General features: G+C 48.9%; 5 protein-coding genes and 1 pseudogene across 9 annotated transcripts in view; 5 read left to right on the plus strand and 1 right to left on the minus strand.

Annotated features, from left to right (window-relative positions):
- Positions 1 to 20,756: 20,756 nt before the first annotated feature.
- On the minus strand, positions 20,757 to 21,344 carry LOC309794824 (large ribosomal subunit protein uL18-like; annotated as a pseudogene). Its single transcript has one exon. The product of its transcript is annotated as a large ribosomal subunit protein uL18-like (transcript).
- A 31,037-nt stretch (positions 21,345 to 52,381) lies between these two features.
- Positions 52,382 to 59,722, plus strand: MYADM (myeloid associated differentiation marker). Of its 2 annotated transcripts, none has more exons than XM_082606873.1 (3): positions 52,382 to 52,598; positions 55,641 to 55,716; positions 57,390 to 59,722. In XM_082606873.1, exon 3 carries the CDS (start codon positions 57,392 to 57,394, stop codon positions 58,355 to 58,357), a length of 966 nt encoding a protein of 321 aa, XP_082462999.1. In that variant the 5' UTR covers positions 52,382 to 52,598; positions 55,641 to 55,716; positions 57,390 to 57,391; the 3' UTR covers positions 58,358 to 59,722. The 2 variants fall into 2 exon arrangements, with proteins under 2 accessions (XP_082462999.1, XP_082462998.1); XM_082606872.1 differs by lacking the exon at positions 52,382 to 52,598 and adding an exon at positions 53,098 to 53,938.
- Positions 59,723 to 63,087: 3,365 nt separating this feature from the next.
- On the plus strand, positions 63,088 to 81,778 carry PRKCG (protein kinase C gamma). The gene is made up of 18 exons (XM_082606878.1): positions 63,088 to 63,319; positions 63,731 to 63,762; positions 64,801 to 64,883; positions 69,028 to 69,139; positions 69,289 to 69,420; positions 70,007 to 70,163; positions 70,825 to 70,959; positions 71,230 to 71,317; positions 71,590 to 71,619; positions 73,571 to 73,723; positions 74,058 to 74,246; positions 75,572 to 75,663; positions 75,755 to 75,817; positions 75,922 to 76,060; positions 77,752 to 77,832; positions 79,218 to 79,325; positions 80,611 to 80,751; positions 80,851 to 81,778. Exons 1-18 carry the CDS (start codon positions 63,150 to 63,152, stop codon positions 81,037 to 81,039), a joined length of 2,094 nt encoding a protein of 697 aa, XP_082463004.1. The 5' UTR covers positions 63,088 to 63,149; the 3' UTR covers positions 81,040 to 81,778.
- A 4,131-nt stretch (positions 81,779 to 85,909) lies between these two features.
- On the plus strand, positions 85,910 to 102,040 carry CACNG7 (calcium voltage-gated channel auxiliary subunit gamma 7; the record flags this gene model as incomplete). Its single annotated transcript, XM_082607270.1, has 5 exons — positions 85,910 to 86,105; positions 86,795 to 86,881; positions 87,289 to 87,429; positions 101,314 to 101,459; positions 101,783 to 102,040. 5 exons carry the CDS (start codon positions 85,910 to 85,912, stop codon positions 102,038 to 102,040), a joined length of 828 nt encoding a protein of 275 aa, XP_082463396.1.
- A 16,074-nt stretch (positions 102,041 to 118,114) lies between these two features.
- CACNG8 (calcium voltage-gated channel auxiliary subunit gamma 8) lies at positions 118,115 to 131,399 on the plus strand (the record flags this gene model as incomplete). The annotated part of the gene is made up of 4 exons (XM_082606953.1): positions 118,115 to 118,385; positions 127,830 to 127,913; positions 129,033 to 129,173; positions 130,648 to 131,399. Exons 1-4 carry the CDS (start codon positions 118,208 to 118,210, stop codon positions 131,397 to 131,399), a joined length of 1,155 nt encoding a protein of 384 aa, XP_082463079.1. The 5' UTR covers positions 118,115 to 118,207.
- Positions 131,400 to 138,628: 7,229 nt separating this feature from the next.
- CACNG6 (calcium voltage-gated channel auxiliary subunit gamma 6) overlaps positions 138,629 to 142,037 on the plus strand; it is a gene marked incomplete at both ends in the record, with an annotated part of 14,572 nt that continues 11,163 nt past the window's right edge. For all 3 annotated transcript variants that reach the window (XM_082605780.1, XM_082605781.1, XM_082605782.1), the window contains one exon: positions 138,629 to 138,938. In XM_082605780.1, the coding sequence (XP_082461906.1) occupies positions 138,629 to 138,938 (310 nt within the window). The remainder of the gene's footprint in view (positions 138,939 to 142,037) is intronic.

A 142,037-nucleotide genomic window follows, 5' to 3' on the forward strand; every position in this document is an offset into this window, starting at 1 on the left:
ATATTAATTTGAGAATTAATGTTAATTAATAGTTAACAAATCAATTATACATCAATAAAGCTGGGGAAAAATTGGAAAAAGCAGCTAATAAAGATTAAAACTTGAGGTTTTAATTGGCATATTAAATTACCAAAATTGCAAAGGCTATTTGACCAAGCAAATACGTAATTGTCAACTCAGAGGAATAAAAGTCATCTTACAAGTGTCTCACCACAAATGTTAGGAATCACTGAGAAAATATCAAATAGGGTCTAATGTAAAATTTAATTTACATTAAAGTTACTTAAAATCAACTTTGAATGTAAGTCTTTGTTTAATGTTCCTTAAATTCAATTGCATTAAAAGAGTTTTTCACCCTTAAAAACAAATGCTCCATGCACCTTTACTAATGTGCCAGTTCCGGGGCTGGTTTGGGGGTGGAGGACCAGGTGAATAAGACAAACCATTGTCCCCCCGGGAGCTGAGCTCAAAAGACAACTGTGACAAATAGTTGAACTGGTAGGTTAGTTATTAGACTAACAGAAATGCTACACCCATGAAACGTGAAAGACACGTAGGGGTCAGCGCTGAATGTACTCCATGAGGGTGAAAGGCAGGAAGAGAAAGGTGCCCGTGGCTGACAAAATGGCAAACACACAAAATAAGGTGATGGGTAGGTGCTTGCCGGGGATGTATGAGAGGTCCAGGTGGGATGGGGGAGGAGTGGACAGGTTAGATCTGACTCTGAATGGGCTCAGCAGATGCCAGGTCAGAAGTAGTGCTCACCCCCAGCAACCTTCACCAGGACCAAAGCAAGAACTTCTAAACCTGGGTTCAATTCCATTTACTCTGGCAATGTTTTCTTGGGCAAATCACTTCATTTCAGTACTTCCAAATGCAGAGAACATTTGGAGGGTTAACACGGATTTGTAGAAGACATCAGAAACAAATGTCTCCACTCCTATCAAACTTGCTCTCAAGGGCTTCCCTGGTGACGCAGTGGTTGAGAGTCCGCCTGCCGATGCAGGGGACACGGGTTCGTGCCCCGGTCCGGGAGGATCCCACATGCCGCGGAGCGGCTGGGCCCGTGAGCCGTGGCCGCTGAACCTGCGCGTCTGGAGCCTGTGCTGCGCAACGGGAGAGGCCACAGCAGTGAGAGGCCCGCGAACCACCCCCCCCAAAAAAAAGTTGCTCTCAAAAATGCTCATTTTAGAGAATTCCCTGGCGCTCCAGTGGTTAGGACTGGGCGCTTTCACCGCCTTGGGCCCGGGTTTAATCTCTGGTCGGGGAACTAAGATCCCGCAAGCCAAGCTGCGTGGCCAAAAAAAAAATGCTCACTGCGAAAGAAAAAAAGAAAATTTCAAAGAGAAAAAAACAAAAAAGGAAATTTAAAAAATGCTCATTCACACACAACATTGTAAATCAACTATACTCCAATAAAAAAATTTTTAAATAAAAAATTAAAAACCAGAAAATTTTAAGTAATAAAAAATGCTCATTATAGCACTATTAATAAATTATCCTAAATTTATAACAATTGAAAATGTCTAAAATTCGGGGATTAATGAAATTATGGTAAAAGCATACTCTGTACTGCCATTCAAGCATTAAAGCACATTTATTTATTTTTCTACTATTTTATTTATATATTTTCTGTAGTTCATCCAACCATCCTTAGCAAGTCCCATGGACTTGTTACTCCTTGTCCAAGATTTGTTACGGGGAGAATAATAATAAGACCTCGAAAATATGCATCAGTTTAGTAAAATTGTGCACATTTTTAAAAGATACTGAAAACATTTTGAGAAATTTTATTCTAATATTCAGGGTTGCTAAAACCTATTTTAAATCCTTTTTAATAGGCTACTGGATTTAAAGAGCACAGAAGTGACCCCACATCAGTGTTTATATGAATATGGAAAGATTCAGATGAAATAATATGAACAGCAATTAGCTGTGTGCCTGTTTGTTGTTTGTTTTTTTTTTCTGTCCATCACCCTACCTCTACCTAGATCATAGTTTCTCAGCTTCAGCGCTATTCACATTTTGGGCAGGGACAGTTCTTTATTGTGAGGGGCTGTACACTGTCGGATGTTTGCCAAGATCCCTGGTATTACCCACTATAGGCTGGCTGTACTCCACTCCTCACCCCAGTTGTGACAACCAAAAATGTCTCCAGACATTGCCAATGTCCCCAGGGGAGGAAAAAAGTCACCCTCAGTTGAAAACCACTGTTCTAGACTATAAAATCCATGGTCTTCTTCACCTCAATCACCCCAAAAACTAGCAAAGGGCCTGCTGTATTTTATTTGCTCAATAAATATGACAAATCAATATTATATGTAAATAGTTGTTGAATGAATAACTGAGTCCCTTCTGGGTACTTCTATCCTTTTTTTTCCCCCAGTTTGTTTGCAACAATAGTTTGTTCTGGTGCTATAAACAATAAAGGGGTCAACAGTTTAAAAAAAAAAGAGGGTGGGTCTGACCCACAAGGAGGCTGGGTGGGCGTGGGTGGAGACCAGTGGAGGGGAGTGGTCTTCCCCTCAGTCTGGGTCGCTGGCTATATAAGAGCCCAGGAGCGCCCAACTCTCATCACCTGAAGAGAAAAGCAGCGTGACTCAGCATCTTGTAAGTTTGGCCTGCACTTTATTTCACCTTTACTTTTCCATTCTCTCCTCCCTCCAGGAAAGAAACTATTTAAATTTTTTTTTTTTTTTTTTTTTGCGGTACGCGGGCCTCTCACTGTTGTGGCCTCTCCAGCAGCGGAGCACAGGCTCCGGACGTGCAAGTTCAGCGGCCATGGCTCACGGGCCCAGCCGCTTCGCGGCATGTGGGATCTTCCCGGACCGGGGCACGAACCCGTGTTCCCTGTATCGGCAGGCGGACTCTCAACCACTGCGCCACCACGGAAGCCCTATTTTAACTTTTTATGCTTTGGGACTTGATTTCCCTTCTGCATTCTGAAATTCGATTGGGATGCGCGTCCCCTCTTTTCACCTTAAGTTCCTTTTCCTCTCCAGCCTTAACCCTATGTGTGTTCTTCCCTCCTTCGGCCTTTGGGTCCAGAAGCTGTATGTCTGGGCGTAGTGTTTTGTCCATGACTTGGGGTATCTACATTGGGAAGCTTCGGTCTTCACTCATTGCGGAGCAATTTAAGGCCGGTTCTGTAAGTCTCGTCTTTTTTACCTGTGGTTTAGGGTGTATGCAGTGTGTTCAGTTTCGACAGTTGGTTAACAGGTTCAAAATGGAGCCCTTTAAAGTAAACCCATCTCACCTACCCGAAACTGTTGCATGCGCTGAATGCTCATTAGTTGAATTTTGACTCGTGTTCATTGCGTGCGGAGGGGATGCCGTGAGCTTGATTTTCACGGTCAGATTTCCTTATCTCTATCTCTTTTCATTTTCCAGATTTGGGGATTAAGGTGGGGTTCATCTTAGTCCTTTGCAGGCGTTCCCTGTCTGGTAAGTCCTTCAGTTGGTGATCATGTCCCTTATGGAACTTCTCGGCCTGTGGTACTCAAACTGTGGGGGCACTTTCTGTTCTGCGAAGGGAAGTGCCGCCATCTTTTGAGTGTTACCGATTGAGAAAGTAGCTTCCGGGACTTCCCTGCGGGTCCAGTGGTTAAGCTTCCGCTGCAGGGGCCGTGGCTCCGACCCTTGGTTGGGAAATAAGGTCCCGCGTGGCACGCAGCGAGACAAAAGATACCTTCCATTTGACATAGTGCGGTGGTCCTCCACACGCTTTTTGAATTCCTGGCCTGGGTTTATTGGGCTGAGCAGACTTCAGGCTACCTCTGGCCAAAGGTTTTTGGGATTGCTCGGCTCAAGACCAGTCTCTTGTTCTGGTCAGACTGTCTTTTGGTAATTCCTATGTGAAGGGTATTAACTACTTGGATTCTGGTGTCCATTGGGAAATTAGTGTCTGAGAATACAGTAAATGCCTTATTACTCTTATAGGTGTCCATGTGAATTTAGGTAACACTTCAGGAATGGTCACCCCACCGGTATGTGCTTGCTAAGTGGCGGAGGGGGAATAAAAATTAGTAGCAAAATACCAATACCGCCTGGAAACATAATCATTCTCCAAGTAATGGTATGCAGGTAATAGTTCCTATGCTTTTAACATTATCTTGAGACCAGTGACCTTTCAGGTATGTGTATAAGTTCTAGGTGCTTTCTAGAACCAGGTTCATGTGGTCAAGAGATCTTCGGTGTTTTCTCCAAGAACAAGTTCCAACAACTCAGACCGTGATACTCAAAATGGGGGCACTTGCCGTTTTATACGATTGGAAAGTGCTCCCATTTTGAGTGTCCCTGTTTGGGAAATGGCACGTTAGGAACTTGTGTAGAAATCCGGCGATTTCTTAGAAGATGGCGGCTCTCATCTGCCGATGCTGGCCTTCAGCTGCGACATGTCCAGCCTCCAGCCAACCCTGCTCACCTCAGACTGCCCCCAATCTGAATTGGCCCTGGCCAGTCCATCCTGTTACTGAAGGCAGTGGTTTTTGTATACTGACAGACTCCCTCGGTTTGTCTCAAGTCTGAAGTCAAGGGGAGATTCTGTCAGCAACCAAAGACCTCTGTTGAGTCCTGAGTGGCGGGGCAGGTTTGTCCTCCGGTTCCAGGGCTTGTTCCTATGCTTGGTGCTCCTAAGGGTATAATCATACCCCTTCGATTGTCTAGTTGCTGAATATATTGTGCAGTGTTCAATACATCAGAGCTGTTTGCCCATCAATACATCAGAGCTGTTTGCCCATCTTGTCTTTAAAGATCTGAACAAATGGCTAGCGAACTCTTGGTGAAATTTAAATGTTAATAAATTTGTATACCAATATTGTGTGTGCATTTGCCTATTTTCCCAGTAATTCCAAATCCCCCAGTTTCTCCAAGTTGAGGGGGTCCTTGGGGGTGGTGTTGGAAGTGGCCGGGCCCAGTGGTGTGCCTCGAACATTTCTGCAAGAGGAAAAGCTTGTTTCCCTTAGGATTTTAGTGCCATTTATCAGAATTAGCCAAATGGAGAGGGTTTTGGGCTTAGTAAATTAAGGCCTAGAGGGAATTCCTGGTTAGGCCTTAACTGGAGGCCATGGTTTCAATCCATGGGTGGGGAACTAAGATCCCACAAGCCTTGAGGGGCGGCAAAAATTAAGGCCTAGTGTTCCCTACCTTTATGGGGACACCTGCCATATTCTCCATATTAAGTTTTTTCCAACTTTTGGTTAATAGCTCTTAGGACATAAAATACCTTTCAGAACACCAAGGAATTTGTAGCTTTCTGATCAGTTCTACACAGGTTGGCAGAACTATGAAAGGTGTAGGTTGTAAGGGACACACAATTCTAGGATGGTCTCAAACATCCGGGTTGGCCAAAAGTTTTGCTAACAGGAAAAGCCCAAACTAACTTTAGCCAACCCAATATTAAGAGCTAATTGTATGAAATGCAAATTTGTAAAACTCTTCAAATATAGTTGATAAAATTACAGGTGTACAGAAATAAGTGATTCACAATTTATATTTGGGACATCCCATCTCTTGACAGGCTTGTTTCCCAGTAGCCCTCCCCAAACCATTCCAGCTACTGGACCTTGAGTGACCGGTAATTAAACTCAAGTCCTGGCAGTTCCGTGTTGCTGCTTGTATACTATGAACATAAAACCAGAAAACCCATACCTTCACGTCAAGGCATACTCAACGTTCACACCCACAGACTTCATTAGCCTTCAAAGGCTTTATGACACAACCTAGGAATTGGGTTAAAGTGGGACAGGTTACCCTTAGTTCAGTCAGGCTTAAAAAGTATGATCATGGGGGCTTCCCTGGGGGCGCAGTGGTTGCGAGTCCGCCTGCCAATGCAGGGGACACGGGTTCGTGCCCCGGATTGGGAGGATCCCACATGCCGCGGAGCGGCTGGGCCCGTGAGCCATGGCCGCTGAGCCTGCACGTCCGGAGCCTGTGCTCCGCAACGGGAGAGGCCACAGAAGTGAGAGGCCCGCGTACCGCAAAAAAAAAAAAAAGTATGATCATGGGCTTCCCTGGTGGCGCAGTGGTTGAGACTGCGCCTGCCGATGCAGGGGACACGGGTTCGTGCCCCGGTCCGGGAAGATCCCCACACGCTGCGAAGCGGATGGGTCCGCGAGCCATGGCCGCTGAGCCCGCGTATCTGGAGCCTGTGCTCCGCAGCGGGAGAGGCCGCGGCAGTGAGAAGCCCGCGTATTGCAAAAAATAAGTAATGCAGGGGTGGTAAGAGTATCAATCACACGGGCTTTTGGGGAAGATTAAAAGAATGAAAACTTAGAACAGGGCTTGGCCCATAATAAACACCCTCCTAGACGCTTGCTATTATCTGTATATAATGGAAAAAGTGTTGTTTCCCTTGACCAGAAGAATTTTCCTCTTGCCTCTCACAAAGCCTGTTATTTGCTAATTAAATATTGTACTTTGATAATCCACTGAGGGTTGAGACTTGCTACTTGCAGGTCTTTTACTGTGTACAGAGTGAGTTAACACAGTTTGGAACCAGAAAGGATAATACAGAATTGGGGGTTTGCTTTTCACAACTATTTATTTATCTGTTTGCCTGTATTTATGAATTGTAATATATACATTTTGAGAAGTGCATATGTCATCACTGTACCATTCTCTGTGTTTTCTCAAATAGAACGTACAGTTGCAACCAGCACCCAGATCAAGAAACAGATTACTGAACAGCATCCCATGCCCCTTATAGCTGCAACTCCCTCTCCCAGAGGTATTCACAATAGAAGGAGCTGGCGGGGCGGGGTGGGAGGGTGTCAGATGCGGTGTTTGGCAGCTGGAGAATTCTTGAAAATTCTGAGCTACTATGAACTACTTTATCACATCAATTCTCTCTGTATATTGTAGATAGAATATGCCTCCTTTGTCCTCAAGTGTGTATCTGAAATACACTCATTCATTTAGACTGTGCAATTAGAAATATAACGTGAGTCACAAACACAAGCCATGTACGTAATTTCAAATTTGCTAGCAGCCACGTGAAAAGACATAAGAAGAAACAGGTGAAATGAGTGTTAGTAACATTTTATCTAATCCGATGTATCCAAAACATCATTTTAATACGCAGTCAATATGAAAAATTTATTCATGAATTGCTTTATATTTTTGGGGGGGCAGGGGAGACTAAGTCTTCAAAATCTGGTGGATGTTCCACACTCAGCACATCTCATTGCAGACCATCCACATTTCAATTGCTCAATATCCACATGGTGGCTCTTCATGGCTACCATATCGGACTGCTGTGGTTTAGACCCCACCCTTTCTCCTTCAGTGTACAGTCTAATTCTGTTTCCTTTTAAATCAGAAAGAGCTCCCCCAACTCAATTCCTTCTTCTACATCTTCAGTATTTCCTCCTGCTCTGTCCCCAGCCTCTTAGAGGATGGTGTGAATGGCATCCAGACATCAGGTGATGACAATTTTACCTGGCATGTTTACAGTCTTCTCTATCCAAAAGGGTCCAAGTTCTGATTCTGGAAATTTTTTCAGAGAGGCATATGGCATGAAACAGAGACACAGGAGAAGGTAATTAACAAAACCAACAAAAGTGACAGAGACATGGGGAGGCCCTGGAGAGGAAAAAAGAAACATTAAACATGGACAGATAACAGAAGAAAGGAGAAATGCAGGGAGAAAGAGGGTACGGATTGGGGAAGAGAGGCAGATGAAGACAGAGAAAATAAGACAGTCAGTGAACTAGAGACAAAGGAAAGAAACAGGAGAAGAAAGATAAAAATAAGACAAAAGAAAAAAAACAGTAAATTAGGGATGAGAGAGAAATCATGAGCAAACAAGATTTTAAAAAAATAAGAGTTTCTTTGAGATTGTAAGAATGGAACTCTCCTGGTCCCCAGAGGTCACTATGATTTCAGATACTAGGTCACACCCCAAGTGGAAAGGTGAGGGATATTTTCCTTTCCCCAATTCTTCTTACACAGGAGGTTGATGGTTCAGGCTTCAGGGACCCAGAAAACTTTGAAAACTTCTAATAATTCTTAAGGGACTGATTAACTCAACTTCTTTCAGACTTTGCTCAAGGGAATTGTTTATTGGTAAAGTTTGGTAGTTTTCTTTTCTTGTTTACTTTTCCCCAAGATGGAACATGAGCAGGCTGGATTCAGTTTATTTTCTCCTTTTCAGCTTCCTCTGACTTTTCAGCACAGTAGCAAGAGTCACCCCCACTGGACTCATGTAGTTGATGACTTTCCTCCTTCGTGTCACCAAGATTTGCCCTGAAATAATCACCATAAAGATCATTTATTAAATATCTGCTAGAGTGGGTATATGTAAATTTTTTTCCTGCCATGATCCACCTCCTCTTCCTGACAAGATCTCACCTAATCATCATTTTGGTGAATTTTTCTCTGGCCAACACGTGTGAGAGACACTTGATTGTACCATTCCCTCCTTTTTCCAGGACACTCCACTTTAAAAAATTTTTAAACATTTATTTATGATATTTTAATTTTTTATTTAAAAAATATTTATTTGGCTGCACAGGGTCTTAGTTGTATCACAGGGGATCTTTGTTGCCGCGTGTGGGATCTTTGTTGTGGCATGCGGGCTCTTAGTTGTGACATGCATGTGGGATATAATTCCCTGGCCAGGGATCAAACCCGGGCCCCCTGCATTGGGAGCGTGGACTTTCAACCACTGGACCACCAGGGAAGTCCTTATTTTATTTTTAATCTATTTTTTATTGAAGTGTAGTTGATTTACAATGCTGTATTAATTTCTGCTGTATAGCAGAGCGTTTTAGTTATATATATAATATATGTATATTCTATATATACATTCTTTTTTATATTCTTTTCCATTATGGTTTATCATAGTATATTGAATATAGTTCTCTGTGCCATACAGTAGGACCTTGTTGTTTATCAAGTCCATACGTAACAGCTTATATCTGCCCGTGCGCCACAATTACTGAGCCTGTGCTGTAGAGCCCGCGAGCCACAACTACTGAAGCCCGCGCGCCTAGAGCCTGTGCTCCGCAACAAGAGAAGCCACGGCAATGAGAGGCCCGTGCACCACAATGAAGAGTAGCCCCCGCTCGCTGCAACTAGAGAAAGCCCGTGCGCAGCAACGAAGACCCAATGCAGCCAAAAATTAAATAAAAATTTAAAAAATAGCCTATATCTGCTAACCCCAACCTCCCACTCCATCCCTCCCCCAACCCCCTCCCCCTTGGCAACCACCAGTCTAGTTCTCTATGTCCATGATTCTGTTTCTGTCTCATAGATAGGTTCATTTGTGTCATATTTTAGATTCCACATATAAATGATAGCATATGGTATTTATCTTTCTCTTTCTGCCTTACTTCACTTAGTATGATCTCTAGTTGCATCCATGTTGCTGCAAATGGCATTATTTCATTATTTTTTATGGCTGAATAGTATCAGGACTATTTTAGCAAAGGCTGGAGGGTGGAACAGCACCAAGGAAAGAGAAGGTGAAGGGAAAAGCAAAAGGTGCAGGGAGATCTAAATCATGGAGCAAGAATCTCACAATTTTCTTTTCAGTCCTATGAACAAGCTGGAAGAGCTGTCTACACCAAAGGATTTTAATGACAAAGGCAGCTATACTCGGAAAAGACACTTGTATGCCAATCTTCAGAGCAGCATTATTCACAGCAGCCGAAAGTGGAAGCAACCCAAACGTGCATCAAGGGATGAACAGATAAACAGAATGTGCTGTGTAATATTGTATATATATACACAATAGAATATTATTCAGCCTTAAAAAGGAGGGCAATTCTGACACATGCTACAACCTGGATGAGCCTGGAGGACATTATGCTCAGTGAAATAAGCCAATCACAAGGCAAATACTGTAGGATTCCACTTATATAAAGTCCCCGAAGTAATCAAATTCATAGAGAAGGAAGTAGATTGGTGGTTGCTAAGAACAGGGGGAATGAGAGTTATTGTTTAAGGGGTACAGAGTTTTGAGTTTTGCAAGGTTGAAGAGAGTTCTAAAGTGACTTCCCTGGCAGTCCAGTGGTTAAGACTCTGCACTTCCAATGCAGGGGGCACAGGTTCGATCCCTGGTCAGGGAACTAAGATGCTGCATGCCACATGGCGCAGCCAAAAATTAAAAAAAGTTCTAAAAGTGGATGGTGTTGACAGTTATACAACAATGAATGCATTTTACACTGCTTAACTGTACGCTTGAAAATGGTTAAGATGGTAAATTTTGTGTGGATTTTACCACAATTAAAAATTAACACAAGAAGAAAAAATCAGTTGCAGATCTGTATGCAGAACAGAAGATCCTAGATTCTCAGATGCCCAGCTGGCTTGAGAGGCAACATACAATGATGGAAAATATTGGTGAAACAAGGGACTGGGGGGAAAACCAGGCATAAACTACTGTGGGCAGAATCCATCCCAAGTTGTTCCTTCACAACTTATGTCCTAGAGTGAGTGCTTTACAGTGAACCTGTGACACTTGGACATCATCACAGTTCTAAAGCTTTGGTCAGTTGCCCTGAGCTGCTAACAGTTATTAGAACCTTGGCACAGAATTCTGAGTCTTTGCTATGAACTGGTTTAGTTTCTGTGACTTGGGAAAGCTCAACAAATACTTGTTACGTGATTGATTCTATAAATAAGACTCCTGTGGAGGAAGCTGGGGAAGCCTGAGACCTGGACTTGCTTCAGACTTATAATATTCTTTCTCTCACTTACAGATGTGAGACCTGAAGCGTAGAGACAGACTACTGGGGTGTGCAATGGAGCAAAGAAGGGACAATCCAGGCAGCGTCAAAAGCCCAGACCCAGAGCACTTAGCCCTACTGATTCCCATCTATCTCCTCACCTCACTTATTTACTGTTGAGCCAAGAGTGCTGTGCTGAGGAATTGCTTTCTAGGAACAGTGGGATATGCCATTCCCGCCAACCATGGCCTGCCTCCATGGGTGTGATCGTGTTTCCTCAAAACCACGTGGGTTGCACGGGCTAAGGGGTGATACTCAATGTCAGGAATAGTGTTAGGAAGGGGAAGGAAAAAGGGAAGACTGGATGCAGGATAGGACACCGATAAGTGACTACTTAAAAAAAAATGTATACACACATACAAATATTCCAGGAATCTTCCTCAAAGTTATGAATCAGTTCCTGATGAAACCTTAGCCTAGAGCCAATTTCCCATAATTCATAATTTAAATAGGAAAGCATTATAATGATTGATATGTCACCCAAACTCCCCAACCAAATTACTAAAATAAAACCAAAGAGTAAAATGCTTATATGTAACTATCATGTTGAGATATAAAATGCTTAAATCACTACTTCATTCTAATCATTAAACTATGACTATGGTCACAAAAAGTTGTATATTACCACACAGCCCCTTTGCTAACGTACTGCATGTTTTTTAAAGCATCTGTATGTGATACTTCTGTTGCACTGATTGTATTTGGAATGTAATTAATAGTTTTGTTATAAATGCTGCACTGCCTTACAGGGTACAAATATACATTTTCCTATTTAAAAAAAAAAAAAAGTAGCTTTTATTGCTTTGCCAGCAAAGGGGACCACAGCAGACTAATGCCCTCAAGACTCTGTGACCCACCCTGGAGGGGGTAGTGAAGACTCTTATAGTGTTCAAGGAGCAGGGAATGATCAGCTTGTGGACATTCTTCTGTTTGGCTGGTGGTGAGGTAAATGGGAATCAGCATCATTCACCTACTGGTTCCAACTGCTCTGGGGTCTACGTGCTTGTGGGCAGCATGCAGTTAACTTCTCCCACCTAGTGGAGGTTTCAGTATCTGCAAAGCAGCTCAAAGGACACGGCTGAGAAATATTATTAATAGCCCTTGAGGAAGAACTAAAGGCCCTCGACTTTGTTTAATGGCTAAAGTGTTCTTATTTTGTCTTGCTTGACTGTTTTCTTTCTTTCTGCGTTTTCTCACTTCTCTGATTAAATTTATTCTCTGACTAAAGTTTTTCTACAAACAAAAGGCAGGCAGAGGACATGGGTGGTGGGTCCAGTCTGGGAAGGCCTCATAGGGTCCTGCTTTGGTTACACTCTTAACCAAAATGCTAAACTTGGACTTTGGAGTATCAAAGGCAGAAGCCCCAAGATGGTAACTTGTGTTAGATGGTCAGCTAGCCCTGCAGACCATGCTCCAAAGGAGACGAAACAGAATTCTGTCATTTGTTGTTTTTTTTTCCTCTGAATAAATATGTGCTTTTATTCAATTGCTCTCAAATATTCCAAGTTCCCTGGACACTTCTTTTTTTAATTTTTATTTTATATTGGAGTATACTTGATTTATAATGTTGTGTTAGTTTCAGGTATATCAAAAGTGATTCAGTTATACATATACATACATCTATTCCTTTTCAGATTCTTTTCCCATCTAGGTTATTACTGATTATTGAATAGAATTCCCTGTGATACACAGTAGGTCCACAGTAGGTTGGTTACCTATTTTATATACATATTAGTGCGTGTATATTAATCCCAACTTCCTAATTTATCCCTCTCCCCACCCTCACCTTACCACTTTGGTAACCATAAGTTTGTTTTCTATGTTTCTGTTTTGTAAACAAGTTCATTCATATTATTTTTTAGATTCCACATATAAGTGATATCATATAATATTAGTCTTTCTCCATCTGACTTACTTCCCTTAGTATGATAATCTCTTGGTCCATCCGTGTTGCTGCAAATGGCATTATTTCATTCTTTTTTATAGCTGAGTATCACTCCATTGTATGTATGTGGATATATATATATATATATATATATATATACATATATATACACACACACACACACACACATATATATATATCCACATATCACATTTTCTTTGTCCATTCATTTTTATCTTTCCCCCAGCTTTATTGAGATATAGTATAACATTGTGTAAATGATCATTTTCCTTTGCTTTTCTGTCACAGACCCTTAGAGTTACACAGTAGAGTTGATGACAAAGAAGTTCTTAATTGAAAAAAAACCAAAACGCCTGCATTGCCAGAGGTGAGGGAAGGGGATGGGAAGTAACGGTTGGGTGATAAATGGTTACAGCTGGGTGGAACTAAACGCTAGGAAGTGACACTAGAAGGCCAAGATGAAAAGGTGTTGCTGCAGAACAGAATGCTTGAAACGAAGATTATGGACATTCAAGAGGTTGGTAATAATGAAGTAGAGGGTTATTTGTGGGAATGAACAACTGAAGTAGAGTGAAGGAGGGATGGAGGGCAAGATACTGAGTAGCAAAGTTATTAGATGAATTAAAAAATAGATGGAGGGGGGCTTCCCTGGTGGCGCAGTGGTTGAGAGCCCGCCTGCTGATGCAGGGGACACGGGTTCGTGCCCCGATCCGGGAAGATCCCACATGCCGCGGAGCGGATGGGCCTGTGAGCCATGCATGGCCGCTGAGCCTGCGCGTCCGGAGCCTGTGCTCCGCAACGGGAGAGGCCACGACAGTGAGAGGCCCGCCTACCGCAAGGAAAAAAAAAATTGTGATTTTCCTAAGGGACTATGAAGAGTGCTCCTATTTTGAGCTTTATCGAGGGACCTCTGACCTCTGTCTCAGGGAGCCAAGCCAGGACTGGCCCGAGACTGCAGATGATTTATATCACCAGCAGAGGGCGCTCCAACACCACAGAAGCAGACTAAGCCAGCTTTGCACCATGAGGAAGGGAAACAAACCAAGTGTTTCCCCATAAACTTTTTTTCTTTCAATTGAAGTATAGCTGGTTTAAAACATTGTGTTAGTTTCTGCTGTACAGCTAAGTGATTCAAATATATATTCGTTTTTTTCTATTCTTTTCCATTATAGGTTATTGCAAGATATTAAATACAGTTCCCTGTGCTACACAGTAAATCCTTTTGTTTATCTATTTTACATAAGTATGATAGTATCTTTTAATCCCAAACTCCTAATTTGTCCCTCCCTCCCTTTCTCCCTTTGGTAACCATATGTTGTTTTCCATGTTTCTGACTCTGTTTCTGTTTTATATATAGACTTATTTGCATTATTTTTTAGATCACAAATATATTTGATACCATATAATATTTGTCTTTCTCTGTCTGCCTTACTTCACTTGCTATGAAAACCTCTAGGTCCATCTGTGTTTCTGCAAATGGCAATATTTCATTATTTTTTATGGCTGAGGAATATTCCATGGTACATATATACCACGCCATCTTTATTCATCTGTGATGGACATTTCAGTTGCTCAAACAGCTCATAAAACTCAATAACAAAAAAACAAAAAACCCACTTGAAAAATGGGCAGAGGCCTTTAATAGACATTTCTCCAAAAAAGACATACAGATGGCCAGTAGGCACATGAAAAGACCCTCAGCATCACTAACATTAGAGAAATGCAAATCAAAACTACAATGAGGTACCACCTCACACTGGTCAGAATGGCCATCATTAAAAAGTCTACAAATAACAAATGCTGGAGACAGTGTGTAGAAAAGGGGACCCTCCTACACTCTTGGTGGGAATGTAAGTTGGTGCAGCAACTATGGAAAACAGTGGAAATTCCTCAGAAAACTATGATCCAGCAATCCCACTCCTGGGCATATACTTGGACAAAATTATAATTCAAAAAGATACATGCACCCCTATGTTCACAGCACCATTATTTATATTAGCCAAGAGATGGAAACAACTTAAATGTCCACCAACAGATGAATGGATAAGGAAGATGTGGTACAATTACACAATGGAATACTACTCAGCCTTAAAAAAGAAAAAATAATGCCATTTGCAGCAACATGGATGCAACTAGAGATTATCATACTAAGTGAAGTAAGAAAGAGAAAGACAAATACCATATGATATCACTTACATGTGGAATCAAAAATGTGGCACAAATGAACCTATCTAAGAAACAGAAACATGCACATTCATAGAGATCAGACTTGTGGCTCCAGAGGGAGGGTGGGGATGGAGAGGGATGGACTGGGAATTTGGAGATGGTAGCTGTAAACTACTACATTTAGAATGAATAAACAACGAAGTCCTACTGTATAGAACAGGGAACTATATCTAATATCCTAAAATAAACCATAATGGAAAAGAATATTGAAAAAACAATATATATATGTGTAAAACTGAGCCATGTTGCTGTACAGCAGAGATTGTCAGAACATTGTAAATCAACTATACTTCAATTAAAACAAAAAAGGACTCTTGGGACCAACGCTAGCTGTCCTGATAACTCTCTTATGTGCCACACATGAATGTACTCAAAAGAGTTGATGAAAACACAAGGGAATCTAGGCGTCACCTTTTCCATAGCAGCACATGGAGGTTTATGTTACATAGTAATAGTACCTGCAAATCAGAAAGAATTTTATCTTAATTGCCCAGCAGTGGATTGGGGCAAGAGAAATGTTTTTAATTTGGAGCCTCCTCGGACAGTGGTAATCAAATTTAAATTACTTTCCAAGGGAACCATGAAGAGTGTCTCTATTTTGAGGTGTATAGGGGAACGTCTGACCTCTGTCTCAGGGCACCAAACCAGGACTGGCCCGAGACTGCAGGGGATTAGCATCACCACGAGAGGGCGCTCCAACACCACAGGAGCAGGCACAGCCAGCCTTGCAGCAGGAGAAAGGGAACCTAACCAAGGGTTGCCTCATGTTCTTTCTCTGTTAAATGAAGTGTAGTTGCTATACAATACGGTGATAGTTACAGGTGTCAGCAGGTTACTTCACTTTTACATGCGTATATACATGCCTCTATATTCTTTCATTTTTGATTCCTTTTCATTATAGGGTTATCACAAGTTATTGAATATAGGCCCCTGTGCTCTACAGTAAATCCTTCTTGTTTATCTATTTTATAGATGATAATAGCATGTATCTGTGAAACCCAAACTCCTAGTTTGTCCCTCCCTCCCTTTCCCCTTTGGTAGCCATATGTTTTAATTTATGTTTGTGACTCTGTTTCGGTTTTCTGTATAGAATCGTTTGCATTAGTTTTAGACCACACATTTATGTGATATCATATAATATTTGACTTTCCCTGTCTGCCTTACTTCACTTACTATGAAAATCTCTAGGTCCATCCATGTTGCTGCAAAAGGCAATATTTTATTCTTTCTTATGACTGAGGAATATCCCATTGTACATATATACCACACCTTCTGTACCTATTTATCTATGAAGGACATTTAAGTTGCTTCCACGCCTTTATGGCCACTCCTTCTTGAACCCCAATAGTAATATGCCCTCAGGGACAACATGCATCCCAAGTTTAGAAATGCAATATCTGAAAACAAAAAGTGCATGTAAGAACTTCCCATGCAGTTAGTTTTAGAAGAAATTGTACTCTTTAGAGTGAGTGCTTAGGACTCTTCGGACCAGTGCCAGCCCTCCTGGTAACTCTCTAATTCCCCACACGTGAATGTAGTCAAGAGAGTTGATGAAAACGCAAGGGAATCTAGGCCTCAGCTTTTCCATGTGAGCAGATGGAGGCTGAAGTTGCCTAGTTAACAGATCAGAAATTTTGGAAATGCTAATGTTGAAAAAAATTGTGCATGTAGAAAAGATTTCCATCCAGTTAGTTTTAGGAGAAATTCTGCTGGTCAAAGTGAGTACTTAAGACTCTTGGGACCAGTGCCGGCCCTCCTGGTAACTCTCTAATTCCCCACACGTGAATGTAGTCAAGAGAGTTGATGAAAACGTGAAGGAATGTAGGAGTCAGCTTTTCCATGTGAGCAGATGGAGGCTGAAGTTACCTAGTTAACAGAACCTGCAAATCAAAGAATTTTACATAATTGCCCAGCAATCGATTAGGGCAAGAGAAATTTTTTTAGTTTGGAGCTTCCTCGGATGTTGGTAATCCAATTGTGAATTATTTTCAAGGGGACTGTGAAAAGTGGCCTTACTCTGAGCTTTATCGAGGGACCTTTGACCTCTGTGTCAGAGCTCCAGCCCAGGACTGGCCCCAGCCTGCAGGGGATTAGTGATACCACGAGAGGGCGCTCCAACACCACAGGAGCGGACACAGCTTTGCACCATGAGGAAGGGAAACTAACCAAGTGTTTCCCGTAATATTTGTTTTTTAATTGAAGTGTAGTTGATTTACAACATTATGTTAGTTTCTGGTATACAGCAAAGTGATTCAACTATCTACATTCTTTTCTATTACAGGGTGTTACAAGATAGTAAACATTTCCCCGGGCTGTACAGTAAACCCTTGCTCTTTATCTATTTTATATATGAGTGGTTATCTACCAATCCCAAATTACTCATTTATCCCTCCCTCCTTCCGCTTTTGTACCATAAATTTATGTCCTATGTGTAGGAGGCTGATTCTCTTTTGTATATACATTCGTTTGTACTTTTTTTTAGCTTCCACAAGCAGGTGATATCATATATTATTTGCCTTTTTCTGTCTATCTGTCTTTATGTAGTATGACAATGTCTTGGTCCATCCATGTTGCTGCAGATGGCAATGTTTCATTCTTTTTTATGACTGAGGAATATTCCATTGTACATATATACCACACCTCCTTTATCCATTCATTCATCTATGAAGACATTTCAGTTGCTTCCCTGCCTTTATGGCCACTCCTTCTTCAACCCCAGTACTAATATACCTTCAGTAACAAGATGCATCCCAATTTTAGAAGTGCTGACGTGTGAGGAAAATGTGCATGTAGAATAACTCTCCCATCCAGTTAGTTTTAGGAGAAATTCTGCTGGGCAAAGTTCGTACTTACTCTTGGGGCCAGTGCTAGCTCTCCTGATAACTCTAATGACCCACACGTGAATGTAGTCGAGAGAGTTGAAAACGCGAGGGAATCTAGGCATCAGCTTTTCCATGTGAGCAGATGGAGGCTGAAGTTGCCTAGTTAACAGATCAGAAATTTTGGAAATGCTAAAGTTGAAAAAAAATTGTGCATGTAGAAAAGTTTTCCATCCAGTTAGTTTTAGGAGAAACTCTGCTGGTCAAAGTGAGTACTTAAGACTTCAGTGCCAGCCCTCCTGGTAACTCTCTAAATCCCCACACGTGCATGTAGTCAAGAGAGTTAATGAAAACGCGAGGGAATGTAGGAGTCAGCTTTTCCATAGGAGCAGATGGAGGCTGAAGTTGCCTAGTTAAAAGAACCTGCAAATCAGAAAGAATTTTATCTTAATTGCCCAGCAGTCGATTAGGGCAAGAGAAATTTTTTTTTTTAATTTGGAGCTTCCTCGGATGGTGGTAATCCAATTTTGAATCATTTTCCAAGGGGACTGTGAAAAGTGGCCCTATTTTGAGCTTTACCGAGGGACCTCTGACCTCTGTCTCAGGGCACCAAACCAGGACTGGCCCAAGACTGCAGGGGATTCGTATCACCACGAGAGGGCGCTCCAACACCACAGGAGCAGGCACAGCCAGCCTTGCAGCAGGAGGAAGGGAATCTAACCAAGGGTTGCCCCATGTTCTTTCTTTGTTAAATGAAGTGTAGTTGCTATACAATATGGTGATAGTTACAGGTGTCAGCAGATTACTTCACTTTTACATGCGTATATATACGCCTCTATATTATTTCATTTTTGATTCCTTTTCATTATAAGGTTATTACAAGATATTGAAGCACAGGCACCTGTGCTCTACAGTAAATCCTTCTTGTTTATCTATTTTATATATGATAATAACGTGCATCTGTGAAACCCAAACTCCTAATTTGTCCCTCCCTCCCTTTCCCCTTTGGTAACCATATGTTGCATGTTTGTGACTGTTTTGGTTTTCTGCATAGATTCATTTGCATTAGTTTTAGACCACACATTTATGTGATATCATATAATATTTGACCTTCCCTGTCTGCTTACTTCGCATACTATAAAAAAATCTAGGTCCATCCATGTTGCTGCAAATGGCAATATTTTATTATTTCTTATGACTGAGGAATATCCCATTGTACATATGTACCACACCTTCTGTACCTATTCATTTATGAAGGACGTTTTAGTTGCTTCCATGCCTTTATGGCCACCCCTTCTTGAACCCCAGTAGTAATAAGCCTTCAGTGACAACATGCATCCTAATTTTGGAAATGCTAAATTTGAAAAAAATTGTGCATGTAGAAAAGTTTTTCATCCAGTTAGTTTTAGGAGAAATTCTGCTGGTCAAAGTGAGTACTTAAGACTGCAGTGCCGGCCCTCCTGGTAACTCTCTAAATCCCTACACGTGAATGTAGTCAAGAGAGTTGATGAAAACACGAGGGAATGTAGGAGTCAGCTTTTCCATAGGAGCAGATGGAGGCTGAAGTTGCCTAGTTAATAGAACGTGCAAATCAGAAAGTATTTTACATAATTGCCCAGCAATCGATTAGGACAAGAGAAAAATTTTTTTTAATTTGGAGGTTCTTCGGATGGTGGTAATCCAATTTTGAATTATTTTCCAAGGGGACTGTGGAAAGTGGCTCTATTTTGAGCTTTATCGAGGGACCTCTGACCTCTGTGTCAGAGCTCCAGCCCAGGACTGGCCCCAGCCTGCAGGGGATTAGTGATACCACGAGAGGGCGCTCCGACACCACAGGAGCGGACAGTCAGCTTTGCACCATGAGGAAAGGAAATTAACCAAGTGTTTCCCGTAATATTTGTTTTTTAATTGAAGTGTAGTTGATTTACAACATTATGTTAGTTTCTGGTATACAGCAAAGTGATTCAACTATCTACATTCTTTTCTATTACAGGGTGTTACAAGATAGTAAACATTTCCCTGGGCTGTACAGTAAATCCTTGCTCTTTATCTATTTTATATATGAGTGGTTATCTACCAATCCCAAATTACTCATTTATCCCTCCCTCCTTCCGCTTTTGTACCATAAATTTATGTCCTATGTGTAGGAGGCTGATTCTCTTTTGTATATACATTTGTTTGTACTGTTGTTTTAGCTTCCACAAGCAGGCGATATCATATATTATTTGTCTTTTTCTGTCTGTCTCTTTATGTAGTATGATAATGTCTTGGTCCATCCATGTTGCTGCAAATGGCAATGTTTCATTCTTTTTTATGACTGAGGAATATTCCATTGTACATATATACCACACCTCCTTTATCCATTCATTCATCTATGAAGACATTTCAGTTGCTTCCCTGCCTTTATGGCCACTCCTTCTTCAACCCCAGTACTAATATACCTTCAGTAACAAGATGCATCCCAATTTTAGAAGTGCTGACGTGTGAGGAAAATGTGCATGTAGAATAACTCTCCCATCCAGTTAGTTTTAGGAGAAATTCTGCTGGGCAAAGTTCGTACTTACTCTTGGGGCCAGTGCTAGCTCTCCTGATAACTCTAATGACCCACACGTGAATGCACTCAAGAGAGTTGATGAAAACATGAGGAATGCAGGCCTCAGCTTTTCCATGTGAGCAGATGGAGGCTGACGTTACCTAGTTAACAGAACCTGCAAATCAGAAATAATTTTATCTTAATTGCCCAGCAGTTGATTAGGGCAAGAGAATTTTCTTTTATTTTGGAGCTTCCTTGGATGGTGGTAATCCAATTTTGAATTATTTTCCAAGGGCACTGTGAAAAGTGGCCCTATTTTGAGTTTTAGAGAGGGACCTGTGACCTCGTCTCAGGGCGCCAAACCAGGACTGGCCCGAGACTGCAGGGGATTATTGTCACCACGAGAGGGCGCTCCAACACCACAGGAGCGACATAGCCAGTCGTGCTCCAGGTGGAAGGGAAACTGATTTAGTGTTGCCTGTAATGTTTTATTCATTTATTTATTTTTTCCTACTTGGTCAACAAGTTTATTATTGTCTTTATCTGAAAAATCTTCACAGAAGTTGTGGTTTGGTTTATTAACTCTCAGCAGCCCTTTCCTGAACTCTAAGGAAGCTTGCCGCCTTCTGAGCCACCCTATCTTTCTTCTGGGCAAGTGACATTTCTGGACGGTTCCACCTCTTCTCTTTAACTTCTTTCTCAGGCTTCTTCTCATTCACTGGATTCTCTCGTCTTGCAGCATGAGCTTTCTTATCCATCTCCTCCATCATGTCTGGAGTTATGCTGTTCTTTATGTATTGAGAGAATTGTTTTTTGCAAGCGTCTTCATCTCCTTCAATCAGTTAACACGTATCATCTGCAACTTTCTGCCCCACGATGTGCTCTTGGTGAACCTCAGCAGTGAATTCTTTGCTTTCTGAATCATAACCAGGGAACCCTTTGGTACTGTGAGGGATAGACCAGCCTCCATTTACAGCTCCCTTCAGGGCCCCCAAAACTTTATCCCCAGTAGTAGTCCTGGGAAGCCCTGCATCCAAGTAACAGGTGAAGGCACCAGGTTGACCATCAATGCTTTCCACATTGTACTCATCTCCAGCCACCTCGACTTGGCCTTCATAAAGTTTGTCCATACCAAACCTATTAAGAAGGCTGCGGGGGCCTCCCTGGTGGCGCAGTGGTTGAGAGTCCGCCTGCCGATGCAGGGGGTACGGGTTCGTGCCCCGGTCTGGGAGGATCCCATATGCCGCGGAGCGGCTGGGCCCGTGAGCCATGGCCGCTGGGCCTGCGCATCCGGAGCCTGTGCTCCGCAACGGGAGAGGCCACAACAGTGAGAGGCCCGCGTACCGCAAAAAGAAAAAAAAAAAAAAAAAAGAAGGCTGCGGGCCAACAGCAGGCCAGTACAACATGGTGCAGCATAAGTTGCCTGGCCAACCTTCACACCATACTTTGGGAGCTCGCGAGCATAAGCTGCACAGACTATCATATCTCCTTCTATACGGGCATAAGCAATCTGACAAATGATGTCTCTATTGGTTACACGTACTATCGTTCTGTATTTGGGTGTGTTGTACTTATTTTTATCTTGGATTACCAATCGTTTCCAAGCATAGTAGTCAGTTTTGCCCTCTCGCCGTCTTCTAAATTCCATTTGCTATCTCTTGAAGTAGGCCTTGTTCTTGACAACTTTAACAGACCCCATCCTGTGGAACAGAGGCCCTAGGCGCCACGGAGCCACAGAAGCAGCACGGCCTGGGTTGGGGGAGGGGAGAGCGCCTGTAATCTTTTAAATGACTCACCCCTGAGTAAAGCTGAGTAATTGAGAGCCAATCGAAATAATCTCAACAAATCATGGCATTACTCGCCACCCAGCAGAGTAGAAAAGTTCGGATATCTTAGTAAAGCACTGAGAAATACAAGTTTTAAGGACTGCAATGTTCTCTTAGAGGGCAAAAAAACAAACAAACAAACAAAAACCCTTCTTAATTGTTAAAACCCAGTGATTACCAGCAGAGCAAAGCAAGTTCACAGGGTCAGGTGGCAGTTTGGAAATCAAGGTGGTCACATGTTTAAGATCTTCAGCAGGGCTTCAATACCTCTTCAGCCAGCTTTTTGTGTACTTGATTCTGGTAAGTGGTTCAACGCTTTACTAAGGGGACAGATGGTTTCAATGCTACTGGATAGAATGTATCTTTAAAGGCAGGGTGAGCATTTAACGTCTTAGTTTGGAAGGAGGAAGGGGGAGGAAGAAAACCCCAGCTAAGGAAGTGTCCTCTCTTCCCTCCCCTAGTTCATAGCTGTATCACATTGTGCATTGTGGTACCTTGAGAGTAACCCCACAGGTCTGCGTCTGGGGCAGAGAAAGGAATAGGTTCATGCTCCCTGCATGGTTTTCCTCAGACAGTCCCAACTGGAGTCAGGAAGAAAGTCACAGCTATTCATCCTGGCAGGAAACAAAATGGAATGTGGGGTACAACTGTCAACCTGACCACAGGATCATCTTCTATTCCAGCTCACTGTGTTATCGCTTGTACCTAAAAGAATGCCTGAAAACTGTAGGCATGCAAAGAATATTTGGCAAATGAATGTGCTGAGTCACTTAAAACTGAATTCCTTTCACCCGTTGGCTGTGTGATACCAGAACAATCTCAGGGCAGGTGAGTGAGATCTCATTAGATTTTCACACAGTGGAAAACATGTTCTTTGTGGTAAACAGCAGTGAAAATAGTGGGCCTTCTTGTCCCTGATTGAAATTTAGACACTAGTGTCTTTTGTATTACAGCCTCTAATATTTGCTCATTGAGATCCTGAATTTTGGGCTATCTATCAATATTTTAAAGAACTATCACTTCATATTTAATTGCATGTTAAAGTGAATAGTTATTCAATTTTGTCAAATGTCCTTTTAGCATATTGGGGATGATCATGTGATTTTTTTCTTCTTAGCTCTGTTAAGATGATAAATTTTATTAATGATTTCCTAATTTTGACCATCTTTGCATTGCTAGAATAAACCCCACTTGGTCAAGTTTTTTTTTTTTGAATATGCTGCTAAGTATCATACAATTGTTAAACCACTCTCTCCTAGAACATCAAAAAATCTGTTGCTAATCTGCTTTTCTTTTTTTTTTTTTTTTTTTGCTGTACGCGGGCCTCTCACTGCTGTGGCCTCTCCCGCTGCGGAGCACAGGCTCCGGACACACAGGCTCCGCGGCCATGGCTCGCGGGCCCAGCCGCTCCGCGGCATGTGGGATCTTCCGGGATCGGGGCACGAACCCGTGTCCCCTGCATCGGCAGGCGGACTCTCAACCACTGCGCCACCAGGGAAGCCCTAATCTGCTTTTCTTTCCCTTTTAAGTTAATGTGATCTATTGCTCAGATGTGCAAATAATTATTTTCCCCTTAAAAAAAACCCAATAAACTCGTAGTTCTCCTAGAGTGTGTCTTACGGATGACTCTTTTTGGCCAATTTCCTAGTTATATTCTTGGCCCTTCAATTTCAAATTCTTTCTTTCAGGAAAGTTTATTAGATTATGATTTTTATGACTTGTTTTGTTCCATTGTTTTGGTTTTCTTCTTCAGCTATTTCTTTTTTTTTTTGGCTGTGTCTTCATCGCTCTGTGTGGGCTTTCTCTAGTTGCGGAAAGCAGGGGCTACTCTTTGCTGCGGTGTGAAGGTTTCTCATAGCAGTGGTTTCTCTTGCTGCAGAGCACAGGCTCTAGGCGTGCCGCTTCAGTAGTTGTGGCACGTGGGCTCAGTAGTTGTGACTCACAGGCTGTAGAGTGCAGGCTCAGTAGTTGTGGCACATGGGCTTAGTTGCTCGGTGGCATGTGGGATCTTCCTGGACTAGGGCTCGAACCTGTGTCCCGTGCACTGGCAGGCAGATTCTTAACCACTGTACCACCAGGGAAGTCCCTTCAGCTATTTCTATTACGGTATTTTGGGATATTCTTTGTCTCTCCCTTATTTCTATCACTTTCCCTTGAATAGTTTTAATCTCTTCATTCATATTGGATTGTTCTTCTTTCTGACATCAGTTTCACTTACTCTATTTTCTGTGTGTCTGTTCATTCTCGTGCTTCCTATAATTTACCTGGCATTTTGTAAAATGTCTTTTTTAAAGTTTCTAGTCCTTTTCTGACCCTTGTCATCTCCTGTTTATGTCATTCCCCCCCCACCCATCTCCTTTCTGAGATTTCTTAATTTTACATATTTGTTTGCTCATAACTGCTATTATTTTATTTGTGATTTAGAATAAGAAATATGTATTTGGTTGAGCCCATCTGCTTGTATTCTAGGGTTCACTGGGGTTCACCTAGTTTTACCGAAAATGTTGTCTGTAGGTCTTTTTACTTGCTGTGTTTGCTGGGTTTTTTTTTTTAAGGGGGGTGGTGGTTTTTGTTTTTTAATTTTTTAACATCTTTATTGGAATATAATTGCTTTACAATGGTGTGTTAGTTTCTGCTTTATAACAAAGTGAATCAACTATACATATACATATGTCCCCATATCTCTTCCCTCTTGCATCTCCCTCCCTTGGTGTTTGGTTTTTAATGAAGGAATTAGGAAGATTCAAAAACAAGCCACCCTTATTTTTCAAAATATTTTTAATTGTTAAAATGTATTTTATTGAAGTATAGTTGATTTACAATGTTGTATTAATTTATGCTGTATAGCAAAGTGATTGAGTTATACATTCTTTTTCATATTCTTTTCCATTATGGTTTCTCACAGGATATTGAATATAGTTCCCTGTGCTATCCAGTAGGACCCTGTGGTTTCTCCATCCTATGTATGATAATTTGCATCTGCTAATCCCAACCTCCAAGTCCATCCTTCCCCAACCCCTCCCCCCTTGGCAACCACAAGTCTGTTCTCTGTGTCTGTGAGTCTGTTTCTGTTTCGTAGATAAGTTCACTTGTGTCATATTTTAGATTCCACATATACATGATATGATATGCTATTTGTCTTTCTCTGTCTGACTTACTTCACTTAGTATGATCTCTAGGTCCATCCATGTTGCTGCAAATGGCATTAAAAAACAAGTCACTCTTACCTCTCTTTAAATTCCTCAAAAATATATTCATGATTTTCATTCATTCATTCAATTGTTTATTCATCAAATACTCATGCACCTACCAGATGCACAGTCATTCATACAGGCATATATGATTTGATCGACAAATGTGTATGGAATGCTCACAAGATCTGGGCAGGGGCTTGGAACATATAGCAGATGCCGCCTATGTGTTGCAGAGCAAAACAATTACTCATGTTTTCTCATCAAATCAAAGACCCAGGAAGAGGAATATAAACAGTTGGCATCTGGAACCCTCACTCCATTCCGCTCTTTCTAGAGCTTTCCTCACAGTGCATTTTGAACATCTGGGTCTTGAGTCAGCCAGTTATATCAGACCAAATGGCCCCCCCCATCCATCCAGTTTGCATCTGCCCCCGTGTTCCGTTGCAAGGTCTGGAACAAGAAAAGTCTACTGAATCAGGAAACTATTTAATTAATCAACTGTTAATTGGGGAAATAAGGCTTTGCATTTTGCCCTGAACCAGGATTTCTCAACCTCAGCACAATTGACGTTTGGGGCTCGCTCATCCGCAGATGGGGGAGGGAGGCTGTCCTGGGCATTGTGGGATGTTGAGCAACATCCCGGGTTTCCACCCACTAGATACCAATAGCACCCCTCGCCCCTCCTCTAAATGTCTCATGACATTGAACTTGCCTCCTGGTGGGGGGAGGACGTGTATTAATTCTCTCTGTTTTTTCTGTGATTTTGATGCTTTGACATGTTGGGGCCTTGCTGACCCTGGAGGGACTGCCCATGTCAGGACTAGCTAATTCCTAGAGATAGCAAACAACCTGCCTTTGTGCATGTCTTTTGTATGCAAACCATCCAATCCAGAGCCCAAACCCTCAACCGCCTCCTTTATTAGGCTATTATACCCTGGGCCACTATTTCCCTGTCCTAGTCACCCCAGGGCCAGGTACCAGACAGTTAAGGGCTGTCCCTATGCCATAGAGTCTGCTGCAGTTATTCAAACTAGACAATCCTAAATCTATTTACCCTGACTCACCTGTTCCTTCCCATGGAAACCACAGTAAGGGCGCTTACCCTGTCTTCCCCTTGCTCTCCTCTGCCTCCTGGCTGCCCCTGGGGCTGCCCCAGGGCATGGCGGGCCCCCTCCTCTTGGGATCTGTGACTATAACCCTACTTTTTTTTTTTTTATAAATTTGTTTATTTATTTATCTTGCTTGCATTGGGTTTTCGTCGCTGTGCACAGGCTCTCTCTAGTTGTAGCAAGATGGGCATACTCTTCCTTGTGGTGAGCGGGCTTCTCATTGTGGTGGCTTCTCTTGTTGCAGAGCATGCGCTCTAGGTGTGCGGGCTTCAGTAGTTGTGGCTCGCAGGCTCAGTAGTTGTGGCACACGAGCTCAGTAGTTGTGGCGCACGGGCTTAGTTGCTCCACAGCATGTGGGAATCTTCCTGGACCAGGGTTCGAACCCCTGTCCCCTGCATTGCTAGGCGGATTCTTAAGCACTGCACCACCAGGGAAGTCCCCAAAAAGGCATTCTTATGACTCTGGAGGGTCCAGGGTTTTATGAGCTGTCTTGGACAAAGACCAAATATTAAAACAAATGATGCACCTCTCACCCCCATCACTCAGGAAATTACAAGGGTTTCAGAAGCTATGTGTCAGGAACTGGGGACAAACATCAAATACATATTTCTTACTGTATCACCACAACAAACTGTGTTTTCAGTGGCAGTGGTACCCTGATCTGTTGGCCTCACCATACCTGGATAATAACAAAGCCTATATTTTTAAAACAGGGAGCAAAATTATCCCCAGTTGAGAACCATTGTTCTAAACTTACCTGTCAGTCATTTATTTATTCTACGCACAGAATAACTTTGCAAGGAAGAATGACTTTATATTTGTTCCAAATTCTAAGATAATCTATGCAGTCTTTTTTTTTTTTTTTGCGATACGTGGGCCTCTCACTGTTGTGGCCTCTCCCGTTGCGGAGCACAGGCTCCGGACGCACAGGCTCAGCAGCCATGGCTCACGGGCCCAGCCGCTCCGTGGCATGCGGGATCCTCCCGGGCCGGGGCACGAACCCGTGTCCTCTGCATCGGCAGGCGGACTCTCAACCACTGCGCCACCAGGGAAGCCCTATGCAGTCTTTTATACCAGTTAAGATACTTAAAACTACATCAGCAATGTTCTAGAATGACAGCAGGCAGTGGTGCGTTGTCACAAGTTTGTTTAGCAAACTTACCTTCGTTTCACAGGCATGGTTCACAGCCTTTCATCAGCAGAATATTTCACAACAAACATCTTAACATATTTCATTACTAAAAGTCATAGTTTCAAGGTTTCAAGTTTATAATCCTTGGGACTGTTAAAAAATCTATGCATGTTGTAAAAGTATTATCTTTTGTGATGGCAGCTATGGAAGAAATGTGTTTTGGACTCTAATTTTAAGACATTGGGTATATAAATATCTGCGAACATTTTTCTTTGCTATCTACATAAAGACGAATGACTAACCCAGTGTTCACTTGGCTCAGTGGTTTCTGTACTTAGAGATTGTCTGCTAGATGGGAAAAGAATCGGAAAAAGAATGGATGTATGTGTATGTATAACTGAATCACTTTGCTGTACACCTGAAACTAACACAACATTGTAAATCAACTATAATCCAATATAGGGCTTCCCTGGTGGCGCAGTGGTTGAGAGTCCGCCTGCCGATGCAGGGGACACGGGTTCATGCCCCGGTCCGGGAAGATCCCACATGCTGCGGACCAGCTGGGCCCGTGAGCCATGGCCGCTGAGCTTGCGTGTCCGGAGCCTGTGCTCCGCAATGGGAGAGGCCACAGCAGTGAGAGGCCCGCGTACCGCAAAAAATAAATAAATAAATAAAAACTATAATCCAATATAAAATAAAAATTAAATTTAAAAAAAGATTGAAGATTTTCTTACTAACTGCAAGTTGAAACCTTTGGCATCTGGTTTCAATGATTATTTTGATAAATGATAGGGCTGATCATCCTTACTTCTTTTTTTTTTACTTTATTTATTTTTGGCTGTGTTGGGTCTTTGTTGCTGTGCGCAGGCTTTCTCTAGTTGCGGAGAGCAGGGGCTACTCTTCGTTGAGGTGCGCAGGCTTCTCATTGGCTCTACTCAAAATATTGGCTCTACTGAGCCTGTGCTCTAGAGCCCACAAGCCACAACTACTGAGCTCATGTGCCACAACTACAGAGCCTGCATGCCACAACTACTGAAGCCCGCACACCTAGAGCCCGTGCTCTGCAACAGGAGAAGCCACTGCAATGAAAAGCCCATGCCCCGCAACAAAGAGTTGCCTCCACTCGCCGCAACTTAGAGAAAGCCCATGTGCAGCAAGGAAGACCCAATGCAACCAAAAATAAAATTAATTAATTAGCTAATTAATTAAAAAAAAAAGAAAACAGAAGTCACAAAGCTTCTCAAGGCTGGGAAGTCACACAGTGTCACTCCACCATATTCTACTGGCCCAAACAAGTCATTCAAGGGGAGGTGAACAAACTCCATTACTTTTCTTTTTAAATTATAGTATAGTTGATTTACAGTATTGTGTTAGGGACTTCCCTGGTGGTCCAGTGGTTAAGACTAGGCACTTTCACTGCTGTGGGCTCAGGTTTGATCCCTGGTTGGGGAACTAAGATCTCACAAGCCGCACGGCCAAAAAAAAAAAGACAAAAACACAATATTGTGTTAGTTTCAGCTGTACAGCAAGGTGATTCAGATATATAGATATAGATAGATATAGATATATAGATATATCAGATTATTTTCCATTATAGGTTATTACAAGATATTGAATATAGTTCCCTGTGCTGTACAGTAGATCCTTATTGCTTATCTATTTTATGTCGAGTACAAACTCCACTTCTTGATGGAAGAAGCAACAGGATTACCCAGATCTGGGAGGAGCTGTCTGCAGCCATCTTTGCAGAAAATATATAACAGGCATTTCACTGTTAAATGGTGGAGACAGGGTTTGAACCTAGGCTGTCTCCACTGGTGCCCTTGCTCCTAACCATGAGGCTATTCAGCCTGTCCCTGCACACTTCCAAAGACATGTATCAAGGGAGGTTCAGAAGCAGAGCTCGGTCCTCTGAAGCTCAGAATAAAGGTTGAGTGTGATGGTTAATCCAATGTGTCAACTTGGCTAGACCACGAGGTGCCCAGACATTACTCTGGATGTGTCTGTGAAGGTGTTTCTGGGGGAGATTAACATTTGAATCAGTAGACTGACTAAAGCAGATTGCCCTCTGTAATAGGGGTGGGCCTCGTCCAGTCAGGTGAAGGACTGAATAGAAGAAGCCTGAGTGAGAAAGAACTCCTTCTGCCTGACTGCCTTTTTTTTTTTAATTTTTATTTATTTATTTATGGCTGTGTTGGGTCTTCATGTCTGTGCGAGGGCTTTCTCTGTTTGCAGCAAGCGGGGGCCACTCTTCATTACGGTGCGCGGGCCTCTCACTATCGCGGCCTCTCTTGTGGAGCACAGGCTCCAGACGCGCAGGCTCAGTAGTTATGGCTCACGGGCCTAGTTGCTCTGCAGCATGTGGGATCATCCCAGACCAGGGCTTGAACCTGTGTCCCCTGCACTGGCAGGCAGATTCTCAACAACTGTGCCACCAGGGAAGCCCTGCCTGACTGCCTTTGAGCTGGGATACTGTTTTTTGGTTTTTTTTCCCTGCCTTTGGACTCAGACTAAAATATGGGCTCTTCCTGGGTCTTGAGCCTGCCAACCTTTGAACTAGAACTACACCATCAGCTCTCCTGGGTCTCCAGCTTGCTAAAGGCAGACCTTGGGACTTGTTAGTCTCCATAATTGCACGAGCCAATTCCTTAAAATAAAATCAATCTCTATTTAGATATAGATATAAACACAAATACCATCATGCTATTAGCTATGACCACTGGACGAGCAACTTTTCTGAGTGTAAGAGGACAAACTCCCAAGTGAATTCATCTGCTTCCCAGACTACCTTGGCCCAAATCCCTGGCTATGTTCATTTACTTCCCAGAAGATCCTCAGATGAGCCCTTCGTCCTTTTAATGTATGCATCTGCACGCCTTAATAACAATGCTAAGGAGAACAGTGCCTTTCTTTTAACCTTTTTACTATGTTCCAGGCATTCTTCCAAATCTTTCAGGGACTGATCTCTTAACTCTGAATGGGAGCTATGACTCTGTCACTCACAGTCTGGAATGTAGAGTGTCTGAGCACACACCCACTGGGGAACCTCTCAGAGATCTTAGCAATCCATTTCTCAAGGGCCTATTTACAGGGTCCAGGATTTTACAGTGGTACAAACAAATAAGTTATCTTGTTCCTGTTTCATGGATGCCAGCGGAAGATACGAGACTCCTGGGTCAGAGACAAAAGATGTATTGCTCACGGCACAGCAGGCAGCACGAGCACCATGTTTATGTCAGTTCTTCTAGTCCCCAAATCCCACCCGGGCAACACAGAGGGGCCCAGCTGGCTTCCACACTTGCAATCCTTTGTGTCGTAGCTGAAAGACACTAAGCTTGGGAGAATCCGCCTCTTTGCTAGGAGCACTGTTCTTTGTTCCAAAAGGAGACATTCCCTCATCCATCAAGGTCACTTGTGGCAAATGCCACCCTAAGAAATGGCCAGGTAAAGAGTGGCAAGTCCGGGCTCCCCTGGTGGCGCAGTGGTTAAGAATCCACCTGCCAATGCAGGGGACACAGGTTCGAGCCCTGGTCCAGGAAGATCCCACATGCCGCGGAACAACTAAGCCTGTGCACCACAACTACTGAGCCTGCGTGCCACAACTACTGAAGCCCGTGCGCCTAGAGCCCAATCTCTGCAACAAGAGAAGCCACCGCAATAAGCCCGCGCACCTCAACGAAGAGTAGCCCCCGCTCGCTGCAACTAGAGGAAGCCCACAACCAGCAACAAAGACCCAACACAGCCAAAAATTAAAAAACAAAAAAAGAGTGGCGAGTCCTTGTGTTCCTGACATACTGAAAAACAACATGCAGGGATGTTCAGGTCCATAGAAGATTTCTCTCCTGACAATATTGCCTTCCTTATACACCTGACTGAGTAACTATGCAATCTTATTTTGAATAGATGTCTCTAAACTATCAGAAGACTGAGTCAGCATTACCTGGGACTATGGGCTTCTCAGATGATCTCAGCCCATAATCCCTGGATGGATTTATTCTTGACAAAATGAGTCTATAACCCCCCTAAAGTTAGTCTCCTCTAATAAGACTATCTGTCCATGTGTGCACACACGCACATATATGTATTTAAGCTCATATTCCTCCAAAACGTCTTATGAACTAGGATTGCCAGAGAGAGGGGACTTCACTCCTGACAACGTGAGTGACCGCTGTCAACTAACTTGAGTTGTTCACGGGGTAGCTCCGTTGGGACCCAGAGCTGAGTCCTCTCGTATCTATTGGATTGGCAAAAAAATTCGTTCGGGTTTTGCTATATAGCATCTTACAGGTTACGGAAAAACCCGAACGAACTTTTTGGCCAACCCAATGTTTTGCAAATGTATCTCCCTTATTTTGCACATGTATCTCCCTCTAAATCTGGCAAGGACTACCTTAGCCAGGTGATTAAAGTCAGCATCATCAGTAGTAAGTCATGTTGATAGCACGCATCCTGGACATGATCTGATGAGAATGGCACTTCAGCTGTGATCTGCCTTCCAGAAACCCATAACCACAATCTAATCATGAGAAAAACATCAGATAAACCCCAGTCAAGGGGTAGTCTACAAAATTTTTGACCAGTACTCCTCAAAACATTCAAGGTCATCAAAAACAAGGAAAGTCCGAGAAACTGTCACAGCTAAGAGGGACCTAAGGAAATATGAGAACTAAATGTAATGTAGTTTCCTGGAAGGAACCTGGCACAGAAAAAGGACGTTGAGGAAATCTGAAAAAGTATAGATTTTAGTGAATAATAATGTACAAATATTGGTTCATTAATTGTGACAAATATGCCACACAAATGCAAGATGTGAATAGTGGAAATTGGGTGTGAGGTACATGGGAATTATGTACTATGTCACATTTTTTCTGTAACTCTAAAACAATTCTAAAATAAAATATGTATTTAAAAATGAAAATAAAAATGTATCTCCCTCCAACTGTGCCAGCTCTCAGACCTCATTTTTTTAAAAATATATTATTATTTTTATTAGTATAGTATTTTTTATAAATTTATTTATTAAATTTATTTATTTAATTAATTTATTTTTGCCTGCGTTGGGTCTTCATTGCTGCGCAAGGGCTTTTCCTAGTTGCAGCGAGCAGGGGCTACTCTTTGATGCAGTGCGTGGGCTTCTCTTTGTGGTGGTTTCTCTTGTTGTGGAGCATGGGCTCTAGGCACACGGGCTTCAGTAGATGTGGTCTGTGGGCTCAGTAGTTGTGGCACGTGGGCTCAGTAGTTGTGGCACGTGGGCTTCAGCAGTTGTGGCTTGGGAGCTCTAGAGCGCAGGCTCAGCAGTTGTGGCACACAGGCTTAGTTGCTCTGCAGCATGTGGGATCTTCCCAGACCAGTGCTTGAACCCGTATCCCCTGCATTGGCAGGCGGATTCTTAACCACTGTGCCACCTGGGAAGCCCCAGACCTCATTTTTTTTATTCCTTTTGCCCTTTTTTACTTTCCTCCAACCACACTGTCCATTTCACTCTTTTTAGAACAAGCCAATCCCACTCCCACCTCCACACATCTGAACTTCCTAGTCCCTCTCCCAGGAATTCTCTTCCTCAAGTCATTCAGGCCCCAGGTCAAGCATCATGTCTAAAAAGGCCTTTTCTGATCACCTGGCCTACAACTGCTGGTGACTTGGAATCCTAAGCCCCTCCTACTCTCCTAGGCTGCTTTATCTTTCTTCATTGCCTGTGTCACTGTCTGATGTCATGGGCTATGCCTACGTGCTTGTGTGGTTAATTATCAGCCTCCCCAGGACTTCCCTGGTGGTCCAGTGGTTAAGACTCTGCGCTCCCAACGCCAGGGGCCCAGGTTCGATCCCTGGTCAGGGAACTAGATCCCACATGCCGCAACTAAGACCCAGCACAGCTAGCTAGCTACCTAAATGAATGAATGAATGAATAAAAAATATATATATATCAGCCTCCCCTTGTAGAAGAGGAACTCCCAGGAGGACAGGGACTTTGTTCCCTTCATGGCTTTATCTGCAGTGCCCTTAACAGGGCACAATGGACTCTATAAATATTGGCCGAGTGAAAGAATCTTCCGTTACCTCTCTGTCCCCTGCAATCACCCACTGTAGATCACCGACATCTTTCCCTTAAGACCCCAAAGACATTCCCAAGGTCTGCTCTGGCCTCCTCACCTGGCTTTCTGGCTTCACTGTCACCACTTTGCTGTCTTTTCTCCACCCAGCAAGACTTTCTCAAGCACAGAAATCAGATTATGTCATTTCCAGTTTAAAAAGCATCTAATCGCTTCCCCTTCCTCTCTGAACAAAAGCCAGAGTCTTTATCATGTTCTAAAAACTCCTTCGGTAATCTGGCTCCTGCTAACTGGGGCTGCTTCATTTCCTACATCCTGGCCCATTGTCTCTCTCCAGTGGCCCCGCTACAATAGCCTTGGGGCTGTTTTTCATCCACTTAGGTCGAATCCTTTTTATGTAAGGTCTTTATGCTAATTCTTCCCTGTGTCCAGACTCCCTTAGGATCTTTAGGGGACTGGTTCCTTCTTATCCTTCAGTTCTCAGCTCAGATTTACCTTCTCAGATGTGGCCAGTGCCTGCCAGGTCAGTCTAAAGTAGGATCCCCTCCCTTCCAGGACCCCCAAACATACTTACATTTATTGCACTTTTCACATTTGAAAGCATTTTATTCCTGTCTTTGTATTGTCTGTCTCCTTAGAATGTGGCCTTTGATGGACCGTATAGACTTTGTTTGTTTTTTGTTTTGGGGGGGTTTTGTTTGTTTTTTGTTTGGGGTTTTTTGGGGGTTTGGGGTTTTGTTTGTTTGCTTGGCCATGCTGCAGGTTTGTGGGACCTTAGTTCCCTGTCCAGGGATTGAACCCGTGTCCTCAGCGGTGAAAGTGTGGAGTCCTAGCCACTGGATCACTGGGGGATTCCCCTGTGTCTGTCTTTTTAAAAAATTTTCTTCTAGTTTTATTGAGATATAATTACCACATGGCACAGTATAAGTTTAAGGTGTGCAGCCTCATGATTTGGTTTACAAACATCATGAAGAGATGATTACAATAAATTTAGTGAACATCTATCATCTCCTATAGATAGAAAATTAAGGAAATAGAAAGAAAACCTTTTCTTGTGATGAAAACTCTTAGGATTTACCCAACAATTTTCATATATAATGTACAGCAGGGTTAATTATATTTACCATGTTGTACATGACACCCTAGTACTTATTTATCTTATAAATGGAAGTTTGTACCTTTTGACCCCCTTCATCCGGTTCCCCCCACTCCCCCCCCCTCCCCCCCAATAACCGCAAACCTGATCTCTTTTTCTATGAGTCTGTTTATTTGTTTCTGAAGTATAACTGACCCACAACACAATGTTAGTTCCTGTTACTCAACATAGTGATTCGATATTTCTATACATTTCAAAATGATCAGAAGTCTCGTCACAATATGTCACCATACAAAGATATTATATAGTTACTACCTATATTCCCCACGTTTCACATTTCATACCCATGACTCTTTTATTTGCAACTGGAAGGTATTTTGTACTTTTTTTTTTTTTTACAGTATTTGTCTTTCTCTGACTTATTTCACTTAGGACAGTACCCTCTAGGTCTATCCATGTTGTCACAACTGACAAGATTTCATTCTTTTTTATGGCTGAGTAATAGTCCATGGTATATAGGACTGTGTCTGTCTGATCCCCTGCCATATCCCCGTGCCTATGACCATTATACACAGTCAACAAATAATTGATGAAGGAAAGAATTATTACATCTTTATCAATGTCTGGGATAAATGCATTTTTCCATCACAGCCCCCTAGAGGGAGATCTCAGCATACAAGAGCCCTCACGGGACGCAGATTTGCATGTAAAACTTTGCCTTTCGGGATTTCCCTGGTGGCGCAGTGGTTGAGACTTCACGCTCCCAATGCAGGGGGCCCTGGTCAGGGAACTAGATCCCACATGCCGCAACTAAGAGTTTGCATGCCACAACTAAGGAGCCCAAGAGCTACAACTAAGGAGCCCACCTGCAGCAACTAAGACCCAGCGCAACCAAATAAATAAATAAATATTTAAAAAACAAACAACAACAAAAAACCTTGCCTTTCTTTCCTGTAAGTTTCTTTCCTGAAAGAGCCTGCCCCAGACTCCTGCCCAGGAATATACAGAGAGTGACCACAGAGGTGAGAGACCCCAGGGCCAGCCGTGTCTCTCACTCTCCAGGCCTAAGTTTATCTGGGAAATGACACATCATTCTGGAAACCTCCTAGGATCGCCATTCCAGGAGAGGAACTGGGTGTGGTGCCAGCCCTGAAGCAGCTCCCAGTCTGCTGGGGTGGACGCAGTCTGGCCCACAGAAACCAGTTCCCAGTGATAGGTGCTGGGAGAGAGCCCAGATCTGGAGATGTGGACCCTTGGGTTCAAACTCTGGCCTTCCTTCCAGCTCTTCCTTTGCCACGTCAGCAATCACTTTGCTATCACTATTTCTATCTTTGCAGTGAAGCTCGTGTTTTCTCCCCAGGGGTAAGCTCGCTAGGTCTCCTTCCAGACTCTGGGTGACAGAGAGGCATCTGCCTTCACTCCCAATCTCAAGGCTCCCTGCTGGCCAGATGAAATTATGTACCCAGCTTCTGACTTGGTAATAATTTACATGGTAAAGGACAAAGGACAAGACGGTGGACAAATAAGAAAAAAGGTTACAAATTGGTACAAACTTCCAGTTATAAGTTAAGTAAGTCCTGGGGGTGTAATATACAGCATGGTAACAATAGTTAATGATACTGTAGTGTATATTTGAAAGTTGCTAAGAGAGCAGATCTTAAAAGTTCTCATTACAGGAAAGAAAAAAAATTATAGGGAATTCCCTGGTGGTCCAGTGGTTAGGACTCAGCACTTTCACTGCTGTGGCCCAGGTTCAATCCCTGGTCAGAGAAACTAAGATGCTGCAAGCCGCCTGGTGGGGCCAAAAAAAAAAATTTTTTTTAAATAATAAATTTAGGGGCTTCCCTAGTGGCGCAGTGGTTAAGAATCCGCCTGCTAATGCAGGAGACACGGGTTCAAGCCCTGGTCGGGAAAGATCCCACATGCTGCGGGGCAACTAAGCCCGTGCACCACAACTACTGAGCTTGTGCTCTAGAGCCTTCGAGCCATAGCTACTGAAGCCCGCGTGCCTAGAGCCCATGCTCTGCAACAAGAGAAGCCACTGCAATGAGAAGCCCATGGACAGCAACAAAGACCCAACACAGCCAAAAATAAATAAATAAATAAATAAATAATTTTAAAAAATAATAATAAATTTAAAAACATTGTAACCATGCAGTGATGGATGTTAACTAGATGTTGTAGTGATCATTTTGCAATATATACAAATATCAAATCATTACATTGTAACCTGAAACTAACATAATGTAATAGGTCAGTGATTCCTCAATAAAAAAAAAGAAAAAGAAAAAAGATTGTGACAACATAGAGCGTCCTTGTGGGTATTATGCTAAGTAAGATAAATCAGACAGAGAAAGACAAATACTATAGGATATCACTTATATATGGAATCTAAAAAAGCTGGAAGTGATAAAAACAGAGTAGAATGGTGGTTACCAGGGCAGAGGGGTGGGGGAATTGGGGAGATGATGTTTAAGGGTACAAACTGGGTACCAGTAGATAAATAAGTGCTGGAGATCTAATGCACAGCACAGTGATTATAGTCAACAATACTGTACTGTCAACTTCAAAGTTGCTAAGAGACTAGATCTTAATTTTTCCCACCAGGAAGAAGAAATGGTAATTATGCGACCTGAGAGAGGTGTTTGCTAACACTGCAGTGCAATGTAATGATTTTGCAATAGATAAATGTATCAAATCAATACATATGCTATGGTGGCAATTTTATGGCAATATATCAATGTATCAATCAACACATTGTATACATTCAACTTACACAATGTTATATGCCAATTACATCTCAAAAAAAGTTTTAAGTCAAATAAGTCCACCCCCCACCATCCCAGTTTTCCAGTTTCTCAATCCCCATCCCTTTTTACCACCTTCCTCTATCTTTTTTCCAGAAATTCACTACATATACAAAAAATGGATTTAATAGTTAACAGGTAGCAAGATGTCACAATTTTGAGGCACTGTTCTAAATGCTTTACTTGATCTGAGTCTCCTAATTAATATAGAACTGCTAAATGGGTAACACATCTAGGGGTTTAAGAAATCCCAAGAATATGAAAAGGTATACTTTTTAAAAGATCTCATCCCTGCTGCTACACCTAAATACTTGGTCTCCCTTTCTTCCTCACATGCCACCATTTGATGGGTTTCTTATGCATTCTTCCAGTGTTTACACAAAACCCAGGAAATAGGAAAACGTATTCCTATTTTTCAACTCTTCCTCACACACATGATGGCACAATCCTAAGCCACTCTGCATCTCGTTGATTTTACTGGACAACAGATCCTGGATATTTTCCTACACTCTGGTCACACCTTTGTAAATAAAGTTAAACTCTCCTCCAGTTACCCATTCAAGTCTGCTCTGTTTCCTGACTCAAAGGGTCCTGGGACGTTGAGACATCTGAAAACCACACAACCTGTGTGGGATATACATAACCTGGAAGCCAGACCCATGTAGCCAAAACATATGTTCCCCCGGGAATGATAAGGCCAAGAAAATCTGTGGAGAGGATTTGGACATGAGAGGTCACTTTTTTTTTTTTTTTTTTTTTGGTTGCGTTGGGTCTTCACTGCACAGGCTTTCTCTAGTTGCGGTGAGCGGGCTTCTCATTGTGGTGGCTTCTCTTGTTGCAGAGCATGGGCTCTAGGCATGCGGGCTTCAGTAGTTGTGGCTCACGGGCTTAGTTACTCTGGGGCATGTGGGATCTTCCCGGACCAGGGCTTGAATCCAAGTCCCCTGCTTTGGCAGGTGGATTCTTAACAACTGCGTCACCAGGGAAGCCCAAGAGGTGATTTTTAACTCACAGTTGCCTCTCCCACATTCCTCTCAACAATACCCTCAATCTCTACATTTCTCTGAAGCCTTCCAGATGCCCAGTGTCACTGTAACAGACTCTCCGCATCTTCTCCTATTGGGAGAGACTCAGTTTCCTCACTGTCACAGCACCCGGGGGTAAATCCCAATTCATGAGGAGGGTCCAGAGACGAAGTGGCTTCTTCTCTCCTTTTATAGCTTCTCACTTCTTCAGTAGTTCCTTTGTGCCACAGTGATCTCCTGGCCCTCATCAAAAGTGACTTTTGGGGCTTCCGTGGTGGCGCAGTGGTTGAGAGTCTGCCTGCCGATGCAGGGGACACGGGTTCGTGCCCCGGTCCGGGAAGATCCCACATGCCGCGGAGCGGCTGGGCCCGTGAGCCATGGCTGCTGAGCCTGCGCGTCCGGAGCCTGTGCTCTGCAACGGGAGAGGCCACAACAGTGAGAGGCCCGCGTACCGCAAAAAAAAAAAAAGTGACTTTTGGTGAAGAGATATCTCAGTCCATTCCGGCTGCTATAATAGAATACCACAGACCAGACAACTTATAAACAAGACATTTATTTCTCGCGGTTCTGGAGGCTGGAAGTCCAAGATCAAGGCACCAGCAGATTTGCTGACTGGTGAGGGCCTGCTTCCTGGTTCATAGACAGTTTTTTTTCCCTGTGTCCTCACATAGCATAGGGTCCAGGGGGCGCTCTGAGGGGGTCCTTTTTTTATTTTCAATTTTTATTGGAGTATAGTTGCTTTACAATGTTGTGTTAGTTTCTGCTGTACAGCAAAGTGAATCAGTTATACATATACATATATCCACTCTTTTTTAGATTTTTTTCCCTTATAGGCCATTACAGAGTATTGAGTAGTTCCCTGGCCCTTATCTATTTTATACATAGTAGTGTGAGGGAGTCTTTTATTTTTTATTATTATTTTTTAAATAGATTTATTTATTTGTTTATTTATTTCTTTATCTATCTGTTTATTTATTTATTTTTGGCTGTGTCGGGTCTTCGTTGCTGCCTGCCGGCTTTCCCTAGTCGCAGGTGCGCGGGCTTCTCATTGCAGTGGCCTCTCTTGTTGCGGAGCACGGGCTCTAGGCGCACGGGCTTCAGTAGTTGTGGTGCGTGGGCTCAGTAGTTGCGGCGCATGGGCTTAGTTGCTCCGTGGGATCTTCCCGGACCAGGACTCGAACCCGTGTGCCCTGCATTGGCAGGCGGATTCTTAACTGTGCCACCAGGGAAGCCCAGAGGGAGTCTTTTATAATGGCATCCATTCGATTCATAAGGGCTCCACCTTCATGATCTAATCACCTCCCAAAGCCCCCCACCTCTAAATACCATCATACTGGGGGTTAGGATTTCAACATATGAATGGGTTGCGGGAGACATAAACATTCAATCTATAGCAATAGAAGTTCTAGTTCAATTTACCACTTTTCATTTGTACATGATGCTTCCACGTCCTGGTTAAGAAATCGTTGCCAATCTCAATATCCCAAAAATGTCTGATTCTTGAATATGCGCTGTTTTATCTTTCTCAGTTAGATCTAAAAACCATCTGGAAATGTATTTGGGGATATGGTGTGGGGTAGGCGTCACTGGCTCAGCAGAACCCCCCCCAAAAAAAACCCCAGAAAAAACAAGTTCATCCTTTCTCCACTGCAATGCTGCATGCATTTGTCCATAGATCAGGTGGCTTTCTATGTGCGTATGTGTTTCTGAAATCTGTATTCTGTTTCATTAGTTGGTGTATCTGTCTTTGTGACAATACCGCCTTATCTGCCGCATTTCCCACCACAGTTCTGCTGTTACTCTGGATTCATCCACATTGGCCTTCCTGCTGTTTCATAAACACACGGGTGGTGGTGGTGGGAGGGGTCCATCTCCCTCAAGGCATTTGCTCTTTCCTTTTGTCTGGAATGTTCAGCCTTCCTTGGACTCTGGTTTCTCCTCATCCTTGAGCTCTCAGCTCAAATGTCACACCCTCCGAAGGCACTTCCACTCAGCCTGAAAGAGACCCCTCCATATCCTTTTATTTCCCTACGCAAAAAAAAAAAAAAATTGTGTGGGTGTTTGCTTACTCAGTGTCTCCTTGAATGTGTGCGCAGAGCAGCGAGCATCTTGTAGGTCTTGTCCACTTGCTCTACCACTGCGTGGAAAGGAAGACAAACGCCCCTGTTCCACTTCCAGGCTGAATTGCTTTATCCTCACCGTCCGCTAGAGGGAGACCTAACACGGATGCGCTCCGCACCCCCCACCCCCACCCCACCCCCGCCCCTCAACCCTGGCAGGGCCCAGCTCTGCAGACCGTTTTGAGTTGTTTATGTGTGTTTGGCTGGCCAACGCCTTTTAACTACAGATTTAGAAAGAGAGACCGTAAGTGGTGAAAACTTGGGTTCAGCCCTAGATGACCTGAAACGACGTATTTTTATGGAAGCCTCCTGTGTTCTGAGGTCCCACAGGGCCTGCAGAGGTTACCTGGGCCAGGTGGCCGTCCTGGAGGTGACCCCAGCCTCCTGGGGTCACAGAACTCTGTGGTTCACAGAACTCTGACACCCCACGATAGGTATGGGATAAATCCCATGCCTGAGGGTCATGGACACGGGGTTAAATCAATCTTGGCCTTCAAGCCTTCAAACTGTGGATGTTTGAGCCCCACTATTTTTATCTATGAAAGCGAACTGCGACATTTGTGGTGGGCTTCCTCCAGTCTCCTCGAAGCTCAGTAGAAAAAGGCATCTGTATTCATTTGTCATCATAAGGCTCCTTGCCTGACAGATTATAAATAGCTCGTTAAAATGCATTCATCGTTATGTGGTTTGACTTGGTAATACATTTACCATGGTAGAGGATTCAGAAAATACACCGAAAAGGATAGACAGTGTTCCAGGTGCCCAGCCCTCCGTTCCCTCTGGTCTGAACCCATTTCTTTTGTATCTTTCCAGAACCTCCCATGGCATGTTTTATATCATATTAATATGTATTATATATTTATAATAATTACCATGTACTGACATGGAGCCATTGTTCTAAGTATTTTCCATGCCTCATATAATCTATATATAGATATAATTTTAAGTAAGTAATATGTTAATGTGTTTAAAATCTATACACATACCGGAAAAAGTTTCAGTTCCACACCTACACCCTACATCTCGGGTGGTTTTGTTTGTGCAAACACAATAAAATAGGAATACCTATTCTTATTTTTATATTTTCTCACACAGAAGGTTAAATCCTCATACATGGTTCTGTATCTTTGCCTTTTTCACTTAAGACTGTATCCTGGGAAATTCTCCATTTAAGTAACTAGAGCTTCCTAATTCTTTTTTTTTTTTTTTAGATACGCATATTGTCACATTATCTGGAGGTACGTAGTTTATTTATCCAGTCCTTTATAGATGGAGACTTGATTTATCTCCATCTGATAAGTACATTTAGCAGGGGAGTTTTACAAATCAGATAGATTTCCTTCCTTCCTCATCCCCCCTCCCTCCCACCAAATGCAGCCCACGTCTTCAAAACAGAAGACTTCAGTCTATTTTGCTTAAGATATCACGATGAAAGTCACCATCTGTTAATCCAATCTGCATCAGGAGGAGAAAGAAAATCGTCTCATGGGCGTGAAACCTCCTCTCAGGCCGCAGGGAGGGGAATTCCTGAGGGTCTCCTGCAGTGGTTCTGGTTTGCAAATGACAGGCCTTGCTTCCGGATCTAAGAAGCCAAGGAGGAATTGAACGGAAGGCCACTGAACTGAGAAAATCACAGAGTGCATGGGAAGGCTGGAAATTGTAAGTTGGCAGGAAGCCAGGAATAGACAGCAGAGAGAATGTTCTTAAGTCCCACCCAGCCCACTGGTCACCCCTCCACTCAACACTGAACCAGTGATTCCTGCGCCCCTTCAGTTGTGTTCGTAATTTCCAGTGTCCTTGCCTCTTTCCTCCCTAATTCAAAGCCCCAGGAGGAAGCATTTGGTTGCCTACTCCATACCTTCCAGAGAGTGGGAAGTGCTCCCTTAGTTTTCCTAATAAATCAGACCATAGTGGGACTTCCCTGGAGGTCCAGTGGTTGAGACTCCGCTCTTCTGAGGCAGGGGGTGCAGGATCGATCCCTGGTCTTGGAACTAAGATCCCACATGCCCCGCAGCCAAAAAAAAAAAAAAAAATCGGACAATAACCCCCACCAGTGTGCTTACAGTGGGGAATTACCCCCCTGCAAATAAGCTGAGGGTTTAAATGCTGGAAAGTCCCCAAAACACCAGACCTGGACTATAGTGTTTACATATACTGTAGTCTGCAGAGGGCACATTCTGACAAGTAGCAGCTATCAACAGCCACCCTGAGTCCAAAGACCAGAGAAATCCCTTCACAGAGCAGGAGTCCTGGAGAGCCACAGATGTCTAACAGTTTTAGGAACTCTAACTTCCTGTTTATTCCAAAAAAAAATTGTTTTTTTTCGGTATGTGGGCCTCTCACTGTTGTGGCCTCTCCCGTTGCGGAGCACAGGCTCCGGACGCGCAGGCTCAGCGGCCATGGCTCACAGGCCCAGCCGCTCTGCAGCATGTGGGATCTTCCCGGACCGGGGCACGAACCCGTGTCACCTGCATCGGCAGGCGGACTCTCAACCACTGCGCCACCAGGGAAGTCCCAAAAATTTTTTTTAAATTAAATTTTGTCAAATACTCTTCTAGCACATATGGGATAGTCACATGATTTTTTTTTCTACTTGGCTCTGTTCATAGCATAAATCTCATTAAAGGTGTCCAAATATTAGCCATCCTCCCATTCCTAAAATAAACCCCACTTAGTCACAAAGTATTATTTTTTAAAATACTGCTGGAATCTGTATGCTAGTACAGGCTGGCACACTCTGAAAAACTGAGAGTTCCATTCTGAGCAAAAGGAATTAACACATTTTAATCCAATATGATGGCCTCCTTGAGTGCTTGAAATGTGGCCAGTGGGACTAAGGAACTGAATTTTATTTATTTATTTTTAAAATAAATTTATTTATTTTTATTTATTTATTTTTGGCTGCGTTGGGTCTCCGTTGCTGCGCGCAGGCTTTCTCTAGTTGCAGCGAGCGGGGGCTACTGTTTGTTGCAGTGCGCAGGCTTCTCAGTGCGGTGGCTTCCCTTGTTGCGGAGCACGGGCTCTAGGTGCGCAGGTTTCAGTAGTTGCGGCACGTGGGCTCAATAGTTGTGGCTCGTGGGTTCTAGAGCGCAGGCTCAGTAGTTGTGGCGCACAGGCTTGGCTGCTCGCAGGATGTGGGATCTTCCCGGACAAGGGCTCGAACCCATGTCCCCTGAATTGGCAGGTGGATTCTTACCACTGTGCCACCAGGGACATCCTGGAACTGAATTTTAAATTTTATTTAAGTTTAACTAATTTGTCTAAAAGCGGATACTCGGTTTAGTTAGTACCTTTTAAGTATGTTTGGACAACTTGGCTATGTGAATTAACCTTTTCAACTGTCCATTTTATGAATTTTACCAACAGATGCCACATTTCCCTTGAAACCTTAGCATCCGAATTGGGATGTACTCTAAGTACAAAATACCAGGACTTCCCTGGTGGTCCAGTGGTTGAGATTCCAAGCTTCCACTGCAGGGTCACAGGAAACTAATATCTCACATGCTACTCGGTGCGGCCAAAAAAAAAGCGCAAAATACCCACTGAATTTTAAAGAGAGTACAGGCTACCGCCGTCATCATGGCCAACAAGTAGGTCTCATCGAGAAATTTTTTCCAAAAAAATCATGTAACACATATCAATAATTTGGGTTAAATATAATATGTGATTAAAGTTTACTTCGCCTGTCTCTTTATATTTTTAAATGTGGCTACTAGAAATGTGGACAGCGCTGCCCTAAGGGGCACAGAAATCCATTCATCCTTTTGGTGCTTGGTGGTCTAAGAACCAGAGACGCCCAATCAGAGGAAGAGGGTTGCTTAGATACGGAAGATTCTAGAGATGTGCTTCTGAGGATGGGTTTTTTGAGGCACAGAGAACATAAGGAACTGAATCACTCTGAGGATTCCTTTTGTTCAGTCCAGCAAGTGTGGACCTGGCAAAAGTCCATCCCAGTGATATTTGGATAATTCCATTTACCATTCTCAAACATTCTAAAAAAAAATTTAAAAAGAGGTTCAGGCTATTAACAATCTTCTGTTTTCCTCTCTCCTTCCATTCTGATCTTTCCAGTCTGTTCCAAGGCTCTATCTGTATAGCGTTGTGCCAATACCAAGTCATTCAATTACTTGGCTTCATAAATAAGTCTTTTGTGGGGGGGCTGCATTGGGTCTTCATTGCTGCTCGCGGGCTTTCTCTAGTTGCAGCGAGTGGGTCCTATTCTTCCTTGTGGTGCGTGGGCTTATTGCACTGGTTTCTCTTGCTGCGGAGCATGGGCTCTAGGTATGGGGGCTTCAGTAGTTGTGGCATGGGGGCTCAGTAGTTGTGGCATGGGCGCTCAGTAGTTGTGGCTTGCGGGCTCTAGAGCGCGGCTCAGTAGTTGTGGCGCAGGGGTTTAGTTGTTCTGCAGCATGTGGGATCTTCCCAGACCAGGGCTCGAACCCGTGTCCCCTGCATGGCAGACAAATTCTCAACCACTGCGCCACCAAGGAAGTCCCCATGAGTAAGTCTTGAAACCAAGTAGCATAAGTCTTTTAGCTTCCTTATTCTTCTTTGAGATCGGCCAGGCTCCTCTTTCTTTTAACTTTTGTGTTAAAATACACATAACATAAAATTTACCATTTTAACCATTTTTGAGCATACAATTCAGTGGCATTAAGTACATTCGCATGGTGGTGCAACCATCCCCACTATACACGTCCAGAACTTTTTCATCGTCACAGACTAAAACTCTGGGTCTCTTAAATACTAACTCCCATTCCCCCTGCCCCCAGCCCTGTGTAAATACTATTCTACTTTCTGTCTCTATGAATTTGACTACTCTAGGTAGCTCATGTAAGTGGAATCCTACAGTATTTATCCTTTTGTGTCTGGCTTATTTTACTAAGCATAATGTCTTCAAGGTTCATCCATGCTGCAGCATGTATCAGAATTTCATTCCTTTGGGGAAATGTATTACCCAGCAACATGTGACTAAAAAGAGATGTATAGAAGTTGATGAATTTGAAAGAAAATATAGGGGACTTCCCCGGTGGTCCAGTGGTTAAGCCTCTGCGCTTGCAATGCAGGGGGTGGGGGTTCGATCCCTGGTTGGGGAACTAAGATCCCGCATGCCATGTAGCATGGCCAAAAAAAAAAAGAGAGAGAGAGAATATAGGAGGTGATGGGACTTGGTGATAGATTGGATGTGGGAGGGTATGAGAAATGACAATATCAATGACAAGTCTTAGAATTCTGGCTTATGCAACAGGATGGCAGGTAGTGACATTTACTGGTGATACACATAATGCACTGGAGGAAAGATCCCCTGTTAATTTTGGATGTATGGAGTTTGGACCTTTGTGACATCCAAGTGGAGACTCAGTAAGCACCGGGATATGCATGTCTGTAGCTCAGAGGAGTAATCTGAGTTGCTGTATATTCCTGTGAGTCATAGCAGAGGTTACAGAGGTTACCAGTAGTTTCCCCTAGTTTCTTCCCTCTGTAATAGAAGATTTTTCTGAGTATCTGTTTCCCCAACTGAAGACTGTATTTCCTTTTTTCTTTTTTTTAATTTTTAATTTTATATTGGAGTATAGCTGATTAAAAATGCTATGTTGGTTTCAGGTGTACAACAGAGTGATTCAGTTATACATATACATGTATCTATTCTTTTTCAAATCCTTTCCCATTTAGGTTGTTACAGAATATTTAGCAAAGTTCCCTGTGCTATACAGTAGGTCCTTGTTGGTTATTCATTTTAAATATAGCAGTTAAAAAAAAAAAAAAAGACTGTATATCCCAGTCTCCCTTACAGCTCTACGTGGCCATGCAACTAAGTTCAGAACAGTAAGATACACAAGGAATATGTGTAGCTTCAGGATCACACACTTAAAAGGAAAGAAGCATGCCAGCCCCTTCCCCTGTCCTCTTCCTGTGGCTGCAACGACAATATAGTGGTTTGATCTGGGTCATATGCTAGAGCCCAAATGGAAGCCCTTGTCAAAGGTAGGTGACGGCACAACAATAGAGAATGACTCCTTGAGACCATGGAGGTATCATATCAACCTTGGATTGCCAACTCTTTGATTGCTACAAGAAAGAAAAACAGACCATTACCTTTTCTAGACCTGCATTGTCCAATATGGTAGCCATGAGCCATGTGTGGCCATTGAGCATTTGAAATGCAGCTGGTATCACACACTGAAATGATAATATTTTGATATATTGGATTAAAATAAGGTACGTTGTTAAAACTAACTCAATTGTTTTACTTCTTTTTTTTTTTCTTTTTTTTTTTTTTTTCTTTTTTTTTTTTACTTCTTTTTAATGTGGCTACTAGAAAATTTTAAATTGCTCATGTGGCTCACATTATTTTTCTATTGGTCAGCGCTGGTTTAGACCGTTGATATTTTGCCTTTGTTATAGCAACTGAATGAGCATCTTCTCTAGTACATGGGTCATTTACTCATCAGGGCTTCCTGAAGCCAGGGGTGTATGGAATCCCCTAGCGAGAGTATGTCGTGAGAAGTGTAGAAGTCTGGGAAAGAGCCTTGAGGAGCTCTAGTATTTAAAGGAACATGAGCTTGGGGGCTTCCCTGGTGGCGCGGTGGTTGGGAGTCCACCTACCGATGCAGGGGACACGGGTTTGTGCCCCCGTCCGGGAAGATCCCACATGCCACGGAGTGGCTGGGCCCGTGAGCCATGGCCGCTGAGGCTGCGCGTCCGGAGCCTGTGCTCCGCAACGGGAGAGGCCGCAACAGTGAGAGGCCCACGTGCCGCAAAAAAATAAAAAAAATTTAAAAAAAAGAACACGAGCTTGTAAAGGAAGCCCAAAGAAGCAAAAGGAAAGCCAGGAGGATGACATGCCATACAATCCTAGAGGACAGTTTCAAGTTAGAAGGAGGCACTAACAGCGTCAGTTACTTGCAAGGTCAAAAGGTTAAAAAGAGGGACTTCCCTGGTGGTCCAGTGGTTAAGAATCTTCCTTCCAAAATATATATTTTATATATATAAGGTACACACATACACACACACACAATGGAATACTACTCAGCCTACAAAAGAAGGAAATTGCTTTTTTTTTTTTGCGGTACGCGGGCCTCTCACTGCTGTGGCCTCTCCCGTTGCGGAGCACAGGCTCCGGACGCGCAGGCTCAGCGGCCATGGCTCACGGGCCCAGCCACTCCGTGGCATGTGGGATCTTCCCGGACTGGGGCACGAACCCGTGTCCCCTGCATTGGCAGGCGGACTCTCAACCACTCGCCACCAGGGAAGCCCGAATTTTTTCTTTTTAAAACATTTTTATTTTATATTGGAATATAGTTGATTTACAATGTTGTGTTAGTTTCAGGTGTACAGCAAAGTGATTTAGTTATATATATACATATATCTATTCTTTTTTCAGATTCTTTTCCCATATAGGTTATTACAGAATATTGAGTAGAGTTCCCTGTGCTGTACAGTAGGTCCTTGTTGATGATCTATTTTATATATAGTAGTGTGTATATATCAATCCCAAACTCCTAATTTATCCCTACCCCCTTTCCCATATGGTAACCATACGTTTGTTTGTTTGCTTGTTTTCGGTACGCGGGCCTCTCACTGCTGTGGCCTCTCCCGTTGCGGAGCACAGGCTCCGGATGCGCAGGCTCAGCGGCCATGGCTCACGAGCCCAGACGCTCCGAGGCACGTGGGATCTTCGCAGACCGGGGCACGAACCCGTGTTCCCTGCATCGGCAGGCGGATTCTCAACCCCTGTGCCACCAGGGAAGCCCCATATGTTTGTTTTTGAAGTCTGTCAGTCTGTTTCTGTTTTGTAAATAAGTTAATTTGTTACCATTTTTAGACTCCACATATAAGTGATATCATGTGATATTTGTCTCTGTCTGCCTTACTTCATTAGTTCATCTCTAGGTCCATCCATGTTGCTGTAAATGGCATTATTTCATTCTTTTTTATGGCTAACAGTCCATTGTATATATGTACCACATCTTCTTTACCCATTCATCTGTCGATTGGACATTTAGGTTGTTTCCACTTCTTGGCTATTGTGAATAATGCTGCAATGAACATTCCAATGCATGTATCTTTTCAAATTATGGTTTTCTCCGGATGAACGCCCAGGAGTGGGATTGCTGGATCATATGGTAGTTCTATTTAGTTTTTTAAGGAACCTCCACACTGTTCTCCGTAGTGGCTGTACAAATTTACATTCCAAACAACAGTGTAGGAAGGTTCCCTTTTCTCCACACCCGCTCCAGCATTTGTTGTTTGTAGACATCTTTATGATGGCCATACTGACCTATGTGAGGTGATACCTCATCGTACTTTTGATTTGCATTTCTCTAATAATTAGCTATGTTGAGGAACTTTTCACATGCTTTTTGGCCATCTGTATGTCTTCTTTGGAGAAATGTCTATTTAGATCATCTATAGATGGGCTTTTTCTTTTTTTCTTTTCAAAGACTGGAGTGATACAAAGACAGAAGGGCAAAGGAGTGTTAGATATCCTAACATGAAAAGAGGGTCATTGAAATGATGGACCGTGGAATCATATCTGAAGAAAGAGGAAAGCAAAGAAAAGAGAGGGCTGATGGACTGGGGGTTCCTATCAAGTTAAGAAAAGGTCATAAGTGGCCATTGCTGTGAAAGTAAGATGGAAGGAGAAATGGTTGATGTCTGAGAGGTGTGGAGAACTGAGTGGATAGGTGACTGCTATGGTGTGGAGGGTAATATTCACGTGGCAGGTCTTCTAAGTCAGCGCTTCCCAACATTTTCACATCGTGGGGCAAATAAAAACATGATAATATTTTTTGTAGCTCATGGAGATGAACAGATGAGCCTGGCAACAGCCGGAGGCAACCAGGCCACTCTGAGGGCTGGGGAAAACAATATGACCTGTTCATGGCATATCTGGTGGGATGCTCTCTATAGAATTTCAGGAAACCATGATCTTTTCCCAGGCTAGAGATATGCTGTATGATACGGTTCCAGAATCACCAAATTCTCCTATAAAAGCAACTTGTGCTTTCAGTACCCCATAGATTCCGTTCTGGTCAATTGCACGGATGACATCATACTGATAAGACCCTGAAAGCAGGAAAGAGCAGATAGATACACTGTATGGATTAATAAAACACACACGTGCCAGAACATGGGAGATAAATGCCATAAAAATTGGGAAGCCTATCACTCAGGGACATTCCTGAGAATCCAGTAGTCTGAGGACAGTGGGAATATCCCCTCAAAATAAAGGAGTTATTACCTGTTGAACCCTTTGCCACTACCAAATGAGATAAAATCTCCATTACAGCAGATATTCCTTAGCCTGTTTTGTTCTCACATAGGAGACACTCATAAATATATTTGTTGATAAATGAATGAAATTTTCCAGTGGACCCAGAGTAAGGAAGGGTCTGTGTGTTACAATGATATGCGATCTGTATATTTGGTTTTTGTCCTCAGTCTCCTGCACCAAGTTCCTAAAACCCTTGTAATTTCCTGAGTGATAGGGGTGGGAGGGTTGTCTTTTGTTATTCATAACAAGCCCCCTTCAACCCTACCTGAGTTTATACTAATGAGATGACTCTTGATAGGCCCCTAGTTAGCTCTGGATGGGGGTTGGTTGCACAAAGAACCAACCATGTGATCAGAGGATTGGAAATTTCAGCTCCACTCCCTGACCTCCAGAGAGGCTTCCATAATGGAAATTCCATAAACATCCTGAACAGTGGGATTCAGAGGGCTTCCAGCTTGGTAAATGCATCACGGTGCTGGGAGGTGGTGAGCCCAGAGAGGGCATGGGAGCTTTGCATCCCTCCCCCACACCTTGCTCTGTGTATCTCTTCTGTTTGGCTGTTCCCGAGTTGCATCCTTTATAATAAGTCAGTAGTACTAAGTAAAGGGCCTTCTTGAGTTCTGCGAGCCATTCTAGCAAATTATGGAACCCAAAGAGGGAGTCCTGGGAACCCCAGTTTTCTAGCCAGTTGAAAATGAAAATTTCATTCATTTATGAACAAATCTATTTATGACTTTTTCCTATGTGAGAACAAAACAGGCTAAGGAATATCTGCTCTAACGGAGATTTTATCTCATTTGGTAGTGGCAAAGGGCTCAACATGTAATAACTCCTTTATTTTGAGGGGATATTCCCACTGTCCTCAGAAGTATGGGAGGCCTGGGACTTGTGGCTGGAGTTTGAAGTGGCGGTGGCCTTGTGGGACTGAGCCCTTAACCTGTGGGGTCTGATGATAACTCCAAGTGGTTAGTATACCCAGATTCAGAATTGAACTGAGGACTTCCCTGGTGGCGTAGTGGTTAAGAATCCACCTGCCAATGCAGGGGACACAGGTTTGAGCCCTGGTCCGGGAAGATCCCACATGCCGCGGAGCAACTAAGCCTGTGTGCCACAACTACCCAGCGCACGCCTAGAGCCTGTGCTCCGCAATGAGTAGCCCCCGCTCAGCAACAAACACTCAACGCAGCCAAAAATAAATAAATAAATTTATTTAAAAAAAAAAGAATTGAACTGAATCATTGGACGCTCATTTCGTATCCAGAGTTAGAGCAAAAACCAGTTCATAATCTGTACCCAGGTAAACTCTTCCCCCAAACCCTCCATTACAGAGAGTGTTATTAAGACTTCAGTAGATCAGATGACTTCTGTGGCTCTCGTCAGCTTCCTCCCCCAGTCTCCCCAGTACCTGCTTACTGGGCTTTTGAACAAAGCAGCCATGGTGGGCTATGTATGGATTTGCTTCATCAAAGCTATGGAACTTTGTCACTGATGGAGGCCCACCTTGCTAGCAGCAGCAAGCAGTGCTGGGCCCCCAATGTGCTATGGTTTCCTAGGGAGACCAGCCAAATACCTGGTCACCCGAGGAGCACATTGGACGCTTTCCATCATGGATCGGGCAATGACTTTTTCCTGCCTGGGTTGTGATTAATTCTGGGTTGTATTTGCTTTCCTTGCCTTCCTCACTCCTGCCGGTGGCAGCATGTGTGTACACGTTCAATGATCCTATTCACCGTCACGTTAACACACACAGTATTGCTTCTGATCAAGGAACCCAGTTTATTTGGAAGTTAGGGGGCGGGGCCGTGTACTTGATCACCTGAAAGCAGCTGCTCACAGAGAGCAGAGGCACGTCCTGTTTGCGACGGGGTTTCAGTGCCAGGTTGGAGGCAGCATCTTTGGGGTTGGGTCGCTGCCCTGCAGGACGGGTAAAGCACTCTGAACCAGGGGCACGTACGTGGTGCCAGATTACACAAGACCTGGGAACCCTACGGGGTCACACCTGATGACTCACCCTTTAAATATTTGCTGCGTGTTCCTGCTACCCTGAACTCTGCTGCTTTGAAGTTTCAATGCCTTAAAGGGGGAACACTTCCACCGGAGAGCACAACTGCAGTAAATTGTGAGTGGTGATGGCCCCTGGACTATTTGGGGTATCTCAGGAGGGCCACTTCAGGGTCAAGCAAAGAGAGTGATTGATTTGGGCAAGAAGCGGGTAGGAGATGCTTCTACCCCGGGGGGTCAAGGAGGTGCGTGAATAGAACCTGGGGTCGTCCCTGGAGAACCTCCAACGGATACCGTGTCCTGACTCCTTCCACATCCTGATGCGGGGCTCATAGAGACCCCCCCTCCCCTAGGCAGGGCACATAATGACAGAGAGGGTCTGTGTCTACCGCCTTTGCAGGGCACAAAAGTGGGCATTACAGGCTCCACACCCCTCCCACCCCAACCATACCCCCCCAACTTCTGCAGAGCACACAGCGTCCAGGTGCCCCCCCCAGCCCCTCCCACCTCCGTAGGGCACGCAGCCGGGGACACAGAGCTCCCGCATCCCTTCGGACCCCTCCCTTCGCGACGCGAGAGTCTTCCATCCTGGGACTCGGCCTCAAAGCCTTCTCAGTAGTCGGCCTGGAAGACACCCAGCAGTAGCAACGCGGGCAGCTGCCGGTCGCCGAGCCTCCACAGCCGCCACGAGGCCCCGCCCAGCGGCAGCCTAGAGCAAGGCCGCGCCGGGGACGACTGCAGAGCGCGGTGAGTGAGCCCGGACAGCAGGGAGGGACCCGGGCGTCCCGGTCCCCGCCCCACCCCAGCCCCCGGCAGTGCATCCCGACCTTCAGCTCCCGTTTGCTTCTTGGCTCTGTCAATCCGTCTCAGGACTCCAGAGCCGCCCCTAAAAAAGGACCCCCGTGCCCTGGGGCCCGGGGAGACCATCCCCTTGGGCCCTCCCCTCTTGCAGGAACCAGGAATCTGGCACCCCCAGCCCCCAGTCTCGTCCTCATTAAGCTTCTGAGCCCCTCCCTCTTTCCAGGAGCCAGGATTGCAAGCCAAAAATATCTCTCCCTTACAGACCCAAGAGGCTTGGCTAGCAACCACATCTGCTCCGAAAACCCAGGAGCCTGAGCCGCAATTGCTCTTTTGAGCCAAGATTCTGGGCCCGCGGCCTGGGAGTCCAAGCCCCCAACTCCTATGACCTCGATCTCAGAAGTCCTGCTACCAACACCCCCCCTCCCCTGCCCCCATCGACAGGGACATATGGGACCTAGGGGTCTGGCCCATCAGTCCCTTACACCGCGAATCCCAGTGTAAATGAGGATTAGGAGACCCATTTTGCTCTTCCCTCAAATTCCTTACTTACAGGAATCCAACCACTGTTCTTTTGGGGACCCAGGAGTCGGGGACCTCAGCCCAGAACCCCCCTAAAGCCTAGGGATCGGCACACCCTCAACTCTTTCCTATTTCAGGGACTCAGGAGACACAGACCCTAGCAAACAGACCCCATTAAATTGAAAGGCCCAGTCCCCCAACCCACCGCGATCTAGATGTCCCAAATTTCGTCCATCCTCGAAGAGCAGGGCCGGACCAGAAGAGGAGGGAGGGGCCAGGAAGGGAGAGAGAGAACGGATTGAGGTGAGACTGGGGTGGGGACCTGAGCTGGGGGGCTCTGTCCTAAACAAAGTCTAAACAGACGGGTTGCCGTGGCAACGGCCTTCCCCGGGCCTGCTCTGGAGACTTCTCCAGTGCTGTGTCGAGGAGGGCACCCCCAGGAGCATCCACTCCGCCAGCTGTTGTGTCTTCCTGTTTTGTCACCACGGAAACAGTGACCTCAGCCCTCCACCCCTACCGCTCGGGGCGGGAGAGCTGCTGTGTATTTATCTCTGGGGATGTGGTCTTATCTTGGCCCCGCCCTCGGGGCGGGACTGGGATAGCCCTGGCAGGGGGTGTCCGTTACTCGGCTCCAGCCCAGAGCTCCGGCCCCGCCCCCAGCCCTGCCCGCGCTCACTCCTCGGCCCTCCAACCGCACCCAGACCGCAGACCCTTCTAGTCTGCAGCTGTCGCTGCTGCTCCAGCCGCAGCCGCCACAGGCCCGTAAGGTGAGGCTGCGGGAACCCCCGAGAGCGGGAGCAGCGTTCAGGATTCTTGGGTGCAGAGGGATTCCAAATGTCTTCAGTCCCTAGAAAGATGGGCTGGGTCAGGACTCGGGTTCTGGAGAGGAGAGGGCTGGGGACCTGAACTCATACGGGTCATTCATCTGAAAAAGAAGGGGGGTTGGGGCCTGGACCCCTGGGTCTGAGGGAGGAGGGGGCTGGGGGTCTGGACTCCTTGGTCTGAGGGGGGAGGGGCCGGGGGTCTGGATCCTGGGTCTGAGGGAGGAGGGGCCGGGGGTCTGGACTCCTGGGTCTGAGGGAGGAGGGGCTGGGGGCCTGGACCCCTGGGTCTGAGGGAGGAGGGGCTGGGGGCCTGGAGAAGCTTAGAATTGGGAGTCCTGGGTTTGAGAAAGGGAGTGGCTGGGGTTCAGAATTACTGACCTCCTCCCCATCCAGGGGGCAGAATCCGAACTTTAGACTCAAAAGGCCACAGACAGGGTTTCAGCACCCGTGGTCCCAAAGTGAAGATGGAGCTGGGCCCCTTGGTGCTGAGAGCACAGGCTGGGGCTCAGGGCGCGCTTCTGAGTTTGCGGAGTGATGGGGTGTGGTGTTTGGCGTGGAGGTGGGGAGAGCACTGGGCGTGGCTAGCGAAGTCCTCAGCTTCTCCAGGAAGCCAAAGGGTGTTTTCCTCTCCCTCCTCGGGTCTCTGGCAGTTCTTTCCTGAGCTCTGACCTCAGGCGACGGCTGGGGTCTCCGAGAGTGGAGACGGACCCCTCCCCTCCGGGTGGTCCGTGCGCTAACTTACCTTCCAGGGGAGACTTAACTGACTGTGGCCCGCCCTCTGCCTCCTGGGCCTGTCCCAACTTCCTCCTAACGGGTCGGGGGAAGCGGGAGGTGGCCCGGGAGGTCCAGCTGTAGCCGGGAGACCAACCTTACGGGAGGTGCTGGGAGGTGTGGCCACTCTCTCTGGACTGGGTTCCAACACTGTGCACAGTTTCCCGCCGCGGGGCGGGAGGCGTCCGCAAGGCGAACCCAGGGGTCCGGGTACACAGCCACTCCTCTCTTAGAGACCCTCTTGGGGGGGGTCCAGGCTCCCGGCCCACCTTATGGGGACCCAGAACTCACATTTTGAAGGACCCAGAAATTCGAACGTGCAGGCTCCTCTTCCTGGGACCTGGCGTCCGGGCTCGGCCCCGCCCTCCCCCGCCGGAATCCGCGAGCAGGGCGGGGGTCCCAGCACCGCCTCCCGGTCCCCGCCACATTCCAAATGGCTGGGCTGACTTGAATCCCTTATAAGGACGGAGACGCAGCGCCGCCCGGGCCGCCCGCCCCCTCAGCCACCGCCCAGGGCCCTCCGGCCGCCGGCCCCGCGGCTTTCCTGGCGGGGGCAGGGTTACGATCATACACGCCCACGCCGGCCCGCGGGGCGTGCACTTTGGCTAGGTTCCCTCCACTCCCGTCCTCGCAGTTTGCGGAAAGAGGAGGAAAGAAGGGGCGGGGCTTCCCCGGGGTCACCATCCCCGACCTCTTAGGGGCTCCGGGCCAAATCCCCGCCCTGGCTAGGAGGCGCGCCCAGGGTCAGCGGAGCCTCACCGCGCGTTCTGGGCGAGCCCCGGGCAGTAGGCCGGCTGGTTGCCTGGGTCCCGGGAGGGTGGAGGCGGGTCTGAGCGGACGCTGACGTTGTTTCTCCCTCCTGTGCTCTGACTAGCTGTTTCCAGGTGTCTGACTTAATCCGCCTCCAGAGCCGGATCTTTCTCTGGTGGGGTCCTCAGCAAAGACCGCTGGTGAGTGGGCTGGGGGCTCTGACTCTTGGGTCTGAGAGGGGAGAGGTTCTGAGGTCTGGACTCCTGGGTCTGGGGGAGAGGGACCTGAGGCCTGAGCTGCTCTGTCAGAGGACGGAGCGGGCTGAGGGCCCTGAACTATGGGGTCTGAGATAAGAGTTGGGGAGTGCAGTGCTCCTGGGTCTGAAGGAGGAGGGGCTGGGGACTTGGATTCCTGGATCCTGAGACCTGGGACCCTGGGTTCCAAAGGGAGGGGCCCAGGCACCTGTGTATATGAGGAAGAAGTATGTTCAGCAGCTGTGGCCTCCTGTGTCCCCAGGAAGCTACTGTACAGGGACAGCTGGGCTAAAGGCTGTGACACTGCTCTCCTGACACTGGAAGGAGGATGTTGCATTGCCTTGGGGCTGAGAGAGGCCTTCTGAGCTTTTTAGAGGTGGCAACCAAGAGATTAGCTATTTTAGGGCCTGAGGGAGGACCTGGACACCTGGTGAGGAATTGAGGCCAGGCCTTCATTCCTGAGGGTCTTTAGGACAAGGACATAAAAGTCAAAGGTTCTAAAGGGATAGAAGAAAGAAGTTGATTCCCCTGAGTCTGGTGTGCTCACGGCTGAGGGCCCAGAGCCCTGGGGTCTGAAGCTGTATTTCTGAATGAGGGAGGACTAGAGATTTCAGTGGCACTGAGCCAGCTGAGAGAATCTGGGGAGCTGAGTTTCCCAGAAGTTGGGGAACTAGTGGGCTGGACCTCATGTTGGGGAAGGGGGAGAGGCTTCCTTTGGGTTGAAGTACTCCAGACCTAAATCCATTTGGCCATAGCAGGAGTGTTGCCAAGATTGGTAAGACCCAGTTCCAGAAGGGAGAGGGGGCTCTTGTCTTCCAGGAGCTGGGGCCAGCCTCCTGCTCAGTGAGAGGAGACAGGCTGGAAGGATGGAAGCTCTGATCAGATGTGGGTCCCTGAGAAGGTTTCCATGTAGAGGCTGGACTCCTGAATGTCTGGAGGCTGGAAATGTTTAGGACGGTTAGGTGAAAGAGAGGCTGGGCTGCAGCGTCCTGGGTACCCAAAGGGAGGAAGTGCAGAGATGGAGTTTCTAAGAGGTCACAGAAGACAGGGCCTCTTCTTCTGCTGCTGCTACTACTTCTTCTTTTTTTTTTTTTAATATTTATTTATTTATTTGGCTGCACTGGGTTTTAGTTGCGTCATGCGGGCTCTAGTTCCCTGAGCAGGGATCACACCTGGGCCCCCTGCATTGGAAACTCAGAGTCTTAACCACTGGACTGCCAGGGAAGTCCCTAGAGCAGAATCTTGAGTGGCTGGGTTGCTGAGTCCCTGAGGGAAGGAAGGCAGCTTTGTGTGTTTGGAGTGGGAAGAAAGATACATGGTTTTACAGGAGTTGGCTTTGGGGGAGAGGAAAGGGGGGCTCTGGGAAGAAAAGAGATAGGGGACTACACTCCTGAGCTCTGCCGTGAGGCTGGAGGGAGGAGGAGGCTAGCACCGGGTGACCACCTCATCCCTGGAGGGCTGGGACTGGCCCAGTTTGAAAACTCGCATCCTGGGTACTCCTCAGCTAGAGTCCAGATTATGTTGTCCACACGCCCCCTCACTCCAGGGAGGCAAGTGCTGGGGGCCTGGATCCTCCAGTTTGGAACCTTCTTAGGACACCTTCTTTCCCCTCCCCCCAGCCATGCCGGTGACGGTGACCCGCACCACCATCACGACCACGTCGTCGTCCTCGGGCCTGGGCTTCCCAACCACCGTGGGGTCCGCTCGGGCACTGACCCAGCCCCTGGGCCTCCTCCGCCTGCTGCAGCTGATCTCCACCTGCGTGGCCTTCTCGCTGGTGGCCAGTGTGGGCGCTTGGACGGGCAACATGGGTAACTGGTCCATGTTTACCTGGTGCTTCTGCTTCGCTGTGACCCTCATCATCCTCATCGTCGAGTTAGGCGGGCTCCAGGCCCGCTTCCCCCTGTCCTGGCGCAACTTTCCCATCACCTACGCCTGCTACGCCGCCCTCTTCTGCCTCTCGGCCTCCATCATCTACCCTACCACCTACGTCCAGTTCTTGTCTCACGGCCGCTCCCGGGACCACGCCATCGCTGCCACCGCCTTCTCCTGCATCGCTTGCCTGGCTTATGCCACCGAAGTGGCCTGGACCCGGGCACGGCCCGGCGAGATCACTGGCTACATGGCCACCGTGCCAGGACTGCTCAAGGTGCTGGAGACCTTCGTGGCCTGCATCATCTTTGCCTTCATCAGCGAGCCCTACCTGTACCAGCACCAGCCGGCCCTAGAGTGGTGCGTGGCCGTGTACTCCATCTGCTTCATCCTGGCGGCCGTGGCCATCCTGCTGAACCTGGGCGACTGCACCAACATGCTGCCCGTCCCCTTCCCCAGCTTCCTGTCCGCGCTGGCCCTGCTCTCCGTCCTCTTCTACGCCACGGCTCTGGTCATCTGGCCGCTCTACCAGTTCGACGAGAAGTACGGCGGCCAGCCCCGGCGGTCCATGGATGTGAGCTGCGGCAACAGGCACACCTACTACGTGTGCTCCTGGGACCGCCGACTGGCTGTGGCCATCTTGACAGCCATCAACCTGCTGGCTTACGTGGCCGACCTGGTGTACTCAGCCCGCCTGGTTTTTGTCAGGGTCTGAGGCTCTGCCCTGGAGGGGCGACCGATTCCCTCTTCTCAGCGGAGGTTCTTTACCAAGTTCTGAGGCCCTCTGAGGTCCTCTTCCCGGCTCCCCTCTCTCCTGCGTTTCTCATACCCTTCCCAACTCCTCCTCCTCTCTTTTCTGTTTCTTTCACTCCTCCTTCTGCTCTCCCTTCCCGTTCTGTTTGGTTACCACATCCTGTTTGGCTTCCTTCTCTTTCTGCTCTCTTCTTTTCTACACGTTCTGCTTTGGGGCTCTTTTCTGGTCGTCCTGTTTGTTTTCTCAACTGCCCGTTGCCTGACCACCTCTTCCCAGTTTCCTTCTGATCGATCAGGAGCCCTGAGACTTCTTCCTTCTCTGCCCCACAGCCCACTCCCACCTCAAAGGTGCTGAGCCCCACATCACACACCCCTTTTGCAGCTGTTCATACCCTGGGCCTCCAGAGGGGCCCCATTGCCAAAGCATGCCTGCCCACCCTGGCTGTGCCTTAGTTGGTGTGTATGTGTGTGTTTCTGGGGGGTGGGGGTGGGTAGCTAGGGATTGGGCCCCCTTTCTCCCAGTGGAGGCGGGGTGTACAGTGTACCTCCCCTTTAAGTTAAAAAACAAAAAACAAAAACTCTGGAGGTCAATAATTTCCAGTGGGTGGGAGGCTTAAAGCATAGACCCTCAGTCCCTAGACCCCGCCTGGTGCTCAGCCTCGCCTGAGATCGGCTCCAGAATTTTTGCCAGGCTTACTAAAAACCCACTGCCTAGAGGCCATCTTAAAGGAAGCAAGGGGTGTATGACTGCCATCCCAACTACTCCCTGGGGTATCAAAACACTGGCAAAAAACTGCATGGTCTTGAAGACAACTGTCTGAAGCATTTGTAAGGGCCAGTGATGTGGCCCTCCAGCCTCAGTGTCAAAAATTGCATCTCCTGCCTTTGCAGGGAGGAGAGGAAAATGGCCACTGCCAGCCTTAAAGGTGATGTTAGCCTGTTTTTTTTTTTTCTTGTCACGAGGGCAACAATCACTGGGTGGCTCTTTTCTTAAAAGGGAAGTTGCTTTTCAAAAAAATTTGGGGGGGGTTGGGGGGAATTGCTACTGTGCCGTAGTCAAAGGAATTGCATTGCTTGAGTGTGTGGTGTACACACGTGTGTTTCTGCGTGCTAGTTGCTTTCTGCTGCTGCTTCCTGCTTCTCTAGGACTCACATACATAACATGATCTATATAAATGTATAAATATATATTTTATTTTTTTTTAATTCCCTGGAGCTTCTGGTTCCCATCAGCCCCTGCTGTCAATCATAGAGAGAAGCCTTGTCCCTTGTCCCACATCCGTAATGTTCTTTTTTTTTAAACCCCAATATAAAGATAAAAGAAAGACTTGTGCTTGCTTTATTAATGGGGAGGGCTCCAAGAGAGAGGGCAAGGCCCAGGTTGATGGGTCTGGTAGGAGAAAGGGGCTGGGGTCAAGACAACTTTGGCCCCATCAGAAAAAAAACTGAGTCTGGATCTTACACATTACTCTCTCTCAAATGAGGAGAGCTAGTTAGGATAGAAATGAACAAGATTTTTCCCTCCTTGGAGTCCCACGAGCACCTCAGAAATACCGTGTCCCATTCTGAGTGCAGCATCTTGCCTCCAAAATGAATGCTTTCAGGTTCCCATTTCTCACGGCGAGAACCCAGTCACCATTTCTTACCATCTGCCCTCTCAGTCATCAAAAACTGTATTTTTCCTCCTAAATCCTATTTATATCTCTCCCCTCCTCCAGGTTCCTTTCGTTTCACCTGAGCTATTGTCCCAGCCTCGTCCTTGGAGCATCCTACCTCCAGCCCACCCTGGCCCCAGAGGGATGCTTTCCAACATTCAGATCTGATCCTGTCCCCCTCTGCTCAAATCCTTCCGTATCCCACTCCACATTGCCTATAGGTAATACCAAAGCCCCTCAGTCAAGGCCTTTGGGATCTGACCCTGCCTATATTCCCACTCTCAGCTCCATTTTACCCTTAGTTCTAAGCTCCCTGACACACGTGGTCAATAAAACACTTCGATGAAGATCAAATGAATTACTCCTGCCATGAATCTCTGTCCCACAGGTCATCTTATCGGTTTCTCCAAGACAATGACAACTACATAAACACATGACTCTGGGAAAAATCAAGGATCATGCAACCCACTTTCTGCATCTACACCCGCAAAAGCAATTGGCAAGATATATTGCAAGGGAGGTAAGGGTCCCGCTGGAAGAGGGGGAAGGGTTAACTAGAGCAGGCGCACATCTTTTTAGTGAGGAAAATCTTCCTTTCGGTGTCTGCAGTGTCCATCCCAGAATTCTGACCTACACCAATCCCTACCTTGTCGAAGGGCGTCTCGCACCCCCACCCCTCCCCCATCCCACGCTTAAACCCCTTCTAGAAGGCACCAGACAGAACAGCTGTAGAACCTTGGGGTGATATGCTGGTGATGCGGGAAAGAACCCAAGCTGAACTAGAATAGAGCGCCGTGGGATTCCTAGGTCAGTTTTCGGGGCCACTCCCGCCCCCTATCCTCTCTCCTGGGGTACGGCGGACGCCTGGAGGTGGCTGGAAAGCCAGTGGACCCCATGTTTTGGGGTTTAGGAAAGTACTCGGATTCTCTTATCTCCCCTTCGGCTTCCAGAAGCTGGACCCCGACCCCCAAAAGTCGCAGAGAGGATGTGGCGGTCGGCCCGAGTCCCCAGGCTCCGCCTCAGCGGGCCATCCCGCTTCGCGGGGCATGCCGGGAGAGAAAGTTCTCGGTCGCGCTGCGAGAACAGCTGATCCGCAGGCCCAGACTACAAGTCCCAGAACACATTGCACCCCGCAGCCCCGGGCGGGCCGTGGTTGTCCTTGGCAACAGAGCGGGTCTACCTGTGGAGCCGGGACTAGGAAGCGCTCGGGAGCTGGGGGAGGGACGGAGCGCGACCTGAGAGAGGCAGAGACTCAGGTGGGGCGACGGAGGGGAGAGACAGGAGGAGACCTGACCGGGCCAACGTTCGGAGAGACCCTCCCATCTCTGTGCAACAGAGATGCACAGAGTATTCCAGAGCCAGCGGGGGAAAGAGATTGAATCACTGAGAAACGTGGAGGGAGAGAGAGAACCCCAGAGACGAGAGGGATTCACAGAGCCAGAGAGATAAATAGAGTGGGTGAGGAAGGGACAAAGATAGAGTTGGGGAGGGGAGAAGGAGAGGGAGAGGGAGCAACTTAAACATTCCGAGAGAGACCCCCCATCGATAGAGAGATTGACAGAGCCAGAGAGTGGGTCAGAGAGAGCGACAGGCACAGAGAGATACAGAAGGAGGAAGAGGCACGCACGAACGGAGAGCGAGATTCGTAGAGACACAGGAAGGGAGAGAGACAGAGACAAAAGCATCTGCAAAGACACGGACACGGGGAGGAGGGGAGAGAAATCGAGAGAAATAGAAGAGGACATGGAAATGAGACAGGGAGAGAGACAGAGATTGACTCTCAGAGAGAAAGAGACGGAGGGAGGGAGAGACAGAGATCCACAGAGCCAGAGAGACAAAGAGACAGGGAGAGGAAGAGATTCAGGGAGACAGAAATGCAAGAATTTATGAGATGGGGAGAGACACAGGGAGACCGATTCACAGTGAGACAGACATGGAGTGAGAGAGAGACACACACCAGGACCCAGAGGGGGTCACAGGATGAGTGACAGACATAAATGGAGATACACAGCGAAGAAAACAGGAAAATAAAAACAGAAATTCTCGGGCTTCCCTGGTGGCGCAGTGGTTGAGAGTCCGCCTGCCGATGCAGGGGACACAGGTTCGTGCCCCGGTCAGGGAGGATCCCACATGCCGCAGAGCAGCTGGGCCCCTGAACCATGGCCGCTGAGCCTGCGCGTCCGGAGCCTGTGCTCCGCAACGGGAGAGGCCACAACAGTGAGAGGTCTTCGTACCGCAAAAAAAAAAAAAAAAAAAAAAAAAACAGAAATTCTCAGAGATAAGGAAAGGAACCCAGACCCACCCAGAGAGACAGAGAGAGCGCCAGGACTAGGGAAAGGAACAGAGACCCCGGGAAATGGACACTCCCAGAGGGAGACCTAGAAGTACAAATTCACAGAAGCCTAGAGAGAGAAATCAAGACTCGGGTGGCATCAGAAAAAGTGAGACACCAAGCCTCCCTGCTCACCATTGGACCCCAGCACTAATACAAAGTTTGTGCAATGAAACAGTGACACAATCAGACACAGAGATCGGAGAGGAGCTGCAGTGGCCTAACAGGACTCACCGAGGCACCCTAGTCGGGGAGGAAGACGGAGCCGGGCAACAGATTGGAGAGGGGGCAGGGCACGGCTCGGAGGATGCCCCCTCCCTTCAGCCAGCCCCCGGCGTGGGTGTGCGCACATGTGTGTGTGTTGGAGGGGAGGGCATTTGTCCCAGGTCTCAAGGAGGGGGACGCCTTTAAGCCGAAACCCCGCCTCTCGGTCGTCATGGCAACGCCTCCCCCCACCCGGGGCTCCCACATTTCAGCAGGTGCCTGAGCTGGAGCTCCCACCACCGCCGCCGCCCGTGCCTCCGGCTCCTCCGCGCCCTTGCCCTCGGCTCTCCGCCCCACTCGCCCGCTCCCCCTGGCGGAGCCGGCGCGCCCCGGGGTGCCGCTCCCTGTCCTGCGCGCTCCGCTCCCGGAGGTGCCTCGCCCCTCTCCTTCCCACCTCGGAATCTCCCGCCGGCTCTTTTGCTCTTCCGAGCCTTCGGCTCCTTGCCTTTCCACCTGTTTCCCGAGAAAGGCAGGATCCTGGTCCCTGCTACGTTCCTGGGGCCATGGCAGGCCTGGGCCCCGGCGGAGGCGATTCAGAGGGGGGACCCCGGCCCCTGTTTTGCAGAAAGGGGGCTCTGAGGCAGAAGGTGGTCCACGAAGTCAAGAGCCACAAGTTCACCGCTCGCTTCTTCAAGCAGCCAACCTTCTGCAGCCACTGCACTGACTTCATATGGTGAGGGAAGGGGGCTGGGGCCCTGAGGGATAAGGAGACTAGGGCTAAAGACCCCTGACGCACCAGACCCCACAGTGATAAGGAAAGAGGGGGCTGCAGCCCTGGCTCCTGGCCCTAGGGTAGGAGGGGTCTAGGGGCCTGGGCCTGGATTCCTGGGTCAGAGAGAGGAGGGGCTGGGGCCCTGGACTTCTGGATCTGAAGGAAGGGGCTGGGGGCCTGGGCTCCTGGGTCTGAGAGAAGAGAGTCTGGGGAGCCAGAATTTCTAGGTTCTGGAAAGGAGAGGCAGCTGGGGCTCAGACTCCTGGGTCCTGCAGGAGGAGGATGGGAGGACTCAGGCCTCCTATGACTGGCAGAGGTGAGAGGTCTGGACCTCTCTTTTCTGCACTGACCTCAGATCCTTGACTCTTACAGGGGGATTGGAAAACAGGGCCTGCAGTGTCAAGGTAAGAGCTGGGGACCTGGACTACCAGGACCCTCAGGAGGGTGGAGGCTGGGGCCCCACAGCCTAGGCTGCTTGACACACGTGTTCTCTGGTCCCCAGAGAGGCGCGGGGGAGCCCGGGGCGGGGGGGTGTGGCAGAGACACAACCTGCAGTGGGGAGGGTGCTCTGACGGCGGGGCCAACGCGGAGGTGGTGCTGGGGGCCCCTCCCTCGGCCGGCTCCAGGTGGGGACAGATATTTGGAGAATCTGTTGCCATGGGAACAGTGAGATTTGGAAAAGGGGAGCTGAAGGGAGGGGGGGCTGGAGATGCAAAGTCAGAGCCCCCCCCAGGCTGCCGTTGCCATGACAACACCACCGTCCTAGGCAGGGGCCGGCCGGGTGGGGTCACCGATGGGCGGATGGGGGCCGGGTGGGGCCGGCAGTTATGGGGGCCGGGAGAGGGAGCCGAGTCCTAAAGCACCAGCTGCTACTGCTGAGATCCGAGTGAGTCAGGGAGGGGGGCGGGCCGGCAGCGGTGCCCCCAGACTCACTTCTGCCCAAGTTGATGCTCTCTGTTCTGTTGGAGGACCTCTCCCTGTGTTTCCTCTCTTCTAGTTGGCCTGCCTCTCTCCTGGCTTTCTTATCGCTGTCTGTGGGTCTGTGTCAATGGGATCCTGTTTTCTCTCTCTGTCTCCATCTCTTTCTGTCTTTCTCTGTCTTCCTCTCTCGTTGTCTGTCTTTGTCTCTCTCTCTGTCTCTCTATCTCTGTGTCTCTGTCTCCCTTTGGCTGTGGGTATGCATTGGGCTCTCTGTGCTTTCTCTGTTTCTGTGATTCTCTGCATCTCTGTTTCTTTCTTTGGGTCCACGTTTTGAATTTCTGTCTCCCAGTGTCTCTGTCTCTGTCTCTCTGCATGTCAAGGTCTCTTTGATTTTCTCTGTATTGAACTCTATGGGGATCATCCTCTCCTGGTTTTCTTTCTGTCTGGGTCTCCTCTGTTTCTGATTTTCTGTCCACTGGGGTCTCTCTCTGTCTCTGTGTCTCTATGATTCTCACCTTCAGTCTGCAGCTTTGTGGTTCATCGACGATGCCACGAATTTGTGACCTTCGAGTGTCCAGGCGCTGGGAAGGGCCCCCAGACAGACGTGAGTGCCCAGACACCTGGTTCTTCCTCCTCGGGCTGTGCCCCCGCCCTCACCCCCTCGGCGTCCGTCCCAATTTCTCCTGCTATTTTTAAGGCTGGGAGGGGAGGGGGGCTGGAGAGATAGGGAGAGCTAGTCTGGCCCAGATTCCCTGCCCTTGGCCTGGAAAGGGGGAATGAGAGGGGACCAAGACAGGCTGGGGACCCAGGTGGGGGACAAAGAGGAGGCGGGGTGAGGGGACCTCAGCATGGATGTGGGCTGTGATCCAGGAGTCAAGAGATTTAAAAAATAGAGAGCTGAGGGACAGAGAGAGAGACAGAGAGACAGAGAGAGAAATCGATGCAAGCACCGAGATCCTGAGATGAGACAGAGAGAGAACCCAGAGGTGCAGAAAAAAACAGAGACCCAGACAGAGAGATTGGGGCAGAGAGAGTGAGAGCAATGGAACGGAGACAGTGACACAGGAGGAAGGAAAAGGGGACCCAGAAAGACTGGGAGAGACAGAGACAGAGAAACTCAGAGAGACAGGGCGGTAGATACCCAGAACGGGAAACTAGAATAGAAAATGGTAGATAAGGATAACTGCTTAGGAGGTGCTGAGAGAGGGAAGCCCAGAGAGATCCTGTCATACACATGCACATACATGTGCATTTTCAGACACCCTGCCCGTGTGCATGCACACACACACACATACATATGCATATACAGACCCCTGTGTACACACACACACACACACATATATATGCATATTAGACCCCCGTGTATGCACACACACGTGCATGTACAGATCCCCCAGGTGCGCTCACACAGATACACACAACCGTTCTCTCCCCCCCCAACCCCCCAACATCAGGGGCTTACAAGAACTGTCCACCTTGCCTGCCTACCCCTGATCCCTCCTTCACTTTCTTTCTGGCTGTGGGGCTCTTCTCTCTGAGCCTCAGTTTCCCCCTCTGTATAATGAGGCTCACCGTCCACTGTTGACCAATAGAACTTTCTGCAATGATGGAAGCGTTCTGTATCTTCGCCATCCAGCTGCCAGCCACCACAGCTAACTGCCGAGGGACAGAAATTTAAATCCCATTTAATTTGAATTGATTTCAATTTATTTTTTTATTGAAGTATAGTCGATTTACAATGTTATGCCAATCTCTTGCTGTACAGCAAAGTAACTCAGTTATACACATATATACATTCTTTTTTTTTTTTTTTGCGGTACGCGGGCCTCTCACTGTTGTGGCCTCTCCCGTTGCGGAGCACAGGCTCCGGATGCGCAGGCTCAGTGGCCATGGCTCACGGGCCCAGCCGCTCCGCGGCATGTGGGATCCTCCCGGACCGGGGCACGAACCCGTGTCCCCTGCGTCGGCAGGCGGACTCTCAACCACTGCGCCACCAGGGAAGCCCTATACATTCTTTTTTAATATTCTTTTCCGTTATGGTTTATCACAGGATATTGAATATAGTTCCCTTTGCTATACATTAGGAACTTGTTTATCCACTGATTTCCAGTTAAATAGCCACCTGTGGTTAGGGCTACCATGTGGGACAGCACGAGTCTAGATGCCCCCAGTCTTGTTTATTTTTAATTTATTTAATCAATTTCTTTATTTTGGGCTGCATTGGGTCTTCATTGTGTGCAGCCTTTCTCTAGTTGCAGTGAGCGGGGGCTACTCTTCATTGCAGTGCACGGGCTTCTCATTACGGTGGCTTCTCTTCTTGTGGAGCACGGGCTCTAGGCCTGCGGGCTTCAGTAGTTGTGGCACGTGGGCTCAGTAGCTGTGGCTCGCGGGCTCTAGAGCACAGGCTCAGTAGTCGTGGCCCACAGACTTAGTTGCTCCGCGGCATGTGGGATCTTCCCGGACCAGGGCTCGAACCCGTGTCCCCTGCACTGACAGGTGGATTCTTAACCACTGCGCCACCAGGGAAGCCCGGGAAGTCCCCCACCCCCCCACCCCCACCGCGCCCAGGCTTGTTTTCAGGGAAGTCAGGCAGGATAAGAGCCCGGGGTCTGACACAGGGCTGGAAATGGTTTTATGGTTAGCAGATGGAGAAAGAGGCAGAATGAGAGAGAGGGAGAGAGAGCACCACCAAAGTCCATGAGGCATTTTGCCAGCTTGTCAGGTCAAGAAAACTGAAGTTTACATAGGGGATGTGACTTCTGAGAACACATATCGAGCACCACTGTCTACCAGCCCCTATATATGTTATGATTGGCTGCCTCGCCTGCCTGCCTCCACCACCAACAAACACTACATCTGATTCATCCAGGGCTCATTGCGTGCACTCATCAGGTATCTTGTATATAGTATAGGACTGAGTCTGCTTAACAGCTTATAAGGTTAGGTGTTGTTCCTGTCCTCATCTGACCGAGGCTCCTGGGCCAGGACACCTGGGCTTGAATCCCACCTCCACCGCGTATTGGTTCTGTGACCTTCCAAAAGTTTATTTACCTCTCTGCACCTCTGGAGTTCCTTGTCTATAAAATGGGGATGGTAACCATGCCCTCATCTTATAGGACTGTTTTAAGGACTAAATGAGTCAAATACTTGGGACAGCACCGGGTACATAGCCAGACACAAAGTATTAATTATTATCATTGTAAAATGATTGCTATTACTGATGAGGAAACAGAGGACAAGGTCTTTCCTCTATATCGCTCTGGCTTTCTTTTTCTTTGTGACGCACTAAGCTTTTAATCTTGTTGTCAGTGACACAGATCAAAGGCTTAAGGAATGCTCAGGGCTTGACAAGCATGATTTCATTCAATCTTCACAAGAACCCTTTCAGGGAGGGCTCACGGCCCCATTTTATGGGGAGGAAACCTGAGTCTCTAAAAAGGGTGGTGTGGCGGGAGGCCACACAGCTGGGTGGTCGGCAGAGTCAAAAATCTGGACCCTAATCTTTCGAACTGGAGCCCCAGTACTGTCTCCTTTTTAATAGCTACTTTCACCTTGAGAATAATTGCAACAGCTTCTATGTCAGGTGCCCTGCTGGGAATTTTCACCCACAGCATCTCATTTCATGCGGCAGGAACACTTTGAGCTAGGGTCAGCTGAAGATCTTTAGAGGTCCAGCACATGCAACTGCCAACACCCTCCCTCCGTCCAAGTATAATTCAAAATAGAATCCCCACTAAACTGCAAAATAAGTAAAAGCCCAAGAATGTCCTGAATTTTCACCCTAGGGATAACTCTTGCAATGCATTCTTAGAAAAAGGCAAATATCAGATTACTTAACACTCAGACATTGCTGAGGGTGGAAGGAGGAATGCTTTTACTGGTGTCTTAAATTCGTGCTTAATTGGACTCGACATTTAGCATCTCTTCAAGATATACATTGTTTATTTCCACTGGGCAGAGGAGGGCGCTGAGGCTCAAAATTGGGCACTTGTCTGAAATCACGCAGCTGGGAAGTGGCCCAGCTCTTGATTAAACCCAAGGGTATGTGGGGGCTGCAATAAAATCACTAATAATAACCATGGCAGTAATGACAGCGGTAACACTAAGGAGCACATCTAACATGCCAGACACTGCTCTGTTGATTACACTTAATGTTTCATTTAGGACGCCTGGGTCCCTAAAAAGGTCATATTCTCCATCCCACACGGGGCTCAGAGTAGGCAGATCATCAGCTGGTAGACATTGACAGAGGCTGACAGTGAATGATCTGAGGTTCATGGTGGCCCACAAGTCCTTGGAGAACAGCTTGTGGAAGGTTGGGGATTAGGGACTATGGGACTTTGGAAGCCTACACTTCCTTCAGGTTCTTCCCAAATGCCACCTTGTTAGTGAAACCTTCGCTGATCACTCTATTTCACAATCCCCTTCCCTACTTCATTTTTGTCCAGAGCACCTATTACCATCTATAATACTATATATTTTACATATCGTGTTTATTTTCTCTCTCCCTCCATTAGAAAGTAAAGTCCACGTGGACAGGAGTTTTCCTTTGTTTTGCTCAGGGCTGGGTCCCGGCACCAGGAACCGTGCCTGGCACACAGGATGTGCTCAATAAATATTGTAGAGTGAATGAGTGAGGTGGAGCCGCAGGAAGACTGGGACAGCAGGGCGGAAGAGAAAGAGTCCGGGGGGCTGTTCTTTTAGGACGCCCTGCAGACCCCTTCTGACCGGCTCCTCCCTGCCCCCAGGATCCCCGGAACAAGCACAAGTTCCGTCTGCACAGCTACAGCAGCCCCACCTTCTGCGACCACTGTGGCTCCCTCCTTTACGGGCTGGTGCACCAGGGCATGAAGTGCTCCTGTGAGTCTACGCTTGCTGCGCCCGCCAGAACTTGGCGCTTCCGGGGCCCCTGCAAAAGTGCAGTGTCTGGGTTTCCGGTAAATGCTGGGGAATGGAGTCAGGGGTTAAGGGTGGGACCTGAAGTGCTACCCTCAGTTCTGTCCCCCCAGGCTGCGAGATGAACGTGCACCGGCGCTGTGTGCGCAGCGTGCCCTCTCTGTGCGGTGTGGACCACACGGAGCGCCGCGGCCGCCTGCAGCTGGAAATCAGGGCTCCCACTTCGGATGAGATCCACATCACGGGTGAGACCCCGCCCCCTCGCCTGGCCCTGCCCCTTTACGGGAGCGTGAGGAACCGATTGAATTCCCCTGAGCTGCCCACCCCGCCCCTCCCCCTGACTCAGAAAGGCCACGCCCCTCGCGAAGGTCGCACCCACACTCCTGACCCCACCTGCAAAAGCTGAACACCACTCGGCCGCGCCCCTTCTAGCTCGAGGCCCCTTCTCCAGCCAAGCCTCTGGCGACTTTCAGTGCCTCTTAATGGCTGTTCTGGGCATCAAGGTCCTGGGGGTGGAGGGGTGGGGGGTGGGGAATGAGAGAAGAGCTGGTTCCGAAGGAGGTTCGGGTTTACTAGTGGTGATATGGCCAGGGTCCCGACTCCTGGGTCCTGATGGAGCCAGGGGCTTTGGGTTTGATTTCTGGGTAACTGGCTGGGGAAAGGGCTTCATGCCCTGTCTTCTGGGCACTGGAGAAGTGAAAGATCAAAAACACCTGGGTCTTGAGAGAGGCTGCTGAGAGATTGGAATTCTTGATTGCTGGCTGGGGGAAGGCTCGGGGGCTTCTTCCTGGATCTCTAACCCCATCTACCCTCCTTCCCCTCCCGGCTCAGTTGGCGAGGCCCGTAACCTCATCCCAATGGACCCCAATGGTCTGTCTGATCCCTATGTGAAACTGAAGCTCATCCCAGATCCTCGGAATTTGACAAAACAGAAGACCCGGACGGTGAAAGCCACGCTAAACCCTGTGTGGAACGAGACCTTTGTGTTGTGAGCCTCGGGTGCAGGGGAGGCTGTAATGACTGATAGAGAATGATCTGACGGTCCTGGTGGCCCAGAACACCCCGGAGAGCAGGCGTTAGGATTGGGGGAATCCCAAAAAGGTCAGAAGAAGGTGGTGGGGGAAGAAAATGACGTGGTTGAGGGAGAGGGACGGAGACACAGAAGGCAAGAGACAGACATCGGTGTGTTTCATCTCCATCAAAGCTCACCACTTTAGAATGAGACAGGGATCCGAGAGAGAGGTGGACAGACCCTGCGACTCAGAAGAAGAGACATAAACCCAAAGAGAGACACAGAAGGAATGGCGATGGGTGGGTGGCAGGGAGGGAAAGAGAAGGCAAGTGACAGAAAGACAGACGGACAGATCTAGAGGGAGGAGAGGGGCCCCGCGAAAGGGAGAGGCCTGGAGAGAAAGGCCAGGAGACAGAGACGGGGAAGAGCCAGGGAGGGAGGAGACTGAGAGCGCTGTCTAGGTTTACTTAGGGCCCAGACAGGGAGAGAGACGCTCTTCCGCAGGACCTGGGGGGTGCAAAACACTTCACGGAGCAGGAAACAGGCCCCAGCTCACCGGGTTTGCCTGCTCTTCCCCAGGGCGGAAAGGTGGGCAGCCAAGAGCTGGGCCCCTCACCCTGCCACTCCCTTCCCGCAGCAACCTGAAGCCGGGGGACGTGGAGCGCCGGCTCAGCGTGGAGGTGTGGGACTGGGACCGGACTTCCCGCAACGACTTCATGGGTGCCATGTCCTTTGGCGTCTCGGAGCTGCTCAAGGTTCCCGTGGACGGCTGGTGAGGGCGGGGGCGGGGGCGGGGGCGGGCGGGGCATCTGCGTCGACTTCCGTGGGTGGTCTCTCTCCTCTAGGGCACTATCTTTTCTACCTCCCTGTGCTTCTTTCTCTCTTTCCCCCGCCCCTCTCTCCTTATCTCACTCTTTCTCTCTCCTTCTCTGTCTCTCTGTCCCTTCCCCGCTTCTGATGTCTCTGCCTCTCCCGCGGGTGCCCCCCCTCCCCGTCCGTCTCCCCTACTCCTGCCCCGCTCTGGTCTCCGTCTGTATGTCAGGTACAAGTTACTGAACCAGGAGGAGGGCGAATATTACAATGTGCCCGTGGCTGATGCTGACAACTGCAGCCTCCTCCAGAAGTTCGAGGTACCCAGACCCCGGCTTCCCCGCCAGGAGCCCAGCCCAGTCACCCACAGTTCAGAGCTGGCCTTTCCCAAACTCCATCGCCCGTTGCCCACTGGCCCTGGGACTAAAATTCCCAGAAAACCCTGGAGTTCTTTCTGCTCTTCTAGGGCACTGCTGGGAATTAGAGTTCCTGTCCATCCCCCTGGCTTGGGGGTCTGGGGACCCCCATCCCCTGCTTTAGGGCAAACTCCTACCTCTCTGGGGGCTCTGACTCTGGCTTTCTTCTCCCCCAGGCCTGTAACTACCCCCTGGAACTGTATGAGGTGAGCAGAGCTGGAGGCCTGGAATGGAGACAGTTTCCTTTCCTGGTGGTCTGTATCTGTCCCCCCACCTCTCTCTCCTCCAATATCTGTCTTCATTTCCACACACATGGATTGAGCACATACTTGGTGGCAGGTCTTGTGCTTGCTGAGTAATCCTAGCTCTCCGGAGCCGAATCTGACCCTCAGGCAACTCCTCAAGGTAGGGACACAGTCACAAATACTCAGATTTCAGCATGATGTGCTAAATTAGAGGTAGCCCAGGGAACAAAGAAGCATAGAGGAGGCACTAACCCCAGCCTGGGGCCAGGGGGTTGGGGTGGAGGTGGTTAGGGAGGACTTCCCTAAGGAGGTGACACCTGAATTGCTCCTTGAGTTTTTCTGCCTATTTATCACTGTGCCTTTCTCTCCTCCATTGGTTTTTTGACCTGCTGAACACCTATTTCCTGAGGTTTTATGTAAACCAAGCCCTATTCTGGGAGTAGAATCAGGCCATTCCCTGGGGAGCTCCTCTTTCAATATAGGAGAAAGTTACAGATAGGGAAGGAATGTGTTTGATCATGGAGATGGCCTCAGGCACTAGGGAGTCCTAAGCCTCTGTCAGGACCTGGGGGAGTCAGAGAAAAGTTCGTAGACAGGAAGTGCAGGATTCCCCAGGCAAAGGACAGGAAGACGAGATTTCCAGGCCAAGGAAGGAATAATGCGCTCGTTCTCTCTCTCTCTCCCATTTATTCTTTCAAAAAACATTTTGTTGAGCCCTCTGTGTGCAAGGCATGGTTCTAATCACTGGGGATAGAGCAGAAAACGAGAGAGAGAGAGAGAGAGAGAGAGAGAGAGAGAGAGAGAGAGAGAGAGACAACCTCCTGCCCTCATGGGGCTTACACTTGGAGGAAGGCATTCAACAAAATAAAGGAGTGAATGATCCTATGTCAGAAGGTGGTGTGTGATTATGGAGAAAAATAAATGCTAAAGAGGATAGGGAGTGATGTTTTTTGAGATTTTAATAGCAGTAAGCAGAGAAGCCTTCACTGAGAAAGTGACCTTTGGGCAAAGACATAAAGGAGATGAAATAGCGAGCCGTGAGGATAGTGGAGAGCCTTCCAGGTGGAGGGAAGATCACGTGCAAAGGCCCTGAGGTGGGCCCAGACCAGCAGTGAGGCTGGAGCAGAGGGAGGGATGAGGGATGAGGGTGGGAAGAAGTAGGAGATGGAGTCAGAGAGAGAAGGGGTGGGGGTAGCCTCGTCATTTATTGGACGGATTTTGGCTTTTAAACCAGGTGAGATGGGAGGGCATTGGAGGTGGCCTGAGATGATTTCTATTTGGACAAGATAACTGCCTCTGTGTCAAGAACAGATGGTGGAAGGAGGTAGAAGGCTATTGTGAAGGCCCAGAGGGGAGTTGCCAGTGGCTTCGCCCGGGGGGACAATGATGGTAAAGGTGTTCAGATTCTGGGTGTGCTCTGAACATAGAACAGCAGGATGTGCATTCAGCACTCATCTCCTGAGACCTTCATCCACTCAACACATTCCTGCTGAGACCCAAGTCATGTGCTGGGTGATGGTAGAAAAACAGAAAGGAGGGCGACACAGTCTCTGACTTTAATGGACTTTGATTTCTGGCTCTGTTTTTTACCTGCTGTGTGACTTCGGGCAAGTTACTTAATGTCTCTGTGCCATCTTCTCGAAAATGGGGACTGGGGTGGGTGACAAGGGTCTCCTGGAGGATCCGTGGCATATAGTAAGCTATCTGAGTGCTAGTTGAATCATAAACCCTCCAGGCTACGGGAAGTCCGCGAAAGTTCTTAAGCCAAAGATGGGGGTGGAGACAACTCTTTCTCTCTCCATCTTTCCATCTCTCCCCGTCCCTTTCGTTCTTGGGTGCTGTGTCTCTGAGGGGCACCTCCTTATCCCCGTCTGGGGCCTGACTAGTTTCGGATCTCTCCCCTTTCTCACAGAGGGTGCGGATGGGTCCTTCTTCCTCTCCCATCCCCTCCCCATCTCCTAGTCCCACCGACTCCAAGCGCTGTTTCTTCGGGGCAAGCCCTGGACGTCTGCACATCTCTGACTTCAGCTTCCTCATGGTTCTAGGAAAAGGCAGTTTTGGGAAGGTTGGATTCCTGGGGCTCTGGGAGAAGGGGGAGAATGTCTGGGGGTGGGGCTCAGGTTTCTGGTTCTTAGAGAGGAAGTGCAGCGGGGAGGGAGCTAGGCTACTGAGTCCCCAAAGAGAGTTTGATGGGGCCTCTTGAGTTCCTGGAGGGGAGAGGCATAAAGATGTGGATACTTTCTCTGAGGGAGTAGTTGGCAAAGTCAGGGCACCTGGTCCCCTGAGAGGGAGAGGGAGGACCTGGGACTCCGTTTGTTTGTGTCCTTGAAAGGGAGGGGTAGGGACCCGCACCTCTGGGTTCCCAAGATGGACTGGGCCTTTCCCGCCTCTGCCCCTAGGTGATGCTGGCCGAGCGCAGGGGCTCCGATGAGCTCTATGCCATCAAGATCCTGAAGAAAGACGTGATTGTCCAGGATGACGACGTGGACTGCACCCTGGTGGAGAAACGCGTGTTAGCCCTGGGGGGTCGAGGCCCCGGAGGCCGGCCCCACTTTCTCACCCAGCTTCACTCCACTTTCCAGACCCCGGTAAGAAAGGAGGTGGCAGAGGCCGGCTCAGGAGCCGTGCCTCATCCCCGCTGGAGGGATCAAGCATTTGCTTTGAGATTCTGAGTTTTTGGCAAGGCGGGAGAACCCTGTGAACTCTGATTGGGTGTGGCCAGCTCCTCAGTGGGCGTGGCCAGAATGCAGGTGCCCTGGAGGGCGTGGCCACGAGGCTAGGATCCTGCGTGGGAGTGGCCTGAATCCCCTAGGTCTTGAGTGGGTGTCTTTTGAGTAAGGGCTTCTGGAGTAAAAGAATTCGTGGAGAATGTCTTCTAAGTGAGCATGCCTACAAGTGGGCTCTGAGGGATGAGGTTGTTGCTCTTGGATTCTGAGTTAAGGACTTGTCAGAAACAGGGTGTTTCCCGAAGTATGTGGAATGGGACAACGAGTCAGAACTGTCAGGGGTTAGAGAGAGCGTGACTCTACTTCCAAGAGCTCTGAGTGGGCGTAGCCAGCTTCCTGGAGGTTTTGTTTTGTTTAAATTTTTATTCATTTATTTATTTATTTTTGGCTGCATTGGGTCTTCATTGCTGCACATGGGCTTTCTCTAGTTGCTGCGAGCGGGGGCTACTCTTCGTTGCGGTGCGCGGGCTTCTCATCGCCGTGGCTTCTTTTGTTGTGGAGCATGGGCTCTAGGTGCACGGGCTTCAGCAGTTGTGGCACACAGGTTTAGTTGCTCCACGGCATGTGGGATCTTCCCGGACCAGGGCTCGAACCCGTGTCCCCTGCATTGGCAGGCTGATTCTTAACCACTGTGCAACCAGGGAAGTCCCCTTCCTGGAGTTTTTTAAAAATTAGTACTGTATCGGGAATTCCCTGGCAGTCCAGTGGTTAGGACTCCATGCTTCCACTGCAGGGGGCGCAGGTTCAATCCCTGGTCGGGGAGCCAAGATCCTGCAAGTGGCACGGCACGGCCAAAAAAATAAAAAATAAATTAAAAATTACTATCATTTGCTAGTGAGGCCCGAACAACTTTGGTTCCTAACAGGTGGCCATGATTGCATATGCATGTGAGTGGGTATGGAAAGAGGTTTCAGTATCCCAGGGATTTCAAGCAAATGGTGGGCCTCAGTCTTAAATTCCGAGAATGGAGGACTGGAACACCTGACAGTTCGGAGTAACCGGGGATGGGAGGGTGTGGAGATTCTGCAGTGGCTGAGAATCTTCTGGGCCTCCCTGTGGGCACAGACAGTTGCTTTGGATTTCTGATTGGGTGGATCCAGAGCCTTTGTCTCAAGTGGGCAGGGACGGACGTTTCCAACCCCTGGTGGGCGTGTCCTTGCCTCTAAGTCCCGTCCACTCCTCCCCAGGATCGCCTGTATTTTGTGATGGAATATGTCACTGGGGGCGACTTGATGTACCACATTCAGCAGCTGGGCAAGTTTAAGGAGCCCCACGCAGCGTGAGTCTTGGCCAAGAGAGGAGGGTAGAGGGAAGGTGGAAGGGAGTGGGCTCCAGTCTCGGTCCTTCTGACTCCCCACCTCCACCTCCAGGTTCTACGCAGCAGAAATCGCCATCGGCCTCTTCTTCCTTCACAATCAGGGCATCATCTATCGGTGAGCGGTCCCAGGCCTTTCAGGGGAGGGAATCAGACCCCCAGAAGAGAAGGAATTTGAACTTAAGGCTCCAGCCCGTTGAACTGTACCCTTCCCATCCCCAGGGACCTGAAACTGGACAACGTGATGCTGGATGCTGAAGGACACATCAAAATCACTGACTTTGGCATGTGTAAGGAGAACGTCTTCCCCGGGACCACGACTCGCACCTTCTGTGGGACCCCAGACTACATAGCCCCCGAGGTAATCCTACCTCCGCCGCTTGGGTTGCGCTCCAAATTCACTGAGTAGGTGCGGCTGGTCGTCTGGTATTCAGGGTATGGGGACTTGACCCTGGGGTCTTTACCTGAGTCGTGGGTGTTCCGACAGCAAGCAGCGCGCAGAGAGCCTCGTGCGGAGCGTTGTAAGTGGGCGGAGCTGAGCCTCTAAATAGGCAAAGTGGGGGGACCTGTGGGTGAATGTTCGAGAAGAGCAGGACCAGCTCTAGGGCTTCTAGGAGGACAGGGCCTGTTACTGGACTGTTCTAATGAGGTGGAGATGATTTCCGGTGTACTCTGACTGGGTGGGCCCCATCCCCCTAGAACATTAGGCATGTGCAGGGTGTCCCCTGAATATTTCAAGTGGGCACAGTATGCTCTGATTTTGTTAGGGGGGGTGAAGCTAATGATCGGACTGTATATAAGTAGACTGAGAGCACGTCCTGACTTCTCACTTGATGGAGGAGGTGTGGTTGCTGGTGCCCTCCTTGATCTTGCCTGGCGATCCTATGATAGTGCCCAAGTAACCAATGCCAGTGATTTCAAAACATAGCTGGTAATCAGAATCACCTGAGGAGATTTTGAAAAATACACACATCTCCCTGCCTCTGACTCTGGCCTATCGTGGCTGGAATTCTTCAGGGCTGGGGACATCTCTCTTTAAACAGTCCCCTAGGGCTTCCCTGGTGGCGCAGTGGTTAAGAGTCTGCCTGCTGATGCAGGGACAAGGGTTCAGGCCCTGGTCCGGGAAGATCCCACATGCCACGGAGCAACTAAGCCCGTGTGCCACAACTACTGAGACTGCGCTCTAGAGCCCGTGTGCCACAACTACTGAAGCCCACATGCCTTAGAGCCCGTGCTCTGCAACGGGAGAGGCCACCGCAGTGAGAAGCCCACGTACTGAAAGGAAGAGTAGTCCCCACTCGCCGCAACTAGAGGAAGCTCGTGCGCAGCAACGAAGACCCAACACAGCCAAAAAAAAAAGAATCCGCCTGCCAATGCAGGGGACACGGGTTCGAGCCCTGGTCCGGGAAGATCCCTCATGCCGCGGAGCAACTAAGCCCATGCACCACAATTACTGAGCCTGCGCTCTAGAACCCGTGAGCCACAACTACTGAGCCCACTTGCCACAGCTACTGAAGCCCGTGCACCTAGAGCCCGTGCTGCACAGCGAGAGAAGCCACCACAATGAGAAGCCCGCGCACCGCAATGAAGAGGAGCTCCCGCTCGTCACAACTAGAGAAAGCCCACGTGCAGCAACGAAGACCCAACGCAGCCAAAATTAATTAATTAATTTTATTTTTTTAAAAAACCCAAAAAACAGTCCCCTAGAAGAATCTGATATGTGTCCAGATTTAAGACTCTCTGGTCTCTGAAATTCTGCCCTATGCACCTGATATTGTAAGGAGAGAGTCCAGTTACCTAGATTTTCTGGATGGGTGGAACTTGCGACTTGGTCTTTAGATAGTCTTTATATTTGGGACCAAAGAAATGTTCCAAGTAGGTAGAGTTTGTTTCCCAAATTTTCCAGAGGATGGAGCCAAAGTGTTCTGAATGGGAAAAGTTTGTGCTGAAAACATTTAAAGTGGGTAGGGTTCCCAGGTGGTGAAGCCAGAGGGGCTCTAGGTTTCTTGAATCACAAATCATAATCCCTTGCCTTCCTTCCTCCCCTGCTAGATCATTGCCTACCAGCCCTATGGGAAGTCTGTCGACTGGTGGTCCTTTGGGGTCCTGCTGTATGAGATGTTGGCGGGGCAGGTAAGGGAAGTGGGGGAGAGGCTGGTCTGACTAAAGGCAACACGGATGGGGTGCCACCTGTTACATGGCCATTATCTCAGGAGGAGCAGGTCAGGAAGGGATGTCCGTCTATAGGCTAATAAGGCGTGCTAAGCTGTGGGGAAGGTCAGCCAGATAGGAGAGCGCTCCCCGTGGTTCTGAAGCATTGTCTTCCCACAGGCTAGGGGTTCCTCACCTTTCTTGTGTCACGGACCCCCTTCTCAGAACAATGTTTTTAAACACATGAAGTAAGATAATAGCATTACAAAAGAAGCCAATCGTATTGAAATATGGTTATCAAAATGTTAAAGGTTTAGTTGAGTAATTTAACCAACTAAATAAATTTAACTTAAATGTGTACGGTTGTCTAAACATATTAGAATATGGACCTATATGTGATATCCTACTAATGAATTAAATGGTAATATCTCACAGGAACAGGAAGTAAATAGGAAGGTCTACCAGTAATTTTGAAGTAGAGATGACTGATTTTTTGATATATTTGCAACTCTTACGTGCTAAGAAAATATCTGTGATTTCCATTGGTGATGATGTCACAGTTACGACTATTTGGGTTTGTTTCCTATAATTGCCATGAATGCTGAATTTCAGTTTTAGATTTTAAAGAATAAAGATGCATGTTTTTTCCCATCCAAATTCATGGCCCCCCACAATGGTATAAACAGACTCCCTAGACCTCACATTAAGAATCTTTGCCTGGGGGCTTCCCTGGTGGCGCAGTGGTTGAGAGGGCTTCCCTGGTGGCGCAGTGGTTGAGAGGGCTTCCCTGGTGGCGCAGTGGTTCAGAGTCCACCTGCCGATGCAGGGGACGCGGGTTCGTGCCCCGGTCCGGGAAGACCCCACATGCCGCGGAGCGGCTGGGCCCGTGAGCCATGGCCCCTGGGCCTGCGCGTCCGGAGCCTGTGCTCCGCAACGGGAGAGGCCACAACAGTGAGAGGCCCGTGTAACGCAAAAAAAAAAAAAAAAGAATCTTTGCCTGGGTACTGCTTTTGCTAATCCCAGAAGACTGGAGGCCACTCATCCAACCGGGTGAATGCTTTTACAGCTTTTCCTGCAGTTTTTTCTCTCTTCTTTTTAAATGACACATTGCCTAATTAATACCCTGCCAATTTACATAGCAGAGAAAGAGAGACAGAACAGCAAAGAGGTGCAGAGAGCTGAAGCATCTGAGATAGAAAACAACAGAGTCTGAAAGTGAGAAACATACAGCTTTTGCGGTTTGGTCAAATTTTTCCCTAGGAATTTGGGGGCCCAGGCGCGGGCTGTGTTCATGGTGGGCAGTGAGGGTGTGGAAGGTGCGGCCAGGTAGTTTGCCAAGTCTCTGACTATCCTCTCTACTTCCTTAGCCCCCCTTTGATGGGGAGGACGAGGAGGAACTGTTCCAGGCCATCATGGAACAAACTGTCACCTACCCCAAGTCGCTTTCCCGGGAAGCTGTGGCCATCTGCAAGGGGGTGAGAGACCTAACTCCTAGATTCTCCAGACCCATAAGCCACATGCCCCACTGCTGCTGTCCAGGGCTGCCCACACATTGTCTATGTGCACCTTAGGAAAAGGCTCCCGTTCCTCAAGTTGCTTTACTCCCGTCTGCTGAAAAAATTTATATAATACAGAGATTTTGTTAGAACAATAACATAGTGCCTTGCTGCCACCTGTAGTCCAAGGATGGCCTCTATCCTGTCCTCCTGTGCTAGCCCCTGTCCCCAGCTCATGGCAGGAAGTGCTGGAAGGCCAAGGCCTGCCTCTCCAGAACTGGCTGGGTCAGGTGAACCTAACTCCTGCCACTTTTCTTCCTTTGGGATCTCGGTTGGGCAAGTCACCAAAACTCTGGGAGCCTCCGTCTCCTCCTCTGGGGTTGTGGAGTTAAGGCAGGAGGAAGAGACTAGCCTACAGCAGCTGTTCAACAGATGTTAGGACACTTCTGCTTCTAGCTCCCGTCTCCATGTCTCTCTGACTATCTCTCTCTGGGCTTCTGTCTCACCCCTCTGCCTCCATCTACATATCATGGGGCTTTCTGTGTTGCTACCTTTTTTTCTGCGTCCTTTGGGAATCTCTGTCCACCGTCTGCATCTTTGTTCTCCTCTCTCTGGGTCTCTGTCTCCCCTTTCTCTGAGTCTCCGCCCTCATATGGGGTCTTCCTCCCTCTCTCTCGGCATTTGTCTCCTGGGTCTCCATCCTCTTCTCCTTCCGGACCTCTGTGTCCCCCACCCCTGCCCCTGCTCGTCTCTTACCTTCTCTGGGTATCTGTCCTCCCTCTGAGTTTCCTCCTCTCTCTGGATCTCTATGCCCGCTTTTCTCTGTGTCTTCAATCTCCTCTCTCTCCCCCCTTCTCCCTCTCTGACACTCTCCCTCTCTCCCTCTCTCCCTCCGTCCCCCATCTGGGATTCTTTCCATTTCCCTTCCTCTCTTTCTGGGTTTTTCCGCCCCTCATACCCTCACACCCTAACTTGGCTTCTTTCTTTGTCTCTCCCTGGGTCTCTGGATCCGGGTTCCATCTCCCCCATCTCATTCATTCCCCCTCTTCCTCTTTCTCTCTCCCTTTCTTCTTTCCACTCCCTCCCCCCATCTCTGTCCCATCTACCCCTCCCCCCGCCACCCCACCCCCCATTCTGCTCTTTCTGGATCTCTATGCTTGTCTCCCTGTTCCTCCTTCCTTGTCTTCCTCCCTCTCTGTCGTTCTCTGGGCCTCCCTGTCCGGGACTCTGTCTGTCTGTCCGTCTCTCTCTGTGTTTCCTGCAGTTCCTAACCAAGCACCCAGCAAAGCGCCTGGGCTCGGGGCCAGATGGAGAACCCACCATCCGAGCTCATGGCTTTTTCCGCTGGATCGACTGGGAACGGCTGGAACGATTAGAGATCGCGCCTCCTTTCAGACCCCGCCCGGTCAGTCACCTTCTGGGAACAGAATCTTGGCCCCTAGACGGTGGAATAGCCATCCATGAGCTCCAGTACTTCATGTTTCCCTCCCGGTGTTTCCCACAGTGTGGCCGCAGCGGCGAGAACTTCGACAAGTTCTTCACGCGGGCGGCGCCAGCGTTGACTCCCCCAGACCGCCTAGTTCTGGCCAGCATCGACCAAACCGAATTCCAAGGCTTCACCTATGTCAACCCGGATTTCGTGCACCCGGATGCCCGCAGCCCCATCAGCCCAGCACCTGTGCCAGTCATGTAATCTCACCTGCCGCCACTAGGTGTCCCCATGGCTCCCTCCGCCGCGCCAGCCTTACCCCTACCCCACGCGCCCCCCACTTCACCACCCCCTCTCCAATTCTAGATCTTGCTGCCCAACGTTCTGGCCTCTGCCCTCCCCCTCCCTGCACCGGGTTCCAGATACCCCTCCCAAGCGTTCCTGGCATTCTAAACTGCATACAATCTCTGGAGTCTTACCGTGTTCTAGATTCTGCTGGGCTGAGCCCTAGATTCTGACCTGCCTCAGTGTTCTGGATTGCGCTCCACCAAGTTACAGAGCCGCCAACACCATCCCAACTCCAAGGAGTTCTAGACTCCATCTTGGTAGACTCTATGCCTCTTCTTCTTCTTTCTTATTTCTGGGAAATAGCGTCACGGGGCGGGCTGTTTCAGACTGGGATTTCAGAACAACCCCCCCACCTCGAGGCCCCACCCACCTCCACTCCATTCTGGAGTAAGTGGGAAGCTGTGCCTCTGTGCTCCAGTGCCCCTCTTCTACACTCTGGGGATTCCTGGGATGTATGGAAGATTCTCTCCCCAGCTGTTCTCAGTCAGCTTTTGTCCTAGACTCCCCATCCTAAACCCACCACTGCATGGCTTCTCCAGTCCTGCTCGGAACCCAACCCCTACCCCAGTGCCTGCCACTCTCGGGGACTCTCCCCACCCCCGATCCTCTGCCTCTCCCACCCTGCCACAGCTGCTGGAGAATAAATGTGGGATGCTGATGCTGAAGTGTTTGGATGTTTTCTTCTAAGCTTGGAGAATGAAGGGGGTGTGCACGTGGGACAACGACTGTACATAGAAACAAACAGAGACAGAGGCTGAGGAGGGGTCAGCAGAGAGAGGGAAAACGCAGAGACCCATAAAGTGAGAGATGATACCCACAGCATGAGAGTAAAGAACAGAGACCTGGAGAAAGCAGAGAGAGAGAGAGAGAGAGAGAGAGAGAGAGAGAGCGCGCGAGCGAGCTACACACAGAGTGCCATAGAGAGGACCAAAGTGGACACGTGCAGGAAGAGGCAGCGGTGTACTTATAGACCACTGAGCGTGTCAGGTAGAGATCCCGGGCACAAAGACAAGCACGCACATATTCGCCCAGAGCAATAAAGCTCACACGCTGGCACACTGAGACCCAGCGACTGGGAAATCCTAAGAGGGAGGATGAAAGGCAAGCCTGCTATTGAAAGACCCCCCAAGACAGAGACACCCGTGAGCTTAAGAATCAGAGACTGAGGCAGAGGGCAGGCAGACGCGCCCTCCGGGCCTCTTTCCCTTGACCCACTTGCGAGTGAGGGGCGTGGAGAGGGCAGTCCAAATAGACTACACTTCCCAGCAGACACTGCGGCGGACCCTTCCCCCAAGTGCGGCCCCCGCCGCCAGGGCTGGTGGGAAGTGTAGTCCCTGCACAGGGACAGGCCAATGGAATGGTGTGCCTCCGTCTGTGTATTTGGAGGTGACTGAGCTTCAAAGCTTCGCAGGCTCCCTCGGGGAACCCCGGCGTCTCTTCGTCCCTGCAGGCTCTTGGGTTTCCGGGGCTCGGTCCAGTTGGATGCTGGGGCTTCTCCTCTCTTTCCCAGCACCGCCGCGGTACCCCCATCCGGTGCCCGCGGCCCCCAACCCCTGCTCCGACCCTCGGCGGGCGGCCTGCCCCTTTAAGAGTGGCCCCGCTGACATCACGGCGGGGGGGTGGGTGCTGGCCCGGCTCCCGGCTCCGCGGCGGCTGCAGGACCCGGCTCCGCTCTGCGCCCGCCTGCTGCTCAGGGGACCCCGGCCCGGGACGCCCCCTCCAGCTTCTTCCAGCCGCCCAGACCCCAGGCTCCGCCCCACGCCTGGGCAGAGCCCCAGTCTTCATCAGGGTACCCCAGGATTGCCCCCGCTGTCTCTTCTTCTCAGGGTCTCTTCCCTCTCTCTCTCTCTCTCTTTCTCTCTCTTTCTCCCTATCTCAAGGTCTCTGGGTCTCAGCATCTCTCAGCCCAAAGGTCTTTGACGGTCTACTTGTCTCTCTCTGTCTGTGACCTCTCCACTTCCAGGACCCCAGAATCTCTGAGCCTGGAGGAAGAGGAGGGATCCTAGATCAGATCTCTGCCTCTCCATTTCTCTCTGTCTCTTTTAGGCCATCTCTGTGTCTTCTCCAGTCTCCAGACCTGCGAGTCTCAGAATTTCACAGCCTCTAGGTCTCGGTGTGACTCTGGATTCTCTGCTCTGTCTCTCTGCCGCTCTGTGTGCCCCTGCCCCTCTCGGGCTCTCTACCTCTGTTTCTATTCTCTCTCGCTCCCTGCCTCCCCCATTCTCGAGGCCCATCTCCCTCCCTCCCCGCATCCTTTGCCCCCTCCTTCCCTGCCCCTCCCCTCCTCCGCAGTAGCCAATGAGCGGCCGCCGGTCCCAGCTCCCGGCGTCGAACGCCGAGTGAGGCCGCGGGCGCGGGGGGTGGGGGGTGGGAGGCCGGGAGGGGGCCGGGACGCCGGGCTCCGGGGCGGGGGCGGGGGGCGCGGGCACCGGCGACCCCGGTGGCGGCGGCGGCAGCGGCGGCGGCCGGGGGAAGCCGCGGGGCCGGTCATGCGGCTGCGGGGCCCGCGGCCCGGAGCGTCCGCCCAACCCTGAGCGAGGTGAGCGTGAGGGGAGGGTCCTGGAAGGAGGTGGGCGCGGGGGGTTCCTCTGGAGGTGGCTGGGAGACGGAGCTTGGGGCTAAAAGGGGCCTGAGTGGCTCCGGGGGCTGAGATTCTGGCGGTCGGACGCCCGAGTTCGGGGGCAGTGGGGGATGGAGGGACATTTGGGCCTAAGGAATCCGGGAGGACGGGGTCCGAGGGTCCCAGAGTGGGGCAACTGTAACTCTTAATGTCCGAGTCTTGGAGACCGTGGGCACCGGGGAGGGTGCAGGCCAGGTCCTTGAGGGAGGCGGTCCTGGCTGAGGGGGGAGGGCCCGGGCCCGGTAAAGGCAGGCTGTGAGTCTGAGAAGGGGGTCCCCAAAAAGAGGGAGCACGTCTCCCAAGGTATTGAAGGGAGGTGGAGTTTGGACTTGGGGCTTGGAGAATGGGACCCCAGGGATCCAGAAGCCTATATCCAGGAAAGGCTGGGATAAAGAAGGATAAGAAGGAGGCTCCGGGCCTTGGGGGGAGGGGGGGGTCCCAAAGGAGGAAGGGCTGGAGGCTGGAGGAGAATGAGGAGATCTGGGCGGGCCATTTAGAGTGAGGAGGAATCAAGCAAGGAAGGAGGGAACCGCCAGAGGGGAAGTGAGAAGGGCGACGTTGGCAAGGTCCCAGCTGGGAGTCTGAGAAGACAATGGGGGGAGCTGAGGTCAGCTACCTGGGACTAAGACAGTCAGGGTGACAGGGTTTTTGATGCTGGTTTCTGAGGTGAGTGGACTGGAAGAGGAGCAGACAGCTGGCAGTCAAGCCCTGGAGCCATGGGACGGGGGATGGGAGGAAAAGCTGGTCGGAGCCCTGCCAGTCTCGGATTCCTGAATCCTCCAGGAGGCTGGGGGCATGGCGGGTGGGCTGGGGGCACCAGATGCTGCAGTGTGGGGGGGGCAGGCGGGATGAAGATTGTCTCAAACTCCAGGGTTCTTACTGGGGTGGTGTCAAGTTTCAAGGCTACAAGAATTCTGGTTAAGGAGAGTGGGGTCTCAAGTCTTGGCTGCATTGTAGGGGGGGTGTTGATTAGGGGTCTTAACCTTCATAGTTAAAACGGTGATGGAGGTTGTGGTATTCATATAGGTTGAGGTCTCTGGTTGAGATAGGATGGGAATCTCAGTTTGAGCCCCCAAATCATGAGACTGTGTGGTTTAGGGAAATGTTCTTGATAAAGGGTGAGTGTGGTGGGTAAGGGATTAAGAGCTCCCTAGGTGGAATCTCCAGATTTCTGACTGGAATTTTGGAGGCCACAGCCTTGAACTGAGGATCTCTTTTTTGAGGGTCCAGTGTTAGGGAGATCTGGGTTCCAGGTTGGATGTTGAAGAGGGTCTGTATTTGGAAGTCCTAGTATGGGAAGTTGGAGTCCAGAACCTCTGGTAGGGAATCTGGGGATCTTGTAATGGGGATGGGGGGAATGGGGACCCTGGGCTTCCTGATTCGGGTTTTAGAGTTCAGAGCACTGATCCCTAGTTTGAAGGAAGGTCACTTGTTTGACTGGAGTGCTCTGATTAGGATGCTGAGATGGGGGACTCCCAGATCATGGTTTTGACATTCTGGAGTCTCTAGCCGAAATCCTGGCTCCAGGTCTCTGGGCCCCAGTATTCTGGGATCCAGCAACATGGGGTGGAGTTCTAGCATTCCAGGTTCAGGGGCCTGTGGGGACTTGGGATGGGTGGAGGGAGGAATTAAGGTTCTGGAATCTTGGATCTGGGTCGTCGTCCATGATCTCAGACTGGGATACCAAATTGAGGTCAAGACACCATATCAGAGTTAGAAGGTCAAGGTCTTGGTATTAGAATTGGATGTTAAGGGTCAAGATACGAGTCCAAGGGTTTAAACTTAGGTGGGAGGTCTGAGGTCAAGGCTAGCAGGGTATGGGGTTAGGGTCCTTGGCTAGCGACCCACTTGGGGGATTTCTAGTTGCTATTCAGAGACAGAGTCCAAAAGAAAGGGGTCAGGGTGTCAGGTCTGGGCATGGAGTCAGGGTTGGTGGCCTAGGTTAGGGTTTCTAGACAAGTTACTGGTTCAAATCCAGGGATGGAGTCGTAGGTCAGGACACAGAGGTCAGATCTGAGAGGGTTCAGTTTGGGGATTGTTGTTTCTGGCCTGGGTCCGATGTCCCACGTGGCTGCATGGGGTTTGGGGACTCTAGTGGTCCCATCAGTGCCCTCCACTGCAGCTTCCCGTCCCTCAGGCCCCGCAGGGCGCCCCCCGCCGCTGAGGATGAGTCACTGCAGTAGCCGCGCCCTGACCCTGCTGAGCAGCGTGTTTGGTGCGTGTGGCCTGCTGCTTGTGGGCATCGCGGTCAGCACGGACTACTGGCTGTACATGGAAGAGGGAACGGTGTTGCCACAGAACCAGACCACGGAGGTCAAGATGGCGCTGCATGCCGGCCTGTGGCGCGTCTGCTTCTTTGCAGGTACAGACCTCACCTGCCCACCAGTCAACTGTCCCTGCCTTGCTTGGGATCCGAGAGTCTTTATCCATAGTTCCATCCCATGGGTTTCAGAAATCCAGAAATCAGTCCTGTTTCTCTCCTGGAGAGTCAAATTTCTACCTGGAGATTCAATTTCTAGCCCTTTATTCCCTGGATCTAAGAACCCTAATGCTCACACAATCTCCAGATCCCTAATCCCCGTAACCTCCTGGAGCCCCTGGCCCCTTAGAAGCAGTAGTTAAGTTCAGAACTTGTCTCCTGGACAGTTCCAGAGCTGAATGGGAAGAATAAAAAAAAAATTTTAAAAAACCCACTGTGCTTCCCAGCTACCACAGAGACCGCTCCTTCTAGGAATCCTGTCCCACCTCACCCCCCAGACCTTACCTCTTTAGGGATCCAGGAGTCCTGGCCCATAGCCCCTCCTCACTTGGGACTCAGTCTTCCAGCCCTGACCTCCTCCATCCAAGGGACTCTAAGGCAGCTTGCAATAGGAGCTCTCGGACTCCTGCCCACCCCCATCTGCGACCCCCTAAGAGTAGTACAGACCATGACCCTTGGATTAAACCTCACATTCCCATCCTGGGGTCTCTCTACTGTGCGTCCTGCCCCTGACTGCCTCTCCAAAGCTCAGGAGCCTCTCATCCAGCCCTGCCTTCTTATCTTCCCCTCAGGCCGGGAGAAGGGTCGCTGCGTGGCCTCAGAATATTTCCTTGAACCGGAGATCAACTTGGTGACGGAAAACACAGAGAATATTCTGAGTGAGGGGAAGCAGGGGGTGGGGAGGGCTAGGCAACAAGGGGGCAGGGTGACAGGGCGGGTCCTGGGAGAAAGGGTAGGACCAGAGAAGGCGTGGGGTGGGAGGGAAGGAGTGGAGGCTTGAAAGCAGGCAGAGTGGTTGGGTAAGGAGGAGGGGCCAGGTTGAAGGGGTGGGGCCTGGGAAGTGGGTGGAGTCAATAGGTAAGGGGTGGGGTCAAACCAAAGGAGGGGTGGCCTGTGTGAAGGGGTGGGGCCAGCAGTGGTAGTTTCAGAAAGGGGAGGAGCCACATAAAAGAGCTGGGTCAGGGCGGGGAGGTGGGGGGTGGAAGTGGAGAGGTCAGGAGAATGGGGAGGTGTCCTCCTGGAGAGTCCCCCCTCACCCCCGTCTTTCTTCTTACCCCTCCCCCAGAGACAGTGCGCACAGCCACCCCCTTCCCCATGGTCAGTCTCTTCCTCGTGTTCACCGCCTTCGTCATCAGCAACATCGGCCACATCCGCCCACAGAGGACCATTCTGGCCTTCGTTTCTGGCATCTTCTTCATCCTATCGGGTAAGCCCAAGGAAAAGATTTACAGGCAGCGGGACTATTGTTAGGTTCCAGGAACCTGTGGTTCCTCTTCCAATAGGAAAGCCACTTCCTTGCTGTGTAATCCTGGAGGAGTTGCAGCACCTCTCTGAGCCCCACTTCCCTCCTCTGTGAAATGGAGCTAGCCGCCAAATCACAGCGAATGCCTGTTGGGTGCTAATTAGGTGTCAGGCTCAGTTCTGATACTCACAACAACCCTGTGAGGTAAATGCTATGAATAGCCCCATTTTACAGATATGGAAACAAACACTCAGAGAAATGAAGTCATTTGCTCAGGGCCATACAACCCGTGAGAGGCAGAGGTGGGATTCAAACTCACGCATTTCGCCTCCAGAGGCTGTATTTTTAACCACTCCTGATATTTTAGCAATTAACAGATTACAAGGCTCTTTATATTCTGTGCATCATTTTACTTGAACATTTTTCAACCAGAAGAGTTGAAAGAACCCTGTGCCCACCTCTTACAGTCGACCATTACTGTACCACAAGATTTGCTTTATGCTGTATCTGTCCATCTGTCTTTCTACCCATCCATCAGTCTATCTTATTATCATTTTAAAATGCATTTCCAAGTGAGTTGCAGGCATCAGTACACTTTGCCCTAAATTCTTCACCATGCGTGTCATTAGCTAGAGTTCGACGTTTGTTTATAGTTCTTGTTTCTTTTGAGATTCAGCGTTCTTTTGCATGAGTGATCTCATAACCTTCTCATGACATCTCTGCCCGGGAGTTATTATTAGCACTCATTTGATAAAATGGGGATACCGAGGCCTGAAACTGTGCAGGGAGTTGCCTAAGATACCAATGTAATGCTGGCTCCCCAGGGACCCAAGTGTCCTGAGCTCCAGAGTAGGGCTGTTTCTGAAGTGTTACCTGCCTCCAAATTTCAGCTTAGTCCAGTCCAATTTGGTCCAACTCAGCTCAGGTCAGCCCAGATCACCTCAGCTCTGACACACTTAGCTCCATGAATCTGGCCCAACTAATCCCAATCTATTCTGACTCATTTCTTCAGTTCAATTCGAATTAATTCAACATGATTTAATTAAACTCCATTCGGGCCCTTTTAATTCGGTTGATACTTTATGAACAAACCCTGCTGTTTGTCTCGTTTCCATTCTGTCCCTTTGGGCCCGCATTCGGCTGCCTCTTTTGAGTTGGCTCTGCAAATAATTGAAGATAGATCTTCAAATATCCTCTCCTCCAGTCTCCTCCCTTTTCCTCACCCAGCTTTCTCCAGGCTAAACCTCCCCCGTGTTTCCAACCTAACCTGACGAGACCTTTTCCCAGGGAAACCAGGGTGCAACCTCTGTGCAAATTTGAATCACAGCATGTAGAGCCAGACACAGAGCTAAAATAAGACACGTAGAATATCTACATCCCAGAGTGTCAGATGGAAAAATAGTGGCCTAGAGAGACAGAAAGTGGGGCAAGGGTAAGGAGTATGGGAACATTTATTCAACCCACCTGAAACATTAGAAGAAGGAAAATCCCGTTGTTCGTGGTTCACAGAAGTTGAAACAAAAGAGGTGACGTAGCTGGTAAATGGCAGCGCTGGCATTAGAAGCGGGGATATTCTCTTCCCAAAAGCCATGCATCAGGACCTGACTTCCCAGGTCAAGCTGAGGATCAGTGGTGCATCAGGGCTGGAAGTCAGGCCTCTGATGTAATAATAGAGTAATGGGGGGGATTGAACCCCACTTCCTGAACTTCATTTCATAGACTAGGACCTATGCACCCCACCCAAAGTATGCAGTTGTGTGCTTTTTTTTTTTTTTTTTTTTTTTTTTTGCGGTACGCAGGCCTCTCACTGTTGTGGCCTCTCCCGTTGCAGAGCACAGGCTCCGGATGCACAGGCTCAGTGGCCGTGGCTCACGGGCCCAGCCGCTCCGTGGCATGTGGGATCTTCCCGAACCGGGGCACGAACCCATGTCCCCTGCATCGGCAGACGGACTCTCAACCACTGCGCCACCAGGGAAGCCCCATTTGTGTGCTTTAAATGTTGTAGGGTGTAGTGGCTGAAGGCACGTGCTCCTGTGAACCTAGAAAGACCTGGGTTAACATTCTACCACTTACTCAGTGTGTGAGTTACAGCCTTCCTTTCTGGAGCTGTTGAGAGGACCAATCTTGTTCAGGGCTCAGCAGACTTTTTGCTTAGGGCAAAACAGTAAATATTTCAGGCTTTGTGAGCCATAGGGTTGGAGTGCCAAAGCAACCAGAGGGGAAGCAATGGGCCTGGCTGTGCTCCAATCATCCTATTTATGGACCCTGAAATTTGAATTCAGTGTCATTTTCATGGGTTATGAAATATTCTTCTTCTTTTGTTTTTTTTCCCCACCATTAAAAAAATGTAAAAACCACACTCAGCTCGCAAACCATACAAAGACAGGCAGCAGGACAAATAGTAGTGTTCTGACCCCTGGTCTAGATCACGGGTGTGAAGGGCCAACCCGGTGCCTGGTCTGTAGCAGCAAGTATTCAACACGTGGTAATTTTAACTAAATACATACACACGTACGTTCATAAATAGCAGTGGTAGCAGGTACAACTGTGCCAATAAACACTTTACTGAGTGCCGTGGTTTGGGGAAGTTCTAAGTGCTTCGTGCAAATGAAGTTATTTCTTTTTCTTCCCCTCATAAGGCAGATGTTATTACTTTTCCCATTTTCCACTTGAGGAAACAGAAGCGCTCAGAAGTTAAGCTGCTCTATAGTGGAAGAAGGATTCCAACCCAGTCTTTCACCCTGGCACTCTGCTGCCCTATCACAGTTAAAAATCATAAAGACAAAGAAGATTAAAAGAGAGGAAAGGGGGACTTCCCTGGTGGTCAGTGGTTAAGACTCTGCACTTCCACTGCAGGGGGCACGGGTTTGATCCCTGGTCGGGGAAGCAAGATCCTGCATGCTCCGTGATGGGGCCAAAAAAAAAAGGTCGGGGGGAATGGAAGTAGTACCAACAATATCTTAGATCTTGGAATGGAATGATCTAGTCCAACCACCTCATGCTCCCAATGAGGAAACTGAGACTTAGAAAGAGACAAGAGTTGCCCGAGGTCGGGTAAATGGTGAAGTTGGCATTCAATTTTGGAGAAAGTGGTGAGAGGGCTGGGGCAGGAAAGGGATAGGGTCACACCTGGACGTTAAAGATCCCTCAGGGACTTGTGTTTGGAATGCACTAGAAGGAAAGAGACTGGAAATGGGCAAACAGAGGAGGAGGCTTATGCATTGGTCCAGGCAATAGCAGATAAGGTTTGAGCTGGGAGGGGGTGTGGAAGGATAAAGGTGACTGGATGGCTTTGAGAGAGAAGGATATTGACAGAAGAATCAATAGAGCCAGATGACTGACTGGATATGGTTGGTGAGAGAAGGGGAGGAGGCTGGAGTGACATTGATTTTCTTTTTCCAGGTCATAAGAGGCGTGCTTCCCGTGCACGGCTCATAACCCCTGATCCTCAGTCACGCTTTATGCATCTGCTCATTCATTCATTCACCATCAAACATTTACAGAGACACCTTACATGCCACGCCCTGTGCTGGGCGCTGGTGACATACGGAATCTTTTTTTTTTAATGTGGTGACAGTCACATAATGTAAAACATACTATTTTAACCATACTTAACTGTCCAGTTCAGTGGCACTAAGTACATTCACGTTGCTGTGCAGCTCTCACCGTCATCCACCTCCCACAGTTTTCACCTTCCTAAAGTGAAACTGTGTCCCCATTCAACAAGAACTCTCCATCCCCCTCCCCAACCCCCGCCTGGCCCCTGGCATCAACCAGTGTACATTCTGACTCTATGCATTTGACTATTCTAGGTACCTCGTGTAAGTGGGATCACACAGCATTTGTCTGCACCTAATGTATATTGGAATGCATGGCAGTCTCCAGGCAGTCAGCCACAAAACAGCTCCCAGCTGCATGTGCGTCAGTGCTTGTCACACAACACTTAACTCCCTTTTATGGATTTCCATTGCACTTAGAATACATCCCACCTCCTCGTGCTGGCTTACACGGTCTTCCATGATTTGGCTACTGTTCAGACCTCTGGCCTCATTACCTAACTCACTAACACTGTCTCCATTGCTTGTAACTTCAGCTGCACTGGCCTCAGTCTATTCCTCAAAAGTGATATCTCAACCTCACTTTTACACTCACGAGCCCTCCCTGTTTGGAAGTCTCTTCCCCCTAATTCTCAAAGACTCCAACTTTCCCTCTTCAGAGTTTCTTTCTCTGACAATGGTACCCCATGTTGCTTTGCCCCCACTGTACTATCCATCACATTCCCTATTTTATATTTGTTTCATAGCACTTATGGCTATTGTCATCTTATTCATTTTCTGTCTCCTCCTACTGGAATGTAAACTCCAAAAGGCAGGAACATGCTCTTGCTTGTATCTTCAGAGCCTAGATGAGTTGCTGGCACAAAGTCCACAATGAAATATTTGTAGAAGGGATGCATGGTAAAGACAGCTCAGGGCATTCTGGGAAAAGCGAAGATGCATTAAGCTGACACAAGAAGGTGGTGGGAAGGGTGGGAACGACCACAACTTCAAGAGCAGGTGACATGTAAATCGAAGATGCAGAAAGGGCGAGGGGAAGTTTTTCAAGTGAAGAGAGAAAAGTGCCATGTACGGATGGAATTCACAGCATGTGTTAAGACCCTAGAAAGCAGCTAAGACAGATGTAGCCAGCTGTGTAGCTCTCCGTGGTCCTGAAACTCTTTGCTCTAAAGCCAGGTTGTTCCTATTCAGCTTGGAATGTAGGTGATTCTTGCCTACTGTGCTCTAAGTATTCTGAAGCAGATGTAGTGGAGGGGGGAGGGAGAGAGTTGGATTACAGAGCAGGGAAAGGGGAAGGGAGAGAGAAAAAGAGAGGAGAAAAAAGGGAAAAGAACGTTATTTTTTAGAGAACCAGAGCCACTGTAAAATGACCAGGAAGGAGAAGGAATGACAAGAAGAACTTACCTTTTTTTTTTTTTTTTTTTCTTTTTGTGGTATGCGGGCCTCTCACTGTTGTGGCCTCTCCCGTTGCGGAGCACAGGCTCCGGACGCGCAGGCCCAGCGGCCATGGCTCACGGGCCCAGCCGCTCCGCGGCATATGGGATCCTCCCAGACCGGGGCACGAACCCGTATCCCCTGCATCGGCAGGCGGACTCTCAACCACTGCGCCACCAGGGAGGCCCCAGAACTTACCTTTTGACATTGTTTTTAGATAACTTTCAATGACTAAAAACAACAAGGGTGAAAAACAACAACAAAAAGCTCTTTCTCTTTGTTTCTTTTTTTTTTTTTCTTACTTTTCTTCTCTTTGGAAAGATTTGTTTCCTTCTCATCAAACCTGCTCCTGACTCTCTGTATGGAGAATGCTTGTTATTTACAACTGAAATGTGAAACATAGGACTTGAGGTGAGGCAGGAGTGGTTAGCAGGTACGGGTTTTAGAAAGAACCAGTATCTAAAACAGGGGGATACAGATTTCTAGGCAGTGGGACAGGCATAGGGAATAAGCCTTAGCTGGGTCAGAGGACTTGGGGATGCAAAAAGGGGTTTAGATTTTGAGAGATTCAGGAAGTAAAATAGACATTACTTGATGATGGACCATCCGTCTTGGATGGGGGACTGGGAATCAAGAGGATTCCCCTGCATTTGACTAGGGTACTCTAGCCAGTGTGGTTTCTGGACTTATTTAGGTATTGTTTCTTTCCTTTTTTTTTTTTTTTTTTTTTTTTTTAAAGGATCTTGTTTAGAATCACGCATTGCCTTTATTTTATTTTATTTTATTTATTTTTGGCCATGCTGCATGGCTTGTGGGCTCTTAATTCCCAGACTAGGGATTGAGCCCGGGTCCCTGGCAGTGGAAGCACCTAGTCCTAACCATTGGACCACTAGGGAATTCCCTAGGTATTCTTTTGCTATAAACCTGCTCATCTTTCAAGACCTATAGCAGATGCCTTGACCATGTAACACTTCATGGGCCCCCTCTTCTTGAACATCAAAATTATGGAATACCAGAAGTTGAAAGTGCTATGGAAGTTCAGCAAAGGCTAATTCTTAAAGGAGGCAGAGGAATGGGGACTTAGAGTGGATTTAAAAGGGAAAAGCAGGGGCTTCCCTGGTGGCGCAGTGGTTGAGAGTCCGCCTGCCGATGCAGGGGACACGGGTTCGTGCCCCAGTCCGGGAAGATCCCACATGCCGCGGAGCGGCTGGGCCCGTGAGCCGTGGCCGCTGGGCCTGCGCGTCCGGAGCCTGTGCTCCTCAACGGGAGAGGCCACAACAGTGAGAGGCCCGCGTACCGCAAAAAAAAAAAAAAAAAAAAAAAAAAAAGGGAAAAGCAGCTAACGAGCTAGAAATTCCAGTTGCATGGCAAGTATATTCATCCATTCAACTAGTATTTATTATCTGCTGGATCTCGCACCAGATGCTAGGAATGCAGTAGGAAACAAGGTAGACTAGTTTCAAGCATCCTAGAGGAAGTGGAGGAGAGTCATGACTAAAAAACTACAAATAGATAGAAAATATAATGTTAGGTAGTGATAAGTGCAACAAAGATAAATAAAACAGTTAAGGGGAAGGAGATTGATGGGAATGTCATTATTTAATCTTACCTCAATCACTCCACTTTTTTTTTTTCGGTACGCGGGCCTCTCACTGTTGTGGCCTCTCCCGTTGCGGAGCACAGGCTCCGGACGCGCAGGCTCAGCGGCCATGGCTCACGGGTCCACCCGCTCCGCGGCATGTGGGATCTTCCCGGACCGGGGCACGAACCCGTGTCCCCTGCATCGGCAGGCGGACTCTCAACCACTGCGCCACCAGGGAAGCCCAATCACTCCACATTTTTAATGAAAACTTTGAAATCTATAGAATAGTACAGTGAACGCTGGTACTTCTTCCACCTAGATCCACATAGATACTTGCATTTTGCTAAAGTTTTGCCATATTCTGGCTCTCTCTTTACACACAGTTTGGTTTTTGTTTGTTTGTTTCTGGCTTTACCGTTTGAAAGTAAGTTGCAGGCATCATGATCGTTCATCTCTAAACATTTTAGTATGCATCTCTTAAGAGCAATGACATTTTCTACACAACTACAACACCATTATCAAATCTAGAAATTTTACAATAATTCCGTAATATAATTCATTCCATTTTCAAACTGTGCCAGTTGTTCTAAGAATGCCTTTTATAGCTTTTCCTCCAGAACCAGGATTCAGTCTGTTTATGCACAGCATTTAGTTAATTCTCTTTTAGTCTAGAATAGTTCCCATACTATACTTTTTTTACAACACTGACTTTTAAAATATATTTCTTTATAAAAATATACAAAGGATAGTATAATTTGCCATGTACCCTTCACTCAGTTTCAACAATTATCAACATATGGTGAATCTTTTTTTAGTCGTACTGCCATACCTCCCTTCTGTACTCCACTACATGATTTTAAAGTTGGTCCCAAACATTAAATCGTTTTATCCACAAATACTGCAGTATATCTCTGAGAAATTAGTACTTTGTTATTTAACTAGCCACAGCGCCACTGTCATGCCCAAACAATTAAGAATAGCTGCTTAATATAAATTAATATCTAGTTAGTGTTCAACTTCCCCACTTGTCTCATACATGCCTTTTTTTTTTTTTACCATTAGTTTCTTGCAGACCAGGATCCAAATTCCACTTGTGCATTTAGTTGATAGATCTCTGAAGCCTCTTTTAATCTGTAACAGTCCTTCTCCTTCTGTTTTTTTCCTTGCCATTTATTTGTGAAGACATTTAGTCCTTTGTCTCATGGAATTCCCACACTCTAGATCTTTCTGATTGTGTTTTTGTGATTTAATATGCTCATGCATCCTGTGTTTTCCTGTAAGACTGTAGATCAGATCCAGGTTTGATTTTGGGGGGGGTGTGATAAAATACTTCATACCTAGGTGGTGCCATCATGACCTACTGTATTGCATCAGGAGACCTAATACTATCTGGTTGTGTCTCTTTTTGAGATGTTAAGATCAGTCACTTAAGTATTACAGCTTGGCTCATACCATTGTCATTTTGAAATCTGCAGGACAGGGTGTCTTGTAGAACACCCCACATCCCACATTTATTTGATTGTTTCCTTGTGGCATCCTTTGATTTGTTCCTCTTTCTTTGTATTTTCTGTAGCCTGGAAGTTATGTCCAGGGTAGAGACTTGATTAGATTCTGGTTAAATATGTTTGGCAAGATTTAGAGGTGGTGCCATGTTCTTTGTAGCCCATGACTTCAGGTAGCAAATTGTGTCAAGTTGTTCCTACCAGGAGTGGAACAAAGTTTGAACCCTTGGTACAGGGGGTGGTCATTAGAGCTTTCCACTGAAAAGGTACATTTTTCTCTTTACAATGAATAAGTCATTTGCAGGGTAACATTTTGGCACCTTGGGGGAAAAATCCTGTTTGGAGATGTCCATTTTATTCAAAATGGGTTGCTTTGGAAAAATTTTAAACATACAGAAAAGTTGCAAGAGTTATACAAGGAACTCTCATATATTCTTGACTGGGACCAATTTATAACATTTTCCACATTTGTATTTCTGTTTCTTTGTATCTTACATGTATATATCTATATGTGTATATATTATATAATTTATATTATATATTATATTATATTACATTATATTATATATAACCACCTGAACATAAATTGCAAACACTTCACTCTTAAATACGTCAGCAATTATGTCCTAAGCACAAGTGCATTTTCTTTCCTAACCACAGTACAATCGTCAACTTCAGGAAGTTTAACACTTATACAGTATTACAGCTGATACGTAGTTCATATTCAGATCTCACCAGTTGTCTCCACACTGCCTTTTATAGTCAGTTTTTCCCCTGATTCAGGATCCAGTTCTGTATTTCCTTGCTGTGTCTCTTTCGCCTCCTTTCATCTTTTATATAGTTCCTGTACCTTTAAAAAAAAATCTTTCATGTTGATGTTTTTTGAAGAATGCAGCCAGTGTTTTGTAGAACACCCCACAGTTTCCACAGGAGTGGATCCATGTTACAAATTACCAGCAGGGACACTACATAAACGAAGGAGTGTCACGATCACATCAGGAGGTCGGGGTGTCCGTTTGTCCCATTATTGGTGATGTTAGCTTCGGTTTCTTGGTTCAGATGGTATCTGTCAGATTCCTTTATGATAAAGGAAGTTTTCAAAAATCTCTTTGTAATTAATAGATATTCCATGGGGAGATTCTGTCATACAGTGATTTAATGTCCACTGTCGACGATGCTCGCCTAAATCCTAATATTACTACAAGGGTTGCAAAATGGTGTTTTCTTAACTCTGTTGTTCTATCTACATGGATGTCACTGAAAAGAAGAATTTTTTGGGGGGGCGGGGGGCCACATGGCTTGTGGGATTCTAGCTCCCAGACCAGGGATTGAACCTGGCCCCTCAGCAGTGAAAGTGTGGAGTCTTAACCCCTGGATTGCCAAGGAATTCCCAAATGTTCTCTTTTCTTTTATTATTTATTTCCTTAAAGAATATATCAGTATGGATTCACATTTTTAAAGAATTCAGTGTATTGTATGCCATTACTTTTAGTTTTCATTTTGATGTTCAGATTGTCCCCGGTTGGGCTATCAGGAACCTCCTTCAAATGAGTGAGTTCCTGGGTCCTTTTTTGACCTGTCTCCAACATTTTGTTTCTGAGTACTTCCTTATTTTGTGGTACCAGTACACTTTTACCGTCCCTGCCTCAGGCTTCATATGAGCTGTTTCTTCCTAGCTCCTGATGTAGTGGGGGTGGTAGTAGAGACCAAAATCTGGGTGCTGGGTGTGCTCATTGCTGCTAGGGCGTCACTGCTCCTAGGATATTGCAGGATACAAGCTGGGAAATTACATATATTTGTAAAACAGGAGTTTATACTGACACCACAAGGGTCTTTCTTGACTTGCCCCATTCTGATTTGTATCTTCCGTCTTTCAGAATGAGATCTCCACCTCCCCAAAACATCCATATATTTGCACATTTGCTCAACCCTACTATTCACACAGAATAACTTAAGTACTGCTACCCCTACACCACTCCCAATAAAAATCTACTAAATACGGTTCAAGATTTCCTCAGACCTTTTTGTCTTTAAACTGAGATATATATTCAAAGTACTTGGCCCAAAAGTTACTTGGATTACTACTTTCCCCCCTCCTGTGGTTGTATTATTCATCTGATATAAATTAGCTTCACTTATTTTTGTTTGTATTCAATTTTAGTTGTTTTCCCCATCCTTGTTTTTTTTTTTAAATAAATTTATTTATTTTACTCTTGGCTGCGTTGGGTCTTCGTTGCTGCGCATAGGCTTTCTCTAGTTGCAGCAAGTGGGGGCTACTCTTTGTTGCGATGCACAGGCTTCTCGTTGTGATGGCTTCTCCTGTTGTGGAGCACGAGCTCTAGGCACGCGGGCTCAGTATTTGTGGCGCACGGGCTTAGTTGCTCTGCGGCATGTGGGATCTTCCCGGACCAGGGCTCGAACCCATGTCCCCTGCATTGGCAGGCAGATTCTCAACCACCGCACCACCAGGGAAGCCCCAGGTCCTTGTTGATTTTATCTTTTGAATATATAAAATATTAGCATAGTTCCAAAGGTCAAAATTATGCAAAAATATATACTCAGAGGAGTGCCACTTCCTTCCCATCTCTTCCTTCCTATTCTCACCTACCTAAAGTAATCAACTTCATGTTTGTTTCCCCTCCTATGTCTCTTTTTGTAAAAATAAGCAGATGCATATATGTACTTTATGTACCTTTTTGGGGCTTAAAAGCTAGCATTCTGTATACTCTTTTTAAAAAATTAGTGATACGGTCTGGAACTATCACTGAACTCCATATCTGTTCCTAGAGATCTTCCTCATTGTCCTTTCATAGTGGCACAGTACTCTGTTACGTGATGTTTTATAGTTTATTCCATTAATCTTCTATGTAAGGGCATCTAGGTCATTTTTAATATTTTGCAATTATGAATAATGCAGTGAATTAACTTGTACATATGTGCTTTCATATTGTTGGACAGGTATCTTCAGGGTCAATTTCTAGAAGCGGGATTGCTGGGTTAAAGGATAAATATATGTGTGGTACTGTTAGACATGGCCAAACTCCCCTCCATAGAGGTTGCACCATTCATTTTGCATCCCCACCAGCAATGTATAAGAGCTTCCATTTCCCTGCCTCACAAAGAGTATGTTGTGAAGCTTTTTAACTTTTGACGATCTGATGGATGAGAAATGGTATGCCCTCATCGTTTTCACCTGCATTTCTCTAATTCTGAGTGGAGGGGCAATTTTTTAAAACAAGGAGATCATAGAAGTCCTTTGTAAAGAGGTGACAAGGAATAAGAGATCTAAATGAAGTGACAGATACCAGGGGTTAGGATGCCGTGCTTCCACTGCAGGGGGTGCAAGTTCTATCCCTAGTCGGGGAACTAAGATCCCACATGCCATGCGGCCAAAATAATAATAATAATAATAATAATAATGATAATAATGAAGTGACAGAGAGAGATGTGGAAATCTGGGGGAAGAGCATTCCAGTTCAAGGGAACAGGGAGAGCAAAGGTCCTGAGGCAGAAATGAAATTGTGTTCAAGCAAGAGTGGGATCTAAGTAGCAGGTGCAAGGAGAAATGGCTAGAGATGAGTTTGGCAGGTGACTTTGTAGGCATTGTAGTCCAGGGGTCAGGAACATGTTTCTGTAAAATGCCAGATAACAAATATTTTCAGCTTTACTGACCATACAGTCTCTGCCGCAACTACTTAGTTTTGCCGGTACAGCCATAGGCTAAATGTAAACAAATGGGCGTGTCTGTGTCCCAACAAAAGTTTATTTATGGACCCTGAAATTATAAATTCATATGCTTTTTAACCTGAGATATTATAATTCACATAACATAAAGTTCATATATTCAGCAGTTTTAGTGTATTCACAAGGTTGTGCAACCATCTCCATTACCTAATTTTACCACATTTTCATCACCCCAAAAAGAAACCTCACTCCCTTTAATAGCTAATCATAATCCCCCCTCCACCCCACCCCCTGGCAACCACTAATCCACTTTCTATCTCTATGGATTTGCCTATTTTGGACATCTCATATAAATGGAACCATACAATATGTGGTCTTATGCCTCTAGCTTCTTTCACTGAGCACATTTTCTAGGTTCATCCATGTGGCAGTATACATGCGTGCTTCATTCCTTTCTTTGGCTGAATAATATTCCTTTATGTGGCTATACCACATTTTGTTCATCCATTCCGCTGATAGACGTTTGGGTTGTTTCCACTTTTTGGCTATTATGAATAATGCTGCTGCAAACATTCCTGCACAAGTTTTTGTGTGAGCATATGTTTCCAGTTCTCTTGGGTAAATACCTAGGAGTGGAATCGCTGGGTCATATGGTAATTCTATCTTTAACACTTTGAGGAACTGCCAAATGAAATTCATATACTTTTTACGTGCCACAAAATATTCTTCTTTTGATTTTTTCAACCATTTAATTATATAAAAGCCATTCTTAGCTAGTAGGCCATACAAAACCAGGAGGTGGGCTGGATTTAGCCCTGGACGGTCATCGTTTGCTAACCTCTTTTGTAGGCAGTGGAAGGAATTTAGATTTATTCTGGGTACGATGGGCACACAGATGTTTATTTGTAGGATTCTAGGGGAAGATGCTGATGAGGATTACTTGGATTAATTGGGGGGGAGGGATTTTATAGCCTCTTTAAGCCACCCTATGTATGGCTATCGCTATGCATGGCTACTGTTTAAAAGAAAGTTCATCTTGAAGAAGTGATAGTTGCCTCTTAAAATTTTTCAAATCAGATCTCTCCTCTCCACCTTCTCCATGTGCCTCTATTTCCTCAGCTGTAAATGGAGACAAAAATGGTACCAATTTGAAAGTGTCGTGAGGTTTGAATGAGTTAATGCATGTATAACACTGAGAATGGTGCGTAGCTTAGAGCAAGACCTATATAAGCAGTTGCTATTATTATTATTGTTATTGATGTTGTCGTTGTTATTATGATCTATACAGCTTCAGCTCAGCTTCATCCTCCTCCCCTTGGAATATCACAATATCCAGTTTCTCCCTTCCAATCTCTTCCCAGAACCAATCAGCCCCAAAAGGATCTTCTAACACTTCGATCTGACCTTGTCCTTCCTCTGCTTCAGACCATCCATGGCTCCCTAGTGCCCTTGGCATTGATGCCAAGCTCCTCAGCCTGGCATTCGAGCCTCATCATGGCAATGCCCCTGCCCCCTTCTCTGGCCTCATTTCTTGTGGCTGTGGTCCATGTTTTAGCTACGTGGATGGATCAGTTCATTGCTCCCCCTCCAACTCTTTGCCCATGCTGTTCCCTCTGCCCCGCCTGGACTGGTATAATGGTAAACCCTAATTCTTCCCTGGGCCTCATCCTTTAGGACTTGGACAAAGTCATGCTTCCAGGAAGCTTTCCTTGACTCCCTCCACCCTTGCCCCAGGTGGGTTTGGTGCCTCTTCTGGACCCACAGAGCTCTGTGCTACTGTTTTCTTTACAGTACATGTCACCATGGATGTGACTGTTGATCAGTGTTCATGTTTGCCTGCCCCAATTGCATTGTGAGCTCCTGGATAGCAGATTAGGGATGGGGGTGGGAGGGAGGAGGAGGCTGTTGATTTATCTCTGGGCTCCCTGCACCCAGCCGAGGCCAAGCACACAAGGAACTAACTTCAAAGGATGGAATTTAGTCCAGGGTAGAGCAGGGAGGAGAGGGGAGAGGATGGCAGTGAGATGCAGGGGGCTGGGGAAAGGGGTCCACTGCTAACGGACCAAGGGCACCCCTCTGCTCCCCACAGGCCTCTCCTTGGTGGTGGGCTTGGTTCTTTACATTTCCAGCATCAACGACGAGGTCATGAACAGGCCCAGCAGCTCTGAGCAGTATTTCCACTATCGCTACGGGTGGTCTTTTGCCTTCGCAGCTTCCTCCTTCCTACTCAAAGAGGTGATGTCTGGGGGGTTGGGGGGGGAGGGCATGATTCCTGGGTCCAGGAGGAAGAGGAGGCTGTGGGTGTAGACTCTGAATTAAAAGGAGGTGGTGGCTGAGGTCCTAACCCCTGGGTCCTGGAGGAGGAGGGTCTGGGAGCTCCAACTCCTGGGATCCTGGGGAGGAGGTGACTGGGGCTCTAATTCCTGGGTTCTGGGAAAGGAGGAAGCTGGAGGCCTGGAATCTTGGGTCCTGGGAGAGGAGGGACTGGGGGTCTTGAGTTTTGGGATCAGAGGGAGCCCGGGGCCAGCCTCTGCGACTCTGACCCTGCCTTGCCACAGGGAGCTGGCGTGATGTCCGTGTACCTGTTCACCAAGCGCTACGCGGAGGAGGAGATGTACCGTCCGCACCCGGCCTTCTACCGCCCGCGTCTCAGCGACTGCTCCGACTACTCGGGCCAGTTTCTGCAGCCCGAGGCGTGGCGCCGCGGCCGCAGCCCCTCCGACATCTCTAGCGACGTATCCATCCAGATGACGCAGAACTACCCTCCAGCCATCAAGTACCCGGACCACCTGCACATCTCCACCTCGCCCTGCTGAGGCCCCGCCCCCGGGGAGCCCCTCTTCCTCCTCTTCTTCCTCCTCCTCCTCTTCCTCCTCCTCCTCACGGGTCTCCCCACAACGCAGCTCCCCCTCAAGTCCTCGGGACTCCTCGTCCCACCCGGAGGACGCTGCGCACGCGTTAGCCCCGCCCTCTTCCCAGTGGCCCCGCCCCGTCACCATAACCCCTCCCTCTTTCCTGACCGCTCCACTTCATTGGTCCCTTCCACTTCCAGATGACGCCTCCTTCTAGATGACCCGCCCCTTTTCCTTAGGCCACTCCCCTCCCGGCCTAGTACCGCCTCCCAGGTTCCTCTGCTTCTTGGGCAGAGCGGCCGAGCGCGCCCACCTCCGCGAGCCGCCCCCAGCCTTCCGCCTCGCTGCAGGGGCTCTGGTGAGGAGAGTAGGTTCCAGCTGACGCCAGAAATGCCAAGCATCCTCTTCTGCTCTCTGCCCCGACTTCTCTCCTTCCCGGCCCAATCTCACCTCCGGACTTTCGTGGTCCTCGGGTGTAGTGCGGCCGGGGTGGGGCTGGAGGCCGCAGGTATGGTGTCCCCTCCCCCACTTCCCCACCCACGGGAGACCCCATTCTTTCTCACCTGCTGGACGCTTCTCGGCCTTTTGAAGGTTACCTGCCTTTTCGAGGGCCCTCTCTAACGGCTTTTCTTGCTCTCTCAGCTGACCTTGGCTTCTTTTCCTTCCTCTGTCTCCCGGCCTCCTCTTCACCCGCTCATCCAAAGCCCGTCGGTGCATCCAGCCCCACATACCACGCGACAAGAATGGAGACCCTAGGGTGGAGGGAATTCCTCCACGCCATTTCCACGCCTGTGCCCGCCTCTTCCCCCTCGAGGCCCCGTCGGGGGAGGGAGAGGCAGTAGCGGGGGTCGACACCCCCCAAACCTCGAAGTCTTCCATTTTCTGGCCCTCCCCCTCATTGAAGTCCCCCTTCCCATCTCAGACCCCCAACTCTGGCCTCTTTCAAGGGTCCGTCCGCCCCCTTGGACAGATGGGGGGGTCACCAGAAACTCACCCACCCCCTTATTAGGGGAGGAGGGCCGAGGTAGCACAGTGTTGTACACGGAACTAGAAAGGCCCCCTGGGTGGGGGGAGGGAGGCAGGGGAGGGACGGGGGCTTTTAGTTTGCATCTTAGGTGGGAGGGGGGAGGGGGGACCGCAGCAGTTAACCTGTCTTTACGCAGCAATTTTTAACGAGGCTGGGGGGAGGGGGACTTTGGGGGTGGGGAAGGGATGGGGTGGGGGGCCTGGCTCTGTTATTTACCGTGTATCATATGTAAATACCGACAGAAACTTCAATAAACTTTATTTCAAACACGTCTCTGCCTGCCCAGGGGAAGGGCATTGGATACCGAGGGCGGGTCCAGGTCTCTACCCTGGCGGGGTGGGGGAGAGGCGGTGGCTCGAGTGCTACAAAATAAGGTTAGATGGTTGTTTGTTAAATTGCTTAATCATTGTAATTAACAGCCTCACTTTATAATTCAGGCCATGTAAAGCGTGTAGGACAGCAAATGACACAGGTCCGGATCCATAAAAATTAACTCTTGGTATCACTATGACCACTTAGAGAACAGTTACTGTTACTCACCTTCCTTGCTTCATTTATTTACTTTAAAAAAATTTGTTTTTTCTTGGCTACGCTGCGCAGGCATGCAGGATCTTAGTTCCCCAACCAGGGATCGAACCTGTGTCCCCTGAAGTGGAAGGGTGGAGTCCTAACCACCGGACCGCCAGGGAAGTACCTGCTTCACTTAATTTTCTCCCCAAGCCTGCATGTTGAGTTTATTGGACTCATTTTGCAGCTAGGTCCATAGAGGTGAAATGACTCACCCAGGGTCACACAGGTGGACCTTGGCAGAGCTGTGAGTTGGGACTAGGTTCAGCTGGTTCCAAACCTTGAGCTTCCTTCCTTTTGTACCGGGGAGCAGCGGCTTCTCCTAATGCCTGGTCACTCTGTGAAGAGATAACTGCTACTATTTATTGCACCTACTATGAGTCACACACTTTCCTCCCATCCATGATCTCAGGAGATGTTCCCAGCAGCCCTGTAGGTAGGAATTATCACACACACCGAGCGAGTGCGCGCATACACACGTTTTACAGGTGAGGGATGGAGGTTCAAAGTGGTCTCTAAGATCTGTGATCTCACCTACCACACTGAGGGATTGAAAACGGCCTGAATGTTTGATTAGCTTATTTTTTAAAATTTATTTTTATTTTATTTTATTGATTTTTTTATTGCATCGGGTCTTAGTTGCGGCAGGCGAGATCTTCATTGAGGCATGCGGTATATTTCCTTGCGGCGAGAGGGCTTCTCTCTAGTTGTGGTGGTGGGTTTTCTCTCTCTAGTTGCGGCGTGCGAGCTCCAAAGAGAATGGGCTCTGTAGTTTGCGGCAGGCGGGCTTTCTAGTTGAGGTGCCCGAGCTCAGTAGTTGCGGCGCGCGCGGGCTTAGTTGCCCGGTGGCATGTGAGATGTTAGTTCCCTGACCAAGGATCGAACCCGCCTCCCTTTCATTGGAAGGCAGATCCTTTACCGCTGGACCAGCAGGGAAGTCCCAGATAAGCTTATTCTTGATATAAAAAGGAAACACAGTGCTAGCCCTTGGATTCTTCACCTCTTCTAGATTTAGTCTCTTGGGGGCAATCAGAACAATGTCTGCAACCACTACCGCATCCTGTAATGGCCACAGACACATTGATCAAGCTGTTGTGAGGTGTCAGAGACTGTGCTGAGCCCTTTTCATTTATCAGCTCATTGGATTCTCCCAAACATCCTCTGAGCTAGGCATTCCAAAGAGCCCCATTTTGTAGATGAGGAAACTGAGACTTTGGGAGGTAAGGTCACCCAGTTTGAAAGATGCAAAGAATTCACACCCATTCCTTTCTAATCCCAGAGTCTCCTCTCTCCTGCTGCTATATCTGACTTCGAATTTGATGCAAACTCATTCTGTGACCTTGAGCGAGTCTTTTAATCTCTGGAGCTTCAGTTTCTTTTTCTGTAAAAAAGGAGGGGGATGGGCTAGCAGGACTCCAAATCCCTCTGGAACAGGAAGAGTGGTGGGGATAGGTTAGCAGAAGAGAACTAAGAGTCAGCAGGACCAGACTCCCTGAGGGAGATACTCTGAGTCATTTTCAATGATTTCAGGACTTTCTGGAGGTCATGCTCGAGAACTGGGATGGCAAATGTGTTTCAGCTTCTTTGTCAAGACTAACTGATTCCTAGTGGCTTCTTGGAGCACAGTGTTGAGAAGGATTTGAACATCTGCTCAGTGGGAAAGGATGTCCCCATCGACTGGTGCTGTCTGCCATTCTGATCATTTGGTGCTGTCTGTCTTGTGTGCAGGATGAGCAGTTGTGTGCAAGTGCTGAGGTATTTGCTGATTTTGCCTGGAACTTAACAACTTAAAATCCTAAAGTCTGTGTTCTTTAAAAAAAAAAAGTTAGTGTTTTGGTGGTTGTTTTGTTTTTTACATTTTGAAAATACAATGGGATTCCATAGTTAAAGATTTATCTTTTTTTTTGAAGGAATGCTGTGAAAAGTCTGTCCTACTTCTGACCTCCTGACATCCAGAAATACCCTTCGCCCTAAGGTATTATTATCTTTTAATGTATAATTTCAAGAATACTATATGCATATCTAAGCATATATGTATGTGTTTAAATCCACACACAGGTGAATCTGTAGCACATACATGTTTATTTGACACAGCATTTATCATAGTATGCACATAGTTCTGTACCCTCCAATTTCACATATGGATATCATTTAGCATCAGTTATATAACTCTACCTTTTGTTTTGTTTTTTTAATTTATTTATTTATGTCTGCGTTGGGTCTTCATTGCTGCAGGCGGGCTTTCTCTAGTTAGGGCGAGGGGGGGCTACTCTTCTTTGCGGTGCGTGGGCTTCTCATTGCAGTGGTTTCTCTTGTTGCTGAGCACGGGCTCCAGGCGTGGGCTTCAGTAGTTGTGGCTCGTGGGCTCTAGAGCGCAGGCTCAGTAGTTGTGGCACACGGGCTTAGTTGCTCCGCGGCATGTGGAATCTTCCAGGACCAGGGCTCGAACCCCTGTCCCCTCCATTGGCAGGCAGATTCTTAACCACTGCGCCACCAGGGAAGTCCCTACCTTATGTTTTGTAAAGCTACTTAATAATAATAGTTTGCATAAATTAAGTGCATAGTGTACTGTTTTCTGTGTGCCAGACACTTTGCATTCAAGTCTTGAGCACTTCACATTGAATAACCCAGGGAGGTCAGTGCTTTTATTATATTATCATCCCCATTTTACAAACGAGATCCTGAGGCACAGAGAGGTTAATTAACTTTCTCCTGGTCATACAGGTAGTAAGTGGTCAAGCTAAGATTTGAATCCTGGGAATCTCCTGAGCCTACTGATACTTAACCCTAAGCGTATACCTCCGTGTATATTGAAGCCACGCAATCTCATCTTTTTATCTATCATCGTGTTTACAAAGTATTTTGTACTCATTTCATTTACAGAATAGTACTATGCATCAGTGGTTCTCAAAGTGTGGCCACCACAAGGTCAAAACCATTTTTATAATAATACTTAGATATTATTTGCCTTTTTCACTCTTAGTCTCTCATGAGTACATGGAGTCCAGAGGCTTTTCGAGGCTTCACAATGGCTGATAACACAATAGATTGAATGCAGAAGCAGATATGAGAACCTGACTTTCTTCTATTAGGCCAAACATTGAATAGATTTTCTTCTTTCTCCCCACTCCCCCACCTCGGCGCTGCGAGGCTTGCGGGGTCTTAGTTCCCTAACAGGGATCGAACCCGGGCCCTCCGCAGTGGAAGCACGGAGTCCTAACCACTGGACCGCCAAGGAATTCCCTGAATAGATTTTCAAAAACATAAAGCATAAACCTGAAACTAACACAACAATGTTAATCAACTATACTCCAATATAACATATTAAAAAGTTAAAAAAATAAACCGATACCACTATATTTTTTTGGGAAATAGTTATTTTTCACTAAAATAAGTTTGTTTATACAAACATGCAATGAATTTATTATTTTACTTAAGTAATACATATTTTAAAATCTTCTCAGCTTTAATTTTGAATATGTTAAATATTGACAGACACAACACACATAAACAAAAGCTCTTTGGGGTCTGCTACAATTTTTAAGTGTATAGAGGGGTCTTGAGGGCAAAAGTTTGAATCATTGCTGCTGCATGCCAGGCAGGTAATGTATCAGATGTAGAGATTTGCCTGATTTTTTCAATGGCTGTGTAGTGGTCCCTTGAATGGAGGTAATTTATTTTAACAATAAACTCATTTTTATTATAAATGTAACACAGTCATGATTTTCAAATTTAAACAGCAGAGAAGTGTAGAAAGAAAAAAATAACTTTCTTTTCATTTTTCTCAATCCCAGGTTTGTTCCTCGAAGGGAAAAATTGTTATCAGTTTCTTCTTCTAGATGAGCGGTTCCCTGCTCAGGGTGATTTTGCGCCAAGGGGACATCGGGCAATGTCTGGGGACATTTTTGGATGTCACAACTGGGGAGGGGGTGCTGTTGGCATCTAGTGGCACCAGGGATGCTGTTAAACACCCTACAGTGCACAGGGCGGCCCTCCACCACAAAGAATGATCTGGTCCAAGATGTGACTCATGCTGGGGTTGAGAAAAACCTGCTTTAGATATTACCTATGCATTTATATATTCTCCCTTGCTTTTTTTTTTTTTTTTTTTTCTTTTTTTCTTTTTGGCCTTTATTTTTATTAACACAAATGAGATTTTGCTAAATCCATTTATAAGAAGTAACTCTTAACTTGTAGGGGATTAGGGATCCCTTTGTGAATCAGATAAAAGCTATGAACCCCCAGAAAACAACACCCATATTCACAAAATTTTGTACATAATTTCAGGGGCTTCACAGGCACCAAAAGAGCCCTGCCAGAATTCCTTGGAAGCGTAGTTTCTGAATCACAGTCCTAGAGCATCCCATCCAGAGGGAGATCACTAACTGCACCCCTCCATCCCTTTTTAGACAAGAGGATGAAGGGTCATAGAGAACAATGCTTTGGTTCTGGGTCCTTTAGGGAGGCAAGGCAAAGCAAAGATTGGAACTCAGGCCACCTGACTCCCCAGAGCTGGAATATTTCCACTTCACCCTAAATGAGGACGTTTTAGAAACGCTGATCTTCCCTTCCTGGTACAGCGGGAAAACATGCCACCAGCACTCTGTTCCTCTTGAGAAGACACAAAGGCCCCAGCTGTTGTTGATGAGAAACACTCAAGCACCTGGGAAAAAGCACATTCAGGATGTGAGGCGGGGAGAGTGGTTGGGCAGGGACTGCTAGGGGGTAAGGACCCTGGAATATGTACCCACTCATTCCCTTCACCCATCCATCCATCCATTCATTCAGCACCTGTAAACTGAAGCTTCCTGTCTACCAGGGCTGGGCTCTGGGGGACACCAAAGTGAACCAGACACATGCCCGTCCTGAACAGCTCCTACTCTCCTGGGGGAGACCGACCGATGTGCTGATTGCAATACAGGGTGACTGTGCTCTAATGGGAGCCCTATAGGGCGTGGTGGAAGCACAGCTGTAATCCTTGATGCAGCCTTGGGGGGCCAGGGAAGACTTCCTGGAGGAAGAAGCATGTAAGCTGACTGTTCAAGAGCAGGTAGCGTGTTTGTCATATGGCTGGGAGATGGAAGAGTCCAGAAAGGGGAGCCACACTCAGAAACCTCAAAAGCCTGAAGGGGCTGGGCATAGAAGGGAAAAACAACTCCAGTTTGCAGGAGGCTGCAGTGCAGATGGCGTAAGAGGAGACTGATGACCTTGACAGAAGGACACAGGTGAGGAGCTTAGATTTTTCTCCTGAGGGCAATAGGGAGCCATAGGAGAATCTTGAGCAGAGGAAGGAAAAGGTCAGTTCGGAATGTTACAGAGGAACCAAGTGAAAATTGGACAGTGGTGTGGGCTGGTGGCACAGTCCAAACAAGAGCAGGACAGAGAGGAGGAAATAGATATGAACTTCAAGGTGCTGTGTGATTTACAGGGAGTATTAGCTATCTACTGCTGCTTTAAAAATTCCCACAAACACAGGGGCTTAAAACAACACGTATTTACTATCTCACAATTTATCGTGGATCAGGAATCCAGTACAGTGCAAGGGGGTCTTACAAGTCTGAAACCAAGATATCGGCTGGCTGGGTCCTCACCTGGAGGTTCAGCTACGGAGAGATTCACTTCCATGCTCCCTCAGGTTGAGTAGAATTCATTTCCTGTGGTTGTATGACTGAAGATCCTGTGGGGATTGTTTGCTTTTTGTTTTTTTGGCTGTGCCATGCGGCAGGCAGGATCTTAGTTCCCAAACAGGGATTGAACCCGTGCCCCAGATTGAACCCGTCCCCCCTGTAGTGGAAGCACGGAGTCTTAACCACTGGACCGCCAGGGAAGTCCCGGAAGTCCCTGAGTTTTGCTAGCAGTTCCCACCCTTAGGTCTTGACCACGTGGGCCTCTTTACAATGGGGCAATTGGCTCCTTCAGGATAGCAGGAGAATCTCTTGCTATCCTTCAGAAGTCCCTCTGACTTCTTGACCCTCTTTTTAAAAACTGAAGTATAGGACTTCCCTGGTGGCACAGTGGTGAAGAATCTGCCTGCCAATGCAGGGGACACGGGTTCGAGCCCCGGTCCGGGAAGATCCCACATGCTGCGGAGCCACTAAGCCCCACTGCCCGTGCGCCACAACTACTGAGCCCGTGAGCCACAACCACTGAGCCCGCGTGCCACAACTACTGAAGCCCGCATGCCTAGAGCCTGTGCTCCACAACAAGTGAAGCCACTGCAATGAGAAGCTCTTGCACTGCAACGAAGAGTAGCCCCCGCTCGCCACAACTAGAGAAAGCCTGCACGCACAGCAACGAAGACCCGTCACAGCCAAAAATAAATAAATAAATTAATTTTTTAAAAATCGAAGTATAGTTGATTTACAATGTTGTGTTAGTCTCTAGTGTACAGCAAAGTGATTCAGATATATATATATACACACACATATACACACATGTATATGTATTACATATATATATACAAATATTTTTTTTTTTCAGATTCTTTTCTATTATAGGTTATTACAAGACATTGATATAGTTCCCTGTGCTACAGTAGGACCTTGTTGTTTATCTATTTCATATATAGTAGTGTGTACCTGTTAATCCCAAACTCCTAATTTATCCCTCCCCCATCTTTCCCCTTTGTTAACCATAAGTTTGTTTTCTATGTCCATGAGTCTATTTCTGTTTTATGAATAAATTCATTTGTATCATTTTTTAAGGTTCCACATATAAGTGATATCATATGATATTTGTCTTTCTCTGTCCGAATTACTTCACTTGGTACGATAATCTCTAGGTCCATCCATGTTGCTGTAAATGGCGTTATTTTATTCTTTTTTATGGCTGAGTAATATTCCATTGACTATATATACCACATCTTCTTTATCCATTCATTTGTCAATGGACACTTAGGTTGCTTCCATGTCTTGACTATTGTAAATAGTGCTGCTATGAACATTGGGGTGGATGTATCTTTTTGACTTAGCATTTTCTCCAGATATATGCCCAGGAGTGGGATTGCTGGATCATACAGTAGCTTTATTTTTAGTTTTTTAAGGAACCTCCATATTGGTCTCCATAATAGTTGTACCAGTTTACATTCCCACCAACAGTGTAGGAGGGTTCCCTTTTCTCCACATCCTCCCCAGCATTTATTATTTGTAGACTTTCCATTCTGACTGGTGTGAGGTGATTCTTGACCCTTTTAAAAGAAATCACCTGATTAGGTCAGGCCCACCCAGGATAATCTTTCTTTTGACTAACTTCAAGTCAACTTATTAGGGACCTTAATTACACAAGCAAAATTCCTTCACCTTGCATATAATGTAACCTAATCATGGGGGTGGCACCCCATCCTATTCTCAAGTCTTGCCCACATTCAAGGGGAGGGGATTGCACAAGGGGGTGGGAATATTGGGGGTCATTTTGGAGTTCTGCCTACCACATGGGGTCAGGGGAAGTGAGGGTGGAGGACCTTCTCAAGGTTAGGGGCTTAGCAGACTTGTCTCTGAGTCTACAGCCTCTAGGTCTCCAGGTTAACGCCATGGGAGACCTCGGCTAATGTGAGATGAATTCATGAGCAAATTTAGAAATGAGAGCTGAAAGCGTCCGTAACCTGCGTCTTCTGGGACACCCCTTCTGAAGAGTCCGTCCATGAGCTGAAGAGTTGTTCAGTGGGTCTAATATTTCCCAGAATGAAGTCCAGAGATTCTACCTCATTTCTCAAAAGGATAAACGTGTGATCCAGACATTCCACTCCGAGGTATACATCCAACAGATGTGAAAACATACCTTCCCACAAAAATGTGTACACAAATGTTCACGGCAGCATTACTCATAGTAGCCAAATCTGGAAATAACCCAAATATCCAATAGTTAAAGGTGGTATATCCATACAATGGGGTATTATCCTTCAATAAGAGGAGATGAAGTATTGATTCATGCTACAACATGAATGAACCTTGAAAACATTATGCTAAGCAAAAGAAGCCCATCACAAATGAACATACATTGTATGATTCCATTTATATGAAATGTCTAGAATTGGCAACTCTATACAGACAGAAAGTAGATTAGTGATTACCTAGCGCTGGGTGGGGAGATTGGGGGTGTGGGGAGATTGGGGGTGACTGGCTGAGGGGTGTGTGATATCTCCTTGGGCTAATGAGAATGTTCTAAAATGGATCTAAGGTGGATGCCTGCACTATTTTATGATTATAGTTAAAGCCATTGAATTATACACTTTAAGTGAGTGAATTGCATGGTATGTGGGTTCTATCTCAATAAAGCTGCTTAAAAAGGGAGAGAAAAGATATGCCCTCTGAAAGAAGAAATCATGATATAAGTCTATTAGTTAATGCCACAAAATTAACCAATAGAAGAATTAAAAATACTTATAGGGAGGAAAAAAGAGGTCTCCATGAGTTAAATCCTTATCTGTCAGAGAGAAGAATCTACAATGTATATTGCTGACACATCTACAAGATAATTATTATTTAGGGATGCAAAGGCAAGTAAGAGAAGAAACAGGTGAAAATGTTAAAAGACTTCCAGTATGGAGCAGGATTTGAGGTGGAACAGACTGAATTCTTTTTATTATAATCCCTTGCTACTGGCATCTAGTGAGCAGAGTCCCTGGATGCTGCCGGACATCCTACAATGCACAGGACAGCGCCCTCCCCACGCCCCGCCCTGCAAATTATCCAGCCCGAATGTCAATGGTTCCGAGATTTAGAAAACTCAGCTTATTTTATCAGCTTCATGCTGCTTTCACCCTTTCAAAGTATTTGTTTTTGTGTTTGTTTATTTATAGTTCCCACATTTAGGATATAAACACCCCCCTCCCCCCACCAAAGAACAGAGAAGCAGTGAAAAGAAAATAGCACAGGTTCTGGAATCTGAAGACTTGACTCTGATTTCCATTGTGACCGCTTCCTATCTGCAGGATGTGCTTACCTCTGTCAGCCTCGCATCTTTAAAATGGGGGCTAATAAGAGAACCTGGAACACCTAGTCCGTGCAGGCAAATCACTTAGAGTCTGTAACATTCAGCACTCAGTTTATATCAATTACCATTATTGTCCCCAGCTGTATCCTTCTCCCTGGCAAAAGAACGGGGGCGGGGGGGGGATGCTGAACAAATGTTTCTCAAACTAATGAATTCCAGGCCCCTTCCCTCGAGGCTGGTATTTCTTTGCTTCTAAACCAAAGGTGTCACAATGCTTCTCTAAACTCCTTTCCCCTGAAGAAAGTCCAGTGGAAATCTGAGATGCTCCTTCAGGGAAGGTGATCGAATGTGAGGGGAACTCAGATTTTTTCTGTCTTCTGTCAGCCCCCAAAAGGGAGGAGCTGACACAGGAATGGTTCAGTGGCTCTGAAGTTCACCTATTGCTGACTGTTCCTGGCAACTCCCCGCAAAGAGGCTGCTTCATCTCCAGTGCTGACTTTGTCTTTCCCGGGTGATCGTGGGCAAATCACTGCACACCTCCAAGCCTCAGTTTGTTCACCTATAATATGGGAATATCAGTGCCCACATTACAAGGATTCTGCAAGAATTCCGTGAGACAGTATGCAAACTCCCTAGCCCAAGTCTGTGGTTATGGCTAGCTTAATTTTTGATCACGTTCCTGTGAAGACACAGTCTTGAAATAACTGCTTGTCTAGAGCAGCACGCAAAGACCTTTTCTCACCAATGTTCCCGTTTAATTGCAGGCAGTTTTTTTTTTTTTTTTCAGGCAGTTTTTGCACCCATTATAACTGAGTCTAGAAGAGAGGAAATGTTTTGCCTAAGGTCACACAGTGGCTACAGGCATCTCTGAGATTTGAACCCAAGACCAAACTTTCTGACTCTCATCTGAGATTTTCTCCCTGGAGTTGTCCCACCTTCTACCCACTGGCTAGTTCTAGAACTTGCAAATCCAGTCTTCTCAAAACTGTTGCATAGCCCTCTGACCCAACCCCAGACAGACTACTTTGAAACTTATTTCCACTCAAGCTTTGCACATCCTACTTTTCTCCTCACTCCCATCCCCATCTTGGGGGAATCTTAACTCTTTGAGCTAGGGGTGGGTAGCCGGTAAGAAGAAAAAAAAATTCTTGGTGAAACTCAAAAGGCTTTCTATCCTTGTAAATTTAGTATAATTTTATTTTCAGTGGCTCTTTGCCCTTGCCACTTGGTGGGGGGGAATGGTGGGAAGACTCGGGGAGGTGGAGCTTTCCCTTGGATTTTGGGAAAGGGGAGAGCTCCTGGGGTCCTTTTTAAAAGGCCCTCCCCTCATTTCCGGCCGCTGCTGCCAGCCTTGGCTGGGCGCCTGGATCCTGTTGCTATGACGACAGGAAGAGGCGGTGGCGGCGGCAAGCGATGCTGTGGAGAGATGGAGGCTAGTGGGGGTGGGGGGTGGCTTTGAAATGGGGATGGGGGTAGGGAGCAGGGGCTGGGGATGCGGGTGGGGGAGGAGGCAGGGCTATCCTTTATCTCCGACCTCCTTCATTCATCTGAGACTGGCCCCTCTCCTATTTTTCTCCGGCTTCCTTTTGATACCTCCCCAGTTTCTACCTCTGTCTCGTTCCCTGGGTCTCTCTCTCCCCCAGTGTCAGTCTCTCCCCATCTCTCTCTCTCTCTTTGGGTCCCTCTCTTTCCTTCTGCATCTGCCTTTCTGTCTCCAGGCACCTTCTGCCACTCAGACCCCTCTCCCCTAAATTTTTAAAATTTTCTCTCTCTTCTCTCTCTCTCTCTCTCTCTCTCTCTCTAGCATTCTTCTCTCTGTTAAGACCTTTGCCCCATCCCCAATTTCTCTCCCCACTTTCTTTCTTCCTCTCCCTCTCTCTCTCTCCATCCTCGCAGTCTCTCTCTGTCTTTCTCTCCCCATCTGTCTCTCCTCCCCCTCTCTGGATGACTCTCTCTGTGTCCCTTCTTTCCTTCTGTTACCCAGATCCTGACCCCCCCATCCTCTCCCTCGCCCCAATCTTTCCCCATCCCCCATTTCTTCCCCAGTCTCTGCGTTTCTCTGTTTGCATCTCTGCCTCTGTCCCCTTCTCTCTCTGGATATTTCTCTGTGTGTGTGTGTGTCTCCCTCTCCAACTTCCTTCTGCTACCAGCCGCTGCCTCCCCCAAATTTCTCCCTCCCCCATTTCTGTTTCTCCGACTCTGGGTCTCTCTCTTTCCGCTTCTCCTGGCTCTGTCTCTCTCTCCCTCCCTCTCTGGGTCTCTCTCTTTTTCCCCAGCTTCTTTCTGCCACCCAGACCCTGCCCCCCATCACTTCCCTCCCCCCATCCATCTCCTCTCCGTGGCTCCCCCATCCTCAGCGGCTCCCCTCCCCCTCCCTCCCTCCTCCTTCCCTCTCCCGTCCTCCAGCTCCGCACTTTACCCAGCGACACGGGAACCAAATTGTCTCCTCACCTTCTTTTCCCCCATCCCGACCCCCTCTCCCTTGGGGCCCGAGCTCAGAGCTGCCCCTCAGCCTCCCCTCCCACCTCAACACCCCCATTCCCTGGACGCCTCCTCATCTCCACCCCCCAACCAGGTCGGACGCCTGGGTCCCTCGCTGCTGGGGGAGGGGGAGCAGTGAGAATTGGGAGCCACAAGGGTTTTCCTGGGGGGGTTGCCGACAGGGGGGCTCAACGTCCCCTCCCCCCGTGCATCGGAGAGTTGACCTATCGTTAACAGAGGTGAGAGAGATCTTTTTATTAATCGGAGGTGGGTGGATGTAAAATGAAGGCTCTGTGACCCCCCCTAATTCTGGAGGAAGGAGCTGGTCCCCTTCAGAGGGAGAGGGGATGATGACCCCTCTCACATCCCGGAGCTTTCGAATTGGGGGGGTCCCCTGCTCCCTCCTTTGCTGCCGCTGACGGACTAAAGGAAGAACCCCTAAAGCCAAGCAGAGTGCCCCCCAAATCGACAAAATGAAAAGATCTTCGAATCTTTATATGATGGAGAATTTCCATCATTCGCCTCCCCTCTCCATCCCCTCCTTATCCCGGGTCCTAGGGGCCCAGCAGGGGAAGGGGTACATCCTGCGGTCACAGGCTCACCCTCCCACCCCCCCTTGGAGACAGTTATCTGCTAGGACAGTGGAGGTGGCGGTGCTGGTGGTGAGGGGGCACAGAAGCCGGGAGAAGAGGCCGAGAGATGGAGTGGAGAGGAAAGACAGGAAGGGGCCAGAAGTGAGGCCAGGGAGGCCGGGATGTCAGCGTCCAGGGCACTGTTGAATGGGGCCAGGGCAGGGGCCGTGCGTGGGCAGGCAGGAGGGAGGTGAGGACAGAGCACACGTGTGGGGCACTAGGTCCAGTTGCCATGGAGACACCCCCCCATAGACAACCTTTCCAGCACCCCTCCTTGGAGCAGACCCAGTGAGGGCCAGCTGATGGGGGCGGAAGAGGCCAAGGTCACCCTGGTACTGGGACCCAGAATCAGGTTTGTTTGTTTGTTTGTTTGTTTCCTCCTCTAAGGCTTCCAGGCTCTTAACTAGAATAGGGGGTTTGGGGGAAGAAGTCTAGGATAGATAGAGTGAGTGGTGGAAGCTGCTAAGGGATGCATGCCTGGAAGGAGGGTTGGGGTAAGGTGGAAAAGGCAGGGCAGGGGGCGTGGTGATGGGGTGCTGTGGGAGAGGAAAATGAATGGACCCTTGGTGGCTGCAGAGTGGGAAATTATTCCCAACTGAAAGAGAGTTGTGGTCTTGTGGATCAAATTTTTCTAAGGGGCACTGTCTATGGAGGGGATCTTTTGAAATCTGGAAGAAAACTGAGTGTATGGTGTACGTTCCTGCACAGGTGAAATAGAAGGGGGAGTTCTGGGGGTGTTCCCAAGAAGGGAAGTCTGAGGGAGACTTGAAGGGGATTCTCCTGAGCAGAAGCGATGCTGGGAGCTGGAGTAGGTGGAGGAGGGTGGCAAGAGTGAAGGGGATTCTTTGTGATGTCAGAGAAGTCAGGGTGTGGGGGGGCGAGGTCCTTATAAGTTCAAGAGACAGCGGGAGGTCGAAGTGAGCTGGGGAGATCTGGAGTTGGGTTCATCCCCGTAACAAGGGCTACAGAGAGGAGATTTGGAGGTCGTGAGAGATGGTGGAAGGGCAGAGGAAGGGGGTGGGGGGATGCTGGGTAGAGTGGGGGGACTTCCTTCCACAACAGTGAATATGCAGGTCAGAGCTTGGGAGATTTCTGAATGGAGAGGAATTTGGGGTCTGGAGAGAGGGATTCCTGTGAGTAGAAAATGCCGTGCAACTCACGGAAGAAATTTTTCTTAATGGAGGAGAAAGTGATGGCTAGGATGAGTTTGTCTAAGTTGTAGAGATACTGAGGACCAGATTTGGAAGACTCCTATAAGCAAACGAAAGAGTGGGGTATTTTCCTTGAGTCAAAGACATAGTAGGGGATGGGAGAGTGGTCCAAGGAAGACAAGTAGGGCGGTTAGAGGGAATGTGATGGAGATGGGGGGCATCCTTCTAAACCAGGGGGTCCAACGGTGTTGGAGTCTTTAAAAGAATCCCCCAGGGAAGTTTTAAAAACCTAGATGCTCAGGGCCACACCCCAGACCAGTGAAATCGGAATTTCTCAAGTATCAGTATCCTCTGGTGGTTTCAAGGTGCCACCAAGGTTGAGAACCCTGGTCCAGAGACATAGGGTTCTGAGTGGGGTAGGGGTTCCCATGCAGAGGAGACTGTGGAGGTGGGGTGGTAGTGATGACAACGGTGTGGTTTTCTGAGTTGTGCGAACTGGGGGGACGAGTTTGGAAGATCTGGCTTTTGTTGTGTTTGTTGTTTGTTTTTGTTTTTGTTTTTTTCAGCTGAGGAGAGATTGAGAGATTTATTTTTCTAAGTAGAGGCCATAGTAGGTGAAGAGGTGGGCCTCGCAGGGGAAGGTAGGGCGTGGGTAGGACTTTATGAGAACATTTTATAAGAAATGAGGAACAGGACAGGGGCTCCTGGGGAGGAAGAGGCGCCGGGGGCTGGAGTGAGGGCCGCTTTCCCTGTGGGGAGGACGGTGAGACGGGGGGGGGGGGGGGGGGGGGGCGGAGCTGGAGGGGCCTGGAGGCGTGTCCTACGACACTCAGGGATGTGGTGGGGGGATGCCTCAGAGTGGGATTAGTGGGAGGAATTTCTTGGACACAGGGAGATTCTTTTTCCGAGAAGTGGCAGTGGCAGGCAGAGTGGAAGGAGTTTCTTCAGCCGAGGAAAGAGGAGGGTTTCTTTGGGGGCTGGGGTGCAGGGAAAGGGGTATCCAGGGAGGTGCGCCTTCCTGTCTAATCCTTTATCTCGCTCCCTGCCCTCCACCAGCTGGCGACCATGGCTGCCTTCTGACCCCGTCCCCGGCCTCAGCCTCCTCCTCGCCGCCCCCTCCCCAGCCCCTGGCCCCGGGCCCCCCACTTCTGCCTGCGCTGTGACCCCCCCAGCCGCCGGCACGGCCCCGCCCCCGCTGCCCCGGTGGTGGCCCACGGCCCCCCGGCTGCCCGTGGTCAAACTGGAGTCGCTGAAGCGCTGGAACGAAGAGGGGGGCCTGTGGTGCGAGAAGGGGGTGCAGGTGGTGCTGACCACGGTGGGCGCCTTCGCAGCCTTCGGCCTCATGACCATCGCCATCAGCACGGACTACTGGCTCTACACGCGCGCCTTCATCTGCAACACCACCAACCTCACGGCTGGCGACGACGGGCCCCACCACCGCGGGGGCAGCGGCTCCTCGGAGAAGAAGGACCCCGGCGGACTCACCCACTCGGGCCTCTGGAGGATCTGCTGCCTGGAAGGTAGGCTGGAGGGGGCCCCGGCCTCGCGCCCCTCCATTTGCGGCCCTGCCCCTCGTCCCGCCCGCGGCCGGCCGGGCTTCCTTCCTGGGAAATCTCCCGGTTTCCTGTGGTCCCCGCTGCGACCTCCCGTCTCCTCCTGGGGCTCCTGCCCACACACCTTCCCCGCCACGCCCCTCCCGTCCTGACCCTCTTCTGAATCCCGCCCCCCTTGCCTCGACCCTCCCCATTCACGCCTCTCCGTCATTCGGCACATCCTGCGCCCCCTCCGCTCGGGACGCCCCTAATCTTATCTTTCCTTCATCCGTGGGGAAAGCCCCCTCTCCTCCCTCCCTCTCACCCCTGTGGGTGCCTGGCCTCCCCGCGTGAGGGGCTCCCTCTGCCTGGATTCCAGCACTGGCACGCTCTGCTTTTCCTCCCCGCTTCCCGCTCACCCTTGAGCTTGACCCCGCTCCTGCTTTCGCCCTTTGCATCTTCTCTCCCCCACGTCCTACCTCTGCCCTCTGAGCGCCCCTACCTCTTATGGACCCAGTCACGGCGTCTTCCCCATCTCCTCCGTCCCTTCGGCCTCGCTTTGGCTGTTTCTCTCCTAACACATCCTGCCCTACCTGCCCATAACTCATGGCCCTCTCCTCTCTCCTCTTTGTGGCTTGTCCTCCGGTGGATCTTGTCCTGCTCGCCTCTCCCCATCAGGCCTCCCAGCCTCCCCTGCCAGTCCTTGTCCTCCTTGGCCTTTAGATGCTTCTGCCTCATCTCCCCTCCATTCATCCTCCCTTTGACCTCCTCCTTCCAGACCCTGTTCCTGACGCTGAGGCCACCGCCTCTTCTCATCTCCATCTTTGCTCTTTGCTTGGTCCTACTCTCCTTCTTGCAGGCTCCCTCCCAGCTAGCTCCCTCGGCCTCCCATCTCCCCACGCCAGGCCTCTTCCTCTTAGCAACTCCTCTGTTCTGCTCTCAGCTTTGCCATTTCTTTCCACATAGCGTGGAAGTGATGGGCTGGGAAGCAGGACACCTGGGTTCCCGTTCTCCTTGCATCTATCCCCCTGTGTGATTGCTATCTTGTCACCTCCCCAGGCCTCAGGGCCCTGGTCTGCAACATGAAGGAGTGGGACCAGCCAACCCCCAATTTCTCCCTCCAGGGCCCAAAAGATCAAAATCCCTTCACTTCTCTTTTTATCCCTCTCTTTTCCCCATCTTTTCCTCCTCCGTTTTGCTGGGCACTCTTTTTTTTTTTTAAAGTTTTGGCTGCGTTGGGTCTTCATTGCTACGCGCGGGCTTTCTCTAGTTGTGGCGAGCGGGGGCTACTCTTGGTTGCGGTGGGCGGGCTTCTCATTGAGGTGGCTTCTCTTGTTGCAGAGCACGGGCTCTAGGCGCGCGGGCTTCCGTAGTTGTGGCACGAGGGCTCAGTAATTGTGGCTCACGGGCTCTAGAGTGCAGGCTCAATAGTTGTGGCGAAGGGACTTAGTTGCTCAGCGGCATGTGGGAATACTCCCGGACCAGGGCTCAAACCCGCATCCCCTGCATTGGTTGGCAGGCGGACCCTTAACCGCTGCGCCACCAGGGAAGTCCCTTGCTGGGCACTCTTGATGAGCAAGGAATGTTATTATCTCATTTAATCCTACGGGGGGTTGGGGGGCGGCAGGGCACCACCCTCCTGTTGAGGATGAGGAAACCGAGGCTCAGAGATGTTAAGCTACTTGCCCAAGGTAACCCAGCTGTGACTGGGGAAGAGCCAAGAGAACTCAGGTCTGATGGATGGGATTTGCAGATATGCTTCGTCTGGTGTGCGGAGTGTTTAAAACTGAAACCAAAATCTGAATCGGTTGCCAACATTTAAAAATAAGGAGATTGCACTTTGAAAATCCGATTTCCAGCTTCTTTTGAACTAGTGGAAGATCTGACAACACGGGGCCAGTATCCTGCAGTGGCCACGGTTGGCTGGATCCGAGTAGCAGCTGCTTCCTCGGATCAGGCATGAGGGTCTCCCTTTCTCCCGTCACCTCTGGTCCCTGTTGCCTCACACCCATCCAGTTTTCTCATTATGTTATAATTTGACACCCAGTTTCTCATTATACACTGCTGGACAGTGTACAGCAAATAGTCATCATTCCATGTATTCATTCCCTCCTCAACAACCACTATTTATTGAGTTTATACTATGTGCCAGGCACTGTTCTTGATTCTGGAGCTATAGAAGTGGAAGGAGAAAAAAACCCAACAGCAAAGAAACCTGTTTTTTTTTTTTTAAACTTTTTATTTTATATTGGAGTATAGCCAATTAACAACGTTGTGACAGTTTCAGGTGCACAGCAAAGCAACTCAGCCATACGTATACATGTATCCATTCTCTCCCAGACTCCCCTCCCATCCAGGCTGCCACACAGCATTGAGCAGAGTTCTCTGTGCTCTACAGTAGGTCCTTGTTAGTTACCCATTTTAAATATAGCAGTGTGTACATGAAAGACCCCTGTTTTTATATGTCTTATATTCTAGGAGAGACAGATAATAAGGGAGATAAGTAAATACAACATCTAGGGTGTTAGAGCTGAGTGCAAAGGAGGAAAAAGAGCAAGGGAGGAGATGGGAAGTGTTAAGGGCAAGGGTATGAAACTGCAGAAATTGGAGATAAAGGAGACTGAGCAGGTGACATCTGAGGGGTAGGCTAAATGAACCCAGAAATGGAGCCATCTGGCTTCTGGAGGGAAATGCTTCAGGCTGTAGAAACATCGCTCAGGTTCTGCAGTGGGAATGTGCCTTGTGTTTGACCATCAGGGGAGGCCCGCGTGGCCCAGGCAGAGGTGGTGAGGAGGAACGTGGTAGGAGGTGCAGTCAAGGCGATAACACGAACTTCCAGGTCCTGGAATGTAATTTGCTTTCCACATCGGAGGTTCATGAGTGGAGGAGTGACAGGAGCTGGCTTAAAGGTTAAGGGCATCGCTGTTGCTGCTGTGTTGAGTATTTAGGAGGAAAGAAAAGGGAGAATGGGAGGTGGCTTATCTGGGGTGGGAGCCGTAGAGTTTGGGTTTGAACTGCGAGTATATTCTGCCGCTACAGCGGGCAGGAATTGCTGATGGGGCAGTTGTAGGATATGAGAGAGAAGTGTTGGGGTGTCTTGAAAGTGGGGTTTCCCAACCTCAGCGCTGTTGACATTTGGGGATGAATAATTCCGTGTTGCGGCTGTGGGGCTGGGTTTGGGGGGTGCGTCCTGCGTGTTGTAGGATATGCAGCAGCATCCCTGGGCTCTACGTTTTAAAACACCAGCAGCATCCACCGGTGTGGACACCAAAATTGTCAACTGTCTCCAGACTAGGAATAAAATCGCCCCTAATTGAGAGTCACTGCTGTAAGGCTGTGGCCTGAGCACCGGAGAATGTGGTGGGGTAGGGGTGGGGGAGATTCATCTGCTGGAACAGCTGGTATTTTATTGTATTTGTTTTATTTTCTCTTACCCAATTTATTACAAGGAGGGCTATCATGAGCTCAGTTTTGGACATGTTAAATTGAGGTGACTTTACCCCCCAAAATTACAAAAATAAATTGAGGGTGCCTATTTCAGATACTGTGTAGGACAGGAGTCAGTATAGGAAAGGACCCACAAAGTGCCGTACAGTCAGTTTCTTAGGCTTTGTGGGGCGTGTGATCGCTGTTACTGCTACTCCTTAAAATAGCCAGAGATGATGCGTGAGTGGATAAGTGTGGCTGGGTTCCAATTAAACTTCCTTTACAGGCACTGACATTTGAATTTTATATCATTTTCACGTACCACGAGATAGTCTTCTCTGACAGTTTTTCAATCATTAAAAAATAAATAAATAAAACCCACTCTTCGCTGGATTTGGCAGGCTGGGTTCAGCCTTTGGGTCATAGTTTGCTGACCCCCTGATCTAGGATGTTAGCGATATGATATATGAGGTCAGAGTTCAGGGGAGAGTCTGGGCTGGTGGGCGGGACATGGCATGTGGATGGATGAGCAGAGACAGAAACAAACCAAAAAATTAGTTGAAGGGCTGAAGCCTGAGCTAGTCCAGTATTCAAAGACAAGCAGAGAGATGAGAAGAGCCAGCAAAGGGAGCTGAGAAAGGAGTGACCACAGAGGTTTGGGGAAAATGAGGTAACTGGGTCCTGGGAGCCGAAGGAATTGTGTTAAGCAGGGGGTAAATGAAGGCAGACTTTATTGTTATTATAGTCATCATTCATGTGTCACTGGATGCTCACAATAACCCTGTGCACTATATACTACTATTACCCCCGCCTCCTAGAACTGAAAGCTTAAGGCTCAGAGAAGGGAAGCACCTTTCCCAAGGTCACACAGCTAATATGCAGTAGAGTCTGGATCTGAATCCAGGTCTCTTTTGTTTCCCAGGAGTCAAAGCAATATAACCACTAGTCTCCATCCTATCAGGGATCCAGGAGTGTAGAAACTGGCCCCCTCCAGGCCATGGCCCCCTGAAGACACTCTGTCCCCAGGAATTCTTAGGTCCCATCCTCATCTCCCTCCAAGTCTTTCTGAGAAGTGCGGTAGAAAGTAGTGATTGGGACATAGACTCTAGAACAAGACTGATGGGGTTACTTCCTGTCTGCCATGCACAGAAAGATGACATTGAGCCATATATTCTACTTCTCTGTGCTTTATTTCCATCATCAGTGACGGTGAAATGGGGATTATAATAGCCCCTAACCCACAGGGCTTTGGGGCGAATTCAATGAGTTATTACATGTAAAGCATTCAAAAGGCCAGCAGGCACAGGGTAAAGGCTAGACTATGTCGTTTATATTCTTCTTTTTTTTTTTTGGCGGTTCGGGGGCCTCTCACCGTTGTGGCCTCTCCCGTTGCGGAGCACAGGCTCCGGACGCGCAGGCTCAGCGGCCATGGCTCACGGGCCCAGCCGCTCCGTGGCATGTGGGATCTTCCCGGACCGGGGCACGAACCCGTGTCCCCTGCATCGGCAGGCACTCTCAACCACTGTGCCACCAGGGAAGCCCTGTTCTTCTTCTTATTATTATTATGAATTCAGATGACCAACCCCTGAGTTTCCCCTCCTTGATAACCCAGAAGTCCCAGTCTCCCAACCAGCACTGCCCAATAGAAACTCACACAAGCTGTCTATATAACTTAAATGTTTCTAGCAGTGGCATTAAAACAAGTATAAAGGGGAAGGTTCAATGAATCTGATTTAATAGATACAATTTATACAATATAATACATTAATATAAAGGTTAGTAATACATTTTATCTAACCAAGCGTAGCCAAAATATTATTTTAACATGTTAGCAATATAACGATTATTAATGAAATAGTATGCATTTTTCTTCATACCAAATCTGAAATCTGGCGCCTATTTTACACTCACACTCTGTCTCAATTGCCACATTTCAAGTGCCCCAGAACCAACCCCAGGGCTGGGGGATCCGTATGGGTCTAGCTCCCTTCTCAGGAATTTCAGCCTCCACAATCTGGACCCACGGCCCAATTTATTCGAGTGGACTCTATAAAGCCCCTGTTCTCAGCACTTTGCGTGCCTTATCATCTCATGGAATCCTCCCAGCTGCTCCAGGGGGAAGGTATTATTATCACCCGAGTTTGTCAGAGCAGGAAGCTGAAGGCCAGAAAGGGGAAGTGAGTCAGCCACATGGCCACCCAGCATACGAGGGCCAGAGCCCTAGTCCTCACCGCAGTACACACCGCTGCATACCGCCCCCCATCCCGCTTCCCCACTCCCCCCCACTGCTGCCTGCCCGGGTCTGTGTTAGGCGGGCCCTGGGGAGACTCAGAGACGCATCACCACCACCCCTGCACCTAGGGAGCTCCCAGCCCAGCTGGTCAGATAACACGCCGAGGCGTGCCGCATAACCCCCATGCATTCTGTGCTTGACTCTGTCATTCGTGTGTCACTGAATGCTCACAAACTGATGTGGTCGTTGTCACCATCCTCATTTTCCAAACGAGGAAGCCGAGGCTCAGGGGTGTTCAAATCCCCAAAGCCACACAGCTGGGAAGTGGCAGCCCTGGCATGTGAGTCCAGAGAATGTGATTCCAAAGTCCGTGCTCATTGACAGTATAACCACTACACTCTACTACCATAAATATGCTCACCTCGGGGACTTCCCTGGCGGTCCAGTGGTTAGAACTCTGCGCTTCCACTGCAGGGGGGTTGATCCCTGGTTGGGGAACTAAGACCCACGCGAGCCGCATGGCTTGGCCAGAAAAAAAAGAAAAAGAAAAAAAAAATGCTCACCTTAAAAAAAAAAAGCTCACCTTTGAGGCCCAGAGTCTCCTCCCCATGATTTACCATCTATAGAACTGAGCAATTTCTTCAACTCTATGCCTCAGTTTCCTCACCTGTCAAGCAGGGATACTATCACTGCCTAGTATTTCTAAGGGTTGGTCACGCATACTGTGTTAATACCTACCTGTCAAATGCTTGGAGCCGTGCCTGGTGTGTGGTTAGCCCTCAGTAAGTACTAGTTATCATTACCGCCAGCATGACTAGTCTGTGGAGAGCCTGCATGCCGTGTAGTCTCCATGCTCAATCTCATTGAATTATCACTCACGTTTTGAGAGAAGTACTATAATCCCACTCAAGAAAGAAGAGAACTTGACCCCCACTACCACACCATACTGGATGTGCTGATGGGTAAACATCTGCACTCAGAAGGTGTATCTTCATTCATTCATTCAATGGCTTTTTTTTTTTAAGTAAAATGCACAGAATGTGAAATGTACCATCTTAACCATTTTTAAAAGCACAGTTCAGTAATGTTAAGTAGATTCACATTGGGTACCCAAGCTCCAAAACTTTTCATCTTTCAAAACTGAAACTTTGTACCTATTCTTCCCTGCTCCCAGCCCCTGGCAACCATCATTCTACTTTCTGTCTCTGTGAATTTGATGACTTGAGATATCTCACATGAGTGGAATCATACAGTATTTGTATTTTTGTGACTGACTTATTTCACTTTGCGTAATATCTTCAAGGTTCATCCAGGTTGTAGCATGTGTCAGAATTCCCTTACTTTTAAAGGCTGAATAACATTCCATTCTACGTATGTGCCACACTTTGTTTATCCGTTCATGCATTGATGGACACTTAGGTTGCTTTTGGCTGTTGTGAATAATGCTGCCACGAAAATGGATGTACAAATATTTCTTACAGACCTTGCTTTCAGTTCTTTTGAGTATATACCCAGAAGTGGACTTGCTGGATCATATAGTAATTTTAATTTTTTGAGGAACCTCCATACTATTTTCCATAGCGACTGCACCATTTTATATTCCCACCAACAGTGCACATGGGTTCCAATTTCTCCACATCCTCACCAACACTTATTTTCTGTTTTATTTTGTTTGTTTGCTTGTTTATAGTAGCCATCCTAATGGGATGGTATCTCATATCTATGAGAGGGTATTTCCCTGTTGTTTTGATTTGCATTTCCCTAATGATTAGTGATATGGAGGATCTTTTCATGTGCTTGTTGCCCATTCAATCATTCATACATAAAAATATTTATTGGGCTTCCCTGGTGACGCAGTGGTTGGGAGCCCACCTGCCGATGCAGGGGATGCGGGTTCGTGCCCGGGTCCGGGAGGATCCCACATGCCGCGGAGCAGCTGGGCCCGTGAGCCATGGCCGCTGGGCCTGCGCGTCTGGAGCCTTGTGCTCTGCAGCGGGAGAGGCCACAGCAGTGAGAGGCCCGCGTACCGAGAAAAAAAGAAAAAAAAATTTATTAAGCACTTACTATGTGTTAGGCATTGCTCTAGATGTTGAAGAGTGGTGAACAGCCTATAAGCTTACATTCCAGTGGGGGCAAACTGCTGTGTGTGTGAATTCTGCTTCCACCACCCATCAGCTGTGAACTGACGAACCCTTGTTATGCCTCTGCTTCCTCATCTGGACAATGGGTATACAGCGTGGTATCAGCTGAACACTTAATTGTGTTCCAGGCAAAGTGCTAAATCTCTATACCTGGATTCAACCCTCATAACAACCCAGTGAGGTAGGTCCTAGTGGCCCCTTGTTATAGGAAAAGGGATTGAAGCAAATTGGCCCAAGTAAAGCCGACAGTCACAGAATAAGGACAGGATGGATTTGGGCTTCATTATCAAGCAGTGCGACTCCAATTCTCAATGTCTGGTCACTGCACGACACCAATAACATCATCTATTTCGTGGATCCCCTGTGAGCTCCGGATGAGTTAGTCCACCTGGGAAGCACTTAACAAATGGCAGCTCTTAGTGGAAGTATTCACTGCCTTATAGTCCTTCTTTCCAATCTTTCCCTTTACCCCCATTTCTTTCCCTGCCATCTTTTGCCTCGAATCTCCCCTTCTGTCATCCTTATGTTCATTCATAATTTAATTCTTTCAACATTCATTTCTTGAGGCCTCCTTTGTGCCAGGCAATGCTAGGGACACACGGAGGAATCAGACCCCATGCCCTCCCCCTGCAGGAACTCCTAGCGTGCTGAGGAAGAAGATCATAAATCAAACCAATGTATGCTAAAAAGATGGTAGTGCAGGGAGTTGCTACACCCCAGAATGGGTGGGAGGTGTGTGTGTGTGTGTGTGTGTGTGAGCGAAAGCTTCCTCAAGCTGGTGTCCCGTGCACTGCTCGCTTGCAAGGGTAAGTTTTTGGCCAATGAAGAATGTGAGCAGAATGCCCTGCAGCATTGGGCAGTGGCCTGGAGGTTGGAAGGAGCCTGGAGAATTGAGGGAACAAAATGTATTTAAATTTATACTTATCTATACATCGGTCTGCAGCTGTGTAAGCATGTGGGTTCTTGGGGGGAGGAAGGGGCTGAGACTGCAGGACCACTGGAGGCATCCTGCACCCCTAGCGTGCCTCTGCTAGCTCTGACCTCTGCACCTCCTCCCAGAGGACCCCAGGTGCAGTGCGCAGAGAGCCGGGGGAATCCCTCTCCCATATGGAGGATTGAAGAGACTACAACCCCGGTGACCCACTGGGGCTTCTCTCTCCTCGCAATTGGACTCGAAGACTTCATAGGGCCTCATGGGAAGTGTAGTCCTCCTCGCCCTCTGCCGCCTCTTCGTTTTCCCACGCATTTTCAACCGATTTTGAGTTGAAGGGTGACGACATGGCTGAAACCAACGCCTTCTTTCTTACAGAGGTGGAAATAGAGGCCAGAGAGACTGTCCCCGTACAGGTTACAGGGCAAAAGTTCTTGTGGCCTTTTAGTGAGTGTTGGATGATTTCCTTCCTTCCTTCCTTCCTCCCTTCCTCCCTCCCTCCCTTCCTTTTCCTTTTTTCTTTTTTTAACTGGTAGGGAAACTGAGGCCCGGGAGGTTGAAAGTTTGTCCCAGGTGCACAGACAGGCTCAGGAGCCAGCACTTCCTGTCTCCCAATCAGAAGGGGTTTGAGGAGGGTCTTTTCTCACCCGGGGTTTCCCCACTCTTAAGTGCCCCCGACTATCACCTCCGTTCCCTTCCAGGGTTGAAAAGAGGCGTCTGCGTGAAGATCAACCATTTCCCGGAGGACACGGACTACGACCATGACAGCGCAGAGTATCTGCTCCGTACGTGGGGGTCGGGGACAGTCGGGGAACTGCCGGGCTTCGGCAAGTGCGAGGGGAGAGGGGGCTGTGCTTCGGCACTTAGAACCACACGCTGAGATGAACTTGTCAGCCAATCCAAGCCCAGATACTGAGATCCTCTGGTCACCGATTGGCTCAGTGGTCTCTCTCCCGCCCCCTCCTCTCACCTTGGGGCGGGCTGAGAAGGGATCCCGGGAGCTGATTGGCCGTCGTGACTCTCTGGGTTGGGATTGGCCACTGCGCCCTGGGGCCGTGAGGCAACCTGAGGCGCGGACGGCGCGAACGGGCCATTCTAGGGAGCTGACTGGGGAAGCCTGTGGTGAGTTTGGTAGCTAGCCCAAGAACGCGGCAAATCCGGAGTTATGATTGGCTGCGGCCTCAACCGGGCTCAGAAATCGCAGAATCTGGTTGCCTAGGGTATGGGAGACAGTGGAAAGGGCTGCAGAGAGAGGGGGAGAGAGAGAAGGGAGAAAGTAAGAGAAGAGAAACCCAGAGCTACAGATGAAGCCAGGCAGAAAGGGGTGGGGGGAGGGACAGAGAGGGGGAAGGGAAGAAGAGAGCGGGAGAGGGAGAGAGGGAGGGGGCAGGGGAAGAGAGAAGAGACACCCAGAGAGATAGGTGAAGCCTGGCAGAAGGGGGGTGGGTGGGAGGGAGAGAGGTATTTAGAGATTTGATTCAGAAAGCTCTGGAGGAAGGAAAAAATGCGCAGAAGAGAGGAAGGGAAAGAGCGTGCGAGAAGGAAAAAGAGGGAGAGGGTCCACAGAGAAATAGAGAAGTTCCGAGGGGAAAAAAAAGAGAGGGGGAGAGTGATTAGAGAAATAAAAGGGAAGAAAAATATGCCAGGAGAGAGAAAAATAGAGGAAGAAAGAAAAAGACACAGAAAAAGAGGCAATCAGATCGAGAAAGAGAGAAATTTTAAAGAGGAGAGAAAGTGAGACAATAACAGAAAATAACCAGGCAGAGAAAGAATTGGAGAACCAACTAGAGAGGAGCGGAGACGGAAGGCAGCAGGAGGGGCGGGGCGCCGGGGGGTGGGGCAGGCGGCCGTGTCTGACGCCCTGGTTCCCACCCCCCCGTCTCCCCATACTCTCCTTTCTCCAGGAGTCGTCCGGGCCTCCAGCATCTTCCCCATCCTCAGCGCCATCCTGCTGCTGCTCGGGGGCGTGTGCGTGGCGGCCTCCCGAGTCTACAAGTCCAAGAGGAACATCATTCTGGGAGCAGGGATCCTGTTCGTGGCAGCAGGTGAGAGGCAGAGGGAGGGGGCGGCCCACCTGCGAGCGCGCACGTGTGTGTGCGCGCGCGCGCGCCTGCAAAGCTACCCTGCCCGGGCGCTCCCTGGGGCCCGGAGCCTTCCTAGGTTCTTCCCAAGTTCCATCGCCACCCGCTGGGCGAGGTAGGTGTCGCCTTCCGGTAGTCTTCTGGGCGAGTGAACCCAGCACAGACAGGTGTCTGTCTACCGCGTAATCCGGGATGCCAGGAGTTTAGAATCCAAAGCTCGCGGTCCAGGAGACGGAAGGGGAGCAGCTTGGGAGAGGGGGTGGGCCCTTGAGGCTGAATTGCGGTCTTGAAGACAGAGACGGCAGACCTGGGAGGGAGAAAGTGATTTGGATTCAGATGGGGAGGAGCCTGCTCTAGGGGGCGGGGCCTCGTGGGCTCCGGTGTACCCCAAAAGGGTCTGGTCCTGCGAAAGCATCCAGACCAACTCGGTAGTGAGGCAGGGCATTAAGGGGCACGACCCCCTTTCTACTCGAAGTGAGTAGTAGTGGGAAATTCGAGGAGTCAGAGCCTTTCTGAAGGGATGGAATCCAGAGGACAGGGGGAGGATTTAGCATAAACAGCAGGGGATGCTTTGGAGATGGATCAAGATCTGCAGGGGGTGGGGCTTGGAGGATTTGAAAGACCGGGCTAACTACACCTGGGACGGGGGAGGAGCCTGGCCGCGATCCTCAGGGGGCAGGGTTTAGCAAGCTGGAGGCGGGGCTTAGAGTAGACGGGAGACCTGCTTTAGTAAGAGTAGTATGGGGGAGACCTAGAATAGAGGATAATCATGAAAGAGTTCAGATCAGCCAGAGTCAGGGCCTAGAGAGTCAGAGCGGGACTACCTCATTAACCAGACGAGCAGAGGGTGAGGCCTAGGGAACACCAAGATTTATAAAGTTAAGAGTGGAGTTAGACCAATCAGGGTAGGGCCCGGAAACCCCAGCCGGGGTCATCTTATCAAGGGCAGAGTTTAGGCCAGCGAGGGAAGGGCCTGGACCATCTGGGGAGGAGTTTAGACCATCTGGGGCAGGGCTTGGGCCATCCCGGAGGGATCTGGACCATTAAGGGTGATCCTAAACCTTCTGGGGTGGGCCCTGGACCAACTGGGGCGGAGTTTAGACCAACCAGGGTGGGCTTTCGACCAACAGAGTAGGACCTGAATTAGCTGGGGATGGTGGACCATCCGAAGCAGGATTTGGGGCCCTTCGGGGCGGGGCTTGGGCCACCTGGGAAGAAATTTAGACCATCTGGGAAGGGGCTTGGACCATCTGAGGGTGGAGCTTAGGCCAACATGGGGCGGGGCCTGGGCTGGCCAGTGGGCGGGGCGGTCTGGACCATCGTGGGTGGGGGATGCTCAGACCAGAGCGGGGCGGGGCCTGGGCCGGCGGGGACGGGCCCGGGGCGGGGGCGGGGCCAGGGGTGGCCTCGAGGCTCCCGTCTGACCGTCCCCGCCCAGGCCTGAGCAACATCATCGGCGTGATCGTGTACATCTCGGCCAACGCGGGCGAGCCGGGCCCGAAGCGGGACGAGGAGAAGAAGAACCATTACTCGTACGGCTGGTCCTTCTACTTCGGCGGGCTGTCGTTCATCCTGGCCGAGGTGATCGGCGTGCTGGCCGTCAACATCTACATCGAGCGCAGCCGCGAGGCGCACTGCCAGTCTCGCTCGGACCTGCTCAAGGCCGGCGGGGGCGCGGGCGGCAGTGGCGGGAGCGGCCCCTCGGCCATCCTCCGTCTGCCCAGTTACCGCTTCCGCTACCGCCGCCGCTCCCGCTCTAGCTCCCGCTCCAGCGAGCCGTCGCCGTCGCGGGACGCGTCTCCCGGCGGCGCCGGGGGCCCGGGCTTCGCCTCCACGGACATCTCCATGTACACGCTCAGCCGCGACCCGTCCAAGGGCAGCGTGGCCGCGGGGCTGGCTAGCGCCGGTGCCGGCGGCGGGGCGTACGGCGGCGCGGCGGGGGGCGCGGGGGGCGGCGGCGGCGGCGGGGCGGGCGCCGAGCGGGACCGCGGGGGGGCGTCCGGCTTCCTCACGCTGCACAACGCCTTCCCCAAGGAGGCGGGCGGCGGCGTCACAGTCACGGTCACCGGGCCTCCCGCCGCGCCTGCGCCCGCCGCGCCCGCGCCCGCCGCGCCAGCCCCCGGGACCCTGGCTAAGGAGGCCGCCGCCTCCAACGGCAACACGCTCAACAGGAAAACCACGCCCGTGTAGGGGCGCTACGGGGGGCGCCGAGGGGGGCGTGTCCGGGGCGCGTGCGCGGGCGCGCGTGCAACGAGGCTGCCGGGGGTCGGGGGCGGCCCCCTCCTTCCCCGTGAGCGCGCTGGAGACTGCTTGGTGCTCCCCCGCGCCCCCTCCCCACCTCTCGGGCGTGGGGAGCGCCGCCACCCTCCGAATCAGGGACCCTGAGGGAGGGGGAAGGGAAGGGAGGGGGCCGTTGCGAGGGAGCGTCGTGTTTTATTTATTTTTTGTGGGGGGGGAGGGGGGAGGGCTGTGGTGTTTTCTGCAGTTTTGAGATGTTTTCTTTTTAATGTTTTGCTGTGTGCATGTGGAGGTGGGGCACGGGGGAGGGACTCCCAGCCTAGCCCAACTCCTGGAGAGGGACCCATAACACACGACTATATAGTTATACTTGCAGACTAATATATATGCTCTATGTAAAGAGACAGAAAGATAAAAGAAGGGATGCAGAGAGGCAAAGTGACAAGGGACAGACGTGGGCATTCGTTCACTTCTTCATTCATCCTTCCACAAGGGTTTTAAAAGCACCTGCTATGTACCAGGATGGCGCTGGGGAGGGAATGTGAACAGTCCCAGAGACAGACTTGATCATTCATTACCAGCAATTTATTTGTGTACTTAAGTGCCAGGCATTGTGCCAAATGCTGAGCGTACAGAAGGAGGGAAGTCAGATAGGGTCCCCAACATCCTCACAGAGTTTACATCTTGTGCATGAGACAGACATTAATCCAAGAAATGCGTACACCACAGTAAGTTACAGTTAGGGCAAAGGAGAAATCCAAAATGCTCCTTCAGGGAGGCTTAGCTCAGTTTAAAAGGAAGGGGTATTTTAGCTAACACAAAAGGATGACAAGAAGCCAGCCAGGTGAAGCTGGAGGGAAGTGTCTTAGCCAGAGAACAGCATATGCAAAGGCCCTGGGGCAGAAAGAGCTTCCAGAGAAGGCTAACATGTAGTAGTGAGCCACATGCAGATGGAACAAGATGAGGCTGGAGATGAAGGCAGGGCCAGACTGCCCAGGGACTTGTAGGTCAGGTCAAGAGTTTAGATTTAATTTGAGGGCAGTGGGGAGACATGGAGTGGCTTTAAACGGGATCATAACATGAATGGTACAGAAGGGGAGGAAGGAACTCAGAGATGAGAGTGAGAGGCAGAGACATGCTGAAATACAGCATCAAACACAGGCACTGGCCCTTCAAACTCACTCGTGGGAGGGAGCAGATCATCACACAAATACTGAAGCACAGGCATGGTGTCTGGTGTGCAGGAGAAACACTAGGACTTAGAGATTCATGTTTCACTCATCCATAAATTCAGCCATTCACTCCTTGACGTTTTTGAGCATCTGCTAATGTACCAGGCAGTGTATGAGTATCAGGATCCCCACTGGTGCTCTCAAGAAAGAGTCAAAAACCGAACTCCAGGCAGGGCGATTGGTGCTGTAACAGGGACCAGGATGGGCAGCTTGACCAGAGAAGAAGAGACAGAGTGACCAGCTGACAAGAGTGGGTAGTACTTGGGGAAACTTCCTGGAGAACATTAGACCCAGGCTGGGTTTCAAAAGGATGAGTGATGAACGGGGTGAGGAAAGCCTTCATGGGAAAAAAACAACTCGAGTCGGCTTGTGGGGGTGGGGATATAAGAACATGATGTATTGGGGACAGGGCTCATCCTATGGGGATGCAGAAGGTCAGGGTAGGGGTGGGAGATAAGACCAGAGAAGCAGCTAGAAGCCAGAGTCTAAGGATGCTAGAGTTCCAGGCTGAGGAGGTTGGTCTTTATTCTAAGGGTAGCAGGAGACACGGGAGAGCTTGGAGCAGGTGAAGAGCAGGATCAGACGTGGGTGTCAGAAGGAGACACCCGGGACGTGGGAAAGGGCTAGACAGGAGGCCAGTGCTGTGGGATAGATGAGAGAGGATGGCAGGTGAGCTGGGAAAGGGCTCTGGGGGTAGAGGGACGGGGGGAATGGATTTGAAGGTCACTGAGGACACAAGGGACCGTGCTTAGTGGGTTTCCCTTCATTTGCTCAGCAAAGATTTCCCAAGGCCCCCCATCTGCCAGGTCTTGTGATGGACTAGAAGACTGGAGGGCAGGGGACCAGGGAGGGATTCCATGGGGGCAATGTTGGAAAGAGATGCTGGGCAACAGAGGGAAAGGAATACAAGTAGCGGGACAGAGGGGAACTTAGTGTAGGGCTGATAATGGAGGGAAGGACAGGGAGAGACAAATGTGGTGGGAGATGGGGCAGCGCTGACTACGGGGTAGTGGGTTCTAGAGTCCAAAGGCCAAACATAAAGCAAGAAAGAGGTGGAGGGTGGGCAGAAGGGAGAGCGGTGGGAAGGAGGGAAGGTGGAGGAACGATGAGGGCAACCGAGACCAAAACTAGGTGAGTCACAGGGACAAAAGGAAAGGTCAAAGGCGCAGGAAGGTGATCCAGGAAGGAAAGGAAAACGGACAGGAGAGAGACTGCCACCAAGATACACAAGTCAAAACAGAGAAGTCGGGCTTCCCTGGTGGCGCAGTGGTTGAGAGTCCGCCTGCCGATGCAGGGGATGCGGGTTCGTGCCCCGGTCCGGGAAGATCCCACATGCCGCAGAGCGGCTGGGCCCGTGAGCCATGGCCGCTGGGCCTGCGCGTCCGGAGCCTGTGCTCCACAGCGGGAGACGCCACAACAGTGAGAGGCCCGCGTACCGCAAAAAAAACACAAAAAAACCCCCCGAAAAGTCTCAGAGATGCAAATATATATATATATACACAGAAATGGAGGGGTAAAGCTGCAGAGAAAAATGCAGAGATGTGCCCAGAAAGAAATGTGGAGGCTCAGAAGCACGCACAGGGTATAGGATCCATCTGTTTCTTTTGTTTGTTTGTTTTCAGTATTCAAGAAAATTATCGAGCCCCAACCTGTTCTAGACCAGTCTAGGTGCAAGGAATGTGGTAGAACAGATAGCCAAGGCTTTGCTCTCCTGGAACTCACAGGAGAGACAAACAATAAACAATAAGAATTTCACTTGCAGAGAAGTGTTTTTCAAATGAAGCAGGAAAGAGAGTTCCCTGGCAGCCTAGTGGTTAGGATTCCGGGCTTTCACTGCCATGGCCAGGTTCAATCCCTGGTGGGGGGAACTGAGATCCCGCAAGCCACACAGCACAGGTGGGGATGGGGTGGGGGAATAGCAAAGCAGAATGTGGCAACCTTAGGGGAGGAGGCTCAGGAAGAACCCAGTGCAGCAGTAACAGCACTGGGTTGTGGGAAGTAAAGGCACTGGACACGCATCCTGGCCAGCAGAGACGGCACAAAAGCCCTGAGGAGCCGCCGAGTTTTGAGGAGGCCCCATGGCGAGCAGATGAACAGGATGAGAAAATTGGGGGCGAGGTCAGAAGCGTGCGCTGGGGGCCTGTCATGTGGGGGCTTGTAGCCCTGGGAAGAAATTGGAATTTTATTCTAGACTCTGTGGGATGGGCATAGGAATGACATGCTCCTGTTTTTATTTATAAAAACAAAACAACAGAACAGAACCGCGTCGCTGTGCTGAGAACAGATTTCGGAGTGAAGGTGGAAGTAAGGAGTTAAGAGGCCGTCGTCCTTGGCTAGTTGAGGCCTGGACCAATGTGGAACTGGTGAGGGTGGAGAAAAATGGAAGAACAGGAAATGGGGTTTTGGAGGCAAAGCCCGTGGTGGTGGCGAACTGGATGTAACAGAGGAGGGAAAGAAAAACCAAAGAGAGAGAAGAGAAAAACTCTGTTAACTGTGTGAAGTTGGGTGGTGCTATGTGTTGCCTGGAAAGGGGTCACTGGAGGAAGGGATCAGGTGGGAGGGGTCAAGCATCCTCTTTGGGCCATGACAAGTTAGAGAGGCCTGTGAGAAATCCAAGCTGGGGTATCAGGTAGCCAGTTGGATATGTGAGACTGGAGCTTGGGGGAGAGGTCGTGGTTGGAAATACAAGTTTTGGAAATGCCCGCATATAGGAGACACCATAGTTAAAGCCTCAGGACTGGATGAGGTGACCTAGGAGATGAGTGTGGTTGACAGAACCCGGCCAGAGCCTCGGGGGCATCTGCATGGTAGGGGGCGGGGAGGAAGATGTCGTTAAGGGGGCAAGGAGTGACCACGAAGTAGGCAGAGACCAGTGCTGAGAACCAGAAAAGGATCCGTGGAGCAAAGTAGCCACGGGTTAGATAACATGACCCTGACTCGAGGTCATCGCCGTGCAGCGGTAGGGACTGGAGTTTTGCCTGAGTGAGTGGAAGGAAGAGATTGTGGGAGGGGAGGTGGAGGGAAAGGGAGGCCAAGCCATCCTTTTGGTATGAAGGTGACAAGAACTTTCCCACCAAAGAAAGTTCATACCCTTTCTGTGAAAGGAGAGAAAGGAAGGCTGGCAGACAGGGAGATGGAAGAAAGAAAAAGAACCCCCGAAAGGAGAGAGCCGTTACAGCAGGCAAGACTGAGAAAGATGGGGAGGCCCAGGGCCGGGAGGGGAAGATGGATTCAGGAGGCAGGGCAGAGGTACTGCAGGAAGGTGTCTGATTTCTCAGATTGGAGACGCTGGTGGATGTCACCCAGCCCAACTCCCTTCTCCCGTTGCTGCCAGCACCAGGCACTTTCTCAGATTCCCCTCTGAGTCCTGCCAAGGCCTGGGAATACCCGGTGAGGTGAAGGAGAGAACAGGTTTCACTCATTCATTTAAGAAATCGTCCCTGAGGCCTTGCAGGCACCAGGCCTTGCAATCTCAGAGCTGGGAACTGAGATCTGAAGACAGGCAGTGCAGCCAATCGGAATGCAGGGGGAGGTGTGCTCTGAAGGGGGGCCCTTCCCTCGCTTGAGAGGGGATGTCTGTGTGTCACCATCTCCCTTCATCCATCCATCCATCCATTTGCTCATTCATTCATTCATTCATGCAGATCACCTACGCACACTTCCTAAGGCCTCCTGTGTACGCATTTTGGGCTGGGTGGTGCTGAGGACAATGAGATGGAGTTCTCTTGCACCCGAGCCCTGCCAGAGGCTGATGGGAGAGCCAGACACAGATGTACACAATCACAATCATCCCAGGGCAATGCATGCTCCAACGGAAGCAGCACAGGGCAGCCGGTGGACAGAGAGGGTTAGGATGCACCGGGCCGGCTGGAGCAGTCAACCATGGGCAAAGGAGTTGGTGAAAGGTGGGTCCCCCCTGGGCCATCGCAGAGGGGCTGAGGGAGGGGGTGAAGGGGTAAAGATCAGGCCCTGCTGCCATTCCACACGGCTGTCCCCGTCCCTGTCCCTGGGGGAGCTGAAACTGCATGGAAGGTCCCCCGGGGGTGCCCCGTCTAATAAACTCGATGAAGAGGACTGTGGCTCTGGTTCCCACGCCCCTGACACCAGCTTCTCCCTGAGGCCTGCCCTTTCTACCTCCTGGGGAGCTGAGGACCCCAGCCCAGGACTCTCTTTCCATCCTTCAAGATGCAAGGGATTTGGGCCCCAGTCTTCTCCTGAGACGAGGGGTCCAGGCCCCCAGGCCCTCCTCCCTCAGACCCAGGGGTCCAGGCCTCCAGCCCCCTCCCTCCAGTCTCACGAGTTAAAGTCCCCAGTTTCTTCTCTTTCAGGGACCCAAGACCCCCGGCCCCAGCTTTCTCCTCCCTCATACCCAGGAGTCCTGCCTCCCTGCCCCTCTTCCCCTGGACCGAGCAGTTCGGGTTCCCAGCCAGGCCTGCTCCGGACCAAAACTCCTGGTTCCCCGCCCTGCCCCCTCTCCCACCAGCTGGGAGATGGGACCCTCCGCTCCCGCCCTTGCCCCTTAAGGAAGTAAAAGACCTGGGGGTCAGGACCTGGCCCCCAGCCCCTCCTCCCGGGCAGCCGTCCTTCTCCCCGCCCCTCGTTCCCTTAAAATACCCGGGATCCTATGGCAACAGGCGGCGGCAACAGGTGTGGGTGTTATTTACGGGTCGAGCCCGAAATAGCCGGCGATGGTGAAGGGGGTGGGCGGAAAGGGGCGAGGCTGGGAGTGAGCGGAGCTGCCGGGCCGGCGGGCGGAGCGGGCAGTGGCGTGCAGAACCGACGGCTCGGAGGCATCGCGGAGCTGGGGTCGGTGCCGCGCAGAGGCAGGAGAGCGAGGGGGGTCCCTACCCAGGAGACGGGGGTGGGAGGCCTGAGGGAGGCGCCTGGCCTGGAGCTGAGCCTGGAGCCGTCCCGACCCGGCCGGCCCTGGGAGCCCGGGGGAGGGGGAGCCGAGTGATCCCAAAGGGACACCGAGTCCCTTCCGGGTCCCAGTTGTCCTTTGAACCGCGTGAGGGGACTTGGTCCCCATTTCCTGAGCCGCAGTGAGGACCACAGCCCCTTCATCTGAGCCCCAGCAGGGACCCCACGTCCGCCTCCTGAGCCTTGGGGGTGTCCCCCAGCCCCTTTCTCTCAGCCCCTAGGGCAGACCTTGTCTGGTCTCTTCTCTGAATGTCCAGGGGGACCACCCCCTCCCCTCTTCCTGAATTCCAGCAGGTGCCCAGCTTCCTGTCTCTGAACCCCAGCCAGGACTCTGCTTGTCCCCCCTGTGAAAGTTGGGGGAATCCTACTGTCTCTCTGAGACTCCGAAGTCATTCTGACCTTCCCTTCTGAACTCCCTGCACCCCAAGTTTTCCTCTTCTGAGCTCCAGGGGGACCCAACTTCTCCTTCCCCAGACTCTGAGACCCAAAGAAGCCAGGAAACATCTCCTCTCAAACAGAGAGAGGACCTCAGCTCCCCATCCTGTGTACCCCAAACTTTGAGCCCTAGTGGGAAGCTCGGATTCCCTCCCCCCAAGGAAACACAGCTTCCCTTTGGTGATTCCCTCCAGAGGGGACCCCAGAGCAGCCCCTCAGAGCTTCAGCTGACACAGTTCTCCTGCTTCTGGAGCTCTCAGGCCCCCCTCCTGGGTACCCAGGTTCTAGCCGTGAGGCTGGGGGAACCTAGCGTTATCTCTAGTCTCATCTTCTTTGCTGAGCTTCTGTGGGTACCCCAGGCTGTTCTCTGAACCTCAGAGGGTTCCCGGCAGAGGATCTAGGTCCCAGAAGTGACCTCGATTTCCTCATTTGAGCTTCCAGGGAGGATTCAGATCTTCCCATTTCACAGACCAGTGGGAACAGCCCCTCCCCTGCTTCAAGACCCCAGGCGCTTCCCTCCCCACCCCCACCCCTCAGGAGCCGCCGCAGCTCTGCCTCCTCTGCACCTGGGCCCTGTCGCCTGCGACGAGGACGATGATGTGGTCCAACTTCTTCATGCACGAGGAGGGCCGCCGGCGAGCTCGCGGGGCGCGCCAGGCCGGGATGACCCCTGAGCACGAGGGGAAGATCAAGCTGGCGCTGCTCCTGACCTCCGTGGGTGCCACGCTGGCCGTGCTGGCCGTGGGCACCGAGTTCTGGGTGGAACTCAACACCTACAAGGACAACGGCAGTGCCGTCTGTGATGCTGCCCACCTGGGGCTCTGGAAGATGTGCACCAAGCGACTGTGGCAGGTGGACGTGCCCGCGGGCAGAGACACCTGCGGCCCAGCGGAGCTGCCCGGAGGTGAGAGCCCGCCGCCCCCGCGCAGGGCTTGTATCCCGTGTCTGAGAAACCCGTGCCTGAGCCCCGAGGGGAGAGAGCTTGAACCCTCAGAATGCACCCCTACCCACATCAACCTGTGCTCCGGGGACAGCCTCTGCCCCAGGCACAAACTGTGCAGAGAGGGAGTCTGTACCCCAAAACTAGCCTGCACCCCCAGGCCAGTCTGTACCTCTAGACCAGCCTCTGCCCCCAGAGCAGCCTGTTCCCCCAAACCCGTCTGTGCTCCTAGACCAGCCTGTACCTCCAGACCAGCCGGTGCCCTCAAACTGTCCTATGACCTCCAGAGCTCCTATGCTCCCAGCACAGCGTGTGATCCCAGACATTTCTGTGTCCCCAGACCAGCCTGTACCCCCAGCAAGCCCATGTTCCTAGAGAAATCTTGTGCCTCTGCACACAGCCTGTGCCCCCGGACCCAGCCGATGACTCCGGACACAGCTGGTGCCCTCAGACAGCCTTTGTCTCCCAGAAACGCTCGCGCCCCTGAGACAGCCTGCACCCTTAGAGAAGGACTCTGGGTTCCTGGTGTCAGCATGCTCTTCCCACACTGGAGACAGCCTGCACCCCCATCCTGTGGGCCCTGGGGAGAAAGATCACCTAGATGCCCACCCCAAAGTGCCATCTATGCTCTTCCCTCCTGCCGATTCCACCACACAGCTCTCACCATACACCTCCCAACATCCCAGGGCAGACCTTGTGCTTCCTGGAAAATCTTCTTCATTTCCTACCCATTTCACCTCAAATTCCCCGACTGGACACTCCAGTCCTTCTCATTTTCTCTTCCAGGCACCCCGACACCCCTCACTTCCCTACAGAGTGGCTGTTTCACCCCTACCCATGCCAGAGAGCTATCCCGTACCTCTCACTCTCCCAGACAGGCCACACCATGCCCTAAACTTATACCAGAGAGACATCCTATACCCCTAGGGAACGGGAATGGGATCTCACTCCGCCTCTACTGACCCCAGGAAACTATCTGACACCCCTCAGAGCCCATTTAGGATGTTGCATGCTTGATCACCCGTATGGCATCTGCAACACTCTTTCCTCTCCAAAGGATGTCCTATAATCTCAGTACCCCTCAAAGAAGCTCTCCTATCCCTCTGGGCTCCAGATGGGATTTCCCTCCTCCTTCACTTTTCCAGATGTGATCTCTTACATCCCTAGGGTCCAAATAAGGATGTTCCAAGCCCTTGATAGCAAAGTGGGATGCCAAGCACCCTTGTTATCTGAGGTACCACCCACTCAGCTTGCAGGCCGGCTAATTCTTACCCCTCAGAGCCTCAAGCAGGAAGTTCCCAAATTTTTGAGAAATGGGATGGTCTGGCAATAAGAAATATTAGATGCTAATGTAGTGCCCGGCTCTGTTCTAAGTATTTTCACTTGCATGAACTCGTCAATCCTCATAGCAACCCTATGAGTAGTTATTATCATCCCCAAAATTAGGAGCAACAAATATAAATGTCAGAGTCTATGCACCCAGTCTAGTCATATGGGGTTTGAACCCTGGTCATCTCCGTTCGTTCTTTCTTTTTTTTTCTTTTTTAATTTAAAAAAATTTTAAAAAGTGTATTGGAGTATAGTTGATTTACAATGTTGTGTTAGTTTCAGGTGTACAGCAAAGTGAATCAGTTATACATATACATATATCCACTCTTTTTTTAGATCCTTTTCCCATATAGGCCATTACAGAGTATTGAGTAGAGTTCCCTGTGCTGTACAGTAGGTTCTTATTAGTTATTTATCTCATATATAGTAGTGTGTATATCCCAGTTTATCCCTACCCCCCTTATCCCCTGGTTACCATAAGTTTGTTTTCTACATCTGTGACTCTACTTCTGTTCTGTAAATAAGTTCATTTGTACCCTTTTTTTAGATTCCACGTATAAGCTATATCATATGATATTTGTCTTTCTGTGTTTGACTTATTTCACTCAGTATGACAGTCTCTAGGTCCATCCATGTTGCTGCAAATGGCATTATTTTGTTCTTTTTTATGGCTGAGTAATATTCCATTGTATATATGTACCACATCTTCTTTATCCATTCCTCTGTTGACAGACATTTAGGTTGCTTCCACGTCCTGACGATTGTAAACAGTGCTGCAACGAACATTGGGGTGCATGTATCTTTTTGAATTATGGTTTTCTCTGGATATATGCCCAGGAGTGGGATTACTGGGTCATGTGGGGGCTCTATTTTTAGTTTTCAAAGGAACCTCCATACTGTTCTCCGTAGTGGCTGTACCAATTCACATTCCCACCAACAGTGTAGGAGGGTTGCTGGCCATCTCTGTTCTTAACAGCGACACTATATTGCATCTCGCTAGTCCATAAATATGTCCCAAAGGTCCTCACTGCACTGGGGGGGCTGTCCCGCCCCACCTAACTGCATAATATGGGGTCCCTCACATCCCTTGATGTCTCCCTAATGGTCAGAAAGAGCTTCAGTCTCCTTAAAGGACCATCACCATCATCCCACAATCCTGACCCTTCAGAGGACATCTCACAAATTTCAAGATTTTAGAAATATCCCACACATCCCATGGCCCATCAAAGGACATCCCAAAGCGGGGTGACCCATATCCTACTCTTTTCCAAATGGGCTATGCCATATCCTCTGGGGTCAGAGACAAGATGCCCTAAATCATTAGTAGCCAAAATGGGATGCCAGACACCCCATACTCTCTCAGAAAGATGTACCACACCTTCTTATTCTCTAGTTGAGACTTCCCATTTCCCTTGTAGAGGAAGACCGCTTTCCCCCCACCGACTTGTGGCAGATAGCATCCTCACCGTTTGTTCTGCTGCACGAAGCATCCTTTACTTTTTGCTGCTGCAGGGTCAGGACTCACATTTCCCACAGCTCCTGCCAGGACAACTCATGCCCTCTTCTTTCCTTGAGAGTACCAGGTGGAGTGTCCCACACCACCTCACCTGACTCGGGTTTATCTCTTGTCCCTCAGCAGCCCCCTTCAATTCGGAAAGTTCCTTTCCACTTCCCCAGACCACCTGACCTGTCTCCTATTTCTTATACCCCTCTTATTCTCGACCTCTCTCCTCC

The sequence above is a fragment of the Mesoplodon mirus genome (assembly GCF_964341445.2).
Source record: "Mesoplodon mirus genome assembly, chromosome: 19".
NCBI classification, from domain to species: domain Eukaryota; kingdom Metazoa; phylum Chordata; class Mammalia; order Artiodactyla; family Ziphiidae; genus Mesoplodon; species Mesoplodon mirus.

Bases quoted from the DNA above. Each gene is read 5' to 3' on its own strand.
- MYADM (XM_082606873.1), top strand. From the start codon at position 57,392: ATGCCGGTGACGGTGACCCGCACCACCATCACGACCACGTCGTCGTCC.
- PRKCG (XM_082606878.1), top strand. From the start codon at position 63,150: ATGGCAGGCCTGGGCCCCGGCGGAGGCGATTCAGAGGGGGGACCCCGG. The intron at 64,884-69,027 runs GTGAGTGCCCAG...CCCTGCCCCCAG, and splicing joins GGAAGGGCCCCCAGACAGAC to GATCCCCGGAACAAGCACAA. The intron at 71,318-71,589 runs GTACCCAGACCC...CTTCTCCCCCAG, and splicing joins GCCTCCTCCAGAAGTTCGAG to GCCTGTAACTACCCCCTGGA.